The sequence below is a fragment of the Rhinolophus sinicus genome, chromosome 9 (genome assembly GCF_057876585.1).
Source record: "Rhinolophus sinicus isolate RSI-liver-muscle chromosome 9, RSI-T2T, whole genome shotgun sequence".
NCBI lineage: Eukaryota > Metazoa > Chordata > Mammalia > Chiroptera > Rhinolophidae > Rhinolophus > Rhinolophus sinicus.
The window spans coordinates 1,983,724-2,095,597 of NC_142509.1; the positions used below are offsets into that span (position 1 = coordinate 1,983,724).

At 41.7% G+C, this 111,874-nt stretch overlaps 1 protein-coding gene across 3 annotated transcripts; it reads left to right on the forward strand.

The window, feature by feature from the left end:
- Positions 1–927: 927 nt before the first annotated feature.
- TECTA (tectorin alpha) lies at positions 928–87,207 on the forward strand. Of its 3 annotated transcripts, XM_074321530.2 has the most exons (24): positions 933–1,552; positions 4,186–4,250; positions 7,783–7,916; positions 10,351–10,638; positions 14,257–14,394; positions 14,725–14,890; positions 18,620–19,032; positions 24,978–25,548; positions 27,588–28,180; positions 29,499–30,072; positions 34,624–35,225; positions 42,422–42,983; positions 50,618–50,817; positions 68,809–69,192; positions 71,109–71,395; positions 72,997–73,277; positions 76,322–76,432; positions 77,640–77,842; positions 78,796–78,959; positions 79,413–79,661; positions 84,018–84,180; positions 85,330–85,417; positions 85,712–85,828; positions 86,411–87,207. In XM_074321530.2, exons 2-24 carry the CDS (start codon positions 4,187–4,189, stop codon positions 86,509–86,511), a joined length of 6,453 nt encoding a protein of 2,150 aa, XP_074177631.1. In that variant the 5' UTR covers positions 933–1,552; position 4,186; the 3' UTR covers positions 86,512–87,207. The 3 variants fall into 3 exon arrangements, with proteins under 3 accessions (XP_088656908.1, XP_074177631.1, XP_088656906.1); XM_088800780.1 differs by lacking the exons at positions 933–1,552; positions 4,186–4,250; positions 7,783–7,916 and having other exon boundaries at positions 10,504–14,394; positions 18,625–19,032; XM_088800782.1 differs by lacking the exons at positions 77,640–77,842; positions 78,796–78,959; positions 79,413–79,661; ... (2 more) ...; positions 85,712–85,828; positions 86,411–87,207 and having other exon boundaries at positions 928–1,552; positions 76,325–76,432.
- Positions 87,208–111,874: the final 24,667 nt, after the last annotated feature.

Consider the following 111,874-nt stretch of genomic DNA (forward strand, 5'->3'; position numbering starts at 1 on the left):
TAAACTTGGTTAATTGTTTGTCCAGTTGATACAAATTCATAATGAATAATCCTTCTGATATCAAAAAAGGTTAGCAACATCGTTGCAACAAGGTCACGAACTTAATTGTCAGACCTTCATATATATAATAAATCCCATACATATAAAATTATATACATAATACATTATATATACGTATATAAGGATTTCCCAACCAGGCCCTGATTTTGGCATAATAGCTGCCTCAGTTGAGCACTTGACACAGTTTTTGTCAGCTCAACTACGCTCTCCAGAGCAATCACTGCCTATTAGAGGGGTCCTGGTTTGAGTGGGAAGTGTTAGGCCGTTTTCCCGACACTTGCCCAGTCACTGGCTGCCCGCCCCCTCATCCCAAGAAGGGTGTGCCCTTGGCTCCAATGCTGAGGCTGAGCCTGAAGGAAGTCTTAACAGCTGGAGGCTGTTGGCCCGCTACACTTCTCACTGCATTGTTTCAAATGAGCTCAAATCTGACTCTCTCTTTCACAGAAAAGGTGTAAGAACCTTAAGAAAACAACACAAAACAAAACCAATCAGCATATAAGGCCCATTCTACTGTTTCTAGGGAATGATACAGTGTTTATTTGTTTCAGGTATCTTTCCTCCTGCCTAAAAAGCAGCCTCATTCTGTGCCATCTTTATAACGTACAAATAACTTGGGTTACTAGCTTCAAGCCACTCTCAACGCCACCTTTGTTCTAAATCTTGTCAGAAATCTTTGCTCACTTTACATCATCAGCAAATAACTTCTCCTGCCAGCATAGCATAAAGAGTTTTGTCCAAACTCATAGATACAAAAAACAAACTGATGGTCACCAGATGAGAGAGTGATTGCGGGTGGGGGGGAATAGTTGAAGGGATTAAGAAGCACAAATTGGTTGTTATAAAATAGTCATGGGGATGTAAGGTACAGCATAGGGAATAGAGTCAATAATATTATAATAACTATGTATGGTGCCAGATGGGTACTAGACTTTTCGGGTGATCACTTCACAAATTATATAAATGTCTAATCACCATGGTGTACACCTGAAATTAATGTTGCATGTCAACTATAACTGCAAAATACATTTTAAAACTATAACCTAAAAAAAAAAGATAAAAAGAGCAAAAAAAGAGAAATTTTGGTCATTTCTCCATCTGTAATCATTGAGTACACACCTGACATACATACTCACTGATTGGCTTCCCAGCCCAGCCAGCGATAAATCAGACCAGTCTGTCCCCAAGTACCTGGCACTCCTTGTACCCAGATTCTCAAGTTCATTCTGATTCATTTACGCCACCATCTTGTGTATCTGGTTATGCCCAGATGGCATTCATCTCAGTAGCAGTCCTGCCTCAAGAAGGATGAAGCATTTAATATGGGTCAAAGGGCTGAGATATAAATACCCTTGAGTGCATGAAGAAAGAAGACCAAAGCAATTATTATGCCACTAGCAGTTTTTTAAGTAGAGCCAACTATTCTGCAAGACATTTAGACTGAATACTGGACTAAAAGCTTAATAAAGATTGGTCAAGGAGAATGCTTTTCTAGGTGAGTCTGGGTTTAATTTTATTTTGATTAAGCATTCAAAAATGAGATTTTCTGTCACATAAATATGTGCCTTTTAGTTATTCAACATCTGTGAGTAAATATATATGGAGGATTCATAATACTAGTGGGAAAGTAAACTTAGTGTGCAAAATGTACTGAATTATCACAGGGTTTTGGAAAAAATATTAAATAATTTAGACTAAAACATTAGTTCCCCAAACACACTAGTCCATTTTTGGACACCTTGCTGGAATTATGGGTGTTTTTGTTTTTTTTTGGTTTGTTTTTGTGTGTGTGTGCTGTTGGCATTTACATCTCTGGTCTGAGACAAATTTGGAGTAATTTTAAATTTCCCATTGATTTAGAGAGTTTTTTCCTGCTACGTTGAAATGTTTTAACAAATTGCACTCTAAATATTTTGAATAGTAAACTTAGTTTTATGCCTTAGCCAATTTTCTCATTCCTCATCCAACTTTAACACCTTATTCCCTTGTTTACAGTACCTTTCAAATTATTTACTTACTGCAAATTTTTGTCAGGAGGGGACTGTCTCCCTCCTCTCCCTTTGAGGACCCTCACTGGGCACCCATGGAGGTTTCCAGAGTGGGGTTTGGATTTTCCCTCGTGAAAGATCATGTCCCGCCCTGGTTACCTCCTTCAGTTTTGCTAGAAAGTACCCGGGACTATCATGCTGCACAGCGGTGGATCAGAGAGGAAAGGGAAGGAATAAAACCTAGAAAAGTTTAAGCAAGTTTCTTTAAATACTTCATGCACACCTGTGAAAAAACAGAGTAGAGTCTATCTGTGGCAACTGTTCAAAACCAGAGAAACAAAAAAAGGCTTTAGTAGAAAACCAACTTCATTTAAATGTTGGAGGCAGCAGCTTTGTTCGGAGTTTTAATCCCATGCTAGTGGATGCTAATTCTGTAACATTATACAGTTGCCTTTTTTTTTGGGTACAAAGGTAGAAGGGGGGTTTTCTTTTGTGTTTTTCAGTGCAAAGCGATTCCGATCAAAAAAGCTCAAGGTTTCAGCTCCAAGTACCTGACATTTCCATCTGAATCTACTTTTTTTTTTTTAAGGGGGGGAAAAAAAGGTCTAGTTTTTCAGGAAAAGAACCTCTCTACGCAATCCTGAAACTGATCTTTAGATTTACTTTTCCTTAATCAATAGAAAAAAACTTGATTGCAACTCAACACTTATCTGAGTCTAGCGCAGGACTAACTGAATTTTTGGTTTTAAGAGTAGGGGATTCAGACATCATTTCAGGAATCAGAAATAATTGGCAGCAAGTGGGGGAGAACTGACATGAATTCTTGTTTTGCCTAATTTTTTCCTGGTTTACCAAGATTTGGCTTAATATTTCTGACTCAATTCCTCCAGTCTCTACAGAACAGGTTAGTGACATTTTTCATAAATACGAATATTTAAATGAATCCTCCTTATTTTTCTCTGAACTGTTTCCCTAAGGGCTCAAGTCTTAAACGCACACAGCATCTACCTCTGCTAAAGCTGTGTGATCTCTGCAAAAGTCTTAGCACCATTTTCAGCAAAGCTGACTAATATTTATTATGTGCTTGAGTTTCAGTGTGTATGCTTGACAATTGAAGATTTACAATAAAACTCTAATAGGGTAGAGTCACTGATTTTTTCCCTTGAAATTTTGGCTGAAGAATTAGGATAGCTTCAACTATCCTAAGAGGATGATTTTTGTGCATAAGAATACTGTCGAAAGCAAACTTCATGGTCTACCCATGCACTTAGTTCTTATGCAGGTGTATGTATAACTTAGAGCTCGTATATGTGTTTGCATCTCAGCTTGACCGAGCAGCATAGACTGTTCATGCTGCTAACGGAGAGTAAAGCAGCCGGTTCAACTGATTGTACTAAAATGAAAACAAGTTCACTTCTTGTTTTCTTTAATTAATTTGCTGGAACAAATTACTTGCTTGTGTGCTGGGTTCCATTTTTATTGTAATTCCAAGGAGCAACCCCGGCATGGTTCTTTTTTATTACTAATGTACCTATCATTTATTTCACTATGGAGAGTCAGTGGACAGAGTCTTCTGTAGTACGGGTGAATCTGGTCAGTACTTCAAAACGTTGGATCGGCTCCATACTATAGAGAAGGTGATGACAAACTAAATTTTCCTACCAGTAGCAACGCATTGTGTTTTAATTGACTTTTACTCGAACAAGATTGAAAGCTGTTGTGAAAATCAGGAGAGCCAGGTCTCACAGAGGATGAGTTTCTGTCCTAGAGACACAACCCAGGACCTGGATCTTTAGAACCCGGTCCTATTTTTCAGTGCTTTAGTAGCTGCAGACTAGATGCCTTTCCTTTACTCATTGCTGCTCTCATTGATTCTATATAATTTCCTGATAATGTGAATGATCTCATTACACTTCCAAACTGGCTTCTATGCCAGAGTCTAATTTTTTCATGAAGTGTTGAACTTAGGAGGACCTGACAGCATTCGAGGAATTTCAACTTGACTGAGAACTGTTGATGTTATGTGAATTTGTTCTATGATCGTTATGATGTCTTGGGATTTGCCACCAAACACACCTGGTGTTCTATTTACTCTGGCAAGCTGGGGATTTTTTTTTTCTTTTTCTTTTTAAAATTCCAGGATGAATTATTCATCATTACTTAGAGTTTGGGTCTCTTTCATCTTCGCACTTGTACGGCACCAAGGTGAGTACTACAGAATTCCATAAAGCTCTTGATTAGCATGCTTATAAAGAGACACTTTTGTTGCAACCATAATTGTTTTGGCAGGTGTACATGTGTCTACAGATACAACAAGGAAAAATGTAAATTAAATTTCGTTGTCAAGGACAAAATGCATTAACCTTGAATAATGTTTATTTACATTCATACTGTTTCTTATTTAACTGTGGATGCTATTTGTTTCCCCTGTTGACCTATGTTAATGGAGTGGGTCTTAAGACAATGCGAATTATTTTCATTAGAAGCATAGAGAGTAGGTATGTGTACAGCCCAAACCTAAGGATTAATTCCCATTAAGGCATTTAACTTGTGGCACAGACTTTATAGAATACATTTGTTTTAGCCAAAATCAAGATGTTCCGATGGCATTGATATTGGTGACTTTTGTGTCAGTGGCCTTTTACAATGGCCAAAAACCTAAAACTGCCAGTAAAATAAAATGATTCCCTTTAACAATTCCTTCTTTTTCTCTCGGTAGCATTCCCTGGGGTAGGTGAGAAGCCATATACACTTCATTCTACTGTTTTTGGATTTTAGAAAAGAAAGGTGGGAAAGTCTACATAGATTTGAAACTTTTATGGCTAATTCTAAAGCATCTTTTATTTTGTTTATTTATTTGTTTAGTTCACCTGGCACTTGATTATAAGTCCTGAGTGAACAGATCTATAAGGCATGTGTAGCCCTAACATTTTTCTAGGGTTGGGTAAATTTAAATAGTTGTAGCATACAAACTATAGTGTGAAACCCCACAATAATGCAAGAGTCCCATTGACTCCAATCTCCTCCTCCTGCTCTGAGAAAGTACATTTTGTCTGGTGAAAAAAACCCAAAAAACAAAGTCCTGGGAGCACAGTTATGTTTCTTGTGAAATTCCCAGCCTAAAGCTAGCATGGATAAGAATAGTCTTTCTTTTATTAACTCTGCTGGTGTTGACTAGGTCATGCTGTTAATGAGTTATATTTTTATAATATTAATGGCTTCCAAGGTGAAAATTATTGCAATTTTAACCTATTCCCTTTTGTTAAGCACCATTGTTTTCATTCAACAAGTATTTGTTAAGTATTTATAATATTAAATATCTTTATTATTTGTATTCTTCTTAAAATTGAAAAGTTATAACTGTCCATTCTTTCCTGTTCAAAATCATGAACTAGTTAAGATCTCTCATGAAGAGAAAAACCTTGCACATTTTCCTCCCCTTTGGAGCAGAGAGGGAAGTTACGGGCAGTCTTCACGACAATAGTTTTCTGTCTCCTCCGTGAGTGGTATGGATTTTTCATTTCCTAGGCAGATTGGCCAACGCTGCCCAAAATACCAATTAATCTTTCCATTAAAATGATTACAATTCAGTGTGAATATGAGCCTTTACTCACACTTGGGCTTCACTCCTAAATAGTTCCCCATGAAGAATAAATCCATGACATAATTTGATTTATTATTAATTTGAGAAAGTTCACTTTTCAAGTATAAGTACCTGTGTATAATGCTACAATAGGGATTATAGAGATTTTTTTTTTAATTCCTACCTTCTAGGAATTTGGAATTTGTTACTTCTGTGTGAACATGAATGTCAGAGAAGCCCATTTTGCCTATCGATTGTGACGTTAAATAAAGCAGTCGGCTGAGTGCTCCTGTGATTAAACTAGCTACAGCACCTCCTAAAGGCTCAAATTTGCTTGGCTTCCCAGAGACTTCTGGGGATTGGGGAACAATGTTTATCCAGTAATGACCAGGCTACTTTTCCCTGCTTCCCTCTGATGTTACTCCTCGCAAACAGATTAGCTCTCTGTCCAGGCAGATCACCTCTTGTTCCTTGCTCCAGAAGGGGAGAAGCTGGCACTTGGCCTGACGCTGTTGTGCTTTCTGGTTACTCTGCACTCTCTTACATGAGCTGTTATCTCTTACTAAAAGGCTCCCAAAGGAGCAGGGCAGTCCTTGCCAAGGTGCCCAGCAGCCTGTCAGCTCCATCACACAGAGCAGGGGCTTTCCCAAAGAGAGGGCCGCTGACCTGAGAATGGGGTATTAGCATCTTGATTTCTGCAACCAAGAACTGTGGGCAGAAGCCCCAAATGGTTTTGCCACTGCCCCTGAAAACTAACAAACCATTTTTTTTAAAAAAGATTTTATTGGGGAAGGGGAACAGGACTTTATTAGGGAACAGTGTGTACTTCCAGGACTTTTTTCCAAGTCAAGTTGTTGTCCTTTCAATCTTAGTTGTGGAGCGTGCCGTTCAGCTTCAAGTTGTTGTCCTTTCAGTCTTAGTTGTGGAGGGCGCAGCTCAGCTCCAGGTCCAGTTGCTGTTGCTAGTTGCAGGGGATGCAGCCCACCATCCCTTGCAGGACTCGAGGAGTTGAACCAGCAACCTTGTGGTTGAGAGCCCACTGGCCCATGTGGGAATCGAACCAGCAGCCTTTGGAGTTAGGAGCATGGAGCTCCAACCGCCTGAGCCACCGGGCCGGCCCTAACAAACCATTTTTTTAAATGAAAGAAAAGAAAATGTTCTGTTGTTCTATTTTCATTCAACAGAGAGAGGACAGAGGCAGCCTCAAATGTAGATTATTTCATAGATACCATTGGACCTGATCATCAATTATGTAGACCTTTGGGAAATTGTCTAATTTTTCTCGCTAAACTGGACACACCTTGCATGAGTTTGGAGGAGAAATAAGCCAGGTTGCCGGGAGAGGTGGTGACACAGTTATTTATATGAAGGTACCTTGTATATTGACTCCCACCTTTGATCAGGGCCTTCATTGCCCCATTTTTTGATCAGGATAATGAGTAAGAGTCCTGAGCCTCCTCTTCAAAGAGTTCCCAGGGCCCAACCTCCCTCACCCCAGAGGATCCCCTGCTGTCTTTTGTAAACAGGAACTGGGCAGAGAGCCTTCTCACAGGGCTGGAGCTCAATCAAGCTCATTCATGGGCTAGTTACTACAAACCCTCTCCTCCTACTTTTGTCCCAGTTCCAACTGTTGTTTCTTTCCTTCTGGGATCTGGTATCTTCTCCGATTATACAGCAAGAGGGAAGGACGCCTTTCAGGAAAAGACATGATAGTACAGTTCTTGAGCTAGAAAGGAGCTTCATAGCACAAGCCACCTTCTCTGTACGTTGCCTTCTGATCAAGGATCAAGCCATCTAAGCCATGCCAGACCTAGCAGCCATCTTTGAATGCTCTGAGAGCAACCGGCAGGGTTGATTTCACAGCTTCCAGCTAGTTTTAACTATTGCGCTCTCTAACATGTAGGGAAGCTTAGAAATGATGCATGAAGTTATTTCTCCTGCGGAGAAATAGCATCACTCCCATTCTCTCCCTTCCAGAGGCAGGAGATCGTGCGCTGTGTATAGCTTAGGTTTAGAATAAATGAAAAGGGAGTCTGACTTGCATGTAGTTTGCAAGACTTACTGAAAGAAGCTGGCTTCAGTGGGTGGGAGGGAAGTAGCTTGCCTAATGGAAGAGGAATCTGTCATCTATCTAACCACCATCTCTCTTGACAGTTCAGCCCAGGGAGCTCATGTATCCATTTTGGCAGAACGACACCAAAACCCCTAAAGTAGACGACGGAAGCTCATCTGAGATTAAGTTGGCCATCCCCATTTTCTTCTTTGGCGTTCCTTACCGCACTGTCTATGTAAGTGGAGAACTAGCCCAGCTGTTGCTTTGTGGCTTTCCCCTTTGTTTGTCATTAAGGAAAACATTTAAAATACCTTCTTCCAGGGCTCCAGGAATGGAGGATTTATTGGCAGCCCAAATGACAGGTTCTGAGATACCATGAACTCATAGGTTTTATGATTAAGAAAGTCAAGGGTGCATTTACTGGCTAATATTCATTGTAAAGGAGTATACAGGGCAATAAATTGCTTTTGTGGGTGATTAGACACAGAAGTGAAACAGAGGCCCCATGCCATGAACATTATTTCTGCTACTCAACAAGATAAAAAGATACAATGAACCACGATAAGAGCAATATCATTTTTCTTTCCCCTATGGGGATATAAATAGTTTAGGCATCTGTTGTTCTTAGGCTTCCTACCAATTTGAAGCAGAGTTAAAGCATGGTAGAGGGGTAACCAACTACTGTATAAAAGTTGTTTGCAGAATTGGCCACCCTCATTGGGTCTGAGACATTCCATAGAGTCCCGTTGTCATAGCTGCATAAAGAAATGGTGCCATTTGCTGTCACAATTCTTCTGGGCACCTGCATTCTCAGGTTATTATTGTTATTATTATTTTTGGGTTACTGGGTTTGCTGCTAGTGCGACTGCTGCACATTGGAAGAAGGTGCAGAGCAACTAAACCTGTTTCTGTCTTTGACCTTACAAGATTGGGTGCAACATATGTAGATTATATCACATCCTTTTCTATTGTGTGTTCTGCCCTGGGGGAAGAAATGAAACTCCAAACACCTATACCTCTGGCCATCTGGGAATCTGGGACCTCTGTCTTCCCCAACTGCTGATTTATAGCTCTGGGCTGACACACATTAGAAAGTAGTTCCCTCTTCCATTACCTAACCAGTGGTTTTTGAACATGTAGCATCAGAATAACCGGGGCACTTGTTAGAAATGTCGCTTCTCAGGTCCCACCCCAGACCTACTGAATCAGAAACTCTTGGAGGGAAACTCAGTAATCTGTGTTTTAACTAGCCCTCCAGGTGATTCTGACGTTCTTGAAGTTTGAGAATGACTGATCTTAACTATAGAATATAATCAAAACGCAACTGAGCCATCACCAGCTTCCTCTGCTAGTCTCTGTGTTTTAATTACACCCATTATTCCCTAGCAAACACATTGCTCTGCATCCTGAAATGCCTTTTATTCTCTACTCACAGTAGAGCTTCCTTAGGTCGTCATAGCTGATTGTAAATTTCAGAATGTGTTGACCTGATTTTGGAGATGAGAGAGAAATGCAGGACTTTCATTCTGGAAGCCTTAGTCTTACAGACAGACAGCTAGAACAAATGTATTTAGTTAAGCTCCTTTCTCCTCTATTGTGCTATGTGACATGGAGTCTGAATAATTCCTGTCCTTGCAAAAGGAGGGACCTTAATTTGGGACAGACTTATTTGACGGCAAATTGTTCCCAAGAGTTTCTAGCACTTTTAGTAGTGCAGTTTTTTACAAGCCTCTGGCTTGTCTGCTATTACTTGCAGACAATAGATTCTTACTGTCCTTGTAGCTGGCTCTCCAGCTTCCTTCCCAAACTCCACACCCTTGCTTCCAAAACAAATTGACAAATATTGGCTCAGGTACTGATAACTTACCTCTGGGACCTGGGTCCTTGTTAATGTCCATAATATTACTAATTGGTATAAACACAGCAAACAGAATGCATAGAGCTGCAGATGCAGGCAGAGGCAAAATTGTTTACAGGTCCTGTGTCAACTGAGTATACATAATGGCTTGTTATTTGCAGGTAGGTTTAATAATTTAACGAGTTTGCTAAGACATTTGCAAATCATGAAGAAATCACCATAAGATAGTCAGAGTGGTTGTGACAGTCAGTAAAAGTCCTTTAAATGTTTCATCTAGAGCAGGGTATAGCTTATCCTGACGTCTGAGTTTGAAGATGGAGTATTTGATTTTTCTTTTTCTGACACTCATCTCTTGTCATGTCATAGGAATCGAGGTCTAATATACAGCTCCTCAATTTTTAGGTTTAACTTTCTGCTTTCATGTTTTTTTTGTGTTGTTTTTTTTTTCCTGTCTGTTTTATATCTGTGCCTCTGGATCTTCTTTATTGCCCACATTACCCCTTGCCTGGCCCAATACACACACAACTGGGTAGTATTAGATAAACGTAAATAGAGATAGGATAGAGAACATGCAAATGAGATGGATTATTAATAAGAAATGAAGTTTATCACAAATTGAAAGTGAAAGAAAACCAATGAGTTTGTCTAGAAGTAAACAAACCTCCTAGATGATGAATGTTTAGGAGTTCTAGTTCAGTGGTTTAAAAGTTGTTTCTGTTCATATGATTTAGGTGAGCATCTGTCTTGGTTTAGGACTCTGAAGCTGTCATGGTTTCAGATCCACTGTGCAAAACCTTTCTTATATTTGCAGGTCAATAACAATGGAGTTGTCTCCTTCAATGTGCTAGTGAGCCAGTTCACACCGGAATCCTTTCCCTTGACGGATGGGAGGGCCTTCATTGCCCCATTTTGGGCAGATGTGCACAATGGAATTCGAGGCGAGATCTATTACAGAGAGACCATGGACCCTGTCATCTTGAAAAGAGCCACCAAGGACATCAGGAAGTACTTCAAAGACATGGCAACCTTCTCTGCCACTTGGGTTTTCATTGTGACATGGGAGGAAGTCACGTTTTATGGAGGGAGCAGCACCACACCTGTAATAATTCAAATTTTCCGTTTTCCACTTCATATCCTGACGTTTAATTCTTGTCCATCTTCACTACTGTGAAGGAGTGTAGTTGTCAGAACTGAGGAATGTCCGTTTCCTTGAGTTATACTAATGAGTCTTGCCACCCCCTTTCCAGGAAACGGGGGAAGTTATCATACCTAATCAGTCCAGTCAGCTGTAATATTTCAGAAGATGTGTCATCCCTATCCTGAATCATTACAACTGTGTGAAAAGAACCCTGCTACAACTTCCTTGCAGTAGGTAGCATCTGTTTCGCAGGAGAGGGATTAAGGCACTGAGACCTGATCCAAGTCACGTGATTAAGGACCCAGTAGGAGCCCAAAGGTCCTCTTTTCTTGCCAGAGGCACAAATGCCTCTTGCCATCAGCAAATTTCCTTTTTTTCTTTCCTTCACAAAAGCTGGTAGGATGATAAATAAAAATAGGGTGCTAGTACTGGGCACAAATGACCTGACTTGTATTATATTATAAACTTTTTTTTCATGTTATGGGGGCTAGCATTCATATTCGATGCTAATTGGAGTGGGCAGTTAAAGCATCTCATGAATAAAGTTTTAACATCTGCTTTGAAATCCCAAATGAGCAGTCAAATAAGAAAGTTTATCACTAGCATTATATAGTAGAGATAATCAACTTTCTACATGAAGGGGCAGAACACACTTTTCAGGAAAGCCTGCAGCTTATTTGGGTGACTTTGGCAGTGGAGAATTTTGAAGTAGCAGACGTGTGTCATCATCTGTATAGTTTCCAGTAAGCAAAGACACTCAAAAAATATCTGCCCTCTGCTTTCTTAGGAGTATTTCCAATTCCATCTGTTGTCCAATTTCCGTGGCAGTGAGTCAGCTGTTTGGGGGTGGAACAGAAATTATTGAGTTAGAAACAGAGATGGGAAAGTGCTGGTCTAAGAATTCATAGCTACTGTGCAGGGAGCACTTTGTATTTTAGCACCTTTTGACCAGAGCACCAGCATACACTTTATCGCTGAGAGGTTCTGGAGAGCAGAACAACACGATTTAAACATTTTATGCACGGCTGGAAATAACCTCTAAAGAAGCATATGTCTCCCTCTGTCATGTTATGGATTGCTAGCAACTCCTCGGGTGATATTTTGTGTCCTTTAAGCCTCAGACCTTATGGCGCTTATGCCAGTGAGAGATAAATTTTAGTGTCAGTGGGGGAAAATAAAGAAAAGAAATGCCCATCAAATGCTGATAACCAGTTAAAAAAAAACGAAAAACTTCCATTGGCAATAAAATTGGCAAGATAAGTTAGATACCTTCTGATTTGCACTTTGAAGTAAATTTCTGGACTGGGTGAAAACTCTTTCAATGAGGATGAACAAGATAACCTCTTAATTTTTTTTAGCTCCTTGGAGAAAAAAAGATGATGCAATCCTCCAGAGCTGCAGAAATGTTCATCCAGCCCTGTCTTTGAAATTGGCCCCCTCTTGCATCTCCCTTTTATCTTAGATTTAGCCTTCTGTATAGGAACTCATGTCATCAGGCCAACTAAACACTGGGTGTGAAAAGTCTTTAAGAGGCAGGTCTCATGGAAGCCCAATAGAAAGGGAAGGGAAAGGGGACATGTTTACTTTAAGGAAGGAAAACTAATATTTACTGATGGCTTACTATGAGCCCAGCTCTGTGATAGGCTATTTTTGCATATCATGTAACCCTCACAGGAGTGTTCCACAATAAGCACTCTCTCCACTTGAAAGGTAAGGGAACAGACCCAGAGAGGTTAAGAAAATTGCCCAAGTGGCAGCAAAAGAGGTTTGAACCTCAGAGAAGATAGAGCAGGGTGCAAACTGGTCTCCTAACTGAATCCTGAACTTTTTCCTCTGCTGCCCCCTCCAGGTATCATTAGAAGTCCTCTGGAGTACAAGAGAGTTTTTCAAGACTTGAAAACATGGTTTTATAAAAACAAATCTGGAGGAGTCTTAAAACTAATATTGAACAGATAAGTGCGAGCAGGGGTGTGTAAGAGCGAGCAGGGATGTCCATGAGTGCAAGTGAGATTCAGGAGTGTTGTTAGGATGGCTGGTTGGTTTTAAGGTGATTCTAGGATCAGAAATAGGTTGCTTTCAAGACCTGCTTCTTCAGAGATATCTCCAACTTCATTTATGGAGAAGGAATTCACTTCCTGAAGGAGAATCCTGGTCTAAAGAAGGGTTTAGCTTTCGTCCTTGTGTGGCTTTCACTTTGTGTCTGTGTCTTGAACCTGACCCTGCAGTGACCTTATAGCAATCTTGAGCTGACTGCTCACTCATCTCTGTGTCCCAGTTTCCTTTTCTGTTGAGCAGGGCCAAAGAATGGAGGCATATACCTGGGCGACCCTATCATAAACACCATCAGCTGTGGCAAGCACAGAGCTTGAGGAGAGAGTTCTTGTTTACAAAAAGGGCTTTTCTTTACTTGCACCTTGTCTCCCTCCCTGGGACCATCTAGGATGGGAGATTTGGGGCTTCCAAGATCCTCTACCCCAGTTTGATTACACAGGATAAGGATTTGTGTCTTCCTCTGCGTCTGGCAGAATGCTAACCTGGAGAGTATCAGGCAGCTGGGGAAAGTGGTAGGCTTGAATGGAAAAGGTCAAAACAGTCTTTCTTTTTAAATTCTATTTTTATTTTAATTTCCTGAAAATATACATCAAGGGGTAGGGAATTAGCAAAGGGAAATAGTAAAGGATGGCATTTGCTATAGCTTGTTTCCAGAAACTGTTTGTAAAGCTTGTTTGAATTTATATAACACTCTGTCCTAAAAAGTTTAACATTAAGACAGTGTGTAACGACAGTGCGTTGACAGAAAGACTGGTAGCTCTGGCTTGAATCCCATTTTCTGTTGCTGGGTCATTGTGAAATTTTCAGGAATTTATTTCCCTTAGCTTTCAGTTTTTTAAGCTATAAGATGGACATGGCCCCCCAAATTGCCTGTCTTAGCATTGTTCGGAGGTACAGATGAGTGTTGAGAATTTTGCAGATATAAAGTGATGCATAATTAGAGGAGCAATTTCTCCCCACAAAGTGCTTTGTAAAAATCACTTTCCAACTGCCATTTAAAAAAGGGTGAGACGTCTCCCCCAGATTACTCGTATTTTCTGGGACGTGAGAGAGCACAGTCCATACCACCACTTTAGTCTCACTGACTAGCACTGGCTGGCTCTTCTCTCTGCCTCCCCCCACCCCACTCCACCTGCTGTGGGAAGAGGTGCTTGCAGCCCTTTCCCAGCCTTAAAGATTTCCTGTGGTTTATGCTCATGCTGCCATCTATAGGTGCTCATGTATCATCACAAGCTGAGCCTGGCCTCTGCATTTTCTGTCTGGTGCAAATCAGAAATGTGAAAGAGGCACTGAATCAGCCTCTAGGTTATCCTCAGGCAACTTCACTTTTAGGTGCACAATCTCACATGTCTTGCTTTTCCCACTGGAGGCAAGAACGAATTCAGGGAGGAGGGAGGAGGCAGAATGCGAGGGCCGGCATGGAGCAGCTCTGAGCTGGTTGGGGGCAGGGAGGGTGCTGAGTAAAGGAAGCTTCAACTGGGGAGAGGAGCTCCTGGGGAGTCATGAGCCCACCGTCCCCTCCTGCAGGTGAACACCTTCCAGGCCGTCCTGGTGTCTGATGGCTCCTATACATTCACACTCTTCAATTATTATGAAATCAACTGGACCACCGGGACCGCGAGCGGCGGTGATCCCCTGACGGGCCTGGGGGGAGTGATGGCGCAGGTAGGTGGCGCTGCGCCTCGCGCTCTGCAGGTGCGGCAGCTCTGCACTGGCGCCTATGCGCCTCCGCGTCCTGGGGGGGTCCTGCCCACAGATCTTAAGTGAAGGAGTGGGTCTGACCTTTCAGGTGGCCTGAGAGAGGCTCGTCCTGTCTGTCTTTCATACCTTGATCCGGGGGTGGCCTTTCCCACCTGAAATGGTGGCCCAGGGGCTGCAGTTCAAGGGCTCTCTTGATTTCAGATGTGCTAAATTCTGAAAATAAGGTATTGGGACAAGTTAACCAATGTGGGTGGTGTTTGTGCTCAAAAGTCCTGTTTTCCTCCTGTGCTCTAGGCAGGATTTAATGGTGGAAACCTCACGAATTTCTTCAGCCTCCCTGGGTCAAGAACCCCTGATATTGTGAATATCCAGGAGACCACAAACGTCAATGTTCCAGGCCGCTGGGCGTTTAAAGTGGATGGGAAGGAAATTGACCCAGCCAATGGCTGCACCTCCAGAGGTAAAGGCTTTTCCTTTTCTCTACAGCAAAGCAGAATTTGCTCAGTGTGGATTGACAGGCAGGCTTTTAAGCCACGGTGGCGGACGTGTTCTTGATGGCTTACTCTTTTGACATCTCAGCTGGGTAATGGAGAGCAAGGTAGTTTTACCAGGTGCGGTCAGCAGCCCGGGCGCTGAAACCCTGCATGTGCCACACTGTGGTTTGCAAAGTCCTTCCCCGGGGTGTGAACACAGCTCCCTGTCCCAAACATTGCTTAGTGGATGAGGGTCTTGAGTGATTTTTCAGCCAGAGGACAGAAGGCAGCCCTCCTGTTTAACATGATCGTTGTCATTTCTCCTCTCCCTTTAAAATGTTCTTCTCATCTTTACTCCTGCTCTGCCATCTGCACTTTATAGACCCACAGGAGTGGGCGAGCTTGGAGCGTTGCCTAGTCTCTCCAAGAGTAAATCAGTACTTCCTAGTATGATTAGAAAGAAAGAAAGAAAAAAAGTGTCATTCTCTTTAGTGCAGTTTCTCCTAAAATCTTCCCAGCAGTGGCAAAACATGTAGGAATTTGGGAAGAATAAGAGCTGGCTTTAGGGCTGTGTGAACAAGCCATAGTTGAACCTCGATGGATTCCCTTTACATTTGACATCCAAAGTTTGGAGCCTCCTCTGAACTATTGAAACCTTTTTGGATGTGCAAAACAGCCCAGGACTCTCACAGGAGCATCCTGGTTTACAGATTCCTGCTTCTGATGTGTCTAAAAGCATTCTGAAAACAGGATTTCTGTAAATATTTCTGCTTCTATGAGTGGAGGCAATAGCAACTAGAATTAGTAAATCATCCACCCACCCATCCAATCAGCCATCCAGCCATTATGTCTTTCCAAAGAACATTTTGAGAGCCCCAGAAATAAGACCTACCTGGACAATCAGCTCTAATGTGTCTTTTGAAGCAAAAATTAACGTAAGACCTGGTATTATATTGTATTACATTACATTATATTATATAAGACCGGATCTTATATTAATTTTTGCTCCAAAAGATGCATTAGAGCGGATTGTCCAGCTAGGTCTTATTTTCGGGGAAACACGGTAGGTGCTAGCCGCGCTTTTAGGTGCTGAAGATGAAGGAGTACTAGCCTCCCATGACACCACCATGGTAGAGAAGCCAGCCACAGAAACAGTGATGACATAGTTTAAGACTTATTATGACAGACATGAGTGCAGGGTGTTGTGGAAATGCAGAGGATGATCCTATAAAAAAGCCTTGGGTTGGGATGAAGGTTTCAGGAGCTCTCTTGCCCTCCTCAGATAGAAAGCCTGGCCTGGTGACCTGCATTTCTCAGCAACCCAGGGGACTTCAGGTTTCTCTTTTGACTCAGCTTCAATTTGTATAATATACAGAAAAGCCATAGTCACCTGGTCTGAAATCCTCGCACCCTCTACCCTTCAGTCCCTGCATTGTGGTCAGGCTTATCAAGTCTCTGCCATTGAAAGGTCATTTGTGCTAATGGCCTGCCTGGGAATCTTTGCCTCTGTGGACTCTGTAAGTTCCTCCATGTTCAGAATAGCAAATACATGTTTTAGAACTAAGCTGATATTAAACTGGACAGAAAAGAATCTAGCTCTCAGGATTTCTGAGACTGTGCCCACCTCCCTTACTGAGTGTAAATACTGCTTCACTCAAGGTCTGTGACAGATACCAAACCAACACCTCATTATCTCTCTCCCCTTTATGGCCTGGACTAGAGATCTACCCGATGCCTTTCCCCCTTTGTCCAAGCACTGCCGAACTGGCTGACTGGGGCTATACAACCTAAGTGCCTGGTGACAGCCTTTCTCCTGAGTCCTGGGACTGAAATGCTGTGGTAATGGAAAACATTGACTTGCAGAGTTGTGGAGTTGGTCAGATGCCAGCTGTGTACAAAGTCCCCACTTTGACTTCATTCTTTTCCTCCTGAGTTATGGGTTTGGGTTTCATTCACAGGACAAATTCAATATCCTTATATAGACTACTGTGCATTTTATGTGCCACTGGACATACATCAATCTAATGAGACTGGGATTTGGTGCAGGTGATAGCAGGAGAAGTGTTGCATGGAGCTTGTTTATTATATAATCATTTCACAAACAAAATTATCTCAGAGAGTCTACCTTTTGGGCCAAACCTTCTGCATTCAAAGGCATTTTCCTCTGATTTATTGGAAGCCTGTAAAAGCAGAGACTGGAAATTGCACTGAATGGAGGCTGTTACAATATATGCAGTCAGGATTAGTGCCACAGAATGTTGAGGTTCGAGGGGCCTTTCTTCAGGCCTCATGTCTATGAACTAGGAATGTGAATAAATCTGTTATCCCGTTTGGGGGCTATTCTCAATAGGTCTGAAACATAATTGTCTGTTGAGATGTAATTGTTCCTGCTGGACAGAGATAGACAGAACTGTTACTGAGGCACCCATGCCTTCTGCTTAGGTTAACCTTTCGCCTTGTGCTACTCGCTAGGTGTTCAGTTTTATAAAAATGTGAGAAATCTTTTCAAACCACAGTTCCAAACTATAGTTACTCCTGGTCTATGACATTATTTACATTTTTTAATGTTGTGTCTTTGGTACTTTCCTTTTTGGACATTCTCAATTTACAAATGCTCCTACCTTTATTAACATGTGCCAACTTTTTATAGCATCACTGTTCCTGCATGAGGCAGAGATGGGAAAATAGCATTGTCCTCATTTTGCAGGTTAGAAAACTGAGACAGATGGAAGTTAAGTCACTAGTCATATAAGTCGATTGCAGAGTTGTGACCATTGCCCAGTTCTCTTGACTCTGAGTGCCAAAGGAGGACTATCACAGCCCTCAGCCCACATGCTCTCATTTCAATTGAAGGTTAATATTAGCAAAGTTTTTGTGGGGGAGATCATTTATTTAGGGAAATGGTTTTAAAAACTGTCACCGTAATAAATAGTAGTGAACATTTTAAAAATTAGCACGTGCCTTAAAAACATTCCCCTCTCCCCACCTCATGCTCCTGACTTAGATTCTGTTGATCAGTTCTGACTGGTGGATAAAAGGAGAGAAGGGCTGGATTTTCACAGGGCCTCGAGTGAAAGAGAAGGCAACTTATATGGTTGTGAGTTCTGCTTAAGCAGCATCTGTAAAATTTATGAGCCCTGGAAGGTGCTAAGCCAGAGGTCAGCCCTTTCTAGAATCTTCCAAGGGAGCCTAGGATTTAAATTTGTGCCTCTGACTCCTGGTTCATGCTATTGACCTTTTCTGGCACATACTGTGCCCCCAACAAGTGTTTGTTGAATGAGTGGATGAGTGAACGAGTGAACATTGTTGCTGAGTTACCTGAGTAAGCCGGGCCTTCTTTTGGAATACCCTTTTTCTTATTGCTGAAAGGAAGGATATAATTCCTATGCCTTGCCCGTGGATTAAAATAATGCATCTTTCTTTGAATAAGAGTGTGCTTACCAGCATGGAAAAGATCATGCCAAGAGTTTAGTTTGGATTCAAACCAATTCACTTGGAATCCTAGCTTCACCACGGAATTGCTGAGTGATCTTGGATGAGTTACTTAATTTCTCTCAAGCCTCAGTTCCTCACTTGTTAAGTCAGGGCAACAATACCTACCTCATAGGGTTCTTTTGTGGGTTAAATGGTATAATGCAAGTCAAGCGTTTAGCCCAATGCCTGGCACAGAGGATAAATGCTCAGTAAATGTTGGCTCTAATGTCATTATTCCCCAGGACAGTTCCTTCGGCGAGGGGAGGTGTTTTGGGATGACCTGAACTGCACCATCAAGTGCCGCTGTCTGGATTTCAACAATGAGATCTACTGCCAGGAGGCCTCTTGTAGCCCCTACGAAGTGTGTGAACCCAAAGGCAAATTCTTCTACTGCACCCCCGTGGAGACCAGTACATGTGTGGTGTTTGGGGAACCTCACTATCACACTTTCGATGGCTTCCTCTTTCACTTCCAAGGGTCCTGTGCCTACTTGTTGGCACGGCAATGTTTGCAGACTTCCAGCCTCCCCTTCTTCAGTGTGGAGGCCAAGAATGAACACCGTGGGGGCTCAGCTGTCTCCTGGGTGAAGGAGCTCTCTGTGGAGGTGAATGGCTACAAGATTCTCATCCCCAAAGGAAGCTATGGAAAAGTCAAGGTGAGACCCTCTCCATCCTTCACAGGGAGATGGAGAAGCTGGAGAGTCTTCAGCCTAGGGAAGACTTGCCTAGATCTACTGGTTCTACTATTTGCTGTTTGTACCACAGTGATGCATGACACTTTCCGCCTTGCAAAAACCTTGTAAAATTCTTTACTAAACTAAATTTTATTTGTACAAGAGCTAACCTAACCTCCCTCTTTGACATATCTATCTGCTATTTATCTTAAAGTGCATTTACATTTCTGGTTCCCCCATAAACTGTGGTGTACACACACACACACACACACACACACACACACACATTCAAACTCAGAAGTAACTGGGAAAGGGAGGTAAGTTCAGTTTCTCATGGACCTCGCTTAAAACAGTGGTAGCCACATGGCCATGCCTTGGAGATGGTGTAAACACAAAGTACAAACCCACAATTCAGTACAGCTTTTGATTAACCATCCACACACCCCTCCCCCCATCCTGTTTGCCTAAGAGCTGCTGCTTCATTCTCAGAGAATTCCAAATTGATAAATGTTTCTAGAGGTACTTCCTGTGCAGGCACCTGGAGGGGGTTTGGGGACTTCTGTAGTGAAGCCTGGATAGGAAGTTCCGGTGAAAGCTTTGCCCAAACACCCCTCTAACAGAATCCCCCACTCCTGCCTGGAATGAGAGAAAAGAAGATGGCTCTCTGCTGGTCTGTTTAGCATATGCAAATCATCTCTGTCACTGTCCACCTGGATTTCAAGCCGGGGCATTGACAAAAGAAGAAGAGCAGAAAGCCACCAGCAATTACTCAATATATGGAGGCTCCGATTTTCATAGTGTTAATGAAGACCTTGTTGCAGCTGTGTATTTATTCAAGCAATAATAACCAAGACCTCAAGGGATTGATTGCAGCCACCCCATGCAATTCTTAATCCGCAAGCGTGGAGGTCATCACAGAAATTACAAAGCTGAACTGATGCCAATACAAGGAGTTCTTTCTTTGTGGTAGTTTTAATTGATGCAGAATGTTCAACAAAAGGCAGAACTGAGGTACTAATTCCACTTTTTCTGGTTCTACCCTTCCTAGGTTGGTGCAGCTTATCAGTGTCATAATTAGGAAAGGGAGCTGTTACTGTGGTTGACGTTCCAATTTGCTTATCATTAGGTCAGTCTCCATAGGGACAGCTCTTTCTAGAATCTTAGTTTTGTGTATCAAATCAAAGGTAAGAGTTTGGGTACAGAGGTTTGCAGTTTTTCCACTTTCAGTTTATATTGTGTTGTTGAGCACTGTACTTATTCTTGTAGATAGATGCTAACATTTTCAACCTAGAAAAATGTTCACTAACTTCCTGTATTGTGTATAATATCTGTAGTTGAAAAAGAAAGCTTCATGCTTGTTTTCTACTTTCCATTTTGATTAAAAATTTTTTCGCCCTCAGTCAGACTTTTTTTTTTAGAAAGAAAGGGGCACCAGCATTCCTTTCAGTCCCTGCAGCTATGCTTATTTTGTGTGGCTCTTTTCCATCGTCCAAGTGTAGAACATGGATTCCTCAATTTTCTGTAGCAACAGAGAGATGTGGATATGAATGTAAATGTTTCAGAAAGAAAAGCTTATGTGACTCCAACTGCAAGCTAACAATGGCTTCCTTTTCCTTTTGCCAAATGGCTTCCAAGTGTCTCTGAATACACCTGCTCTGCTGGGGGCGGGGGGTGGCTCGGAGGATGGCACAGCTCCTACCCAGGGTGAAGTGGGGACAGGCAGAGAGAGGGATGGAAAGCAAGAAGGAGCCCGATATGCCTGCAAGGCAACTGACTTCTTCAGACACGCTGGGCCAGGCCAGGAATGGCCACTAATATCTGTTCTTGAAAACCAGAGATTGCCTTTCGTCACATACTGGGGTTAGGAATTGGCTTCTATATGTGGATTTCGCCCCTTTGCACTGCTCTCAAGTAACAAAATAAACATTATAGGATTCTATATGCTAATGGGACCAAAGAAAGCCAGCTAAAACCCATATGTAATAAATATCTCCTTATAGCTAATACTTATCAGTTTTCCTATTTCTCTCCCAGATAAACCTTAGTAGTTTAGGAGGCTCCACTGAAGAGTGCCAAGGTCAATTAGCATATGGTGATGAAGAGCTCAGACTCTGGGGACAGAGCTGCTCAATCCCTGTGCCACCACTGCCCGCTGAGTGGCCAGCTTTTTGAGCTTTATTTTTTCCATCTGTAAAATGGGGTGATAGTATTGAGGAGGCGGGGCTCAGGATCTGTAGTGGACTTGGCTACCCCTATTTAGCACTGGAGTAGCAGAAGAAGCAGGGAGTAGTAGAGAGAACATAGCTTGGAGCCCAGCTAGTGAAGGGAAACCCTGTCACCTCCAAGTCATGCAAGCCCTGACCCTTAATTTCCTCATTTGCAAAAGGGGGAGATTATAAGAACCTTCTAAGGCTATGGTGAGGATGAAATAAAATAGTCACATGTATACTATCTAGTACAAAGCTTGTGACACAGTAGACACTTCGTATTTGCTCATTCCCACATTGCCATTCCCACCGAAATCTCTTTCCATTCTAAGGCGTATGCTTCTAGGATTCTTTTTCTCTCTCCTAACCATGCCCCTGCCCACATCCTGGGAGAAACACCATCAAAGCAGGAAATGACTAGAATACAGGGAGAAGAAGGAAAGCATAGAGGTGAGATTGATCAACCGTTGGTTAATAAAGAGTTGAGGACTGGGATTGGAGCAATGAAATACAATGTTGGGGTAAGAGTTCTCTGGGAGCTCCTACTCTGAGCACGGTGAGCTACACACATAAGGACTCTCTTTTTGTGGTTTAAAATGAGACGTGTGAGAGTGAAAGGAGATACAATGGACACTTATGCCAGGAAGAAGAGTATAAACTGGAAGTACCGGTGCCTATTTCAGCCTAAGGATAAAGTCAGTCTCAGTGGGACAAGATCCACTGCAGAGAAACTGAGGGGGTGGGGGTCTGTTGCATTATCCAGAGACAGCCTACCCCATGGCTTCTGCTCTGAGAAACAAAGACTACCCTATGTTAGCAGGAGCTTACGTGAAAGGAGATGAGAGCATTCAGCAATGGATATACAGTTGACCATTGAAAAATGTGGGGGCTAGGGGTGCAGACCCCCACACAATAAAAAATCAGCACATAACTTTTGATTCCCCAAAACTTAAATACCAATAGCCTACTGTTGACCAGAAGCCTTACCGAATATATAAACACATATTTTATATGTTATATATGTATTATTTACTATACTGCAATAAAGTAAGCTAGGGAAAAGAAAAGGTTAAGAAAATCAAAAGGAAGAGAAAGTACATTTATAGAACCTATTGAAAAAAAAAGCTTCATATAAGGGGACCTGCACAGTTCAAACCCGTGTTGTTCAAGGGTCAACTGTATTTGGCATTTACAGTTGTACCAACCGTAGAGAAGATCGCGCTTTCTGCATCTCAGCGCAGGGCAGTACCTAGCAATCACCCGTGGCTCCTGCTAACTGACCTCCTTATACTATGACTTTTCTCACCGTTGTTGCAAACTGCTACCGCGGAGACGGATGAACTAATCGGTGCCTAAGTTTTTCTTTCTACTTCTAGCTCTCTGTAGGATGACCTATTTCTCAGGCATGTTTTTCTTGTCCCCTGCCCCTCTTAAGTCCTACTAATCTCCAGAGACAGATGGTATCTGCCATAGTAAATCTTGGGAGCAATGCTTGGATAGACTGTTGTCTCACTTCCTAGACAACACAGAAAGTAGCAACAATGGTGGCACTAAAGACCCCTCGTCCTTCTTGTGTGCTAGAAATCAGTATGGGTCCAGGGCAACCTGGAAAGACTATATGCATTTACAGTCAGTTCCACCTAGGACTAACCAGACTGTCCCAGCCAACAAATATGATGTCTATGGGTTCTAGGCATGCTAAGTGTGAAAAAGAAAATTAACTCTCTATTGGAGACTTGTCAAGCCACCTACTCAAGTGAGCCGGACTTTTGGGACTCACTCTTGATTTTCCCTTCATTTCTCACTCCCCACTGCGAAAAAACCCCAGGTCCTGTGAACGTACTCCATGGCTCATCCCTCCCTCTCCGTGTCCATATGTAGTTCAGATCCTCATCCTCCATCATTCCTGGATTCTAGCAACAGTCGCCAGCCTGACTCCCCTGCTTCTAATTTGGACATACTTTAATGAGTCCTTCATGCTGGCCAAAATGGACTTTCTCAAATGCGAGTCTGACCATGTCATTTCCTTGTTTACAACCTCTTGGAGCTTTCCCTACAGAAGAGAAATCCAAGATTTTTATTATTTTTTACTTTAGTTTTGTTTTTATGGGACTTTGTTTTGTTTCGTTTCATTTTAAAACATGGCTTCAAAGGCCCCCCATGGGCTGTTCCCAAAATAGTCACCAGAGCAATTCTCTAAAAATGAAAGTCAGATCAAGTTGATCTTTTGCGCTAGATACCCTCTTGGCTGTCTGTATTGCTCAGTCAAAGCCAAAGTCTTCACAATGGCTGAAAGGCCCTACCTGTCCTGTCTGCTCTTATCTCTCTAACATCATTTACCTTGGCCCTTTCCTGCTCTCTCTGCTCCAGCCACACTGGCCCCTTGGGGTCCCAGGAGCGCCCCGGCACACTCCGCTTTCGGGCCTGGCTTTCTGCTGTGTGTGAGCCCTTCTCGCCCCAGATAACAGTACAGTTTGGCTTCCTTGTCTCAGATGTTCCCTTCCCCGTGACGTCTTCTTCCCTGACCATCCTATTTAAAATTAGAAACCCTCATCCCTAGTATTTTTGATCCACACTCACTGCTTTATTTTTCTGCAGAAATTTTTCTGACATACTTATGTATTTTACCTATTTATTCTGTTTATTGTTGCGTCTTCACCTGAAATATAAGTTCCGCGATGCAGGCGTTTTTGCTTGTTGCCAATCCCCAGCTCTTAGAACAGTGCTTGATACACGGAAAAGGCTAAATCGGTATTTGTTGAATGAATCGACCTCACCCATGTCTCCAGCTATCTCTGCAGTCTACTAACACCCTGCTGACTGTTCGACCCTGCCTTTATTCTTTTGTCATGGCATTCCCTGTACCCCACCCTTCCTTTGGCCACTTCTGTTTATTTTTAAATGTTCGAGTCAGATTTAATTGTCTCTAAAAAGCTTTACATGACTTCCACCAGCTGGATTAAGTGTTCATTTATTGTTCTCCCATTGCGTCACCTATTAACACATATTTAAAACAGTATATTATAAATATCAGTTGTACCCTGTTCCTCAGTAGACTGAGAGCTCATGAGGGCCAGGAGCAATTATTTTCTTTTATTCCTTATTTCTTGTCACATGACATAGTGCTTGGTACGCAGTAGGTGTTCATATTTGTTGTTGTTGAATGATTCCATGACATAGTCCTGGTATCAGGAAGTGACAGGGTGAAATATTCAGAGAATAAGGACAGGACAGCCTCAATGCTAAATTGTGGGAAACGGTGTATAGTACACATTTCAGCTGGGAGGAGGGGTCAGGGACTGCTAAAGGCATTGAGCCAGGAATGGAAAATTGTGACTTGAGCTGGAATTTAAAGAATTAATTTAGAGGAAAAGCGAGGTAACTAGTCTTTTGAGAAGAGACTTAAAGCTAGCACTAGAGCCAGCAGGCAGAGTGAACAACCACCCGGCCCCCAGAGGAGGCTGGAGTGGCACTAGCAATGCCCATCTGCCACAGTTTAAATGCGCAGTGCTCAACTGGCCCATGCCAGGCTGCTCTTGAAGGTTCCCCCCGTCCTCTGCCTTAATAGGAAGCTAGCCTACTAGAGCCCAGGCAGTTTGGGGGTGGGTAGGTGCATTCTCTCTGGAGCATGAGCTGCTTTGCCTCCTTTTTCCTGACCTCAGCTGGATGCATTGCCCTGGCACCTGTTCACCTGCCTTTTACTATTGCTGTTGTTGGCAGGTTAATGACCTAGTGACTTCTTTGCCCGTCACCTTAGACTTGGGAACAGTGAAAATCTACCAGAGTGGCATGTCTACTGCCGTGGAAACGGATTTTGGGCTCTTAGTGACATTTGATGGCCAGCACTACGCCTCCATTACCATCCCAGGCTCCTACATAAACTCCACATGTGGACTCTGTGGGAACTACAATAAAAACCCGCTGGATGATTTCCTCCGGCCGGACGGCAGGCCAGCCATGTCTGTCCTGGATCTAGGAGAGAGCTGGCGGGTCTACCATGCCGAGTGGAAGTGTGACTCAGGCTGCGTGGACAACTGCACCCAATGTGATGCTGCCACTGAGGCCCTCTACTTTGGCTCTGATTACTGTGGCTTCCTTAATAAGACAGACGGCCCCCTATGGGAGTGTGGCACTGTTGTGGAACCCACAGCCTTTGTGCACAGCTGCGTGTATGACCTGTGCAGCGTGAGGGACAATGGAACACTTCTCTGTCAAGCCATCCAGGCCTACGCTCTTGTATGCCAAGCCCTTGGCATTCCGATTGGAGACTGGCGACTGCAGACTGGGTGTGGTAAGCTGGCATCCCATCCAAATGGAAGGCCACTCTGTGCAAGGGGGCAGGGTGAGGGTTTCTGGGCTTCTCTGAAATCTCCTTGTTAAGACAAATTGACAGTGGAGGTGAGGTTGAAATATCACAAATTATGAAGAATGAACTGTAAAAGGATCATTACCTTTTCCCCCCACCCAATATCATAGCCAGAAAACAAGAAACCATTGATGAGCATAAATGGTCTAGAAACATAAAATATGTGGCAGGAAATACTTGGCAAGAGGAAGGCCCTGTAGTAGGGTATGGCAATCCCAGACTTGTACAAGGAGGTGGGATTTTTAGAGGTGTAGGTGACTATCTTTGTGGCTGCTGAGTAAATGCAGACACTGGCCTGGGTAATCAAAACCAGCCTTTGGGAAAGTAATTCACCTCCCAATGGAACTGACAGCACTTGTTCCTTAGCTTGCTCTTCTCCACTTTCAGCCCCTTTAGGTTTTGTGTCTCTTGCTCTGTAGCATTTTGGCTGACCTGCTGCTGCTGGTGGAAGAAGGGGCTACACATAGGATGTATAACATACTAGGAAAGAAGCCCTTTTTCTGAAATGTTGAGTGGTTAGGAAAAGCCCAAACAGTGTGGGGAAATCCAGTTTCTTTGGAATTATACTTTTGGATTAAGCATTTTGTACCACTTTGTTATCTCATTATTTTTTTTCCCTTCTATCCCACTTAAATCTCTCCGCCTTTTCCTAGTTATATAAATTTTTAGAACAAGCCAACAAAAAACAGCTTATTGCAATTGTGTTTCTTTCCTGGTCCTTGGCTTTCTCCATAGGAATAAACAGAAAATTATAATCCATGCATTTGAGAGTGCTATGGAGGTGAGAAGATGTAAAAATGTCTTTGAGTTACGAGGCCAGAAGGAGATTTTTATTCTCTCAGTATAGGTTGGGTTCACATAAATTATCATATATCGGATTCAATTCTTTGAGTATTGGTCAAACTACTAAGAGACAATGTATTTTTTTTCTCCTTGTGACTGACCAGCCTCCATTATGTCTGGAGCATCCAAATCCTGATTGAATTTGAGATTGACTATGGCTTCTCTTTGATTCTTGTATAATCCAAGAGCATCCAAATTACCTCACTAAATTTTTGCCTACAATGGTTATTTTTTTTTTAGTAGTACTGCTTTCCTAACTTCTACGTTCCTCAGCTTCTCTCTCTCTCTCTCTCTCTCTCTCTCTCTCTCTCTCTCTCTCTCTCTCTCTCTCTCTCTCTCTCGTCAGTGGGATGAATCATATTTAATTCAGAGAGCTAGTTTACCAGGCTCTTGAGCCTCTGCCTATTGGATTCAACCAGATCCAAACATTTACAGAGATGTAGATGTTCTTGGAATAAGCATCAAAGTTTTCCAAGGCAACAAGAGCCTTTAAAAGGTACCTAGTTCTAGTTCCAACCCAGTCTCCTGAAGGAACAGGCACACAAATTATTGTCTTTTTTATTTTTACTATCCCAGAGAATTCATTTTCACAGTCTTATTTGGTCACCCAGGTATTTTAAGTATCTCCCTGTTAGAAATTTCATTTTTTCAAATTACTCCTCTAACAGTTACATTTTTCTTTTTTCCTGCAAGTTGGATTTATTTCCTCCTAAGAATGTGCCATGCCCTTTAAAATCAGAACAACTTATATGTCCATCAATTGAAGATCTTAAAACATCTTGATGGTTGTAGATCACTAAACAATAACCCTATATTGAATAATGCATCTAGTCTAGTTAGGATAGAAATCTGAAGTTTAATTTCACTCAAGATGGTCAAATGAGAGTCAAAATTCATGGGTCAATGACGTTGTGCAGTAGTTGTTAGGAAAGCAATTGAGCTCGTTTCTACAGATGCAACCTCAAGTCTGTCTTCCCAAAACGAGTGGCTGCTGGGCTCTCACTCTAGGAACTAAATGGAAGGAGCACTGTTCTTCCAGGCCCCTGTGCGTGGTGGCTTCGGGCCATTAGCTCCTGGGTCATTGACCTTGTTGTCACGCTCTCTTCTCTCCCCCACGTCAGTGTCCATGGTGCAGTGCCCGAGCTTCAGCCACTATTCCGTGTGCACCAGCAGCTGCCCCGACACGTGCTCGGACCTGACGGCCTCTCAGAACTGCGCCACGCCATGCACAGAGGGCTGTGAGTGTAATGAAGGCTTTGTCCTCAGCACCAGCCAGTGTGTCCCTCTGCACAAGTGTGGCTGTGACTTCAACGGCCACTACTATGCCATGGGGGAATTCTTCTGGGCCACAGCCAACTGCACAGTGCAGTGCCTGTGCGAGGAGGGGGGCGACGTGTACTGCTTCAACAAGACCTGCCGTGGTGGGGAGGTGTGTGCTGTGGAGGATGGCTACCGGGGCTGCTTCCCCAAGCGGGAGACCGTGTGCCTACTCAGCCAGAATCAGGTGCTGCACACCTTTGACGGAGCGGCCTACGCCTTCCCCTCCGAGTTCTCCTACACACTGCTCAAGACCTGCCCTGAGCGGCCAGAGTACTTGGAAATCGACATCAACAAGAAGAAGCCCGATGCAGGGCCTGGCTGGCTACGAGGGCTTCGGATCCTGGTGGCCAACCAGGAGGTCAAGATAGGAGGAGTCGGGGCTTCAGAAGTCAAGGTAAGACTCATGCTGCCCTAGAGAGTTTTCCGATGAGTCATGCAAGTAAAGGAGACATATTCTTCAGGTTTGCCTCTCTGCCTCTTACCATGAGTGGATTCTAGGAAGGCAATGACTCCAAGATGGGAACATTTTCTAGCCATCAGCATCAAATAAGAGTGGAGAAATAGAGTGAAACTGGAATTTCTCAAATTAGATAGTTATACCAGGACTAGTTCTCCATAGCAGCAATTACTCATAGGACGTTTACTATGTGCCAAGCACTATTCTAAGCAGTATCACATTTAATCCTATGATGTATATATTATTATCCTCGTTTTACAGATGAGAAAACTGAGGCACTGAGAGGTTAAGTAACCTACTCATGGACACACAACTACAAAATAAAAGTCAAGCCCAGGCAGCCTAGCTCCAGAGTCTGTGCTCTTTACCCTGTACTCTACTGGCTCTCCTACCTGTAGTTGGGACTCCATGTGGATTAATGCAAAGGGTGACTGCCATGGTGCCTCCTGCCTTGCTGACCTGGTATGAAATAGCCAGGATTAGGCATCCAGACCCATAGATCATTAGTCCTAGAAGGAATCTAGTGCAACACCTTGTTTTCACATGAGGGTCCCAAAGGGCTACATTAGGGATGTGGGCTTCAAGCTAAGCAGTAGCAGAGCTGGGAGAAGGGGGGAATCCTCCTTCTCCTGCTAACATGAATTTCATAGTATCACCTTAAGTCTACTTTAGAAAACAAAAGTCAATGCAGTACTGTACAAGGACAGAATAAAACACACATCCACAAACTGGCAGGGTTGTGTTCTATTCATTTTGAAACACTGGCAGAGATTAATTTATTGAAATAATAGTAGGAGGCAGATAGGTGGCTGGACAGCTAGATAACTAGATATACACTCTATGCCCCCAAGAGGCTGGGACAGAAGAAAACTAAGATTTGAAGGGAAAGGAAGGAGCCAGAAAGGTGGGGAGAAGGGACACTGTCTATGAAAAGGTGTCAGGAAGCAGGAGGAAGCCGCACATATAAGAGCTTTTGCTCACATTTCAGTTTTGTTTCAGGCTATCTTATTTAGAATCTCATACATACAGAAATAAACAGCTTATGGGTTGAATCAGAGGAGTCTAGAACTAAAGGAACAAAGATGCTCATGAAAAACTGTTGATGTCTGTCTGTGTGGTTTCTACAGACTGCCAGCTTCTTGACTTTTCTCAAAGGGCTAGTCCTGGGGCCAAGCCTTATCTTTATTCCATAGCCTGGGAAATTGTGGGTACTTCGCATGTAGCTGGAATTGATGATACTGATTTGATTTTTCAGTTGAACGGTCAGGAAGTGGAATTACCTTTTTTCCATTCTTCGGGGAAGCTGGAAATATATCGAAATAAAAACAGTACAACAGTAGAGTCCAGGGGCATTGTGAGCGTCCAATACTCTGACACAGGTCTGCTCTACATCCGGCTCTCCACCGCTTATTTCAATTGCACTGGGGGCTTGTGTGGCTTCTTTAATGCTAATGCTAGTGATGAGTTCTGTCTCCCCAATGGCAAGTGCACGGACAACCTGGCAGTGTTCCTGGAAAGCTGGACGACTTTCGAGGAGATCTGCAACGGGGAGTGTGGGGACCTGCTGAAGGCCTGCAACAATGACTCAGAGCTGCTCAAATTTTATCGGAGCCGCTCCAGGTGTGGCATCATCAATGACCCCTCCAACAGCTCCTTTCTAGAGTGCCATGGGGTGGTCAATGTCACTGCCTACTACCGCACCTGCCTTTTTCGCCTGTGCCAAAGTGGAGGCAACGAGTCGGAACTTTGTGATTCTGTGGCTCGGTATGCAAGTGCTTGCAAGAATGCCGACGTGGAGGTGGGCCCCTGGCGAACTTACGACTTCTGCCGTAAGTGGGGCTACATGATTGGGGGAAGGGGGCAACTGGGTGGTGATGGAATAGATGAGACCCTGGATCTTCTTCCTCAGGACTTCTCTTCCTGCTGGAATTGAGCTCAAGGACAATGTAATTCCTGCGTACACCTTTCCTAGTCTGATGTGTCTTCTGGAAGGCCCATCACCCTAAACCAAACTGTTTCTCACCTTTATTTTGTTTCTAATTACACAATGTCTCTTCACTGTAGAACAATTAGCCATCCTTTTGACTGGTGGTTTTATCTAATACACGTTGTGTCAAAGGACTAGAAATCTTTGTGTTGACTCCCTTGGTGCCCTCTCTCTCGGCAAAGAAGGGCCCCGTTCATTTCAATAGCAGGTGATCAGTCAGGGAGTAGAGCTTAGCACTGCTCTCTGGGGCAAACTTGACAGTGGCTATTAAGAGAGTCCCATATTGCTGGTTTTTCATTTTGTCCCCAGAGTATCTAACCCCTTTCAGTAGGGCAGCGGCCATACTAGTAGTGATTAGAATACTTCTGGGAAGACCTGACATTGGACACCCTTGGTTATGCGGGCGGCCACTGGGAGGAGTAATATGAAGGATAGGAGAGTCTGGGACAATGGGACCCACACCTGGAGCAAGGACTGCCCCACTGGACTTGAGCACCCATCCCTTTCCCTCCAAAAAGATAGGCCCTAAAGCAGTACCAATGCCAACTTTAAGATTCCATCCTCTACATTTGTTTATCTCTCTTCCATTATATTGATTCCTATCTAAGTTTGTTTATTTTAAAAACTTTTTATTTTGAAGTAATTTCAAAGTTACAGAAAAGTTGCAGGAATATCTGCATACCTTTTACCCAGATTAACCTCTGTTAGCGTTTTGCCCTATTTGCTTTCATTCTCTCTCACTCCATTTGAAAGTAAGTTGTATACATCATGCCCCTTTGCACCTAAATATTTCATTGTGTATTTCCTTAGAGTAAAGACACTCACTTACAGAACTACAGTTAGGAAATTTATCATTGACCCAATAACTTAATATCCATATTTCAGTTTTGTCAATTGACTCAGTAATGTCCATTATGGCTTTTTACCCCCCTCAATACAGATCTAGTCTAGGGCCACATGTTGCCTTTAGTTGTCATGTCTCTTTAGTCTCTTTAATTTGGAACAATTCCTTAGCTTTATCTGTCTTTTGTGATTTTTTTTTTAAAGAATACAGCCTGCCCGTTTTAAAAATAGAGTGGCCCACCATTTGGGTTTGATGTTTCCTCAGGATCAAATTCTACTGTATATCCCCCACACAGACTCTTGCATAGGTGATGCGTGTTTTTCTCACAGTATCACATCACACCACACTCTGTCCAGCCTTCTCTCATGGGTGATGAGCAGGTTGATACCTTGGTCAGGTCTTGTCAGATGACTACAAAGTGATGGTTTCCAGCTACAGCACTCTGTCCACTTTTATTAGTCAGCAGATGTCATTCTACTGCAGACAAGAGCCCTGTGTTCTCTTCTGCCTGTCTGCCTTTCATCTATCTTTCCATCCATCCATCCATCCATTCATCCATCCATTTATCTATTTAAGTCATCTATCCAGCTTATCAATATGGATTTCTAATGTTTCAATGATTTATATTTCATATTGCATTTGTTAATTATTTTGGTGTCAAAATTGTTCCAGATTTGGCCCCTTCAAGTTGCTTCCTGTGTCCTTTTGGCATGACTCTGTCATTTTCTTACTTTCTGGCATAACACTCATCTCTTAACCTTCCCCTGTCACAGACTAGAATAAGCCACTACTCCAAGAAACCCTGATTCCTTTTTGTGGGGAATGTTTTTAGAAACCACGATCTGGGTTAGGCTTACCCATTACTATTGGAGTATTCTTGCTTTACCTGTAAGCCCTTTCAACAGAAACATCTTAGAGCTAAGAACTAATATCCCCCACACACACAAACACACACACACACACACACACACACACACACATGTCTCTCTAAATCTCTGGTTTCTGAGTTTTGGAAGTCTGAGGGTCATGTGAAGAATCTGGTGGCTGTCATCAGCAAAGGTTGGTTTTATCCCTGGTGAACTTCAACTACTCTTGGGAGAGATTCATAGCAGATACTGAGAATCCTAAAGCAGAAATTCTGGGAGCATGCTCTTTTCATAAAGTCACCAAAAGGAAGAGAGGCTCCAAGGTTTCTACTGACCACCACATCTAGTGGGACCTTACAATACTTTCCCAAAGCTTTCTTTTTTGTAATCCACTTCCCTCATATTCCTTTGTCCTCTCTCCAGTTTATTGAACGTAATCTCTGTTCCTGCTCCTGCACTCAGCTTTCCAGATGTAGTTAATTTATGGCATGGGGTTACTGAGCCTGCCCCCTACCAAACCCAGTTTGTTGCCAGGCCATGTCCCTGCCATTCTGTTAGACTATGAACTCCTACCCAGTGGAAGTGATCCTGTGTTGTTTGTTTGTATTTCAGGGAACATAGGTTGGTGGCATTGTTTGTGTGAATAAGTGCAGTAGGATGGTGATGGATCCTGAGAATAGCTTCTTACCATCCCTTATCTGGGCCCATGGAGCTGGAGGAAGTTCTTGTATGTGCCTTTTTTAGAGAGCAACAGTGGACAGAAGCAGCCACACAGAACATGGCTTCTTTGGGTGGAGCGCCAGGGCTCAAATTTGAGACATCCTCCAAGATATGTCATCTAGACCTTGTTTATGTGGGTCTGGTGGGAAGTACTGGAAAGTGCACGCTTGGTTAATCAAGTCTCCATGTACTAAGGGGTAATTCTGGTCAGGATCTTGCAGAGTGGGCATTAGATTGGGCAACAGTTGCAAAGCAGGTACATAGTCTTCTTTGGACTTAGAGAGACAACCATTGCTTCTGTGTTCAGATATATTTAACTAGCCCTCTTGTTGGCAGAGCCAGGCTGCCCAATTGAATAATTTCACAGAGGTATTTCAGGGGCCAGGGGAAGTTTATTACTTCACGTCTGTATGTCCCAGACTTTCAGACAAATCCAGACAACACAACAAGTCATAAAGTCAGAGCCATTTAAATAAGTCATGTTATTCACTATCAACATAAAACTGCAGTCAGGGTTATAACATTCATAATTTAGAGAAAAATGTGGAAAATCCCTCTATACAAACATATTTAATCAGTGCTGAGCTAGGTTTTTACGCCAAAGCTGTATGGTGTTGTAGTCGATGGGAGTGGAGGTAGTCGTTTAGCCCAGAGATAAAAATGATTGCTTTCAGTACATCGTGCAGGACTGTGGAGTTGGTATTTGTGGTCAGAGCCATTATTGCCATGCAATTTAATTACATATCATCTTTTGTGTCCTTGGATTCTGAAATACTATTAAGGAGGTAGTATGCATAAGAGCTAAACAAAGTTTTAAAGGCAAGATCTTATTCTCCTAGGAGACGGTGGGGACCTTCACATACCTTCACTGACCTACACAGACTTGTAGGTAGATTTCTTCTGTGCTCCTGAATTCATCCCCGTCCATATGAAATGTTGACAAACTAAAATAATAAAGAGAATGGGAAGGTTCCCCAGAACTCCATGCTGAGCAGCTTATGCTGCTGTCTTTTTATGTGCTGTGCTTTGTGATTCAGACTTGATCTGAGGAAGTCTTCTGGGTGGATGTACAATTTGAAATGAAACTTGAAGGATGGGAGGATGGGCAGGATTTGGCTTTGTGAGGACCATCCAGGTGGAGGAAAGCGTGTGAGCAAATAAGGTAGAAGTGACCATGTACAGAGGGTGGGGAGGAAGTGGAAGAGGCCAGAAGGCAGCAAATCAGAGAAATGAAAGACAAAGGGAAAGACTAATTTGTAGGTAAAATTTGTAGGTAAAAATACCTAGATAAATCCTATCCATAATAGAAGAAAGTGTGAAGAAAGGAAAGGGCATACTATTTATTGAGACTCTACTGTGAACTTATTAATATATTAGTTTATTAATCCTCAGAACAACTGAACTAGGTAACTATTGTCCTCATTTAACAAAAGAAGAAACGGAAGCTCAGAGATGGTATCCACAGCACTTATTCTTTCCGGGACGCTCTCTCCAGGGTCTTTGACTTGGGAGATCTGGATTTAAATCTCTCTCCAGTATTTATTTGCTGGATTAAGTTAAGTCACTGAACTTCAGTTTCCTCATCTATAATATAGGGATAATAAGACTTTCCTTACCTGCCAGGTTGTTGAGAAAAGTCACACTAAAATGTTTAGAACAGTGCCTGGCATGTAGCGGGAGCTCAGTGCAGGCTCATCACAAGTCTTGGAATCTTCTACATGGAATGACAGCTAAGTGCACTAGAGGAGCATGGATGAGGGGGTTCACTGAGCCTTCGATCACCCCGAATGAGGATGGCATAGCATTCCTCAGGCTCATTGTGCTGTACAAAAAAGAGCACACACTTAGCACACACATGCATACACATGCATGCATACACATGTGGATGCTAATGAGTGCACCCACACTGTGTCTCTGACCTGTATCCCTTTCTCAAGCCTGTCTTCTCCTTGACCACCCTCAGCTCTAGAGTGCCCGGAGAACAGCCATTTTGAGGAATGCATGACGTGTACGGAGACCTGTGAGACCCTGGCCCTGGGCCCTATCTGTGTGGACAGCTGCTCTGAGGGTTGTCAGTGCGATGAGGGCTATGCCCTGCAAGGCAGCCAGTGTGTCACTCGGAGCGAGTGTGGCTGCAACTTTGAGGGGCACCAACTTGCCACCAATGAGACCTTCTGGGTGGACCTGGACTGCCAGATCTTCTGTTATTGCAACGGCACAGACAACAGCGTCCATTGTGAGACCATCCCCTGCAAGGATGATGAGTATTGCATGGAGGAGGGCGGCCTGTACTACTGCCAGGCCCGCACTGACGCCTCCTGCATTGTCTCGGGCTATGGCCACTACCTGACCTTTGATGGCTACCCCTTTGACTTCCAGACCAGCTGCCCGCTCATCCTGTGCACCACAGGAAACAGGCCAAGCTCAGACAGTTTCCCCAAGTTCATCGTCACAGCCAAGAACGAGGACCGGGACCCGTCACTTGCCTTGTGGGTCAAACAGGTGGACGTGACCATGTTTGGCTACAGCATAGTGATTCACAGGGCCTATAAGCACACGGTGCTGGTGAGTAGTCACAGGCCAGACTCCAGGAAGGGAGTCATGGGATGTGAGGACAAGGGTCCTGGGTCAGCAAGCCAGGCTGTGGCTGAATCAGCCTGGTTCAGATTCCAAGGAAAAGCAGAGGGGGGCTTTGGTGGTGTTCTGTTTTTGTTTTTTTTTTAATCTTACAGATAAGGAAACTGAGCCTCAGAGAGAAAAATGATTTGCCCAAGTCAGAGGCTTCAAATTAGGAGCAAAGCCAGCTCTGAAAATGGTACCTTTCATATTGTATCAGAGTATTTTAGAGACAGCACAGACCTACATTTGAATCCCAGCTTGGCTACTGCTGTGCAGCCTTGGGCAGTCACTCCATCTGTCAAAGAGAACACATGCCCAGCACGGATTAGGCGTCTATAATTAGTACTATTGTCTAATTCACCTCCTTCCCTTTTTGGGAGGGATCAGAATGATATTGGCTGCTTTGGCTTCTTTGTCCCTCTTCTAGTCTCCTTGTTGACTCTCATAGGATTCAGGAGTTTGAGTCTTGCAAGCATTTGGAGTGCTCAGGGGCTCTCCTACAATCTCTCTATTCTAGGCCTCAGTTCTCTCTTTTTACCCTTCCCACCTTTTCACTTCCTCGACCATGAAGATTGGACCGAGTTGTATTTAAGGAGTTCTGTGCACTCCTGTTTTGGCCCAAGGACATCAGACCAGCAGGCCCAGCCACTCTTTCTGAGCATAGGTTGGATTCAAACAAGCCAACCAACAGCCTCTGGCTTAACATTTTGGAGGAGCTTGTTTAGGTGTTAGCCTTTCTGCATTGTCCTCACTGGTCTGTGGCATAAATTATCTCTAAGGGGATTCCTTGTGTACATGCTCTTTAAAATTCGGATCTGTTTCTAAAGAGTTCCCTAGGCAACACTACTGAGTTCTTTCTTCCTTAGGATTTCTTAAACCTCTTGCTCTGACAAAGAGAGCTTTCTAAGCTTCGTAAACTGTCTTCCCTTGCACATTTATTGGAAAATGTGCCACCTTAGCATCTAAGGTAGAGGTCTCGCTATGCCCATTTTTCACTTTCTTGGATATTATGCCTAAACCCCTAATTGTTTTCCTCTCTGCTTCTTCATATCATTTGGTACTATATCCATTGTTGCATTAATAATACTGTATTTTTTTGAGTGTGATGTTGATGTCTAACTCACTCAGTCCTAATTGTGGGCTTCTTGGGGCAGGAACCAATTCATCTTTATGTTAAATAATTATACAGTGCCCTACATGTAATGGCACTCAAAACATTTGTTAAGTAAGTGAATGAGATGACATAATAACCCCTTTCTTCCAAGGTTCCTTTCCGATGACTTTCATTTTGCTGCTGGTCACTTTTGCAGCAATCTGGGAGATTAAATTGCCACTGCAGCAAATTTGGTATATATCAGATGCTTTGCTTTTAGCTACGTAAAGTTTCCAAGAGCTGTCTGCCCATTATAGTAACTTCCCTGTGCTCCATTTTCATCATATGTGTTAAAAAAACATGTTAATCATTTTGTCCATGTGGCTTGCATCATGTTTGTCCTTTTCTCCTTGTCTGATGTCTCCCTACCCTTAGATTTATTCATTTTCATGCATTTCCTTATTGCCTTGACATTCAACAGTCTTCCACCTTTCTACCTTTCAGGTTCTTCTCTTCTTTTGAAATACAATCTGTTCATAAGTACCCATCCAATGTATTATGAAATCATATTTTCTGCCTTGTGTTTCATGCTTTCAGCACTTAGGTATACAGATATCTGGGGCTACACATGTTATTTTCTGACCCAGTTATTTTAACCTATAGACCATTGGATGTTTATGGGCACTTATCCTTGTTCAATGCTATCCCTTCTCTCCTTCATTATAGCTATTCCCCACTCCCACTGAGTGTTTCACTCTCTTTCTCTTTGCTTTAGGGCTAAGGACTAATGGGTCAGCTCACCTTCCAGGCATGTGTCCTGCTTTAATCTCATGCAGTGAACTTACAACTAAAGTCATGAGTCATGGGAGCCACACTGCTGGAACCTTCCTCCCATAAAGAGATGGAAAGGGAAGGGTGTCCAAGTTTCTTAGGGCTGCCCTCACAAAGTATCACTCGGTGGCTTAAAACAACAGAAACTTATTATCTCCCAGTTTTGGAGGCTGGGAGTCCAAAATCAACATATCAGCAGGGCCATGCTCCCCCTGAGGTTCTAGGGAAGAACTTGTTCCAGGCCTCTTTCCTAGTTTCTGGTGTTTGTAAAGAATCCCTGGCTGTGGTAGCATCACTTCTGACTCTGTCTCCATCTTTACGTGCATGGCCTTTCCCCTCTGTGTCTCCTATTTCTCTGTGCCAAAATTTCTCTCTCCTTTTAAAGACACCAGTCATTGTATTTAAGACCCACCTTAATCTAATATGATTTTATCTTAACTTGATTACATTTGCAAAGACCTTATTTCCAAATAAGGTCACATTCACAGGTACTGGAGGTTAAGACTTCAACATATCTCTTTGGGGATACAAGTCAACCCACAACAGGGGGTGATTAGAGAGTAAGAGTAGTGAGCATCAAGGAGGAATTAATTAAAGGGGTGGGGGACTCCTTGGCAGGGCTCATCTTTCTAAGTCACCCAGATATCCTAAGTGCCCAAGCCGGGAACAGAGCATATAGCTTTCAAATCTCTGACAGGAAGGCCAGGTTTAGGATGCACTGAAGGTTCTTTTCTTTTGGGGCTTGGGGGATAGATTTACCATTTACTTTGAATTATTAATATGCATTACAGGACCTGCTTGTTGATTGATTTGCATGTGGTTTTCAATGATGTTATTATTAGTCACCATTTCTTCCTGAGAGAATAATAATGGCCATCATATGACAGTGTGCAATGAAGTGCCAGGCAAAATAGTACAGAGCCCTGGGTCATTGCTGGTGCTCTCAGAAATGGAGGTAACATAGAAGTGACTCCTTGGGACACAGAGTCCCTCTATGACTCTGACCTTTCCCTGCATTAAACAGTAGTGGGGGGAGTGGGAAAATACATTCAGCCAAGGAAAACTAGAAATAAATATGCTATCTATAAACCAAACAGGGTTATGGGGCTGAGCAACAGAAGGTGTGCCACTCCCAGGACACTGCAGCAGCCCACATATCGCTGTTTACAGCCAGAGCTCAGTAGAGATGGACTCTCTCTCTCTCTCCATATCCCCCAGCCTTCAGCACAGCCAAGTCCATCATGGTCCAGGCCAAGGGGACGGTTTTGAGGATACTCACAACTGATGTCTTGATCACTGATTGCCAAACCTGTGACCATCAGAGAAGAGTGGGGTTTTGAGCATCACTCTAGCTCTAATTAGTTTGATGAGCTTATATTGATGCCTATTCTGTGCCAAGCCCTGATGGTAAAAAATGAATCAAACATGTCATAAGAGAATTCAGGGTCTAGTGGGAGAGACAGGCATGTTCTCAGGGAGTGTAGATGTCATGTGAAGTGCTAGAAAAATCTGACACATGGAGGGTCATAATCTGACACATGGAGGAGCACCGAAGAGGGATTACCTAAGCCAGTGGAGGGCTTCAGGGGATGCTTTCTGGAAAAGATAACCCAGAACTGAGCCCTGGGCAAGGCCAAGAATGAGTTAAGGGCTTTCTAGGAAAAGGAAGTATCAATGAAGACCCAGAGGGGGAGCATAGTGTGGGGTATGAGGGCACCTCAGAATAGTTGAACAGGCTGTAGAAGCAGATCAGGGCCATTTGTTTAAAGGAAAGTTCTTTACTAAAAAGCAAACATGTGGTATTTTTCCAACACTTAAGTATTTGAAATACATTTCCCCACACTAATCCCCATGCCCTCTTCTCTTCCTGTTCTATGCCTTTCTCCTCCATCTATCAGGCTCGGCTTTAATACCAACCTCTTCCTTTCTCTGCCTCCTATCCCTTTGTTCCCTCTTTCTCTCTATTTCTCACTCACAGAGAGGCAGGGCAGTGATGTCAGGATGGAGGTGGCATTTACGGAGCTTCAGAGCCTGACTGCCTCAGTCAGAGGGCATTTCTTTCTCAGGGTTCTCCTGGGCAATGACAGAATCTGGAAGCCCTTAGCATCAATCCCATTATATTGCCTCCCCAAAGTGTTGCCTCCTGCTTGGCACCCAGTAGGCAAGAATATAAAGCACAGCAAAACTCAGGCGGAGAAGCAAGCCGGTACATGGGAGCCTTTGGGTGCAAAGATTTCAGTGTACTAGTGTGAGTCTTCAAGGCGGATGGAGTCCCCCTGGCCTGAACTTCTCTCAGTGAGCTTCCATATCTGTCTTCTGTGTTTACACAGAAGTCACTTCGTCTCCGGGCCTCCTGTTGGGGAAGTTGTGCTCATCAGGCATGATCTTCCTCCTTCTTCCACTCTTCTGTACCCAGTCACTGAAATAACCTGTCACAGTGTCCTCGTCACCTTCTTCTACCTTTCAGGCACCGTGCTCATGTCATCCCCGGTCCCTCCTGTGTCTTTAACCCATAAACATGTTCATTCCAGAACAAACTTGCACCCTGGTTCTACACTAGTTTCTATCCAATCTCTCCTCCCCTCTCTACCCAACACCTGGAGAGCCATGTCTGCTTCCATGTCTCCTACTTGCTGTTTAACTTCTGCAGTCTGACTTCTGGCCTCATTATACTGCTGAAGTTCTCTTATTGACATCAATGATGATTCCTTTTTGCAAAATGATGTGTCTTTTTCAGGCTGTTTCTCAAAGGCCTCTGTGACATGTGTGATATTGCATATAAGGCCCTCCATGGTCCAAGCCCTCCCCACCTCTCCGTCTGCATTGCCCACCTCTCCCAAAGTCACATTTTATGCTCCTGTGGCACTAAATCGCTGTAATTCTTCGTATTTATCAGGCGTATTTTTTTTTCTGTCCTCTTGCCATTTTCTTGGGATTCCCTTTTCTTTGATCTCACTCCTTCTTGACTGGCCAACATTTATTCATCCTTTAGAACGAGGTGTGGGCTTCATCTTCTGCAGGCATCCCGATTTTGTCCCCAGGCTGAGTCTGATGCCTATGCATCTGTTTAACTCTGTTGTTGCTTTGATCAGATGATGTTATTATTATCTGTTTATGTACTTGTCACTCCACATGCTTATGGGCTCCTAGGAAAAGGGCCCTTTGCTTTATTCCAGCATTTAATACGGTGCCTGGCACACAGGAATGCAAAATTGATATCTACTGGATGAATGAATGAATTTTGCCTAGAAAAATACTCATAGAAAAGGAGATAGTTGAGTTGAAATTTAAAGGGTGAGTATTGCCCCATAGGGGGACGGGGGAAGTACATCATTATCTGAGACGGGCATTCTTGGGAAAGTGAGGGAAGCACCAGAGGAAGAGAGCTCAACAAGGACGTGCTCTGAGCTGGAGACGAGCTTCAGTATGGGCCACCAGAAGCTCTGGCACATGACCAGCACACCGGGTTGGTCCCTTGTATTGGTCAGTCACTGACTGAAGGCTACCCTTAGGATGGGGAGGGGTGGTAGGAGTGAGGCGTCATAACCTCCTGGGTCAAGTGACTGCCATGGAGCCAAGGCCAACTATAAGTTATCATTAGCCCATAGTCACAGTGGCTGAGGGTGGGGGCCTCAGGCAGGACACGGAAAGTACCATCACTCTTACAGCGAAGGAAATAGCAGGGTGGTAGGATGCAACTTGGTTCATTTGGGGAACTGCAAAGTGTTGGATATTGCTGGAGTGGAGGAAGTAAGTGGATTGGGTCTGAGAGGCAGAGGCCGGCTCCTGGAGAACCCGTGTGATGTGCTAAGCATATCAGACATTTTATTCAAGCCATGAAGAGGGTTTTAAGTATTGGATCAACTGCTTTCAATTGAATTAAGAAATATTGGAGTGGCATTGTGAGTGAATGGAGGGGACGAGCAATACCCGAGCAAGGAGACCAGTTAGGAGGGCATTCAGCAGTCAAGGTGAAAGGTGATGACAGTCTAACTAAAGTAGTGCAGTGGGGGTGGGGGAGGAGTGTCAGACAGGAGAGAGATTACGAAGTCAGGAGGGAAGATATTTCTGGTCAGAGAGCAATCTCAGAATATCCCATAGGAGCAGTACCTGCTTCTCCCACATGGAAGATCAGCTCTCCTCTTAGCCCTCAAAGCCATCTGTTTTCCCTCACGCACTCACCCAGCCATGGGTTATAGGATTTGGCTCATCTGAATCAAAATTGTTCAAGGAGAGTGCAGCTCTGGAGTTGTACATTAAGGGGTTTCCTTGTTTTCTGAATTAAAAAAAAATATATATGGGAGGAAACATGTGTCAAGTGCCATCTCTGTGCGAGGTATTGTGCTGTGTGCCCAGCGGATAGCCAGGGGAATGTGGGTATAAAGATCAATAAAGTGTGGGTCTTGCCCTCAAGGTGCTCATAATCTTATAGGTGAAATACAAATATAGACAACCAATCATAATATAAGGCAAATTATGATATGTGCTTCAATAGCAGTGTACATACATTGATCTTGGCTGAAGGTGGTGAAGAATATGAGAGAAGTGCAAATAACATATTCTGGTTGCCCAAACAAGGGGGTGATTAATTCTGACCACAGGCTCAGATAATCTTGCTTAATAGAAGATACGACATTTGAACAGAGTCTAGGGGATGAGAAGGTTGTTGATAGGTGAAGAAAGGCATCCTAGGCAGAGGGAACAGCAAATAAAGTCATTCTTTAAGGGAAAAAACAAATAAACAAACAAACAAACAAACAAAATATATACACACACACATATATATGTATATATATATACATACATATATATGTATATATATCTATATTTAAATTGAGGTTTGCTTAAAATAAATCCACAGTAGAGCTGGAAATAGAAAATACAGGCATTCCAGGTTTAGGTAGTTTAGTCTAAACTTTCAGTGAATTCTTATTGCCCTCTTATTAACTTGCAAGAAACAATTTGAACTCCTGGGGAAATAATGCTATGTAAACAGAAGGCTCTGAAATAAATAGGCTTATTAGTGTACAAAGGATAGTCATTTAAGTCTATTCAAATCCTAATAATAGTAGTTGACTCACATAAACAACACTAAATGCAAAGATTGTATTCAACCTGCTCAATCCCCTCTCTGGGACTCCTTCTTAAAGATTAATCATTAGGAAAAGAGCTGGCAGATCTCTGGAATTTCTCTACTTTAATCCTTTTTCTCTTACAGGTTAACAATGAACGGCTGTATCTGCCCTTGAAGTTGGGACAAGGGAAGATAAATATCTTTTCCTTTGGCTTCCATGTGGTGGTGGAAACTGATTTTGGCCTGAAGGTTGTGTATGACTGGAAGACCTTCCTGTCAATCACGGTCCCTCGGAACATGCAGAACACCACCTACGGCCTGTGTGGCCGCTATAACGGCAACCCCGATGATGATCTGGAAATGCCCATGGGTCTGCTGGCATCTAGTATCAATGAATTTGGGCAGAGCTGGGTGAAAAGGGACACGTTTTGCCAGGTTGGCTGTGGGGACCGCTGCCCTTCCTGTGCCAAGGTGGAAGGTTTCTCAAAGGTGCAGCAGCTGTGCAGCCTGATCCCCAACCAGAATGCTGGCTTCACCAAGTGTCACAGCAAAGTCAACCCCACCTTCTTCTACAAAAACTGCCTGTTTGACTCTTGTATTGATGGGGGCGCAGTGCAGACCGCCTGCAGCTGGCTGCAGAACTACGCCAGCACCTGCCAGACTCAGGGGATCGCAGTGACCGGCTGGAGGAATTACACTTCTTGCTGTGAGTCCTTCTTGTTAGCTCACCTTGTGTCTTGATTGGTGTAGGCAGGTCAGTCTGCATCTCCATAGGTGTCAGAGCAATATAAGGATATGCATTTTGGAATTGAATTTGTTGTCTGAAACAAGATGTATAGTCTCCCAGAGCTTCCTTTTCCTTATCTATAAAATGGGGTTAATAGCATTTATTTCACATGTTGCTTTGCGGATGAAATACGATTGCTTATATAAAGCACAGAGCACCATACATAGTATTTGGACTCAGCAAGTGCACAATAAAATTCTAACAAAGGACTAAGGGGGAAGAGTGAGTAGGTTGGTTAGTTAGTTAGTTAGTTAGTTAGTTAGTTAGTTATTTCCAGAACCTCATGGGCCCATCGTTCTACTGGTAATTTACATGCTTTCTCTAAGTGTGTTATTCTGTTTGATCCACATATGTCATGTATCAGATTTTGAGTTTATGAAACATAGCAAGATGTTAAGAGCTTTAGAAAAAGAATTATAGGCCCTAGATTTTAGCCTAGCTCTGTCCTTAAGGATCAGCGTGACCTTGGAACATTTCACTTTTCTTCCGTGGTTCTTAGTTTTCCTCTATAGTGCTGTGATAATCTTGCTGTCTATACCATTTATGCTACAGAAACATCAGGAAGATCAAATTAGGTAATTGAAAGCACAGCACACTCTATGCATGCTAAACGGTATTGTTGTTATATCAATGGCTTGCTGTGAGCCAAGCCCAGTGCTAAACTCTTCATCAACATTATCTCATTTATTATCCTCCAGAACCCAATTAGTTGGGGAGAACCTGAGACTCAGAGGAGTTAAGTAACTTGCCTAAAGTTATGCAATCTCAGTTGGAGTCCAGATTTGACATTCTAACCACAAAGTTCATGCTCTTGACCCATGCGCTGTGCTGGTATACTATGTACTGGAATAATTTGCCTGCATTTAGCACATCACAATAGGAAAAGACTATTGGTCTTTGGCCAATCTGCATTAATGTGTTTTCCCATCTCAATCTCATTAACTATAGCAAATTTCTTTTTAGACCTAAATGTATGAAAAAGCTACAAATTGATGCTGAATGCATAGAGCTCTAAATAAGTGATACAGCAGGGGTCCCAGAGAAAAAAAAAACCTCTATTTCCATTCTGGATAAAGGCGATTTGGATTAAAAACCAAAAGCAGTAATGTAGTTTAATGCTTACACAGTTAGTTTACATTCCAGATAATTGGATTCATGTAGATTGTGGGAGGAACTGGGGAGAGGGAGGGAAAAGATGCCAATACCATTTCATCCAGGCTCAGTCCTTGAGTGAGGGGTTGGGGAAATGATGCCAGGAAGAGTGACTTTCCAGACTAATTGACCTTTGATGACATCAGTAAAATAAATACGTCTATAACAAAGTCAGAGTCTGGATAAATCCCCAGAGCTACCCTGGAATCATTAGGGTCCGCACAGTGAGACCAGAGAGCTTGCCTTTTTCCAAATCAGGAAACAAAGTCATGGACCCAAGGACCTTGAAATGGTACAGGATGGGGAAAAAGTTTTAAAAAGAACCCTCTGCCTGATCTTTCTTGATACCTACTACAAGGAGTCCCCTTTTTACCTGCAGTCATGCCATGGTGGCCGAACTGTTCTCTGGGATGGCTGAAGGGTGGGGCATAGTGTATGCCCAAACCATCACTTCTAGCTGCAGTGAGCAGGGAAATCATAGAGAACTGTTTATAGAGGGGGGCAATACCAAAAACTTAAATTATGGGTCTCAATTTTTGTCACTCATGGGAAGGAAAAGGAATTGAGTTAGGAAACCCCTATAACCTCTGAGGATGAAGGTCTCCCCACCTTTACAGAGCTTGGACCCACAGGGCTGAAAATCATGTAGGATGAGGAAACAGTTTTAGAAAGGGAGACTCTTGCATAAAGGATATAAAGAGCATTTTTCTTGTCCTCTTGCCCCTCTACCAGCAACCCTTTTCTCTCCCTTCCTCAAAGTTCTATTCAGACATTGGTTGCCTCCTCTATACATAATAATGGGGAGCTGGATCTAAGGCACTCATAGCAGAGGCTGTCCTGTCTCACCCTTAACCTTGAACCCCATCCCTGTGGCCCTCAGCTGGCCACAGTACACATCACAAGAGAGTTACACCTTTCCCTACCTTGACATTTCAGGACAGGGGGCAAAGATCCAAAAGAGAACACTTGAAGAAATGGTGGCAATGACAGCTAAAATAAGAGAAAAAAATTATACTTTAAAGATGGTATGTGGGTGGGGATGGGGGCGGAAACAGTTGGAGGCAGCTTAGTTTCCCATTTTGAAGTTCAGAAGCAGAGGAAAGCTCTGAGAGACTGAATAATCCCAACTTAGCCATTCAATTTGAGAGATCGGTGAATGCAGAAAGTCTGTCTTCAATATAGTTGTTTGTAACTGCATTTGATATGATTTTAACCACTGGGATATAAGGGCAGAACTAACATCCTCTCCTTTGCCCCATTCTACTAATAATTAATCCAATCCACCATTTACAGGTTGAAATTGTGCTTTTCAGGAGAAAAGGGGTTAAACCAGAATTTCCTGTAAAACTTAATGCTCCATTGGTAGCAAAGTAGAATGCTGGTGTTCCTTAATATTTCGATGATATTAGCAGTTCCTACCAACGAAATAATTTATTACTCAATTACCTTATTTTTAAATGCATTGGAAAACTTCTTCACCCAAGTTGAACAAATAGGCTTAGAGGGGGAAACGGAGGTAAATTGTCTTAATTAGTGACCCCTTCTTAAAGTTCGTTCAGCCTAGTCTATCATTCTTTCAGAACCTTAAAGTACTAGACAGTGAAAGTACAGTAAGAGAAGAAAATAATAAATGCATAACATTTACTTAGCTCTGACTATGTGTCAGGCACCGTTCTAAGTGCAATATGCATCCTCACTCCTCACAGCAGTCCTGTAAAGTAGGTACTATTAGGTTGGTGCCAAAGTAATTGTGGTTTTTGCAATTGTTTTTAACCTTTTAAACCACAATTACTTTTGCACCAACCTATATTAATGGTCCCATTTTCTAAAGGATAAAACTAAAGCTCAGAGAAATGAAGTAACTTTCCCAAGGAAAGTGGCTTGGGTAAGTTGGAAAGTGGCTCCAGAGACAGTGTTCTCCCAAGGTGTAATGCTACCTTTCTGACGCTGGTCAGGCCAAGGGGCTCTTGGGAGCTGGGGAAGCCCCTGGTGCTGTAGGGGGTGTACAGCTCTGTAGAATCAGGTCTGGGAGGTATCTTCCAGCCATTGTAAGAATGAAACGTGATGACGTCTCATAAACCAGACCACCCAGTGCCTGAAACCTGGTCAATGGCCAGTTAAGGTTGAGTATCATTTTCCCTTTTATCAGAGGCAGCTTTTGCTGCTTCAGAGTCTGGTAATTAGGGGTTTTCCTACCTAGTTCTCGGCAGATCTAATCAACTCTTGTTGAATAACCAAAAGAAAAAAAAATCTATTACTGCTGCTCCAACCGCTACTGCTATTAACAGCAGAAACTATTGTTGAAGCACTAGGCACTGTACTAGAAGCTTTGCAAAATTTCATGTCATTTTATCTTAATAACTACTTGATGAGGGAGTTATTATTATGCCCATTTCACAGAGGAGGAAAAGAGGTTTAGAGAGGGTAAGTAACCTGCTGAAGGTGGCAGAGCCAGGACTCAAACCAGGTCAGTCTGACTCCAAAGCCCTTGTCCATTGCATTGTAATACATTACTCTTCAGGCAATCTGTGAATCCCGCCCACCTGGGAACAAAGGCTAAATCAGTCCACTGGCCATGGCAAGAGACACATTTGTGACCATGATAGAAATCCAGGTGTAGAAACATCCTCATTCACAGCTCTCATTATTTCATTTGGGTTGAAAAAACAAGTATTAGAAATTTTAAAGTTTTGTCTTCAAGAGTCAAATATTTATTAACCACCTTCCATGTTCTTAGCACTGTTTTAGGTGCCATGGAAGACTCTGAAGTATAAAATATGAAGTTTATAGTCTAGTTTGGGAAATAGGACCAGCATACTTAAAACAACAATGGACATCTCTAAATTGGTAGTATATCTTCCCAGGTATTAAAATTGAATGTGTATTCAAGTCATTTGAACAGAAAGACCAACAAGTAGAAAGATAAGAAGTCCAGAAATAGGGCCAAACACTAAGGAGAAATTAGTATATAGTAAAGTGGCATTTCAAATCACTGGGGGGAAATAGCTAAATCCCTCCTTCACTCCTCACTCAAAAATAAAATCCAGACAGAACCAAGATTAAACAAAAACATTTAAGTTATAAAAGTACTAGAAGGAAATGAAGGGGTGTTTGTTGTTGTTGTTTTGTTTTATTTGTTTTGGTTTGGTTTGGTAATCTTAGAGTAGAGAGGTCCTTTCTAAGCAAAATACCCAAAGCCTTAAGGGAAAACCTGATAAACTTGACTTTAAAATTTTAAATTTCTGTATGGAAAAAGCATAATAAAGAACAAACAAATGTACCAAAAAAAGCAAAGTCAAAAGACAAATGATAAATATTTTGTAACATATGACAGGCGAAAGTCTACTTTAATTTATAATGAGATTTTACAATTTAATAAGACAAAAGTTGAGTAACACAAAATGTGTAAAGCACATGAAAAGATGGTTTACAGAAAAAGACATACAAATGGATTATAGACAAATGAAAAGATGATCAACCTCACAAAAAATGCAAACTAAATAGGGATATTGCTGATATAGCATTGTTTTCAATTTCTTTATTGTGGTAAAATACATATGACAAAACTTACTATCTTAACCATTTTCAAGTGTGCAGTTCAGTGGTATTAAGTACATATTGTGCAACCAATACCACCATCCATCTCCGGAACTGTTTTCATTTTACGAAACTGAAAATCCATACCCATTAAACAATAGCTCTCCATCCCCCCTCATCCCCATCCTCCCCATCCCCCAACAACCACTGTTCTAATTTTTGTCTCTACGAACTTGACTATTTCAGGTACTTCATATAAGTGGAATCATGCAATATTTATCTTTCTGTGGGTAGCTTATTTCACTTAGCATAATGTCCTCAAGTTTCATCCATGTTGTAGTATATTGCAGAACTTCCTTTTTTTTTTAAAGCTGCATAATATTCTATTGTATGTATATACCACATTTTCTTTATCCATTTATCCATTGATGGATACTTGGGCTGTTTCTAATGTTTTAGCTATTGTGAGTAATACTGTTATGTATATGAGTATACAAATATGTTTTTGAGACAATTCTTTAAAATATTTTGAGTATATACTCAGATGTGGAATTGCTAGATCACATGGTAATTCCATGTTTAATATTTTTAGGAACTTACAGTATTTTCCAAGTAACTGTACCATTTTACTTTTTCCACCAGTGGTGCACAAGGGTTCCAATTTCTCCACATTTTGCTAACACTTGTTATTTTCTGTTTTGTTTTTAAATTTTATTGGGGCATATTGGGGAACAGTGTATTTCTCCAGGGCCCATCAATTCCAAGTCGTCCTTCAATCTAATTGTGGAGGGCACAGCTCAGCTCCAAGTTCAGTTGCCATTTTCAATCTTTAGTTGCGGGGGGCACAGCCCACCATCCTATGCGGTAATTGAACCTACAACCTTGTTGTTGAAAGCATGCGCTCTAACCAATTGAGCCACCCGGCCGCCCCACTATTTTCTGGCTTTTTAATAGTAGCCCTTCTAATGGGTGAGAGGTCTCAGAGTGGTTTTGATTTGCATTTCTATGATGATTAGTGATATTGAGCATATTTTCATGTGCTGATTAGCCATTCATATTCCTTGTTTAGAGAAATGTCTATTCAAGTCCTTTGAATAGACATTTTTGAATCAGGCTTTTTGTGTGTGTGTGTAGTTGAGTTTTAGGAGTTCTCTGTACATTCTGGATAGTGATCCCTTATAGCTATAGCATTTAACCTTTCATATTTCCAAGAATCAGGATGTTTGTTGATAAATAATTAGTGAGGATGTGGAAAAATAACCCTCCTCATATAGCCCTGGTAGGAGGATAAATTGCGTAGCCTCTTTAGAGGGCAATTCAGTTGCATCTATCAAGAATGTAAATGTCCATACCCTTTGACCCAGCAATTCCACTTTCAGGAATTTATTGTACAGATTCACTTACTCATGAGGGCAAAAATATGTGTACAAGGATGTTCACTGCAGCATCATCATAAACACATACAATTTATCGTGCAGCAGTACAGAAACAATAATTCAAAGCTAAATGGTATTGAGTAGAAAATCCCACACAATAGTAGTTGTGTTTTTCATATACATCTATTAAAATAAGTTTATATAAAACTTTTAAGCAAACCTGTCTTTAATGATTAGCTAACACTTACTGAAAACTTAGGTGCTAAGCACTGTTCTAAGCACATAGACTCACTTAATCCTTCCCAACAAGTTATGAAGTGATGCTGTGGGTGTCTGCATTTTACTGATTAAGGAGCTGAGAACCAGAGAGGCTAAGTGACTGGCACTGGTCTCTTACATCTGGCTCCAGGGCCCATGTCTTCACCAGGACGGTAACTGCCTTCCATAAATCATCTGCATAGGACATAGTTGACATGGATCAGTCTATATTCTCTCTCTCTCTCTCTCTCTCTCTCTCTCTCTCTCTCTCTCTCTCTCTCTCTCTCTCTCTCTCTCTCGCACACAACACACAGAGAATGCACATTTGCCTTCTTAGAAATCAAGGAGCTCAGGGGACTACTGTTTATAAACTACTGGCTTAGAAAACAATTCTGTGGAAGTTCTGAGACGAAGGTGAGTTGTTAGTATTGGAGATACTATAAGAGTGGAGAGTTTATGAATAAGATTGCACTCCACCTGGGACTTGAACAATGGGGAATTTAGATGGGCTGAGGATAAAGAAGGGCACTCACAGAGAGATCAATATGAGTGAGGACCTTTGGGAGGCTGGGTGAAAAAGATGAAGGGGTTAAGAAGTACAAATTGGTAGTCACAAAATAGTCACAGGGATGTAAAGTAAAGCATAGGGACTCTAGTTAATAATATAGTAATACCTATGTATAGTGCCAGGTAGGTACTAGACTAATTGTGGGGCGGGGGTCACTTTGTAAATTATATAAATGTCTAACTACTAGGCTGTACACCTGAAACTAATATAAAATAATATTGAATGTCAACTGTAACTGAAAAAAAAATTTAAATATGTGAATGAGGACGTAAAGGCAGGAATAGGAATGAATGTGGGGTGCCCTGGGCATCCACCAAGGGTACTGCCTAATTGAAGTCAAGATGCATGTTCGGAGGTGAGTTTGAGATAGCAGGTTAAAGGATCTCAAAAAAACAGACTGAAGAGAGGACAAAGATTATGTGAGGAACAGTTACCTTCACCTGCTCTTTGGTCCATGATTTGAGCAATAATAAGTCAGAGGCTTTCCATAAACAGAGGATATCAATCAGGAAAGGTGGTAAAGCTTACTCCACCCTACCCCCTGCACTGTCCCCCCCCCCACATACCCCTTCCATCTCCCTGAGTGGGTGAGCAATGGCCTCAGGAAAAGACCTTATACTTCTTGTGATTCTGTAAGTCTTGATTGGTGTCTTCTGTTTCAGCTGTCACGTGCCCTCCCAACAGCCATTACGAGAGCTGCGTGAGTGTCTGCCAGCCCCGCTGTGCTGCCATCCGCCTGAAGAGTGACTGCAACCACTACTGTGTGGAGGGCTGTCAGTGCGATGCAGGCTACGTCCTCAATGGCAAGAGCTGCATCCTGCCTCACAGTTGCGGCTGCTATTCAGATGGCAAATATTACGAGGTAGGAGAGCTCAACCCTGCCTCTTCCTCCTTGCCAATCATCAGATTTCTCTCCAATGCTCAGAGGCTCCCTACTTCATTATGAAGATTGTGATGCTTATTCACAAGGACGGGAGAGGGCAAAGAGGTTACGAACAGGTCCCTAGAGGCTCTTGCTCACTGAGCATTAGATTTTGAAATGCATTTGTGCCTCACTCTTCTCCTTCTTTGGCATCAGCAAAGTCTCCGGCACTCTGCCTCCTCTCCTCACTAGCATTTGTGTTTCTCTCTCTGCCATGCCTCTCTCTAGCTCCTGAATTCCTATCCTGTTAATCTTAGTTTGAAAGCTTCTGATATGGCTATTGTTCGGAAATATGGTAACTGTGAATCTAATATGTGTAGCTGTCTTAGCTAAGGACATTTATTAACAGGAAAAGGTGGGACTCGAGATTGGGAAGAGTAGTTTTCCCTCTTCTGGCTAGTGAAACTTCATGAGAGTCAGTGAAAGAGCCTTAATGCTGTGCCCACACATCCTACCCTTTGCTTCTCTTTATGTAGGGGCTGAAACATAGTTAATGAAGGTGTCTTTGTAGGTGTCACACAGTAAAACATATTAGCTCATTACTTTTTGTACTTTGTAAATTATTTTTTTCCTTAAAATTTTCTTTTAAGATTTTTATTTAAAAATATAGTTAACATACAATATTATATCAGTTTCAGGTGTACCTCATAGTTGTTCAACATTTATATATCTAAAGAAGTGATCACCATAAGTCCAGCAACCATCTGACACTGTGTCACACTATCACAATATTACTGACCCTATTCCCCATGCTGTGCGTTACATCCCCATGATTTATTTGTTTTCTATCTGGAAAATTGAACCTCTTATTCCCTTCAACTTCCCCCCCTTTTTAATTTTTCAATTACATTTACAGTTAGCATTCAGTATAATTTTATATTAATTTCATGTGTACAGCATAGTAGTTAGACATTTGTATAATATAAGAAGTGATCCCCCTAACTAGTCTAGTACTCACCTGGCACTATACATATTTCCTATGCTTTACTTTACATCCCCATGACTACTTTGTAACAACCAATTTGTACTTCTTAATCTCTTCCCATTTTTCACCCACCTCCTCAAACTCCCTCCCATCTGGCAACCATCAAAATATTCTCTATATCTATCACTGTGTTTCTGTTTTATTTGTTTGTTTATTTTGTTCTTCAGATTCCATATATAGGTGAAATCACATTGCATCTGCCTTTCTCTGTCTGACATATTCCACTCAGCCCAATACCCTCCAAGTTCATCCATGTGCTGCTGGTGGCAAGAATCCATTCCCTTTCATGGCTAAGGAATATTCCATTGTATATATGTACCACCTCCCCTTTATACATTCATCCATCGATGTACATTCAGGCTGCCTCCACATCTTAGCCATTGTAAATAATACTGCAATGAACATATGAATGCACATGCCCCATCAAAGTAGAGCCCACTGGGGTAAATCCCACTCTGTGGTAAGACCCCCTCACAGCAGCCCATAAGCTGTGGACATGGTCAAACCCCGCAGCCAGTCAGTCTAAGGGTCAGTCCCACCCACTGATGTGCCAGTAGCAATCATGGCTCAAATATTACAGGAGGGCACATACAACCTGCATGAGGGATTCTCCTGGAGCAACCAGTGCAGGTGACCAGGAAGACTGTGCCACTGGGCCACACAGGGCCCTTAGTAGGCTACATAAGGCCATCCAGCAACACTGGGAGATGTAGCATATCTACCTAACACATAGAAACACAGAGAAGCAGCCAAAATGGGGAAACAAAGAAATACATCCAAATGAAAGAACAGGAGAAAATTCCAGAAAAAGAATGAAACAAAATGGAGGGAATCAACTTACCAGAGACAGAGTTCAAAGCACTGGTTATAAGGATGCTCAAGGAAGTTACTGAGAACTTCAACAAAGAGATAGCAAGCATTAAAAAAGACATAGAAACCATAAAAAAGAACCAGTCAGAAGTGAAAAATATAAGAACTGAAATAAAGAATGCACTAGAAAGAATCATCAGCAGACTAAATGAAGGAGAGGATCAAACTGGCAATTTGGAAGACAAGGTAGCAGAAAACACCCAATCAGAACAACAAAAGGAAAAAAGAATTTTTTTAAAAAATGAGGATAGTTAAAGAGATCTGGGACAACATCAAGCGTAACAACACTTACATCATAGGAGTACCAGAAGGAGAAGAAAAAAGTAAGGGATTAAGAACCTATTTGAAGAAACAATAACTGAAAACTTTCCTAACCTGGTGAAGGAAATAGATATACAAGGCCTGAAAGCTCAGAGAGTCTGAGACAAATTGAACTCAAAGAGGCCCACACCAAGACACATCATAATGAAAATTCCAAAGGTTAAAGACAAAGAAAGAATCTTAAAAGCAGCAAAAGAAAAGCAGGTAGTTACCCACAAGGGAGCTCCCATAAGACTGTCAATGAATTTCTCAACAGAATCTTTGCAGGCCAGCAGGGATTGGTACGTAATATTCAAAGTGATGAAAAGCAAGGACCTCCAACTAAAATTACTCTACTTAGCAAGGCTATGATTTACAATTTAAGGAGATATAGTCTCCCAGACAAGAAAAAGCTAAAGGAGTTCATCACCATCATACCAGGATTACAAGGAATGTTAGAGGGACTTCTTTAAGATGGAGAAAGAATAAAAAATATGAATAATAAAATGGCAATAACTATATATCTATCAACAATTACTTTCAATGTAAATGGATCAAATGCCCCAATCAAAAACATAGGGTGGCTGAATGGATGAGAAAACAAAACCCTTACATATGCTGCCTACAAGAGACTCAATTCAAACTGACACACACAGACTGAAAGTAAGAGGATGGAAAAAGTTATTTCATGAAAATGGAAATGGAAAAAAGAAAAAGCTGGGGTAGGAATACTTATACCAGACAAAACAGACTTAAAACAGGCTATAACAAGGCAAAAGAAGACCCAGTAATCCCACTTCTGGGTATTTATCTAAAGTAACCCAAAACACTACTTTGATGGGGCATGTGCATTCATATGTTCATTGCAGTATTATTTACAATGGCTAAGATGTGGAGGCAGCCTGAATGTACATCGATGGATGAATGTATAAAGGGGAGGTGGTACATATATACAATGGAATATTCCTTAGCCATGAAAGGGAATGGATTCTTGCCACCAGCAGCACATGGATGAACTTGGAGGGTATTGGGCTGAGTGGAATATGTCAGACAGAGAAAGGCAGATGCAATGTGATTTCACCTATATATGGAATCTGAAGAACAAAATAAACAAACAAATAAAACAGAAACACAGTGATAGATATAGAGAATATTTTGATGGTTGCCAGATGGGAGGGAGTTTGAGGAGGTGGGTGAAAAATGGGAAGAGATTAAGAAGTACAAATTGGTTGTTACAAAGTAGTCATGGGGATGTAAAGTAAAGCATAGGAAATATGTATAGTGCCAGGTGAGTACTAGACTAGTTAGGGGGATCACTTCTTATATTATACAAATGTCTAACTACTATGCTGTACACATGAAATTAATATAAAATTATACTGAATGCTAACTGTAAATGTAATTGAAAAATTAAAAAGGGGGGGAAGTTGAAGGGAATAAGAGGTTCAATTTTCCAGATAGAAAACAAATAAATCATGGGGATGTAACGCACAGCATGGGGAATAGGGTCAGTAATATTGTGATAGTGTGACACAGTGTCAGATGGTTGCTGGACTTATGGTGATCACTTCTTTAGATATATAAATGTTGAACAACTATGAGGTACACCTGAAACTGATATAATATTGTATGTTAACTATATTTTTAAATAAAAATCTTAAAAGAAAATTTTAAGGAAAAAAATAATTTACAAAGTACAAAAAGTAATGAGCTAATATGTTTTACTGTGTGACACCTACAAAGACACCTTCATTAACTATGTTTCAGCCCCTACATAAAGAAGCAAAGGGTAAGTGCTCTTTGAGACCACCCTTTGGGTGTGCCACTAGTGGGGCTAATTGGGTGGTGCTCTACTGTGGTCTATAGCCAATCTCTAAGTATGTTGGTTCTGGGGATTCTTGGGAGGGGCTCTAATGCAGGCCCAGGTCAGCCACTGCCTGTGACTATCCAGGAGTACCTGGTAGGAACTACAAAGTGATCTGCAGTTGGTCGCTGCCTGTGCTAAAGCTGGAGGCACGTGGGAGAGGCCACACCATGAACCAAGGATGGCTGCCACCAGTACTAGGTCTGGGGTAGCTTAGCAAAAAATCAAGGAAACCGAGGCCTGCTGTGAGTTGCCAGCTCCCATAAGATTCAGCTGATAAAACCTTGTGTGGAGTTGGGTGTGTCAGGGTCTCAGTGAGTTACCGGGATGGAGCAAGCCAAGCTCACCAGACCAATTCAGATTCAGATTTGGCTATGTGGGGAGAGAGCTCAACAAAGCAAAGATGGCACCCACCTGCTGGTGCACAGGAGGAAGACCCCACACAGGGAAAATGGTGACTGTCTTCTAGCCAACACCCTGAAGCCACACACCTCAGCCTTCCCCCTGTATGTCTATGAGTCCCCCTGAGTCACTGTCCCTCTGCTGGAGGCCAGGGTGAATGCCTGCGAGTGAGTTTGTGTGGGCCCTTTAAGAAGACATCTGAGTTTCCCGAAGCCTTCCATTCTATCCAGATGGTTGGAATCCCCACTGTTTTTCACAGCCAGATGTTGTGGGGACTCCTGTTTCTGGCACCAGTACTCCAGGCTAGGGAGCCTGAGGTCCCTTGCTCCTCTGTGGGGAACCTCTGTGGCTGAGATATCCCTCCTAATTTTCAACTGCCACCTGGAGGTTTGGGGCTGGCCCATTTCGAGCCTCTGCCCCTCCTACCAGTCTTGACATGGCTTCTTCTTTATATCTTTAGTTATAAAAATTCTGTTCAGCTAGACTTCAGATGGTTCTCCAGGTTAATTGTTCTATAATTTAGTTGTAATTTTAATGTGTTCTGTACTTTGTAAATTCTTTGTGTGCCATAATACTCAGCCAGAAAACTCTTGCCTGGAGAAGGTATTTAGCTTATGGTTCTGTCTCAAGCCCATTGTCTGTTTAAATGACACAAAAGCCTTATATTGGTGAGCAGACAATTAACAACAGCAAATATTGAATATCTGTTATATGCAGATCATTGTGCTGTGGCATTATTGGGGATGATAAAGTATGTGCTCTGCCTTAAAAGGAACTTAAAATGATAAAGTATGTTCTCTGCCTAAGGAACTTAAAAATCTATTTTGCAGAGGAAAAAAAACCATACACTTTAAAGAACAAGAGAACAATTACAAAGTAACATATCAACAACTGAAAAATAATAAACGACAGAACTAAACATTTTTAAATGAAAAAGAATAGCAGCATTTAAAAAATTGAATTGAAGTGTCTGAATTGGAAATAAACTAGGCAAAAAATAATGTCTCCTTTTTGTAAAGATGCATTGACTTGTTTGAAAATAACTAAGTTGACTTTACTTTGAGAATAAATAAAAAATAAATAAATGTTGAATTACCATCAATTTCATTTTCAGTGGGAAATTTGCTTAAGTGTTACATTGGAAAGACAGGGAAAAGTAGAGTTAAATAGTAGAACTAATCAAAGAAGACTTCTTGGGAGAGGTCTGTTTTGAAGTTAGCTCTTAAAAATACTGATTATTTTAAAGAAAACAGCAGAACATGTGGAGAAAATAATAATAAATTCAGTTTTCTCACAATCTAAGAGAAGCGACAACCAGGCTCAAAACTGAAAAAGCACTCTTCTCATCTCTGTTCCCCTATCTGGAGCCTTACTGAAATGTAGACATCTAATAAGTGTGTCATGCACCCCTCAACAGAGATCCTGGGTGTCTGTGGCATAATGGAATGAGACTTGAGTTTGATCCTAGCTAAACCACACTAGTGATGTGACATTGAGCAACCTGTATCATTTCTCTGAGCTTTAGTTGCTCTGTCTATGAAATGTGACTAATAATACCAACTCAGCATGATTGTTGTATAAATAATCTATGCCAGGTGCCTTGCCTAGTACCTGACACCTAGTAGTTCAATAACTGGTAGCTGCTATTATTTTTCTTGTTCTCCTGAGAAGCATTTTGTAAATAAAAAATCCAGGCATGTTAATGAAATGATGCATATAAAAGCCCTTGGAACTCTCAGGAAAGGCATAGTACAGCTCTTGGCAGCTGTTAATACTATAAACATTATTATCCACTTTTCATCAGAATGTCAGTGGGTTTTGACGATAGCTTATATCTGGAAAGTAGCAAGCTCACAGAACAAATAATCCACATCTACTTGCCACAACTCAAGCAAGCTTAGGGGCTTGTTTATACAACACATTTCTTCAGAAAGAAAGAGAAAACACATCTACCCTCATGAGCATGTAAGGTAATCACCTAGCTGTCATTGTCATGTCTAATTAAGGTAAAGAAAGTAGCATTGGCACCAGTAACTTTACTGTGGTACTAGTTTCATGATCAAGTTCTCCTGTGGGATGAGTTATTTACCCTTGATCATATCCACATACATCATGTTATTTTTCTCTTTCCACCCACGTAATGTATGACTTCTTATCAGAAAGAAGCCAGACCATCCACTCAGTTATTCTGCATATCTGGTAAGAGAAATGAAGTCAATTTGTGAGGTTACTGGCATCTAGAATATTTTACAGGTCTGGAAGGACCTTGATTCTAGGAACTATTTCACTTTGAGGATGAAAGCATTAGCAGTGACATCTTTTCCTTTCTTTTTAAAAGATTTTATTGGGGAAGGGGAACAGGACTTTATTGGGGAACAGTGTGACTTCCAGGACATTTTTCAAGTCAAGTTGTTGTCCTTTCAATCTTAGTTGCAGGGGGGCGCAGCCCACCATCCCTTGCGGGAGTCGAACCGGCAACCTTGTGGTTGAGAGGATGCGCTCCAAACAACTGAGCCATCCGGGCTGTCAGCGGCAGTTCAGCTTAAGGTGCCGTGTTCAATCTTAGTTGCAGGGGGGCTCAGCCCACCATCCCTTGCGGGAATTGAACCGGCAACCTTGTGGTTGAGAGCCCACTGGCCCATGTGGGAATCGAACCGGCAGCCTTTGGCGTTAGGAGCAGAGAGCTCCAACTGCCTGAGCCACCAGGCAGCCCCTAGCAGAGGCATCTTGAAGTGCATTGGATTGAGAAAACATCCTGGAAGATCTCATCCTATATCTATTTATTCTTGAATATGAGTCATATCTGTAGTTCATATCTCAGGTTTTGATAAGTCTATAGTTAAAGCAGAAAACAGTGACAAGACAGAATCATAGGCCTTCTTGTGCCATTAAAACATCTCTGGATAGCACTGTTTGGATCAAATGAGTTAGTGCACTGAGTGTCCCGTCTCTATGCTATAGTTGGCTACTTGGGACCACACCCCACTTGGACAGTCATTACCAATTTCCAACAGTTTCCTGGAATTTTAAGGCTAGAACAAGTGCAAGATCAAGAGCACAAACTACCAAGTAGAGCTGTATCTACAGAGTTTTGCTCATTTAGGGAATAGTACAAAATAATAGCTGCCACCAGCTGAGGATACACTTTGTTGTAGGTATTTTATAAAACATGATATAATTCCTCACCATCTGAAAGAAGATGACTGGTTCTCCTCTTATAATAAACAGCTATGATTTATTGAGTGCCTACCTACGAGTATGTCATGAACTGTATTTTACATATCTTATTTAATTTAATCTTAACAACTGCCCTGCAAAACATGAAAAATTTTGTTTTAATTTTTCAAGTACAGTTGACATTCAATATTATATTAGTTTCAGATGTATGGCACTGTGGTTAGACATTTACATAACTTATCAGGTTATACCCCTGATAAATCTAGTACCCACCTGATACCACACATAATTATTACAATATTATTGACTATGTTCCCTATGCTGTACTTTACATCCCTGTAACTGTTTTGTGACTGCCAATCTGTACTTAATCCCTCCTGCTTTTTCACCCATTCCCCCAAACTCCTTTCCATCTGGCAAGCATCAGTTTTTTTCTGAGTTTTTATCTATGAGTTTGTTTCTGTTTTCTTTGTTTATTTTGTATTTTACGTTCCACATATAGATGAAATCATATGGTGTTTGCCTTTTTCTGTCTGACATATTTCACTTAACATAATACCCTCTAGGTCCATCCATGTTGCTGCAAATGGTAAGATTTCATTCTTTTTATGGCCAAGTAATATTCCATTATACATACTCATATGTACCACCTTTTCTTTATCCATTTGTCTATCAAAGGACACTTATGTTGCTTACCTATCCTGGCTATTGTAAATAATACTGCAATAAACATACGGAAGCATACATATTTTCAAATTAGTGTTTTGAATTTCTTTGAATAAAATCGAGAAAATTTTATGGTAGTTTTATTTATTTATTTATTTATTTATTTATTTATTTTAATTAAAGTTTATTGGAGTGACAATTGCTAGTAAAGTTACATAGATTTCAGGTGTACAAGTCTGTATTACATCATCTATAAATCACATTGTGTGTTCACCACCCAGAGTCAGTTCTCCTTCCATCACCATACATTTGATCCCCTTTACCCTCATCTACCACCTCCCTCCCCCTGACCCCCTGGTAACCACTAAACTATTGTCTGTGTCTATGAGTTTTTGTTTCTCATTTGTTTGTCTTGTTCTTTTGTTGTTTTCGGTTTATATACCACATATCAGTGAAATCATATGGTTCTCTGCTTTTTCTGTCTGACTTATTTCGCTTAGCATTACACTCTCAAGATCCATCCATGTTATCACAAATGTTCCTATATCATCTTTTCTTACTGCCGAATAGTATTCCATTGTGTATATATACCACAACTTCTTTATCCATTCATCTATCGAAGGACATTTTGGTTGTTTCCATGTCTTGGCCACTGTAAATAGAGCTGCAATGAATATTGGAGCACACTTGTCTTTATGTATAAATGTTTTCAGATTTTTTGGGTAGATACCCAGGAGAGGGATTGCTGGGTCATATGATAATTCTATTCGTAATTTTTTGAGGAACCTCCACAATGCCTTCCATAACGGCTGCACCAGTCTGCATTCCCACCAACAGTGCATGAGGGTTCCTTTTTCTCCACAGCCTCTCCAACACTTTTTACCATTTGTTTTGTTGATGATAGCCATTCTGACTGGGGTGAGGTGATATCTCATTGTGGTTTTTATTTGCATTTCTCTGATGATTAGTGATGTTGAGCATTTTTTCATAGTCTATTTGCCATTTGTATGTCCTCTTTGGAGAAATGTCTCTTCAGGTCCTCTGCCCATTTTTTAATTGGGTTGTTTGTTTTTTTTGTTATTGAGATGTATGAGTTCCTTGTATGTTTTGGATATTAGCCCCTTATTGGAGGCACTGTTTGCAAAAATTTTCTCCCATTCAGTTGGTTGCCTCTTTATTTTGTCGATGGTGTCTTTTGCTGTGCAGAAGCTTTTAAGTTTGATATAGTCTCATTAATTTATTTTAGCTTTTACTTCCCTTGCCTTTGGAGTCAAATTCATAAAATGCTCTTTGAACCCAAGATCCATAAGTTTAGTACTGATGTTTTTTTCTATGCAGTTTATTGTTTCAGGTCTTATGCTTAAGTCTTTGATCCATTTTGAATTAATTTTGATACATGCTGACATATAGCAGTCCAGTTTCATTCTTTTGCACATGGCTTTCCAATTCTGTGAGCACCGTTTACTGAAGAGGCTGTCTTTTCTCCATTGTATGTTTTTTGCTTCTTTGTCAAAAATTATCTCTCCATATTTATGTGGGTTTATTTCTGGGTTCTCAATTCTATTCCATTGCTCGATGTGTCTGTTTTTCTGCCAATACCATGCTGTTTTGATTATTATTGCCCTGTAGTACAAGCTAAAGTCAGGGATTGTGATACCTCCAGCATTGTTCTTTTTCCCTAAGATTGCTTTGGCTATTTGGGGTCTGTGTGATTCCAAACAAATCTGATGATTTTTTGTTCAATTTCTTTAAAGAATGCCATTGGGATTTTGATGGGGATCACATTAAATCTGTATATTGCTTTGGGTAATGTGGCCATTTTAACTATGTTGATTCTTCCAATCCATGAGCATGGAATGTCTTTCCATTTCTTTGTGTCTTCTTCAATTTCTTTTAAAAATGTCTTATAGTTTTCAGCATATAGGTCTTTCACATCCTGGTTAAGTTTATTCCTAGGTATTTTGTTCTTTCTGCTGCAATTGCAAAAGGAATTTTTTTTTCTTTTTCTGAGATTTCATTGTTAGTATATAGGAGTACAATGGGGTAGTTTTATTTTTAATTCTTTGAGGAATCTCCATACCGTTTTCCATAGAGGCTGTACCAATTTGTAAATTCACCACCTGTGTACAAGTGTTCCCTTTTCTCCACATCCTTGCTGATACTTGTTGTTTGTTGATTTACTGAGAGGTGTGAGGTGATACCTCATTGTGGTTTTAATTTGCATTTCTCTGATGATTAGTGATTTTTGAGCATGTTTTCATGTGTCTGTTGGCCATCTGTATGCCCTCTTAGGAAAAATGTCTATTCAGTTCCTCTGCCTACTTTTTAATTCGATTGTTTAGTTGTTTTGGTGTTAAGTTGTATGAATTCTTTATAAATTTTGGATATTAAGCCATTATTGGATGTATCATTCATGAATATCTTCTCCCATTCTGTAGGTTGTCTTTTTCATTTGCTGATAGTTTCCTTCTCTGTGAAAAATTTTTTAGTTTGATGTAGTATAATTTGTTTATTTTTTCTTTTGTTTCCCTTGATTGGGAGGACAGAGTCATGGTAAAGAGTTTATTGCCTATGAGGTCAGACAATTAAGTTAGCGAACTCATCCTAGAAAAAATGCTACATACCTCATTGCTGAATATCACTATGGTCCCCTTCAAAGTACTCCCCTTGGGAAGCTATGCACTGATGCCAGTGCCTAGTCCATCCTTCGGAGCAATTTTGGCACTCTTTTTTCCGAATAAATGGCCATCAAAGTTGTCATTGTATTGCCTTTGATGTCTTGAATGTCATCGAAATGTTTTCCTTTATCTTCAGGTGAAGAAAGAAGTCTTTGGGGGCCAGATCAGGTGAATAGCGAGGGTGTTCCAATACAGTTATTTGTTTACTGGCTAAAAACTCCCTCACAGACAGTGCCATGAGAGCTGGTGCATTGTCGTGATGCAAGAGCCATGAATTGTTGGTGAAAAGTTCAGGTAGTTTTCATCTAACTTTTTCATGCAGCCTTTTCAGCCCTTCCAAGTAGTAAACTTGGTTAACTGTTTGATATTGTTGGAACAAGTTCACAAACTTAATTGTCATACCTTGTATGTTTTCATCTAGGTGTCTTATGGTTTTGGGTCATACATTTAAGTCTTACGGTTTTGGGTCATCCATTTTGAGTTTATTCTTATACAGTGTAAGAAACTGGCCTAATTTCATTATTTTGCATGTATGTGTCTAATTTCCTCAACATCGTTTATTGAAGAGATTATTTTTATCCCCATTGTATATTCTTGCCTCCTTTGTCATAGATTAAATGACCATATCGATTTGGGCTTATTTCTGGGATATCTATTCTATTCCATTTATCTATGTGTCTGTTTTTATACTAGTACCATGCTATTTTGATTACTGTGGCTTTGTAGTATAGATTGTAGTATATTTGATATCAGGGAGCTTGATACCACCAACTTTGTTCTTCTTTCTCAAGATTGCTTTGGCTATTAAGGCTCTTTTGTCATTCCATATACATTTTAGGATTATTTGTTCTAGTTCTGTGAAAAATGCCATTTGTATTTTGATAGGGATTGCATTGACTCTACAGATTGCTTTGGGTAGTATGGACATTTAAACAATGTTGTTTTTCCTATCCATGAACATGGTATAGGCTTCCATTTATTTGTATCTGTTTTAGTTTCTTTCTACAGTGTCTTATAATTTTCCGAGTATTGATCTTTTACCTCCTTGGTTAAATTTATTCGTAGGTATTTTATTTTTTTGATGCAATTGTAAATGAGATTGTTTTCTTGATTTCTCTTTCTTATAGTTTGTTATTGTTGTGTGAAAGTGCAACCAATTTCTGAATATTAATTTTGTATCCTGCTACTTTACTGAATTCATTTATAGGTTATAATAGTTTTTTTGGTGGAACCTTTAGGGTCCTCTATATACATATCATGTCATCTGTAAATAATGACAGTTTTGCTTCTTGCTTTCCAATTTGAATCCCTTTTATTTTTCTTGTCTGAGTGCTATGGCTAGGACTTTGAATAGTGTGTTGAATAAAAGTGATGAAAGTGGACATCCTTAACTTATTCCTGATCTTAAGTAAAATGCTGTTAGCTTTTTCACCATTGAGTATGATGTTAGCTATGGATTTGTCATCTGAAGCATTTGTTATGTTGCAGTATGTTCCCTGTATTCCCATTTTGCTAAGAGTTTTTATCAAAAATGGATGTTGGATTATATCCTTCATTTTATTTGTGTGGTATGTTACATTAATTGTATGTCACCTCGCATCACAGGAATTAATCCCACTTATGATTCATGTACGATCTTTAAATGTATTGCTGAATTCAGTTTGCTAATATTTTGTTGAGGATATTTTCAACTATGTTCATCAGGTTTACTGGACTATAATTTTCTTTCTTTTAAAAATTTTTTTTCTTTCTTTCTTTTTTGTAATGTCTTCATCTGGTTTTTGAATTGGTAATACTGGTGTCATAAAATGAGTTTGAAAGCCTTCACTCCTCTTGAATTTTTTGGAATAGTTTGAGAAGGATAGGTGTTAATTTTTCTTTGAATGTTTGGTAAAATTCACCTGTTAAGCCATCTGGTTCAGACTTTTGTTTGTTGGGAGTTTTTGATTCCTGATTAGATTTTGTTAGTAATTATCTGTATATTCAGATTTTCTGTTTCTTCTTGATTCAGTCTTGGAAGATTGTATGTTTCTAGAAATTTATCCATTTCTTCCGGGTTGTCCAATTTGTTGGCATATAATTGATTGTACTACGTTCTTATAGTCCTTTATATTTTTGTGGTGTCAGTTGTCACTTCTCTTTCATTTCTGATTTTATTTATTTGAGTCCTCTCTTTTTTCCTGATGAATCTGGTTCATCATTTTTCTTGATGAATTCTGTTTATCTCTTCAAAGAACCAGGTTGGTTTCATTGACCTTTCGTATTTTTTTAGACTCGATTCTGTTTATTTCTGTTCTGATCGTCATTATTTCCTTCCTGCTACTCACTTTGGGCTTTGTTTGCTATTGTTTTTCTAGTTCCATTAAGGTGTAAGTTTAGATTGTTTATTTGAGATTTTTCTTGTTTCTTAAGGTACACCTATATTGCTATGAATGTTCCACTTAGGATTGCTTTGGCAGTGTCCCACAGATTTTCAGTTGTTGTGTTTTCATTTGTTTCAAGGTATCTTTTGATTTCTTCTTTGATCTCATTGTTAACCCATTCATTATTTAGTAGCATGTTATTTAACCTCTATGTGTGTGTGTGTTTTTTCAGTTTTAGTCTTGTAGTTGATTTCTAATTTCATATTATTGTGATTGGTGAAGGTATTTGGTATGATTTCAATCTTCTTAAATTTATTAAGATTTGTTTTGTGGTCTATCCTGGAAAATGTTCCATATACACTTGTAAAGAATGTATATTCTGCTGCTTTGGAGGGAAATGTTCTAAAAATATTAATTAAGTCCATCTGATCTAATGTGTCATTTAAGGACACTGTTTCCTTCTTGATTTTCTATCTGGATGATCCACCCATTGATGTCAATGGGATATTAAAATCCCCTACTATGACTGTATTACTGTCTATCGCTCCCGTTTTGTCCATCAATATTTGCTTTATTTATTTAAGGTGTCCTACATTGGGTCCATAAGTGTTTAAAAGGATTATATCCTCTTGTTTGATTGATCTCTTTATCATTAAGAAATGTCCTGATTTGTCTTTGTTAAATCCTTTATTTTAAAGTCTATTTTGTGTGGTATAAATATTGCTACCCCAGCTTTTTATTCATTTGCACTTGCCTGAAATATCTTTTCCCATCCCTTCAATTTCAATCTGTGTTGTCTTTCAATCTGAAGTGGGTCTCTTGTAGACAGCATATGTATGGGTCCTGTTTTCTTATCCATCCAGCCCCCCATTATCTTTTGATTGGAACATTTAGTTCATTTACACTTCAAGTAATTATTGATAGGTATGTACTTATTCCATTTTATTAATTGTTTTCTAATAATCTTTGCAGTTCTTCTCTGTTCTTTTCTTATTCTCTTGGTCTCTTTTCTTGTATGTTGATGACTTTCTGTAGTGTTGTATTTGGATTTCTTTCCCTTCATTGCCTGTATATCTCTTATAGATTTTTGGTTTCTGGCTACCCTATGTTTCATATATGTCAAGCTACATTTATAACAGTCTATTTGAACTTCATGTTTCCTTAAGTTCGAACACATTCTGAAATCATTACCATTTTACTCACTCCCTTCACGTTTATGTTTTTACAATCATTTTTACTTGTTATTTTGTGTGTTTTGTTTATTGCTTAGTTTACTGTTGTAGTTACACATGATCTTCCTAGTTTTGCCTTTTAATCTTTGTTCTAGCTTTATATTTGGTTGTTATACTGCTTTTATTATGTGTTTGCCTTTGTCAGTGAGAGGTTTTTCTTTTTTTCCCTTTGTGAAATTTTCTTATTTGTTGTTGTTGTTGTTGTTGTTGTTCTCCTCCTCCTCTTCCTCCTCTCCCTCCTTCTTTTCTTCCTCCTCCTTTACCTTCTCCTTTTTCTCCTCCTTCTTCCTCCTCCTATTTCTTCAACTAGTCCCTTTAACATTTCTTGTATACTGATTTAGTGGTGATGGACTCCTTAGCATTTTCTTGTCTGGGAAGCTCTGTATCTCTCCTTCAATTCTAAATCATAGCCTTGCTGAGTAGAGTAATCTTAGTTTGAGGTTCTACCTTTTAATCACTTTGAATATTTCATGCCAATCCCTTCTGGTCTACAAAATTTCTGTTGAGAAATCTATTGACAGTCTTATGGGAGCTCCTTTGTAGGTAACTAACTGCTTTTTTCTTGCTGCTTTTAATATTCTCTCTTTGTCTTTAACCTTTGGCATTTTCATCATGACGTGTCGTGGTGTGGGCCTCTTGGGTTCATCTTGTTTGGGACTCTCTGCACTTTCTGGCCTTGTATGTCTATTTCCTTTGCCAGGTTAGAGAAGTTTTCTGTCATTATTTCTTCAAAGAGGTTTTCAATCCTTTGTTCTCTCTCTTCTTTTTCTGGTACCACTGTGATGCAAATGGTGTTATGCTTAATGTCCCAGAGTTTGCTTAAACTATACTAATTTTTTTAACTCCTTTTTTTTTTCTGTTTCCATTAGTTGTTTTCTACTAACTTGTCCAGATTAGTGATCCTCTGCTTTATCAAATCGGTTGAGTCCACTGAATGTATTCTTCATCTCAGTTATTGTATTCTTCATTTCAGACATGATTTTTTTTTATGGTTTCTATCTCTTTGTGTAAGTTCTCACTGAGTTCCTCTATTCTTCTCCTAAGTTCATTGAGCATCTTTATAACCAATGTTTTGAACTCTGTATCTAGTTGATTTCTTACCTCCATTTCCTTTAGTTCTTTCTCTGGAGTTTTGTCCTGTTCTTTCTTTTGGGACATACTACTTTGTCTCCGCATTTTGGCTGCCTCCCTGTGTTTGTTTCTATGTATTGGGTAGATCTGCTTCATTTTCCAGTCTTGGTAGAGTTTTCTTATGTAGTAGGTGCTCTATGGGGTCCAATGGTACAATCTCCCTGGTCACCTGAGCCAAGTGCTCCAGTGTGTCCCTTGTGTGGGTTGTGTGTGCCCTCTTGTTGTAGTTGAGCCTTGATTGCTGTTGGCATGTCAATGGGTGGGATTGACCCTACAGCTGACTGGCTATGAAGACTGTCCCTGACTACAGGGGATAAGCTGTTGCGTGGGTTTGACACCCCCTCACCACCCCCCAGAGTATGATTTGCTTTAGCAAGGCTCTGATTCCTGCTGAGTTCACCCTTTGGGTATATCATTTGTGGATCTAATTGGGTGGTACTCAGATGTGGTCTGAAGCCAAACACTGGGTGTGTTGGTTCTGGAGCCTCTTGGCAGGGGCTCTGGTGGAGGCCTAGGTTATCCACTGCCTGTGCTCAGCCAAGGGCCACTTGGTAGGAGCTACAATGTGATTGTGGTTGGTAGCTGCCTATGCTGTGCCTGGAAGAGGCTATGCTGTGAACTGAGGCCAGCTGCCATTAGTGCTGGGCTTGGGGCAGCTTAGCAAGAAGTACACAGCATGCCACTGTTTGTTTTGGGTTTGTGTACCTTTGAGAGATTTTAGGAGAGTCTGCAGCATGGGCTGAGGGTGGCTGCTTGTGTGGAACAGCTACTAAAAGAAGTTCAGGTTGGGCACATGAGGTCAGTGGGGCAAGGTCTCAGGGAATTACTAGGATGGGGTGAGTGGTGTTGGGCAGGTCAATATAGACTCAGATTTAGTGCCTGTGTGCACTTGCTAGCTGTGGGGATGGTGGGTAGGGCTCAACAAAGGAACAATGGTATGTGCCAACACTCAGTCCTGGAAAGAGCTGACCCCCCAGCCCTCACCCTGAAACCAGACAATTCACTTTCCAAATGTCCCTGACCTTTTTAAAGCCATTTTCCCTTTGTTGGAGCTTGCAGCATGCATTTGTGAGCAAGCGAGTCTGTGCTCGGGCCCTTTAAGTGGAATGCCTGGGATTCTAGCAGCCCTCTGTCTCACCCAAAGTCTCTGCTGATATTCAGAGCCAAATGTTATGAGACTCCTCTTCCTGGCACTGCTGCTCTGGGCTGGAGATCTTGTTGTGGGGCTGGGATCCCTCACTCACTCCTCAGTGGGTACCTCCACAGCCAAGATAGCACTCCTGATTCTTAACTGCCACTTGTGGGTATGTGACCAGCCTGTTTCACATCTCTGTCCCTCCTACCAGTCTTAACATGGCTTCTTCTTTATATCCTTAGTTATAGGAGTTCTGTTCAGCTAGTCTTCAGTTGGTTCTCAAGGGTGGTTTTTCTATAACTTAGTTGTAATTTTGATGTGGTTATGGGAACAGGTAAGCACGGTGTTTACCTACTCCACCATCTTGACCAGAAGTCAAGAATTGCCCTGCAAGATGTTATTGTCTCCAATTTAGAGATAGCAAACTGACAATCTGGGAGGCTTGTAGTTCTCCTCAAGGTGGCACATGTAATGTGCCAGGGCTGTGATTGAAATCCAGGTGGCCTGATCCCAAAGCAAGCTTTCCTTTCACAGAATCTCACTGTTCTCTAAATCTCTCAGTTCAGGACACATAGATATGGAGGTATTTGCAACAGAAGTAAATTAGAAGTAGCCTACATATAAAGAAAAAGTTTGGAGTGTTGAGTATTGTGACATGTTGAAATGATTTATCATAATGGTTGGTTATCACTTTCTTTTAACCTATTTAAGCTTTATAGGGCCAATTTTCTTATTCTTGAGTGAACTGAAATTTCATCCTTGAATTGGAACTGGTACTTGTTAGAATAATTTTCTACCAAATATTTTTTCTCTTCATCTAGTTCCTCTAACAGGTGCACACTCAGGTTGGCTGTGATTAGTTCTAAAATCCAGCTGTAAAGATTCCCAAATTCTTGATTGAAACCAATATAGACTAAATTGCATATTGTTTGGCATCTGAATTACATGGAACTGATGTAACATTTTAATTAAAGCAGCCTCCCTACTGCTGTCTGTTGCAAAGTCCAGCCCCATTCAAGATAGGCTAGCCCAGCCCGGGAAAGGGTCCAGATGGATTGGGCTTTGGGGTCCTCCCCGACACTGCCTGTATATAGCCTGAGTTTAATGCAAATGGCACCTATCTTCCAGCCCAAGCAGCTGTTCTGGAACAGTGACTGCACGCGGCGCTGCCGCTGTTTCCGGCGCAACTTGATCCAGTGCGACCCACGCCAGTGTAAGTCAGACGAGGAGTGCGCGTTGCGCAACGGGGTGCGTGGCTGCTTCAGCACCAAGACCTCCTATTGCCTGGCGGCCGGCGGCGGTGTCTTTCGCACTTTCGATGGCGCCTTTCTCCGCTTCCCTGCCAACTGCGCCTTTGTGCTCTCCACAATCTGCCAGAAACTGCCTGACATCTCCTTCCAGCTCATCATTAACTTCGACAAGTGGTCGTCCCCAAACCTCACCATCATTTCGCCTGTCTATTTCTACATTAATGAAGAGCAGATTCTCATCAATGACCGGAACACTGTCAAGGTGACAAGCCCATCGTTGATTCTTAAGAAATGTTCCCTGGAACAAGGCATGGCTAGGGGACTGTTTGTTGTGGTTTCCCCAGGTAACCAAGTTTGAGGATAATAGGTTGTTGCTTCATGTGTGCCATACACAGATGACCAGATTTTAAAGAATGAAAGTATAAAGATTCCACAGGGTAAGAATGGGTCCCATTTAGTCCTTTGTTGACAATTCCAAAGGCTTACAGGAAAGGTACAGTGTCTCAGGGCCATAGTGACAGCATGGGTGCTAATAGAGCTTCAGGTGATGAAATGGTAGCTAAGTCAGCTTTTACTCTGGATTAATTTACATAAAGCATCTCATTTGTTTTTAAGAGCCTTTAAAATTATTCTTGGCTCTGCTCACCTGTAACAAAACCTGCTATTTCATCTTTGCCATCCTTTCTAGAAGCTGGGAGAAGGCAAGCATTTACCTAAAAAAAGAAAAAAACTACCTAAATAAAAACCTGCTGGAGCAGCCCCTACTATTGGAGGTCTCATGGTGCCATGCCAAATAAAAGAAAACAGAGGCTGAATATGGTGACTTTCTCTTATTTGGCTCTTCCTTATGCCAGCTGCCTGATTTCTTACACCTGAGTCTTAGACCTGCATATAAATAAATGTGAATCTCTAGCCCACTCCCATAACTAATATGCCTCTCCGACCTGGATTTCTCCTACCTCTTCCATTTAAGAAGGTCATTTGCTCTGATGAACTATTGATAGTGACTCCAGCCTCTCAGCCAAACCAGGCTGCTCACAGCAGGTAGACCTGAACAAGGGAGTCAGACCCCAGTGCTGTGACTACAGCTAGGGAGGGACAAGGAGAGTGCCAGGATGCACACATTAACATTTTTTTGGAATTCAGTGCTATTGTGTGTATCTACTTTCCACCATTGGCTCAGATAATTGAGTGTATCTTAAATTTCAGCAGTCATCAAATAGCTTAGTATCGGGAGTCAGGCAAATGACTGGCAGTATTTTGTAAGCTTACAAAGAAGAGTTTGAATTTTAATACTAGTTTTTAACTTCAGTGAAAGCTTCTACTGTTTTTGACACCCCAGTTCCTTTTGCAAATTGGCCAACATAGGTACAACTGTGTTGGTCCAGAAACCAGGAGCTAGTGAAAATGACTACCTACGACAGCAAAAAAACTGACATCATTGCCGAATAAAAGACACCAAGCTACCAAAATAACAAAGAATCATATTTTTTGAAGCCTTCTGATTTTTTTAAGAAATAAAAGTTACTAATAACCTGGGTGGGGGGGAATACAATTCATTTTGTAAGTATAAGAAAAGCATGTTATGTCCTGTCCTAAGGGCTAAGAAAAGAAACTGTTCTAAAGCAGGAAAAATGATAAGAGCTGAAGACTGTGCCTATAGGACCTCTGGGGTGGACCTTCTGTTTGAACATTATGAGCAAGAAAACAACAAACATTGTAATGATCCTCAGATTCATTTTAACTGTGTTAGACTCACTTTAGCACAGGATTGGATTTCATTTTCAGTAATTGGTTTATGCTGGGGAAAGTTTTATACAAAAATTCAGCCATTCGTTGCGCGTTATATTTTTCTGTTTTCTTATCACTCTGCCTTCATATTTTGCTTCTTTGGGGGGAACTGTGAACTGTAAGATGAGTGAGTGTCCTTGAACTCTAGGGTAGGGATCAGCAAACTATGGGATTTAGCCAAATCTACTTGCTGCCTGTTTTGTAAATAAAGCTTTATTGGAACACAGCCTCACTCATTTAGTGACATATTGTCTGTGGGCTGCTTTCCTGCCATGAGGGAAGAGATGGATAGCAATAAAGATTGTAAGAGATTTACTCTGGCCCTTTACAGTAAATGTTTGCTAACCTCTGCCCTAAGAGTCATTTACTTTTTTTTTTCTTGAATAGGTGAATGGCACACAAGTGAATGTTCCATTTATAACCGGGTTGGCAACCAAAATCTACAGCAGTGAGGGGTTCCTGGTGATTGACACCAGCCCCGACATCCAGATATACTACAATGGTTTCAATGTCATAAAAATCAGCATCAGTGAGAGGCTGCAGAACAAAGTGTGTGGCCTCTGTGGCAACTTCAATGGGGACTTAACTGATGATTATGTGACCTTGCGAGGAAAACCAGTGGTGAGCAGTGTGGTGCTGGCCCAGAGTTGGAAAACCAACGGCATGCAGAAGAGGTGAGAGTTCTAGCCTCTAGACTCAGTGGACCAAATCCTCCCACATCCACAGCAGGTGTTCACAAGAAATGCACTTTCCATAGCATCATTTTCCTTTCCTGCAAAGAGCTGAGCCAAAGGTCTATGGAGTTGTCATAATACAGAGGCCTCAGTAATTGCTTGAATGGCAGAGGAAGAAACTGGGCTTAGATGGTATGACTCTAGATTTTCATGTCATCCAGCCCTTGGCTAAGAACTGCCCAGAGTCTGCCCAGGCTTAGAACTCTAAAGACTTGGCCAGCTACCCGACTGGGACCTGGGCACCCCTACTGGGGTGGGATTCAGAGCTGACTCAGGAGAAGAAGGGCTATCCCTGTCCCCCCGCCCCCGCCCCCAGTGCTGGTTCTAATTGTGTGTCCATGACTCTTACCAGAGGCTTATTTGTGGTTGTACAGGTAGAAGTTTGTGGAAGTCAGAAAAGCCTTCATAAATACAGAAGTTACCAAGGTTATTATCAGGTCCCTCTCTGGTCAACTGAGATAGAATGAGCTATACAAGTTATTTAAAAGATAGTTAACTTAGAACCCCTCTCGGCTGCTAAATTATGTCATACCTTTCTAGATCTATAGATACGCTTCCTGTTCCTGGTTTGTTTGTTTGTTTGTTTTTCACTTGTACAATGGCTTGCTCCCTTTGTGCTTAAACATGTCAAACATCAGCTAAATACCCAGATGTGGAAGTGAAACTTCAAACCCCCTTTGACCCTTCTACAGGTGTAAACTCAATAATATATCATAAATTAGACAGTCTTGTGAATTATGGGATCCAGAACTGCAAAGAACCTTGGGCAATATCTAGTCCAATCTCTTCTTTTTTGGGGTGAAATTGAGGCTAGAGTAGAATGATTTGTATGAGGAGGCCCTGTAAGAGTCAGAATTAGATGCTAGCATTCCTAACTTGATGCTTTCTCTAAAATGTCACTTATTGGGCCCACAGTTAGAAAAATGACAACTGTGGACATTTAAGCTATTCTGGGGCTTCCAGACATATGCAAGGTTCAGTTCCCCCTAAGAAATTATGATTCTGTTTGAGCTTCCTTTCCCTTCCTTTCTTCCTCTTTCTTCCTCTATAAACAATTTCAGTTCAACATCAGTTTTCTAATGAAGGTTTTATTTTGGTCTCTGATAGCTAAACTGGAACTGGTTGAGAAGCTTCTGGACTTCCTTCCAAATCTTTAATTCTACCAACTGTCATTACCATTGTAGTAACTGTCACCATTATTATTATAATAATTGATAAATATAATAACCTATTAGTGGTGATTATATCAATTATATCAGTTCATTATATCAAAGGCTAATGGCTATTATGTCAATATCTACCTTTTGCCTGACACTTGGCTACCAATCCATTATTTTAACCCTCACTTATCCCAGTGATAGTAATAATAGAAATTACGTAACTACTTTCCTAAGGTCACATGGCTAGTTAGTACTGGGATTGGCATACCATGCTAACTTATGTGTTAGCAAAAGAGGTAACAGATGTGATCTTCCCTTGCACTGGAGGGCGCAGATGGTTGCTCTTGCTTCATGTAGCCTGACCAGACCTCTTGCCCCCAGCTGCAACGAGCTGCAGTTCTCACAGTATGCGGCGATGTGCGATAACGTGCACATCCAGAAGATGCAGGGGGACGGCTACTGCCTGAAGCTCACGGACATGAAGGGCTTCTTCCAGCCTTGCTATGGGCTGCTCGACCCCCTTCCCTTCTACGAGTCCTGCTACCTGGATGGCTGCTACAACCACAAGAAGTACCAGCTGTGTGGCTCCCTGGCTGCCTATGGAGAGTCCTGTCGCTCCTTTGGGATCCTCAGCACTGAATGGATTGAGAAGGAGAATTGCTGTAAGAGAATTATTTTATTTCTGCAGATTCTTTTCTAAGTTAAAAGAACCATGTTGCTGACCACATTGCTTTGTATAGTTTGGCTGGCTGGTCTCCATCTTTATCCATAGATCTGCTTCCAGGGTGGGAGAGTTGAGAGTTGTGAGCTATGGCAGAGATTTGATGAGGAGGATTTTCAGTGGAGCCTTAATCACCTGTAGTTCCTGTCCAGTGATTGAATTTGAAACACCAATTTGGGAATATGAGGTTCTCTGAGTTAGATGAGTAACAGTTTAGTGACTTATGAGGTCAAGGGACAGAGTATGGGACTCCTTATTGATTTCAGATCCCAAACTCAGCTCTACACCAGCTCCTTTAAAATGGGTTGGAGCCCAAATCAGAAAAGGTAGGCATGTGGCAAGTGGCAAGTTGAGTTGGAACTGAGCTGACTGTATCTGCCTGGGTAGAAAGGAAGCTATGGTTGGATTTGGATTTATAAAAGGAACACCACACACACACACACACACACACACACACACACACACACACACACGAAGGTCAGACAATTAAGTTTGCGAACTTTCTACCATGTAAGTGCACAGTGAAAATTTCGTGAACTTAATTTTCCAAACTTTGTGTGTGTGTTTATATTAAATTAGTGATAAAATAAAGATCTATAGATTCTTGTATTTTTTTGTACTAAGAAAATTATTTGATGTCTATATCCATTATTCTATTTGTTCATTTTTTTAATATGTAAGTAGTAATAGATGGAACAAATATGTATATAACATATGTAAATTTGTCATATACATATATGTGTGTCCATATACATAAATGGTCACTGTCACATTTTTGTGGGATGATACTGTGTCCAACAGAATTCCATGTACCTTGACACATACCACCAACCTGGTGTGTGTACGTAGGTACCACCATGAAAACTGGCCCATTCTAAGACTGTGCATGCACATTGGAAAATTTGCAGACTAAACCTGACCAAATACAGGAATGCATTTCATTCAGAACCTGAAAACAGTGTAGCTAATTAAAACATGCATTCACTGATTTGAGATACTGTTAACAGGCAAATTACTGGTCTCTGTTGGAAATCAACAAAAATGCTTTGTTTGATAACTTTAATATTTTACTCTGTTGTGTCAATAAACTATACTTTAAATAACTTTAAAATTAACTCTTTTGAACTTTAAAAATTGTCTGGGATTTTAAAAAATATATCAGTTTTTGTTTTTAACCTCAAAACCTCCCTCTGTATAAAGGCATATCTTATCTGCCAACTGGCAGATGAACCACCATGTTTGTGAGGTGTTTTTCTTCTGGTGGACTGTAGCCTCCACACCTTCTTTCTGTTATGCTCTTGGCTTGTTTTCACATTGTGTTAATCAACCATCATATTTAGGGAGGGACTGCTGTGTGCTAACCATTGTGTCAGTTACTGAGCCTACTCAGCAAGTGAAAGTGTCTTTATGAAAAGAAGCCTTTAAAACTAAATGTAATTAAATGATGCTGATGGCTTTCATTCAGTCTTCCTTCCAAGAATTAAAGATAGGGTGATCCCTATACTCCCACCTATTACAATTAATTATTACAATTAGTCCTATTACAATTAGTTAATTAGCAGAGGGAGGGAATGGAGAGGGAATGGCAGCTGGGTCAGGAGAGGCATCTAGAGCTGTGGAGATCCGTTTTGTTTGTTTCATTTTTTAAAAATTTTTATTGGGGAATATTGGGGAACAGTATTGGGGAACAGTGTGTTTCTCCAGGGCCCATCAGCTCCAAGTCGTTGTCCTTCAATCTAGTTGTAGAGGGCACAGCTCAGCTCTAAGTCCAGTTACCGTTTTCAATCTTTAGTTGCAGGGGTCGCAGCCCATCATTCCATGTGGGAATTGAACCAGCAAACTTGTTGTTGACAGCTCGCACTCTAACCAACTGAGCCATCTGGCCGCCCCTCCGGAAGCTCAGTGGCAGCTCATTGTCTTCAATCTAGTTGTGGATGGTGCAGCTCACTGGCCCATGTGGGGATTGAACCAGCAACCCTGTTGTTCAGGGCTCACACTCTAACCAACTGAGCCATCTGGCCACCCTGTTTGTTTCATTTTTAAACTCTTGACATTGGCTCATGCTGGGATTGAACAGTTGTTGTTTCTTTAGCTCTCACCATCATATACCCTAAAGAATAGGAGAGATTCTTTAAATGAAGAAGTGAGTGTCTCAATGAAAATGCCCTCAGTGGTTCTCAAACTGAGGTATTCAACATCTTGCAGATGGTCTGTGGCTTCATCTGCTACAGAAATATTATTCATAATATGATGATAATGACACTTCATGTACACATATTTTCTTTAGAGTTTTACCCTTTTTAGCAAAACAGCACCATTAATCTATGTCAGTGCTTGTGAATTGTGTGTAGGTTTTTGGTTTATCTATTTTTATAAAATTAAGTAGAAGTTCCTGGGGAAAATGGACCATGAATAATCAAAAAGACTAAGAAGTCCTGTTGTAAGGGAACTCTCTGGGTCCTTACTGGCCCTAAAATTGTCTTTCTTGACAAATATTTGTTGAGCACCTATTATGAGGTGACTGGGTTTTGGGAATAGAGAGATAAATGATTTGGACCCTGCTCTTTATAAAGATACAATGCACATACTTGTAGTATGGTGTACACGTACAGTAATCATGGTGTATCTTGGCAGTTAAGAGTGTCTATGCATTCCATCTTCACCACAGAACCTTCACTTGTGTGTGACCTTGGGCAAATTTCAGTTTTGAAATCAGGGTTACAATACTTAGCTCACAGAGCATTTGTGAGGGTTGGAGGTGATAATGCTACTAAAGCATGAAGCACAGTGTTGGACCCATAGCAAGGGCCCAATTACTAGCTGTTGTCATTATTTTCTAGAAGGTTGTCCTGTCTGTTAATTTGTGACTGCCATCTGATCATCACCAATTCCATTAGAGTGGCAAATCCAAGAGTATAACCACATGCTACTGGGTGTTTGTGTGAAAATCAAATTGTGCATGTTTCTGTTTGTTTTCCTTTTTAGCAGGAGTGGTTGAAGATCCCTGTGTGGGGGCGGACTGTCCCAACCGAACCTGTGAGCTGGACAATGGAGGAGAGCTATGTGGTTGCATCGAGCCGCCCCCCTATGGAAACAGTGAGTGACACCTGCCCCTTCCCTCCACCCCCACCCAGATAGGCCCAATGGGATAGGCCTGGCCGCCACATAGGAAAGCTCCAGGACTGGAGCCCATATGCCCCCACACTGTAGGTTAGAAACCCAAATAACAAAGCTTTAATGAGCATTTAAACAGATCAAGGAAGCAATCTGACCACTTCAGAGTAGGCTAATGTTCATTTCCTCATATCTACATCCTTTTCTACCATAAATCTATATATGAATGGAATCAGCCAGTTCCATCTGAGGCCACATTCAACATCAGAGAGATCAAAACTGATGTTTCAGACTTATAGGGAAGAAAGGTGGTTTGACAAAAATGTGAAAGAATCAGGATGAGTGCCAGGTGCTTTACAACTCATGTAAAGCCAGTTTTATCTGGCCCCAGCTTTAGGTAGGTCCTGAAGAAACAATTGAAATGTTTGAAGCAAACAGCAATCAACTAGGACTCCAGGTTCTGTTCCTAACATAGCCCCCTTACAGTAAGAGTGCATCTGTGATGTCACTAAAAGGGGACATCAGCTCCGCGAGCAACCTTGCCTGAACTACGAAGCTCAGAAGCCGTGTGCTAAGTTTAACATTAGAGAGTGAAAGCCTAATTGACTAAAAGGCTCCATAGGAGGGGACAACATGTGCTGCTCTTCAAGAGTTTCACCTAAGCAGATAACAATGTTTCCCTCTGTTTCTGTAGTGCTCTTTCGCCTGTGTTTATGTACTCACAGAACATCTCAATGGGTGCATTCCCATGTCATAAAACAAGAGCTCCTACTGCTCACCTGGGAGTCAGCTGGGACTTTGGGGTGGCCTAGCCAGTGCTGCTCTCACTTGGGGCATGTTCTTTAGCCAAGCCACAGTGAGCCAGATGTGGTATATAACTTACGAAAAACAGCTACTTCCAAAGTGGGGGCAAAGTCCTAGTTTATGAAGAAAAGACAAAAGATACTTTATTCATATTTTTATCTTTCATTCATACTTTCATCTTTGCATTTCTACAGTGTCCCAGTTATTGCTTTGAATGAATTCTTATACTCGTTTGGTTTGATCAGAGCTTAGTGAGACATGCCACAGCCTTTGTGCAAAGATCATTAGCTTTTTGTAAAGGAAACTGTAATGGATGCCTCATCCCCATCCCTGCAGCAAGACAAACTCACACTGACTTGCCTTTCATAATAACTGTTCCCCACAGACTCACATGACATTATTGACGCAGAGGTGACCTGCAAGGCTTCCCAAATGGAAGTGTCCATATCTAAGTGTAAACTCTTCCAGCTTGGCTTTGAGAGAGAGGGCGTGAGGATCAATGACAGACAGTGCACCGGCATCGAGGGGGAAGATTTTATCTCCTTTCAGATCAACAACACCAAAGGGAATTGTGGGAACATCGTGCAGGTGAGAAATCAGGTCTGGGAAGAGCACCTGGCAGAGGAAGTGATCTTCCAGGTGTCTGCACATTGATTGTCCTTAAAGCCACTTAGAAATATCCTCCTTGGGAAAGAGCAAAAGGCATATGTGAAATGAAAGACATAAGAATGGTCATTTGGTGCCAAGTAGTTGATTGAATGGAAAGAGCTTGATGGTGACACGCTTCTTTCCTTGGTTTACGCTGTGTGCTGTCATCCTTTGCCCTGCACATTGACACATTTTTGTTACTTCTCTCATGCTTCTGTTCTTCTTCCAGGTAAATACAGCTGGGTTCAACTATTTCGGGGCATAGTGTGTCCCAGACATCATTTAAGACAAATACAGCAAGGTCCCAACTTTTAGTATCAGATTATCCAATTTATAGGTTAGCAAAGCCTCTTACTTCTCTTCTTTCTGTTCCTCTCTGCTGTCTGTCTTTTTTTTTTTTTTTTTTTTTGATATCTGTGTTCATTTGATAAATATGTTCCTTCTTTAATCAGGGAGGGAAAGGGAGGATAAGAAAGTGAAACTTCCATTTGTTCATTTTGGTATTTGTGGGCATGTCTAGTAAAAGATTTGGTAGAGGAGAGATTTTGAATTAAGAATTTAAAAAGACTTAAACATTACCCCATGATGGCAATACTTCAGGCTGTACCCTATTTAGATTCCCACAGGCAACTGGAGGCTGGTTGTTGTTAGAATTCATGAAATCACCCTCTGTGGGCATCAAAGGTTATCAGACTGAAGGGTGCTGTTGACATCTATTGTAATACGTGTTTGTTTGTTTTCAAGTAAATGCCAAGGCGAGCTCCATACTGATTTCTACTGGCCTCTGGGTTATGTATGGAATGAAGCCATTTCTTCACTTTCGGGGCGTGGGTTTGAAATGTGAGCCACATACTGCCAGATTTAATGATTTTTGACCTCTGTTTGTTCTGCAGTCCAATGGTACTCATATCATGTATAAAAACACCATCTGGATCGAAAGTGCCAACAACACTGGCAACATCATCACCAGGGACCGGACCATCAATGTGGAATTTTCGTGTGCTTATGAGCTGGATATCAAGATCTCCTTAGACTCTGTTGTGAAGCCTATGCTCAGGTAAAGAATTTCATGAGTTGTGTGCGTGGCTTTGTCTTTTCCGTGACAGTGAAGTTTAGCATAATCAAAATTGCTAGCTTTTATCTTTGAAGCACTAGGGAAAAAGTAATTATTATTTTCTGCACTTAAATGCCTTAGACTAGCACTGTTCAATAAAACTCTCTGCAATGATGGAAATGTTCTATATCTCTACTGTCCAACACAATAGTTATATGTGGCTATTGAGCACTTGAAATGTGGCTGAGGGTGCTGAGAAATTGAATTTTAATTTAATTTCATTTTAATTGCCACGTGTGGCTAGTAGAAACCTATTGGACAGTGCAGGCTTAGACTTCACTATCTGCTTATCTATCTGCTTTGCCTTCCCTCTGCACTTTCAGCTTGAAAAATGGTAGGTGATTGAATAAACATAATTGTTTGGGGTTCCCTGCCTCATGATTTTTTCCCTTTTAGTGTCATTAACCTGACAGTTCCAACCCAAGAAGGCAGTTTCACCACCAAGATGGCACTCTACAAAAATGCCTCCTACAAACATCCTTACCGCCAGGGTGAAGTGGTGTTGACAACTCGAGATGTGCTGTATGTAGGGGTCTTTGTGGTTGGAGCCGATGCCACACATTTGATCCTGACGCTGAACAAATGTTATGCAACCCCCTCCCGTGACAGCAATGATAAACTCCGATATTTCATCATTGAAGAAGGGTGGGTAGCCTCTTTTAAGACAACCTCAGAGCCTTAATCTTCATCATTTTTTAGAGAAGAGAATGGGAACTAATATTTGTTGACTACCTACAAGGCCAGCATTTTGCATCCATTAACTGTCAAATTCTCATAATAACTTGTACGGTAGATATTATAAGCCTCATTTTATAGATGAAAAGGCTGAGGCTTAGTGAGAGCAAGCAACTTGCTTAAAGTCACACAATAATTTAGTGGTAGATCCATCCTCAAGTACATGTGGCATTAACTACAAAGATATTCTCAGTGTGATCAAAGAGGGGATTCTGTCCTGCCTACTTTGAATTTCAATTTGAGAGAAATGTGGATCCTCTACACATGAGAGAATGCAATGAGAATAACTAAAGGTTGGTGACTAGGACATCTATTAAAATTAAAAAAGAAGTAGAATAATAGTCTATAAAATCAAACAATTTCTTTTTACTTACCACTATATGCCCAGCACCTAGTATGTTTTCTGAAATATAACAAAATTTATATTTTGTTATAAAACAAAATTTTTGAATGAATCAATGAATGAGTGAATGAATGTAAAAGTAAAGACTATAAACCAAACAACAATAATGATAATTATCTTTATTTGTTAAAAAAAAACTAGTTATGTCAAGTAATAATAATTATTTTAATAGCTTTATTGCATACGTAATTTATATGCAATAAAATGTACTTGCTTTAAGTGTAAAATTGAATGATTTTTAGTAAATTTAGAAGAGGGATGCAATCATCACCACAATCTAATTTTAGAACATTTCCATCACCCCAGTATAATAAATCTTAGAGCAGAAGACTGTATCAATCTTTTTTTTTTCTATTAGATGTGGTAGAGATCAATTCACACTGGCTTATGCAGAAAACAAGGCGTTTAATGGTTACAAAACCAAATCACAGGAGTGGATGTGGGTTCAGGGATGATTGGATCCAAGGAGCCAGATGCTGTCAAGACTCTCTGTCCCTTGCTCTGTCCTTTGTCTCTGTCTCTCTGTCTCTCACTGACCTCATTAGACACTGGCAAACCTGGACTCGTGTTCTTACAGCATTGTAACTACCAAGGAGTGAGCGTTCCTTCTAACCCTAATTCAGGGACTCCCAGAGAAGGAATGTGATTAGACATTCTTGGCTCCCTGCTTCTCCTTTGTTTGGAAGGGATATGACATTAAATTGCCTGGTGTCGTCGGGGGAGAACAAAGTTCTCCTTAACCCTCTTAGGGTCCCTGGCTGGGTCTGAAAATTAAATGAACAAAGACAGGTTAACAGAAGAAAAACATCCAAATTTATTAAATATAAGTTTTATGTGACCCAGGAGCCTTCATAAGGCTGATGACCCTATAGGAAATTATTAAACCTGAGTGTTTTATACTAGGTTTGATGAAGAGTGGGCAGTCATGGACCAGTATAACAGGTTAAAGAGTTGGAGGTGATTGGTGAACTGGGGAAACTTGAGAAGGCCTGTTTGTTCATATTCTTCTGAGTCCCTTTGTCTCTGGAATTAAGGATGCTCTTTTCCTCAGGTTATGGGTGGACATCTCTCACATGAAGGTTTTATGACCTCTTTCAGGTGAAAAGGGTCAGGGAGAAAGTCAGAATGACCTTCCTGCTTCTGACATTTTCTCAAACTCAGTCACCTTAAAATATGTGGTATATAAACCAAAAACAACAAAAGAACAAGACAAACAAATGAGAAACAGAAACTCATAGACACAGACAATAGTTTAGTGGTTGCCAGAGGGTAACGGGGGCGGGGGGTGGGGGGGTGGGAGATGAGGGTAAGGGGGATCGAATATATGGTGATGGAAGGAGGACTGACTCTGGGTGATGAACACACAATGGGATATATAGATGATGTAATACAGAATTGTACACCTGAAATCTATGTAATTTTACTAACAATTGTCACCCCAATAAATTTAATTAAAAAAAAAAAAATTCAATATGCCAAGGTGCCAGATTTTGGGGTAGTGTGTCCTGGGTCAGGGAGTGCTATGGATACTGTAATTAGCTTTAGGGTTGGAGGGAAAGGAATGGTTTCCCAAAAGAAGAAGGATGTGGTTCTGGGCAAACAATAATAGCCACTATTTTGCAGATGAAACAGGCTCTGAGAGGTTAGGTATACAGCTAACGAAGGCCACCCTATCAGAAAGGGGCAGAGGAAGGATCTTTCCAGGTATCACGACATACTAACTCCTGAATTGGCCAGGCCTGGCACGTTGGCTGGCACGGGTTGCTGAGGCATATTGTGGAATTTTCAGCAAAGATTTCACTAAGGCATTTGACTTTCTGAATTGGTTTTTAGCTTCCTTAGAGGCAAAGGGAAGGATTTGGAGACTACTTGGTGTCTTGCAGGCCTAGTTGCTTGGGCTGATGTCACAGTTTCCCTTTTCTCCATGTATCTTCCCAAAATAAAAGGGCTAAGATGTGAGCCACTATACAAATGCAAACCCAGGTGATATGGCTGTACCTCCTTTTGAAGATCACTGTGGCATTGAGCATTTTTTAAATAGTAGTTAATAGACTTCACACTGAGAGGGAGAGCAAACAAATGAGCCTGTTCATAAATCTCAGCTTTCCCTAGAGTCTGAACAAAGGCCTTCAAAGTGAAGTGATTTCATCGTGTGGGAGAATTTTAATTCCTGAGTCCTTCTGACCTTTCTTGGAGGGATGTGGGTATTGTTTTTTCCCAGTGAACTTGCAGGAAAACTGGTGCTCAGCGCTGAATGGAAAAGCAGCAAAAGGGTCCAGTTCAGACTTTGGAGTGGTCGTCTGTCCCTCTCCAGCTGTGTGGATGGCAGAGGTGGCACCAGCATCTATTAGTGACTCAGAAGCCTGGGGACAAGCAGGTCACCTCTTTTTCCTCTTCATGTGCCTAGATAGAGGGAAGGACACTTAGTTCTTCCTCCGAGAGGGGACAAGCGATTCCAGTGCTTGGCTTGTTTGCTCACACTAAGGCAGGTGTCCAGATAGCCTGTCCTTGCTTCCCTAGGCTTCTCCCTTTTGCTCCATGATTTTCTAATACTTAGACCTCAAGTCGTCTCTCTGGGAGTTGGGGGTCTGGTTAAGAGGGAAGGTCTATGTGAAGATCAAGAGCTGTGAACATTTTAGAATCTTTGAACCAACTTAGCTTATTCAAGTGAGTAACAGTGACAAGAAACAGTATAGCAAGCAAGTTTTTGTTTCAAAGCATTTAGGAGACTATTGCCTTGAAGACTTCATTAGAAAACTTAATAGGTGTGGGAATGCTGAAGGATTACTTCAATTTTTGGTTTTCCTGTTAACTAAGCTATTTAATTCTGTTGGCTAGGGGAAGGAAACCTAAGAAAAAGAGTTGCCCTTTTCTATCTTTATCATTTTAAAGAACTTCTTGGCTCCTAGTGTGAGCCATCCTTGAGTGTGGTAGCGCAATTCATTCATTCACTACCTCAGTCATCCAGCAAAGGTTTTTACATACTTACTAGTGCCCTGCAGTGTATTGGAGACACAGGGAGGATTACAACTTGATTCTTGCACTCTAGGGGCTCAACAGGGTGCTGTTGGCCAATCCAGGAAAACCCACTTATTCCTGCCTCCTCAGGGCAGGACTAGGGGAAAGAAGAGGAGCCACAGGCTGGTTTGGAGACAGATCAGGATTCATGCATGTGAAGGCGCGGCGTGCAGGAAGACCTTGTAGTTCGGGGACTCATTACTTGAAAAGACTCTGGGGCATAAGAGAGACTATGATACACTTGGGAAACTAAGTACTGGAGGCAGAATATCTGTACCTGAGGGAGGGCTGCAGCTGTCATTGCTTATTGTCTCAATACCACAAGGAGGATAGGGAGGTGAGAGAAGACACAGTCACATCAAAACAATTCTTCAGCTCATCCTTGACTGTTCTCCCTTTTTTTCCAGCTCCCACCTATTTCAACATGTGGAAAGATTTTCCAATAAGGTTTGAATCAGGAGCCCCTCCCAAAGTTGATAATTAACTGAAGAAAGTACGGGTGAAGTAACCTTGTGTTTGTTAAACTGATGTCAGTAAAACACAGCATTATGAGGGGGCAGAATGAGAAACTGAAGCATAGGGAAATTGAGTGCCATCCCTACAGTCATTTTGTTTTTAGTTGCAGTTAGGGTACTAATTGGAGGTGCTGTTTGATGCATTCAAAGGACACTATAAATATTTACGTATAAACTGTGTAAAAACTATATAAATATAAGAGTGGTAATAAATGACAAACCCACATGGTCCAGAGGTTACTTTCAAAGGCAAAGGCATTTTTACCATTTACAATGGTTTTATACGAAAGTGTGACGCAAAGATTCCTTTTTTTTTTTTTGCCTGAATAGGTGTCAGAACATTAAAGATAACACCATTGGGATCGAGGAGAACGGTGTCTCCCTAACCTGTCGCTTTCATGTCACGGTCTTTAAATTCATTGGGGATTATGATGAAGTTCATCTTCACTGTGCAGTGTCACTCTGCGATTCAGAAAAGTACTCCTGTAAAATAGTAAGTCAGAGTGTAAAAACGGAAATGCTTAGCCCTATTTCTTGCTGCCCCAGTTTTCCCAACACAGGGATCACAAATGCCAGGATCTGTGTGACTCCTTAGAGTTCTTTACATCTCATAGGTCCTGGAAGTGACTGAACTGGAATCATCCTCAGATGCTGAGGAGCAGCAGTCATCTTTGGTGGACAATAAGAGAGAGAATATAGTGGAATAATATCCATTTACTCCTCTCGTCTGTCTCTGAAATGTCAATCTGTCGTTGGTGTATCACTAGATTAGGATTTCTCAAACCTTGGCACTAACTGATTTTGGACCAAATCAAATAACCCTTTGTAGTGGGGGCTATGGTGTGCATTGTAGGGCATTTAGCAGCATCCCTGGCCTCTACCCACTAGATTCCAGTAGCACCTCCCCACAGTTGACAACACCCAAAAATGTCTCCCGACATTGCCAGTTGTCCCTTGGGGGTGGGAGGATGGGACAAAAGCTGCCCATTTGAGAACCACTGCACCAGAGTCTCAAGGAGCCAGGCCACCTGACTCCGAAGTGAACAGTGAGGCCAAGCTCTACTCCACTGTAGAAGCAAACTGCTGGACTCAGGATATACTTTATCCAGGGTTTTTTTTAGACAGGGATTGTCCTACAGCTCACTCAGAGCCACACAGGATGTGTGCCCTGGCTGGTGGCATAAGGTTACAAACCAATCAACTCTTCCATGCCAGGTGTTCATCCCCACTGTGTATGGCTAATGTGTCTAAGATTTTATTGCACTGGTCCCTGGTCCCTAACTTTTAACATTCCAGCTTTCTACTTTACCCCATGTTTGCAGAATTGAGATGTGAATTATGGTCAGAACTGCTTATACAATCTACTGAATATATTACTGTCTGATGAGATATAACGATTCTCATTCCAGGAAGGGAATCTCTTTGAATCTAATTCTAGTAGGAAGAATATATTTAATTCTCTTCAACATAAAGCCTAGAGTCCCAGTGGGCTCAGGGATCAAGAAGGCATTGGTTCTAATTAATTTGAGCAGTGACAGTGCTCAAGGCCAGAACCATTGCCTCTTTGGAGATGGAAACATGGTGAAGAATAAATTATCAGCTTAATTGTGTCAAATTTTCCCTCTGGTATTCTGTCTTTCAGAATTGCCCACAAAATTCCAGGATTGCCACAGATTATACCAAAGAACCCAAAGAACAGATCATTTCAGTGGGACCTATCAGGAGAAAAAGTATGTATGTTCCTAAAATGCACTACAAACGATTAAAACAATGGGACTTGAAGGCTGGAGATGAGTCTTGCCTGTGTTTCCCCTGGGTGTGAATGTGACGGATCCTCGAGGAGGTGCAAGTACCAGTTTGAGAAGACTGCCCACTACCGTAATGAAACCTTCTCCTTAGCTTTTAAAACTCACAATGGCATTGGGCCTTTCTTTTTTCTCTCCTGTCTTTAAAAGTCTTGCCCTTAGATAGGAGTTGAAGAGTTGAACTGTCTGCAGTGAATTTGACCAACTACTCTTTTTTAGGGCTGGACTGGTGTGAGGACAATGGAGGGTGTGAGCAGATTTGCACAAGCCGAGTAGATGGGCCTCTGTGTAGCTGTGTGACCGGAACCCTGCAGGAGGACGGCAAGAGCTGCAGAGGTAGACACACCCCATACCCCGCGCCCGCCTTTCCAGGGCAGGGAGCTGGGGCACAGGAAGTTCTTGACTCCGAGGAGGAGAAATTCTCAACTGAAGCCCACTCAGTCATCAACTGACCAATGAAAATGCAAAAAATAAGAAGGAAAATTTGGGAAAACTCCCAAGAAATTCTAGCACCATTTTGTTTTGTTTTTCAACCTTTGGGTTCCAGCTATTTTAGCTAAAAGATGAAAGTCATTTTATTAAAGATAAGTTATCCATCCATTTAAGGACCAAATATTGGCCTTAAATATGGCCATGCAGTCTATTTGGGCTGTGATTGGGATTGGGATGTTTGGTCCAACAAAAAGATCTCCCATAGTAGCCTTAGTACGTGGCTTCCTTGGTGTTCACTGAGGTGAGGAGGAGTCTTCTGAGCTTGGGCTACTCCTGCTGCTTTGCTGCCTCAGTCAGGGCCAGTTGGATAAAGTGGGTTCTTGCCAGTTTAATTGCCTCTATTTAGTTGAGAATTGAAAAATTGTCTGATCTCTATCAAATAGACATATTTTTAATAGGACTTACTATGTTCCTTTTTGTTCACAGCTTCTAATTCTTCCACTGAACTTCAAGTCTGGACACTTCTTCTCATCATGACCCAGATTTCATTATGGCATTTTGTCTATAAATCAGGCATGACCTCATAATTAACTCAAGGTTGCTATATAAAGTACTGTAATTTACTTACTCCAACTCCCTGTAGGATCAAAGGTGTGTGCCCTTAAGTCAAAACCTATTTGAAGTGTGCAGCGTCTCAACGCCATGCCACCTGCCTCAAACAGTCAGAGATCTGGAAATGAGTGGAATTCCAAGCTCCTCTTTCAAAGTACACAACAGGGCTTCTAAAAGCCAGTTGTGGAAAGCATATATCTTGCCTAAAATTTCCAAACAGTTGTCATTTAGAAACTTTGGTTCACGTAACTAACCAGTAAAGGAAAAAAATCTGGTTAGAAAAGTCTAACTGGAAATCTGACCAGAGAAATCTGTCAAACCAGTGCTGTTTCTGGATCATAGTTTTTACAAAGAGAGGGTCTGTGGAACATATTAAGAAGCAATGACTGGGAGGTTTGACTCCCTCTGAGGAATCTTTCCAATGTTTGGATGTGTCTGATCTATGATATGCATGTGTTGCTCCCTTCTCTTTATGATGGACTCCTTCCCTAATCCCATGTCCTTCAACCTTGCCATGGCAGCTTGGTCACTGGGTACATTGTTTGCAGACCTGGGGAACCCTGCTCCTCATATCCCATCCCCTCAGACCCAATCCTTTCTCTTTTACAAATCAACCAAATAATTTTTAATGTGTTTTATGCTTAAATAAACTTTGTGTTCAAGTATTCTCATTACTTGGTGGCTGGAATCATTCTTACTGATGTTAAGCCTTGCACGCTAAATAGCACATTGTGATTTTAAAAAGGAGGCAGGAGAGGCAGCAATTAGACCAGGTCTGCACTGCTGGGCCAGAGCTTCAATGCATTTTTATTGTATGACTGTTCATGTGTACTTGCACAGCACTAGTAGGGTGTTAAGAGGCTGTAGAAGAGAAGCAGGGAGCCCCCTCTTTTGTAAGTAGCACACAAACACACATTTACTATAATTAACTACAAAATGGAGGGCCTGCTATATATACCCCTGAAATGCTTCTCTTTTTAAGGTTCAAAACAAGGTAAAACCCATTGCAGGTTTATTTCAAAGTTTTGTTTTAGATGTAAGCCAACAGCAGTTTTGAATTTTTCTGGGAACTCTGTGAAAAGCTGAACAGAAATCCTTAGCATCCTTGACCATGGGTGTGGATACAACTACTGTTCTCTTACGTGTGAAGGCACCACACTGTCCCTGGGTTGAAGCAGTGGCGTGCAGGCTGCTTTGTTCTCCCAGCCCTCTGGGAGCGTCAACAAATTCTAGCTTGTCTCGGCAGTCAGATATGCTATGTGGCTAAGAGGATGACAGGGTTTTTTTTGATGGAGAAAAATATACATCTGCTTCAGCCTGAACATCTTAAGATCTTATGGGAAAATGCATGTTTAGATGAATTAAGGAATCAAATCATCTATTCTAGGTGAGACACAATGTCTCGCTCACCGTGATAGAAATCGATGTTATAGGCATGTACTTTTTTTCACATGGGCATTTCAGTTCCGGACTGTCCTCCATCCTCTTCAAAATTAGAAGACTCAGATGAGCTGATGCACCGCACTCACTTACGCATTTAAGATTTAGGTTTTTGCAATCAGGCAGAATCTGAGTTGAACACAATAATGTCTCGTTTATTTTTTACTGGATTTTCTTAGATGAATTTTAAGTAAAAACATACAAGGAAGAGTGTTTTAATATTTAATAACTCCTCTTTATTGATTTTCAGGTCAAAGTCATTAGAAATTTCTGTATTAAAGACTATATGTTTATAGGGTTTTGTTTCTTTTTAAGCTTTTTAATGAAATGCTTTCTTGCCACATTTTGGCCTTTGGATTTCTCACTTGGTTGACATCCTTAACTCATCTATCAACAGGATAACTAGGCAGAGGTGCCATAACAACAACAACAAAGCCTCAGAATCTCAGTGTTGAACAACAAAGGTTTCTTTCTTGTTTTTACCAGAATCTCTTAGTCACCCTGGGACAGAGGTTGATGGAGACTTCATTACCATTTTGTTTTCTCAACAGAATTTTTTGAACAATTTATCCTTTCCCCACAGAACTTTATTGTATACCAAGTTTTAATCTCTGTGCTTCTCTTTGTGAATTCTTGATTCTATGCCATTGGTTTATTTTTCTGTTCCTGTGTCAGAACTACACTTTTTAAATTGAAGTATAATTGACATACAACATATTACTTTTAGGTGTACATCGTAATGATTTGATATGTGTATATTTTAGGAAATAATCACCAGAATAAGTCTAGTTAACATCCATCACTACACATAGTTACAACTTTTAAGATCTACTCTCAGCAACTTTAAAAAAATACAATATAGTATTATTAACTATATTCACCATCCTATATATTTTATTCCCAGAACTTACTTATTTTATAACTTGACATTTGTACTTTTTGACCACATTCATTCATTTTACCCACTCCTCACTTCCTGTCTCTGGCAACCACCAACGTGTTCTCTGTCCATGAAATTTTTTTTTTTCAGATTCCACATATAAGATCATGCAGTATTTGTCTTTCTCAGTCTGACATATTTCATTTAGCATTATGCCATCAAGGTCCATCCATGTTGTTGCAAATGGCAGGATTTCCTTCTCTTTTTATGGTTGAATAATATTCGTGTGTGTGTGTGTGTGTGTGTGTGTGTGTGTGTCCCTAACCTTTTTTCCTCATTCATTTATTGATGGACACTTAGGTTGTTTTCATATCCCATGCTGCAATGAACATGGGAATGCAGATATCTTTTTGAGTAAGTGTTTTAATTTCTTTTGTATAAATACCCAGAAGAGGATTTGCTGTGTCATAGGATAGCTCTATTCTTAATATTTTGAGGAAACTCCATACTGTTTTCCATAGTGGCTGCACCAATTTATATACCCTCAAACAATGCACGAGTGTTCCCTTTTTTCCACATCCTCTCCAACATTTGTTATTTCTTGAAACTTCATTATCTTTTGATGCTGCCAGTTCAACACAAGACTTTTGGGGTTCACCTTGGTAAGGAGAGAAAATGTGGAGAATCACACCCCACAACAGACACATGTTACCTCTGTTCCCATTTCATTAGCCAAAGCAAGTTATATAGCTGTAACTAACTTACAGAAAGCAGGGAATCGTGACCTTCCCATGAGTATGGGAGGAAGAAGAATTGGAAAGCTGAGGTGACAGTTGCCACACTGTCTTTGAGTCCGTCACTCCTATCTGTATTAAAGAGAAATATACCTACAGAACTAAAAACAAACAGTCCACTTAGCTAATTTATCTGGAAGGCAGAACTGGAAGATGATCCTCACTCTTCTATTAATTCTCTGCTTGAAACAAATCATTCGCTATCACAATACTTTAACTTTGCTCTCTATAAAATGAGAACACTAAACTTCAAACATTCTTATGTTAGAAAATGATACTATACAGATGTAAACCATATGACAGTATATATTTAGATAACTCCAGAACATTGCTTTTTCCTGCCACTCAAAAAGATTTGCCTCAAGGAAGGGTGAAAAAATGCACATGGCTTAGAAAGTTTAAAAAGGAATTTAATTGGGACTCTTACTAACTTGGTATTTGTCTGATAGCAAAAGAAACAATACCTTGGGATCTGGTATTTCTGACAATTGGGAATACTGTAATTAGTTTCTTAACCAGTAGTAGGTGTGTGCTCTACTCAAAATCCTAACGGCAAAACTTGAGAGCACTGATTGTTTCACGTTGTCTAATATTATAACTGTTTTTAGAACTATTTGACATTTAGTGAGAGCTTGAAACCTAATAAAAAAATTTTTCAACTAAAAGAATTAAGTCATTACCAAAAGATGACAAGCATGCAGGTTTAGGGTAATAAAGAATTACTTTCTTACTAATTTAGAATTAATCAAGCATCTACCCATTCTGAACCTTCTGGCCTCTCTCCTAGAACTCGGGAGATCTGCATCCTGTATATCATTATAATTTGGTCCTGGTCAGGAGAACACGATGGCATTTTTTAGGGCCCTAAATGCAGTGGCATCTGTGGTAGAATCCAGTGAAAAAGAAAATCAAACAGCACCCTCTAGTGTCCTCTTTTTATGTTTTCATGAAACCCAAAGTTATATTGAACCACACACCAAACAAAATTTGAATCGTCCCCTCCTCAAAACCTTAGATGCAGAGCATTACGAGAATATAGCTTTAGAGAACATATAAAATGCCAAGGACATTTTCCTTGGAGAACAGTTTGTTATTTATTTTTATGCACACAGTAAGCATCATTTCAGGAAAATACCACCTCTTGGCATCCCATGCAAATTTTGCGCTTAATATCTATTTCTCTAACGTGTTGCCAAAAATAGCTGTAGAGAAAAATGTTTCTTTAAAATGTTGAGAAATAATCTGATCAAGAAAAATCCATGAAATATTTAGTGGTCTTTCTTTTCCCCTAGCAGAATGTGAAGTACTTTCATATGTATTAAAACTCAACAGAAATAACTCTGATCTGACTAATGGAAGGCTCTGTTTGTGATGGTTTAATAATGTTTGCTAAAATACAACTCTGTATAAGATAACATCTCCATGGCAGAGGGACAGGTAACTGTGCCTATAGACAGAAATAAAACACAAAGGACTAATCATTCCACGAAGAATTCAGTAATCTACTTGCTAAGGAAACAACACATGAAGGAAGAATGTTCACTGTACATCTTGTTGTATGTTTCTGTTTGCATGTGACCTATGGGTTAGCTACTGTTTTATTTGTTAGCATAAAATATTGATTGTGAAACAGTTTTAAAACTAACATATTCTCTCATTAGATGAAATAATATCTTGTGCTCATGTAGCATCTTTCATAACTAACGATTTACTAACTGTATTGATCAATCCTAAATCATGCTGCATTTTGATAGAGAAATTAGAGGGAAAATGTTAAGTTGAAGTTATGGCATAAAGTACTACGTAAAGAAAAACACAAACCCACTCATATATGTGTGCTTGTGTGTGTAGGTTTATTTAGTAATTTTCAACTTTAATGATATTGGAATGATAGTATTAGAGAGATAATGTAGGATTAGAATGACATATTAGAATGTTAGTAGCCTTTTAAAAGTCATTTAAGAACAAAGAAACCTCAACACAGAATTCTTTAATTTTCCTTCTAACTCTTGAATTTCTTTGTTGGAATAGTTTAAAGTACAATAATCCACTGATACAACCTTTTCACTGGGGCAAAAATATATTATTTTACTGAAAGAGGTAACTTATTTAATTACATTAGTCTTGAAAATCTTTGCAATGGGTCTGTCCAGAATTTATAGAATTTTTTATTTAAAGACTGTATTCTAGTGCAAATTTGCTACTAAGTTAATTTTATGTTAACCAAAGGCAGAAAAGGCATGGTTCCTAGTATATTCCTCTTACCTGCCACAAACATTCTTTTTCTGTTTGTTTTTGTTTTTTGCTTCCCCACTTCTTCTGCCTCCCCACCCCCCACTCTGGTTCAAGCCGTTGTTTCTCAGTCTAGTTGTGTAGGACACAGCTCTCTGGCCCATGCTGGTATTATGAGCCTTGTGCACTACCCCCCGCCCCGAGACATTTCGTCACCAGTCGGCCACTCACAGCAGCTCTTGGCAGCTCTTGCTGGCTGCCGGCCACTCACTCTGGCCACTGGCCTCTCATGGCAGCACACGGTAGCCCATGGCAGCACATGGTAGCTCACGCCAACCTCCGGCTGCTCACAGCAGCCCAGCTCCAGGGAGAGCTGTTGTTCACAATCTTGGCTGTAGAGGACGCAGCTCACTGGCCTATGTGGGAATTGAACCAGTGACCACCTGAGCCACCGGGCCATCCCCACAAACATTCTTTTTTTTTTCCCCCTTTACTGTGTCTTTTTTTTATTTGTTTAATTTATTGGAGTGACAATTGTTAGTAAAATTACATAGATTTCAGGTGTACAATTCTGTATTACATCATCTATAAATCCCATTGTGTGTTCACCACCCAGAGTCAGTTCTCCTTCCATCACCATATATTTGATCCCCTTACCTTCATCTCCCATCCCCCACTCCCCCTTACCCTCTGGTAACCACTAAACTATTGTCTGTGTCTATGAGTTTCTGTTTCTCATTTGTTTGTCTTATTCTTTCGTTGTTTTCGGTTTATATACCACATATCAGTGAAATCATATGGTTCTCTGCTTTTTCTGTCTGACTTATTTCGCTCAGCATTACTCTCTCAAGATCCATCCATGTTGTCACAAATGTTCCTATATCATCTTTTCTTAGCGCCGAATACTATTCCACTGTGTATATATACCACAACTTCTTTATCCATTCATCTATCGAAGGACATTTTGGTTGTTTCCATGTCTTGGCCACCGTAAACAAAGCTGCAATGAACATTGGAGCACACGTGTCTTTATCTCTAAATGTTTTCAGATTTTTTGGGTAGATACCCAGGAGAGGGATTGCTGGGTCATATGGTAATTCTATTCTTAATTTTTTCACGAACCTCCACACTGCCTTCCATAACGGCTGCACCAGTCTGCATTCCCACCAACAGTGTATGAGGGTTCCTTTTTCTCCACAGCCTCTCCAACACTTGTTACTATTTATCTTGTTGATGAGAACCATTCTGACTGGGATGAGGTGATATCTCATTGTGGTTTTTATTTGCATTTCTCTGATGATTAGTGATGTTGAGCATTTCTCATAGTCTATTTGCCATTGGTATGTCCTCTTTGGAGAAATGTCTCTTCAAGTCCTTTGCCCATTTTTCAATTGGGTTGTTTGTTTTTTTGTTGTTGAGTTGCATGAGTCCCTTGTATAGTCTGGATACTAGCCCCTTATCGGAGACACTGTTTGCAAAAATCTCCCATTCAGTTGGTTGCCTCTTTATTTTGTCGATGGTTTCTTTTGCTGTGCAGAAGCTTTTAAGTTTCATATAGTCCCATTCGTTTATTTTAGCTTTTACTTCCATTGCCTTTGGAGTCAAATTCATAAAATGCTCTTTGAACCCAAGGTCCATAATATAGTACTTATGTTTTTTTCTATGCAGTTTATTGTGTCAGGTCTTATGTTTAAGTCTTTGATCCATTTTGAATTAATTTTGGTACATGGTGACAAACAGCAGTCCAGTTTCATTCTTTTGCACGTGGCTATCCAATTCTCCCAGCACCATTTATTAAAGAGGCTGTCTTTTCTCCATTACATGTTTTTTGCTTCTTTGTCAAAAATCATCTGTCCATATTTATGTGGTTTTATTTCTGGGTTCTCAATTCTATTCCATTGGGCTATGTGTCTGTTTTTCTGCCAATACCATGCTGTTTTGATTATTGTAGCCCCGTAGTACAAGCTAAAGTCAGGGAGTGTGATACCTCCAGCATTGTTCTTTTTTCTTAAGATTGCTTTGGCTATTCGGGGTCTTTTGTGGTTCTATACAAATCTGATGATTTTTTGTTCTATTTCTTTAAAATAATGCCATTGGGATTTTGATTGGGATTGCATTGAATCTGTATATTGCTTTGGGTAACATGGCCATTTTAACTATGTTGATTCTTCCAATCCATGAGCACGGAATGTCTTTCCATTTCTTTGTGTCTTCTTCAATTTCTTTTAAAAATGTCTTGTAGTTTTCAGCATATAGGTCTTTCACATCCTTGGTTAAGTTTATTCCTAGGTATTTTATTCTTTTTGCTGCAATTGCAAAAGGAATTTTTGTTTTCTTTTTCTGAGATTTCATTGTTAGTATATAGGAATGCAATGGACTTTTGTACGTTGATTTTGTAGCCGGCAAATTTACTGTATTTGTTGATTGTTTCTAATAGCTTTTTGGTGGAGTCTTTAGGGTTTTCTATATATAGCATCATGTCATCTGCAAAGAGTGATAATTTAACTTCTTCATTCCCAATTTTGATGCCTTTTATTTCTTTCTCTTGCCTGATTGCCCTGGCAAGGACTTCCAACACTATGTTGAAAAGCAGAGGTGATAAGGGACAGCCCTGTCGTGTTCCTGAACTATGCAAAGGGCTTCAGTTTGTCACTGTTAATTAAGGGATTAGCTGAGTGTTTCTCATATATGGCTTTTATTATGTTAAGGTATTTTCCTTCTATACCTATTTTATTAGTGTTTTAATCATAAATGGATGTTGTATCTTGTCAAATGCTTTTTCGGCATCAAATGATATAATCATATGATTTTTGTCCTTTATTTTGTTTATGTGACTTATCACATTGATGGATTTGCAGATGTTGAACCATCCTTGTGGCCCGGGGATGAACCCCACTTGGTCATGATGAATAATCTTTTTAATGCATTGTTGTATTCGATTTGCTAAAATTTTGTTTAGGATTTTTGCATCTTTATTCATCAGAGATATTGGTCTGTAGTTTTCTTTTTTTGTGTTGTCCTTACCAGGTTTTGGTATCAGGGTAATGTTGGCCTCTTAAAATGAGTTAGGGAGTACTGTTTCTTCTTCAATTTTTTGGAAGAGTTTGAGCAGAATTGGTATTAGATCCTCTTTTGAAGGTTTGGTAGAATTCACTAGTGAAGCAATATGGTCCTGGACTTTTGCTTTTGGGAAGGTTTTGGATGACTGATTCAATTTCGTTACTGGTAATCGGTCCGTTTAGATATTCCAGTTCTTCATGGTTCAGACTTGGCAGGCTATATGTTTCTAACAACTTGTCCATTTATTCTAGGTTATTGAATTTGGTGGCATATAGTCCTTCATAATATTCTTGGATGATCTTTTGTATTTCTGTGGTGTCCGTGATAACTTCCCCTTTTTCATTTCTGATTTTATTAGGGTCTTCTCTCTTTTTATCTTAGTGAGTCTAGCCAAGGGTTTGTCAATTTTGTTAATCTTTTCAAAGAACCAGCTCTTTGTCACATTAATTTTTTCTATTATCTTTTGTTCTCTATTTCATTTAGTTCTGCTCTGATTTTTGTTATTTCCTTTCTTCTGCTGACCTTGGGTTTCACTTGTTCTTCTTTTTCTAGTTCTTTAAGGTGAAACATGAGTTTATTTATTTGGGATTTTTCTTGTTTCTTGAGATACGCATGTAATGACATAAATTTCCCTCTTACAACTGCTTTCGCTACATCCCAAAAATTTTGGTAGGATGTATTTTCATTGTCATTTGTTTCTATGTATCTTTTGATCTCTCCTCTAATTTGTTCTTTGACCCGGTCGTTCTTTAAAAGTATGTTGTTTAATCTCCATGTATTTGTGTTTTTTCCCACTTTCTTTTTGCAGTTCATATCCCATGTCAAAGCCTTGTGATCAGAGAATATGGTTGGTATGATTTCAATCTTCTTAAATTTTCTGACGCTGATTTTATGTTCCAATATATGGTCTATCTTTGAGAATGCCCTATGTACACTAGAAAAGAATGTATAGTCTGTTGTTTTAGGATGAAGTGCTCTATAAATGTCAATTATGTCCATTTCATCTAATGTGTCATTTAGGGCTACTATTTCGTTATTTGTTTTCTGTTTGGATGATCTATCCATAGCTGTCAATGATGTATTTAAGTCCCCTAGTCTAATTGTGTTTTGGTCAATTTCTCCCTTTAGTTTTGTTAGTAGTTGCTTGGTGTATTTCGGTGCTCCCTGATTGGGGGCATAAATATTGATGACTGTTATGTCTTCTTGTTGTACAGTCCCCTTCACCATTATGAAATGTCCATCTTTGTCTCTTGTTACCTTTTTCACCCTGAAGTCGGTTCATCTGATATCAGTAGGGATACATCTGATTTTCTCTGGATATCGTTTGCTTGGAGTGTCAATTTCCACCCTTTCACTTTGAGTCTATGCTTGTCCTTGTAGCTGAGATGTGTCTCTTGGAGACAGCATATGGTTGGGTTTAGTTTTTTGATCCAATCTGCTACCCTGTGACCTTTTATTGGCGAGTTCAGTCAATTTACATTTAGGGTACATTGATATGTGAGAATTTCCTGTCATTCTATCTTCAGTTTTCTGGTAAGGCTGTGTCTCCATTGTTTCTTTGCCTTTTTGTGGTTGTCTATTATTTCTGTGTGGTGGTATTCTATGATGTTTCCCTCTGTTTCTTCTTTTATTACAGTATATATTTCAGTTCTGGGTTTTTTTTGAGTGGTTACCCTTAAGTTTATGTAAAAGAATGTTTGATATTTAGAGCATTTCATTTTTGTCAGCATGCTTACTTTCTCCATTCCTATATTCTTGTTCAGGCCTTTACTCTCCCCCTTTTTATGTTCTGGTTGCCACAAATTGTCCCTGTTGATGGTGGTCAAATAGCCTCTTTTAGTATTTCTTGTAGTGCAGGTCGTGTATTAGAAAATTACCTCAGCTTCTGTATGTCTGGAAAGGTCTGTATTCCTCCTTCATATCTAAAGGATATCTGTGCTGGATATATTATTCTTGGCTCATAATTTCTCTCTTTCAATAGTTTGAATATTTGGTTCCACTCCCTCCTGGTTTGTAGAGTTTCTGCTGAAAAATCTGATGATGTTCTAATGGGCTTTCCTTTATAGGTTACCGTCTTCTTTTCTATGGCTGCCTTGAGTATTCTTTCTTTGTGATTGATTTTAGACAGCTTCAATACACTGTGCCTTGGAGAAGGTCTGTTGGGATTGAGTTAATTAGGTGTTCTATTTGCTTCTTGGATTCGAGGGTCCAGTTCTGTCCACAAATTTGGGAAGTTCTCATCGACAATTTGTTTGAATATATTCTCTGTTCCCTTCTCTCTTTCTTCTCCTTCTGGTATGCCAATTATTCTTATATTGCTCTTTCTGATGGAGTCAGAAAGTTCTTGTAGATTTCTTTCATTTCTTTTACGTCTCAAGTCTCTTTCTTCTTCCATCTGTGTCATTTCCAGGTGTCTATTTTCAATGTCACTGATTCTTTCCTCCATCTGGTGAACTCTACTACCTAAGCTGGCTATTTCATTCTTCATTTCTTCTATTGCGTTCTTAATCTCCAGAAATTCTATTTGGTTCTCTTTTAAAATTTTAATCGCTTTCTTCAAATATTCATGTTGTTCTTTGATTGTGTTTCTGAGTTCATTAAACTGCCTTTCTGTGTTTTCTTGCATTTCATTGAGTTTTTTTCAGAACTGCAATCTCGAATTCTCTGTCTTTTAAGTCACATATTTCCATATCTTTAAATTTCTTTTCTGGAGACTTCTCACTTTCTTTCTGAGCTGTCTTGTTGCCTTGGTTATTCATGGCAATTACTGATTTATTATTTATCTTTCTAGACATCTACAGGAGTGGCTTCTGCAACAGGTTGATAGGAAGAGGTCTTTCTTTTGTTTTCCAGTACTTGTTGGTAGAATGATTTATTTTCTCTCCAACTGCAGCTTTTTTATCTCTCTCACACGGTAGTGCTAAGTTTTCTCTGTACTATTCCAGCTTCTCACACAATGGGGGGATTCCGTGGGAGGTGGGCTTCTCCTCTGTTAATAGTTCACCTGGGTCACAGGGTACAGTGTCCATGTGGGTATCTGGAGAGCTTTTGAAGTGCCTAAGCTCTTCCTGCACCAGATTGAGAGCCTGTATGTTTCAGCAGTTCTGTTTACTCCTGCAGGGTTCCGCCCAGATAGTTGGGGTCAGGGGTGGGGTGAGTTGTGAGAGATGGGCCAGAGCAATGTGGGTGACCACCACAGCAGGTCCTGCTTTCACAGCTCCCTCCCCTTTGCCGAAACTAGTTGGGGTGAGAATCTGTGTCTGCGGTCCACAGTTCTCAGAACAGCAAATATTCTGTTCTTTTGATCTGACACTGCTACTGTTCCACTTCTAGCACTAGGCATGTGGGGGCGGGGAGAGCTCTGGGAGGGTAGGGAGGGGGCGGCTAGTGTCAGTGCCTAAACCTTCCATTCTCTGCTTGGCAGTGAGGGCTTAAACCACTGTTTTCAGCTTCTTCCCTCAGTCTTTGCTCCGAGGTCTCTGCTGTGAGCGTTGGGTTCAGCCATGTTATATGCTATCCCCTCAGCCCTGTGGGCCATAAACAGAGCCCTAGCAATCCGAGTTCTTCCGTCTCCTGCAGCTGCGATAGTTCCAGGATGCAGTGAGCTCAGAGTACTGAGCTAGTTCTGTGTGCTGCGCCCTTGCAGCTCTGTCTCCGCACTTCTCCCTTCCCTCTTCCTCCGCTCGCGTGATTCACCCACCTTTAGGTGAATTTAATAGTGGGCCTCTTCGTCTTCCCTGTCTGCTGTGCAGGAATTCCTTTGTGGAGTTATAGTTGTTCAATTATTTGCAAATTCCAGGGGAGATTTACAGAGGCTCACCTCATGCTGCCATTTTGATCAAATTACACTTTAAAAAACAACACGAGGTGCTGGGAAAGTTGTAAAAGGTTTGTGTGGTAAAAAATGTTGAGAAACTTTTACATATGGTTAAGCTAAATACAATAATTAAGTAAATTTGAATATCAAAAGTAAGCCGGTGTAACATTAGAGTTCAAGCTTTCTCTCTCTGCTAATAAGTAAGACAGTTTGTTAGACTGTCGGTCTGCTACTGATACTACGAAAATGTTTTCTATGTAAAATGCAAAGATTGTGTCATCAATAATTTTCTATGTTTATATTGTCTTAATTAGGTCTTTGTTTACTCAAGAAAACGAAATCTGAAAACTAAGTTTTGCTAATAATTATATAAGCTTCTATATTCTAGGACTGCTAGAGTTCTTGTGCCCTCCTCGGTGTCAGAACATAGGCCAATGTAAGACAGTATGGGCTGATGTTTTCCCTAATCTATCAGGATATTATAATAATTCTGGCCCACTGTTACATCCCTGATAAAGTGGCTCAGATCCTAAAAGAAGGCCCGGGAATTTGTTTAAATATCTTTAAGAATGAGGGAAAAAAAAGGAAAAACAAGGGAAGAAAGGAACAATGAGACTGGAGACAAGGCCAGAGACAGGCCAGATTTTTGGCTGCAGTTAATAGACAGGCCAAGGCCAGGGCACCCGGCAGCTCCAGAAGAGGAACGTGATGTAAAGGAGGCTGCTTTGGGTGCAGACGCCCAGACCACTGCAGTAAGAAGTGCTCTAGTCCTCCAAAAAAGCTGCACCCCTGTGCAAACTAAAAGGGTCCTGGAGGAGGGATTGTCCCATTCTGAAGGGAGCAGAGACCAGCTCCTTCCCTGCAAATGGCTGTGAGTGAGACGGGCCTGAGTGTCATAGAGGTCCTCCAGGAGAAAGAGGCTATTCTCATCATAGGGGTGGAACTGCAAGTAACTCTTGGCATGGCAAGTGAGCCTGTTAATTTCCTGATTAATATGGGAACCAACTACGCTGTCTTAACCACTCACTCTGGATGTATTTCCTCTAAAACCTTCTCAGTTGTAAAGATAAATAAAGCTCCCAGATTTGGGCTCATTTTACTCAGTCTGTTCTTTCCTATTGCCCTGTACCTTGGAGGAAATGTAAAACAAGCAAATCAGACTTAAAAAGGACTCTGGAAAAGTTTTGTCAGGAGACCTCTAAGCCCTGGCTCTAATTGCTGCCCGTTGCTTTTGATTTTGACCACAATTGTTATCTCCTATGTTGTTAAATTGGGAGAGATTCAGCAGGCATTTAGGAAATATGGGGGACTGGCACCTCCCCCAGGCCCACCCCTCTACACATTCTAGCCCTGGAAAGCCAGTGGACCAAGCATTATTAGAAACCTAGAGTGGGGGTTGCTGACAGACCAGTTAGCTCCTAAATGGCAGGGACACTTTACAGTTTTCCCGAGCACTCCAACTGCTGTCGAGCTGCAGAGAGTCAGCAGCTGGATCCACTTCCCTTGAATCAAACCTGTTTCATTTAAGTCTCCACAGGACTCCCCCAGAAAGAAAGCTGTCACTCCTGCTTCTATGAGCCAACTGAAGACCATAAGCTCCGCTTCAAACAGATGAACAAGTCAATCTCCCAAGGCCGATAAGTACGAATAACTGCTGGAGCTGCTCATTGTGCTTTTCTCCTGGGCCTTATTTTGAGTCTAGCTTTTCCCTCTACTTATGCCCCACCTGGGATACCCTTTGAATGCATCACCATGATTTTCAGTCCCTTTGTCTGTCTTTTTCCCCAGGCTCTTCCGGGGGAGCAGAGAAAGTAACTTTTTTGTCAGTTCTTCTCAGACTGCTTATCTTTGGCCCTTGTCTTTTGGTCTCATCATCAGGTTTGTGTCATCGAGGTCACAGCAACTTCATCTCCACATGGTCATCCGACAGGATTCCAACTTGTACCTCCTGAGGACAAGCTATGCCAGCAGTGGCTTGACCAATCAGCCCAGTGTTTTCTTTCTTGCACTTCCTACATAGCCCCCTCCTGCTGTAATAAGATAGCAAAGAGCAGGAAGCAGCAGGAGCTGTTGCTGCTCTTCCCCCCTCCACCCATCCCTGAATTTAAAAATTGTTTTAATCTGTTTATAAAAAAAATAATATAGTTGTTTTGTTTCCTCTCTAATCTAACTATACGGATTTTATAGAAATAAAATGAACAAAAGATAGGGGGGATTGTTACGGTGACCCTATACCTTCTATTGAAATTTAAACCTTTGACATAATTGAATTTAACTGAGGTTTGGCTTGTGACTTTTTGAAAAAATGTTTCTTTGCTATCCTTCCCTCCCACCAAACCTTAAGAATTCTGTTTACTATACCTTCACTATGCAAACCAGTTCCAATGGTTCTGTTTACTTTGGCCTGTGCCCGGCCCAGTGACTTGGGAAAGACTTTTGCATCAGTATGAGATTCACTCCTAACCCTGGGGCAGAGCAGCCTCAAGGAAGCACTTTTTCCTGAAGTTGTATGGCCAATTTCTCCTTCCTTTGTTCTGCCCCTCCTTGCGTGCTTATAAAACCCTTTGGTGGTATTAAGAGAAGGAAGACAGTCTTTGTGACAGAGAGTACACTGTTATCCCTTAATGCTGGCATTTTGGATTAAACCTGCTTTTCTTTCCACCAAACTGCCTCTGGAGTTTTGGCTTTTCTGTGGTGAGCAGTCGGACCTTTTGTACGGTAATATTACCACAGACAACTATGTTAATTAACACTTTTATGTGAAAGAAAAATAAACTTTTCTTTGGAGTAAATAATGATTATTTTGAATCTCTGATACATGAAGCCTAGCTTACATCGTGTGTGTATGATGTGGAAACTGACCTTAAAATGGTTCCCTGCCACGTGTAACTGACCTAAAATGGGGGCCCCGAGTGGAGAGAGAGGTCCCCAGCCTAAGCCCCAGCCCACTTCCACATAAACCCCTCCAAGCCACACCCCGAGCCAATCACCAGACAACACCTTCCCATCCCCCAACTCAAGGAAATCCCCAACCCATACAAACTTGCTCAAAACCTTGCTAGGGGCTCAGTCTTTTGGAAAGGATCCCGCTGAGCCTGCCGGTGTAATAAAGCTGACCTTCCTAACTCTCTGAGTGCCGCTTGGGTTCTTTCAACCGGTCTTGGATTCTGCAACATTTGGTTCCCTGACCGGGACCCAACCGCACTGGCCCCTTGAGCCACCGGTTTGGCAGAAGCGGGCCACAGGGTGGCGGGAGAGCCAAGACAGGCCTAGGCGCACCCTGCTGATTTCGGCAGGCCCGGGACCAGTGACCTCCCGCCGGCCCTGGCCCGTGGCTCCCTGCCGGACCCCAGTAGGGAGAAAGGACGGACAGCCAACCAGGACATCGGACACGGTAAGACCCCAGGGCCCAGACCCAGTTAGGCCTGCCTAAGGGCAGAAGGGGAGCCTGATCACCTCCCACTGAGTCCCATTTTGGACTCCAGTTAGGGGCCTTCTGGGGGGAGGGTGTCTTTCCTCCCTGAATGAATGTGTGTGTGTTTGGTCCTGAATGGGATTCTGTGTGGTTCCACAGCCTGTGGGCTACGGAACCCGAGTGAGCCCCAACCTGCGTTTCCGTGGTAGCATCTTACAGCATAATGGTGATTCGCACTCTTGGTGCAACCTGGCCCAGGGTTTATACGGGCACATCTTAGCCAAGACGTACCCTAAGTTCCTGTGAGGGAAATGGCCAGGCGGGTGCCTGATTGAAACCCTTCCCTTGTCCGCGTGACACCGAACATCATGGGAGGGAGTCACTGGAAATCCACAGTTCTAGATTGCATGTTAAAGAATTTCAGGAAATTAAGGAAAGGTTTCGGCGGTGACTATGGGGTCAAAATGACCCCCAAATGTCTCCGCATTTTATGTGAGCTGGAGTGGCCAAGTTTTGACATGGAATGGCCCCCAGAAGGCACTCTTGACCTCCCCATGATTTGCCGAGTCTACATAGTTGTCACCAGGACCCCACGACATCCAGACCAGTTCCCTTACGTTGCTTCGTGGTTGGAAATAGCCTGAACCCTTCCTCCTTGGGTACGGTTCTGCTCCAATAGTAAAGGACAGTCCAGGATCTTTGTTGCACAGAGCCTGCGAGGCTGCACCCAGATAGAGGCAACTAAGACCATATACCAGGGAGACCCCAATGAAGAGTGCTACCACCTCCATATGCTCCACGGCCAACAGCTAACGTGTCCCCAGCATTCCCAGACACTCCGTCTCTGTCCGAACCCCCTGAGCCGACACCCGACATCCCAAGCCCTCCCCAGGAGGCCCCTGATCCTCTACAACCCTCACCGGGACCTGCTAGCCGACTTAGATCTAGGGATATGCCTCCACTTCAGCTTCCCCTCCGAGAGACCAGAGGGCCAGACCAAGTGGGAGACGACGGGACCCTCCAGCTAGGACGCCCCATCATCTACTACCAACCCTTCTCCACCACTGACCTGTTAAATTGGAAACACCGTACCTCAGGGTACTCAGAGAAACCACAAGCCATGATAGACCTTATGGAGTCCATCTTCCACACCCATTGCCCCACCTGGGAAGACTGTCAGCAGCTCCTCCAAACACTCTTCAACACTGAAGAGCGCCGACGGTTCATACAGGGGGCAAGGCAGTGGCTAGAAGAAGTGGCCCCTGGGGAAGTCCTGGATGCTGCCACCTGGGCGACTGAGGCTGCTCTGGATGCATGGCCTGATTGGGACTTTAATACTAAAGCGGGGAGAGGTGCAATCCACTGATACCATGATGCACTCCTACGAGGGTTGCGGGCAGGGGCCTGAAAACCAACCAACATGTCCAAAACAGCCGATGTGACCCAAAATGGGAAAGAGACTCCTGGTGACGTCTACGAATGTCTCTGTGAGGCGTTCCGGGTCTACACTCCATTCGATCCAGAAGCTCCCGAAAATCAAGGGATGATAAACGGGGCCCTCTTCACTCAGGCAGCCCCTGACATACGCCGAAAACTCCAGAAACTCGAGAGGTTCACAGGAATGAACATCACTTAGCTCTTGGAAGTGGCTAACAAGGTCTATCGGAACCATGAGGTTGTGGCTAAATGAGAAGCTGATAAGAGGATGAGAGAAAAGGTAACCCTCCTTGCAGCTGCGCTCCAACAGGGAGGGGACAGCCCTGGAAGGAAAGGACCTCCCCGCCGGCAGGCAGGCCCCCGCCCCCGCCCCCCGCTAAAAGAAGACCAGTGTGCGTACTGTAAAGAACTGGGCCATTGGAAAAATGAGTGTCCCAACTGCCAGAGAGGGAAGCCTCGACCTCCCCATGGTCCCAACCCAATTTGCCAGGAGCCCGACTTCATAGGGTTAGCAGGAATCGAGTCGGACTGAAGGTGACTGGGCTCATTCTAACTCGGCCCCCACGAGCCCACGGTTGACTTAGATGTAGGGGGCCAAACAGTGACTTTTATGGTAGATACCAGAGCAGAACACTCGGTAGTCACCATGCCGATGGCACTGCTCAGGGACTACAGAGTCACCGGGGATCAACCTAAGAACCGGCCATTCTGCCAGGCTAGGACTTGTAAATTAGGAGGACACACCGTGTCACATGAGTTGCTCTACTTACCGGACTGTCCAATTCCCCTCCTAGGGCGCGACCTCCTTACCAAATTAGAGGCCCAAATCTCCTTCGAACCATCAGGCCAAGCCACCATGTCTCTGCCAGGCTCCGGTGGAAGGATTTATTCTATCTATCACCACCCCAAGGGAAGAAGAATGGAGGCTCTACGGGACCAACAGTGTAGAACAGAACCTGGAAGCCTACAGGGCCAATTTCTCGGAGGTTTGGGCTGAAGATAACCTGCCTGGGCTAGCAAAACAAGGCCCCTGTTTTGGTGGAATTGAGACCCACAGCTCAACCCGCAGCTATGCCAATATCCCACCTCCAGGGAAGCTCGGGCAGGGATTCAAAAACACCTCGCCCGTCTCAGAGCAGCAGAGATACTCATAGAGTGCCAGTCGCCATGGAATACGCCCTTCCTGCTGGTAAGGAAGCCTAATGGAGAATACCGGCCAGTACAAGATTTGAGAGCAGTAAACCAAGCTATGGTTTCCCTACACCCCATAGTCCCAAATCCATATACTCTCCTCAGTCAGCTGCCCCCGGAAGTTGGATGGTTCACCTGGCTGGACCTGAAAGATGCATTCTTCTGCATTCAGTTGGCACCCCAGAGCCGATCACTGTTCGCCTTTGAATGGACTGAACCTGATACCAGCCGGCAGCTCCAGCTGACATGGACTCGGCTCCAACAGGGCTTCAAAAACTCCCCAACCCTCTTTGGGGAAGCACTACCCTCAGATTTAGCCACTTTCCCTCGAGAAGAATACCGCTGCCCTCTATTGCAATATGTGGATGATCTGCTCCTGGCCTGTGCCACCGAGACTGAGTGCCAAACCACGACGCAGGCACTCCTGTCCCACTCAGCTGAGACAGGGTATAGAGTCTCCTGGAAGAAAGCCCAGCTGTGCAGAGAACAAGTGCAATACTTGGGCTTTGTCATCGCCAAAGGACAGCGGGCCCTCAGCACCGAGCGGAAGAAAGTCATCACTTCCCTCCCTCGGCCCCCCAACCAGAGGACGCTCCGTCAGTTCCTCGGGGCCGCTGCCTTCTGCTGGATCTGGATTCCTGGCTTTTCGGCAATAGCCTGGCCCTTATATGAGGCTCTAGCTGGTCAAGAAAAGGCCCCCATGCTATGGACAGAAGATCAAGAACACGCCTTCCAGCAGCTCAAGAGCTCACTTGGACAGGCCCCAGCCCTCGGGTTACCTGATGCTGAGAGATCACTCCACTTATTCATCCATGAGAGAGACAAAAGAGCCTCAGGACTGCTGGCCCAAACAGTTGGACCATGGCTCTGTCCCATTGCCTACCTCTCAAAGAAACTAGACCCTGTAGCAGAGGGTTGGCCACCATGCCTGTGGGCCCTAACAGCCACTGTGATTCTCATCAAAGAGGCAGATAAGCTCACCTTAGGCCAGAGACTCATAGTTAAAGTACCCCACTCGGTCACCACCTTAATGAACAGTCAAGGACCCCGATGGCTGTCGAATGCACGGTTGACTCAGTATCAAGGGCTACTCCTAGAAAACCCTCCAATCTCATTAGAAACTGTGCGCTCCCTGAACCCAGCCACTTTCCTGCCAACCGAGGACGGGGATCCAGAACATGACTGTATAGAAGTTATCAACGAGGTCTACACCACCAGATCCGACCTTCGGGACAGCCCACATCCTAACCTGGACCTTACTCTGTATACTGACGGCAGCAGCTTCCTGAGGGACGGAAAACGTCATGGGTGGTATGCGGTAACTACCACAGATGAGGTACTCAAGGCAGGGGCACTTCCATAGGGATGGTCGGCCCAACGGGCAGAACTATGGGCACTAATAAGAGCCCTCACTCTATCCGAGGGCTGAAAAGTCAGCATCTACTCCGACTCTCGGTATGCCTTTGTAACCGTCCATATCCATGGGGCTATATACAAAGAAGAGGCCTTCTGACAGCGGAGGGAAAAACTGTTAAAAATAAACAAGAAATCCTTAAGCTCCTGCAAGCCATTTGGCTTCCCCAGCAGGTTGTAGTTATCCACTATCGGGGCCACCAGAGGGGCAATGAGCCCTCAGCAGTCGGGAACAGGCTCGCCGACACCACGGCCAAATCAGTGGCGATGGAAGCCTTAGTGAGCTACTCTTGGTCACTGACACTACCACCACGTCCTTCCCACGGTACACAGAAGAAGAACTCAGATGGGCAAAGTCAGAAGGGGCCACCAGATTGCCACAAGGGTGGTGGCAACTGCCCGACGGAAGACTCTTCATCCCGGCCCTGCTGGGTCCTCAATACCACAAGTTAACCCACTTAGGAAAAACTGCTCTCGAAGGCCTCCTAGCCAAAAACTTCTACATTAGCCGGCTATCAGCTCTTTGCAAGTCCATCAGAGAACGCTGCCTCACCTGTGCAAAGAACAATCCAAAGTCCGGCACTAGCCCCATTCCCGGGATCCAAAGGAGCAGAACTGCGCCTTTTGAAGACCTCGAAGTCGACTTCACCGACATGACAAGCTGCCGTGGTACTAAGTACTTGCTGGTCCTGGTCTGTACCTATTCCGGGTGGGTCGAAGCCTTACCCACTCGGACTGAAAAGAGCCATGAAGTAGCTAAGGTCCTACTCAGGGAAATTATCCCGTTACGGGATTCCACTTTCCATACACAGTGACAATGGGCCAGCCTTCATAGCAGAGCTTCTCCAGACGGTAGCCAGAGCCATGGGCATCAACTGGAGGCTCCATACAGCTCACAGACCACAAAGCTCAGGGAAAGTTGAACGCATGAACCGTACCCTGAAGGAGACATTGGCTAAACTCCACCAGGAGACCTCCCTAGGGTGGGTGGACATCCTACCGCTAGCCGTCCTTCTGGCATGCTGCTCCCCTGGCAAATCTGGATTCTCTCCCTTCAAAATTATGTTCAGGAGGCCCCCTCCCCTGCTGACCAGTCTCCCTGGTGACATTCGCCAGCTGGGGTTCTCCAGCCTCCAAAACCAGATGGCCACGCTAAGCAAGGTCCTCACAGATGTATGTGCTTACATTCTGGAAAGGGCCCCCATTTCCCTCTGTACCCCGGTACACCCCTTTATCCCGGAGATCAGGTCTGGGTCAGAGATTGGAAACGCGAACCCCTCCGGCCCAGGTGGACAGATCCTCATACTGTAATACTCATTATTCCCACTGCTCTTAAAGTTTCAGGCATTGTCCCGTGAATCCATCACACCTGGGTTAAAGGAGCCCAGCCAGAGACCGACGCCTGGAATGCCTGGCCTGACCCAGCCCATCCACTCTGCCTGACCCTCGAGAAACAGCCCGGATGAGCCTCGCCGTCGTCTGCCCGGTCTCCATCCTTGCTGTTATTGGACTCCTAGTATTTCTAGCCCTCACCCTGCTCATTGCATCCTCCCCACTGAGCTGGTCACCACTGGAAAAGGGACTGTTAGGTTCTACTTTCTGTTCTGGGCTGCTTGCTTCCTCTCCCTAACCTGTCTTAGGCAGCAACCATGATTTGGCTTTTCCTCATACTATCTCTTCCCCGGGAAGGAGTCACAACCTCCCCTTCCTGTCCCTCAGGCTGCTGGGGAAAATTCGCTGGCCACCCAACCTTCTCGTACTTACGTTTCATAGAGACCTCCGTCACCCGTGGGGCTACAGCCCGGATCCTTGCCCTGCGGGGTTATCGTCCTCTTAGCCAATATGATGATCTCTAAGTTGTTACCACTTACGATCATCAACAGGGGGGACGTGATGGGGAAACTGACCTTAAAATGGTTCCCTGCCACGTGGAACTGACCTAAAATGGTGGCCCGAGTGAGAGAGAAGTTCCCAGCCTAAGCCCCAGACCACTTCTGTATAACCCCCTCCAAGCCACACCCCGAGCCAATCACCAGACAACACCTACCCCTTCCCCAACTCAAGGAAGTCCCCAACCCATAAAACACTTGCTCAAAACCTTGCTGGGGGCTCAGTCTTTTGGGAAGGATCTCGCTGAGCCCGCCCGCTTAATAAAGCTGACTCTCCTAACTCTCTGAGTGCCGCTTGGGTTCTTTCCGGTCTTGGATTCTGCAACATGGATACATATATATATATATATATATATATATATATATATATATATATATATATATATATATATAATTGATATATATAAATATTGATATATACACATTAATATATGCAGTCGGACAATTAAGTTCACGAACTCATCCCAGAAAAAGTGCTACATACCTCATTGCTGAATATCACTGTGGTTAACTTCAAAGTACTCCCCTTGGGAAGCAATGCACTGATGCCAGTGCCTAGTCCACCCTTCAAAGCAATTTTGGAATTCTTTCTGAAATGGCCATCAGAGCTGTCATCATCATATTACCCTTGATGTCCTGAATGTCATCAAAATGTCTCTGTTTCAATGTTTTCTTTATCTTTGGGTAAAGAAAGAAGTGATTGGCGGCCAGATCAGGTGAGTACAGAGGGGGTTCCAACACAGTTACTCGTTTACTGGCTAAAAACTCCCTCATAGACAGTGCCGCATGAGCTGGAGCACTATCATGATGCAAGAGCTAAGAACTGTTGGCAAAAAGTTTAGGCGATCTAACTTTTTCACGCAGCCTTTTCAGCACTTCCAAATAGTAAACTTGGTTAACTGTTTGTCTAGTTGGTACAAATTCATACTGAATAATCCTTCCGATATCAAAAAAAGGGTTAGCAACATCGTTGCAAGTTTGCAAACTTAATTGTCCACCTTTGTATACATTAAGAATTTTATTTTTACCTATTTATTCCCCAGTCATTAATGCCTTTCTTTTTAGTATGGTTCCTCTGACTAGTTCTGGGTAGTCTTTCTTGCATAATTATATCCCTAGTGCTTTGCATTGGATTTTCAGTTTCATTTTGCTCAAAGTAGAGACAAGTTAAAGACTCTTGCAAATTAAATTGAATGCAGACTCCTTCTAGATTGGGAGCTTTTAAAAATTTCTCTAATCTTTTATAACTCCCTTTCCTACACCTAATTGAATGACTATTTTTATTAGCACTCATCTTGATCTGGTCTTTCCAAAGCATTCTTCTTGGTTTTCATAGAAAAAATGCTTTCTCTTTTCTGACCCAAATTTTATCAACTTATGTAATTTAATTACATAATTATGAGGAGTATGATGGAAATAGTTTAGAAACAAACACAATTGACTCTTGGCAAGCATTCCACTCGACTGTTAAAAGCAGATATGCAGGGGTGAACCAAAGTGAAGGCTACTTGCTGTGAATCTTCAGTATTTTATAGGGACCAGTTGGTGTATTCAGAAAGGGAAATGAGAACTTAGTTAAGTAGATAGTGGTTAGGAAGAACTTCCATCTTATGCACATGTGTACTTTTCTGGTAACAGAGACCATAGCTTTCATTTAATTTTTAGAAGGATCTCTGATCCTTAAAATGTTAAGTACTATACTATAAGTTAAAACCCAACCAATGGGGCCAGGTTGAGGAATTAACACCTTCTCTTCCTATGATCTGCTTTTGGATACTTATGTACCCACCTTTTCTTGAATACTCCTTTCCCCCTAAAAAATAAATTCATTGAAATAAATGTTTGCCCATTTTTTTAATTGTATTGTTTGTTTTTTGTTGTTTTTGAGTTCCTTATATATTTTGGATATTAGCCCTTTATCAGAAGTATTGTTTACAAATATCTTCTCCTATTCAGTTGGTTGCCTCTTTGATAGACATATCTCCAAAGAGGACATACAGATGGCCAACAGACATATGAAAAGATGCTCAACATCACTGATCATCAGAGAAATGCAAATAACAACCACAATGAGATGCCACCTTACATGAGTTAGAATGGGTATCATCAACAAGACAAACAATAACAAGTGTTAGAGAGGCTGTGGAGAAAAAGGAACCCTCATACACTGTTGGTGGGAATGCAGACTGGTGCAGCCACTATGGAAGGCAGTGTGGAGCTTCCTCAAAAGATTAAGAATAGAATTACCATATGACCCAGCAATCCCCCTCCTGGGAATATATCCAAAAAATCTGAACACATTTATCCGTTAAGATATATGTGCTCTGATGTTCATTGCAGCTTTATTTATGGTGGCCAAGACATGGAAACAACCAAAGTGTCCTTTGATAGATGATTGGATAAAGAAGATGTAGTATATATACACAATGGAATTTCTGCCATAAGAAAAGATGAAATAGTGCCATTTGCAACAACATGGATGGATCTTGAAATTATTGTGCTAAGCAAAATAAGTCAGGAGCCATATGATTTCACTTATATATGGGATATACAACTGAATGCAACAAAGGAACAAGACAAACAAATAAACAAAAACTCATAGACATAGACGATAGTTTAGTAGTTACCAGAGGGTAAAGGGGGAAGGGGATGGTAGATGAGGGTAAATGGGATCAAATATATGGTGATAGAAGGAGAACTGATTCTGGGTGATGAACACACAATGTAATATATAGATGATGTATCACAGAATTGTACACTTGAATCCTATGTAAATTTACTAACCATTGTCACCCCAATAAACTTTAATAAAGAAAAAAGAAATAAATGTGGTAAGCCAGTGGCCCCACCAATTCACCAAAAACATTCAGACTCTATCTCAGTTTAGAATCTTGCAAATGAATGAGGTCTCCTTTTCCTATTTGGGTCAAATGTTCCCCCTTCAGAGATGCTGACTCTGACCATGCTGTCTAAAGATACAGCCCTCACCAATTTTGATCCCTTTATCCTTTTTCTCTTGGTTTAGTTCTTCATAGCATTTATCACTGACATTGTATTATACATTCATTTATTTGTTTCCTGTCTCCTCACTAGTGTATATTCTTCATGAGGCAGGACTTTATTTCTCTTGATCACCATTATAGCTCATGTGCATAGAGCAGTGTATGGCACTTATCAGCCATTCCATAACTATTCCATAACTATTTACTGAATACATGATTGAATGGCTTGTAGATATGTAGGCAAGTATATAGCTTATACCTGAATTCCTTGGCACTGGCTAGCTAGTACAGAACTTTGCAAATAATAAAGAAACAAACAAATAAATAAACAAATAAACCTAAACATTGTTCCTGGATACAGAAAGCATATTGAAAGCTGCATCCTATAATGCTCTATTAACACATTTAAAATTAATTTTTAAAAAAGATTTCTCTCTTAGGGCTAATTTATTACTACTTTGGGGTGTCAGGAGCAGGTTGCATACTTTCAAACCTTGGGAACTACTAATACCAAGAAATAATGACCACTAATACATATTGCATGATAAAATTCTCTCTATTCAGAACACTATATTTGAAGTTTGCTTAAAATTTCAATGTCAGATTTCCCAATCTTTCAAGAGAAGTCTGTTATTTTTAAATGTGAAATTAATTCAAGTAAAAGGGGAAAAATATATTTGTGGACTAAACAAACCACAAAGGCAAGCTTTATCCTACAGCAGCCACAAATGTGGAAACTTTGTACTATGTAAATACCTTTGAAACCAC

What these genes read in the sequence shown, in the direction of transcription:
- TECTA (XM_074321530.2), top strand. Translation starts at nt 4,187, where the DNA reads ATGAATTATTCATCATTACTTAGAGTTTGGGTCTCTTTCATCTTCGCA. An exon ending in GAGGAATTACACTTCTTGCT is followed by an intron (nt 42,984 to 50,617) that starts GTGAGTCCTTCT and finishes CTTCTGTTTCAG; the next exon opens with CTGTCACGTGCCCTCCCAAC. An exon ending in ATTGTGGGAACATCGTGCAG is followed by an intron (nt 77,843 to 78,795) that starts GTGAGAAATCAG and finishes TTTGTTCTGCAG; the next exon opens with TCCAATGGTACTCATATCAT.